Source organism: Diuraphis noxia, unplaced genomic scaffold, assembly GCF_037042655.1.
Source record: "Diuraphis noxia isolate RWA-SAM2 unplaced genomic scaffold, SU_Dnox_SAM2 contig0003, whole genome shotgun sequence".
Classification (NCBI taxonomy): Eukaryota; Metazoa; Arthropoda; class Insecta; order Hemiptera; family Aphididae; genus Diuraphis; species Diuraphis noxia.
In genome coordinates, this window is record NW_028301713.1 from 63,052,782 (window position 1) to 63,175,817 (window position 123,036).

Consider the following 123,036-nt stretch of genomic DNA (forward strand, 5'->3'; position numbering starts at 1 on the left):
CTTCAGACCTTAATTTTTGTTGGAAGCTCGTTTAATTTTGTAGTAAGTGTTGCCCCTTTCGATCCAGAAATAGAATGAATTTTTAATCGTAATCGATTATTTATCTTATAAAGGTTTAAATAAATATATATATAAATAAATATTTAGTGACTATGAAATTTAGTTTTAATTTTTCTACTTGACAAAATATAATTTTATACATTTTTTTAAATTTTCGCTTCAATATGCAATAAATTTTGAATTTTTTCAAAATATGCAGAAATATGCAAAAAAAAATTTCACCATTAGCTTCAAATTATGATGATTCGTGGACATAACTGATAACAATCCAAAAATATTAAAAGGAAAAAAATATGCAATTGCATAGAAATCCGCGCTCTAATAATAACTAATAAACTATTTAAAAACTAGGTTAGGTTAGTTCATGAACTAGCACTAGAATGGAAATCATACAGAAAGAGACCTCAGGGAAGACCCAGGAAAAGATGGATCAATGTTGTCGAAGAAGATCTAAGGAATATGGGAATAGACGCATGGAGGGAATTGGTGCTTGACAGAGATAGGTGGCGCGAGGTTCTATTGGCGGCTAAGACTCTTAGAGAATTGTAAAAGCCAGAAGAAGAAGAAGGTTAGGTCAAAATTATAAAATGTAATCCCCCCCCCCCCCCAGAAATTGTTGAAAATACGTCACTGGGCCAATATAATTTAATAATGATTTACCTAGTTATACAAATGTGAAGTTCTTCTCTTTATGTAATATCCTATATACTGTGCGTGAGTGCGTACAATTTCTATTCTGTTCATGCCGTCCTGCAAACATTGCCTTGTCCACATATAGAAAAATACTAGTTCTCATGTTTCTCCTGTATGTGTACTTATCAGCTACAATATGGTGTAAAAATTATAAATCTAATCCTGTTATCTAAATTAGCAAATTATCTTAGAATCAATTGTATTATAATTATATTATCGAATATTTTAACAACAATGTTTATTAATCTATTAATACTTTTATATATGTAAGTTGTAAAAATAGTTTAAAAAATGTTAACAGTTTTTAAGTGCTTGCACTATGTAGTTTAAGAATTTCAAACCGTTTTAAAGCCATCATATAAACAGTATATATTGATGATTTTCAGATTATTCACAAAAAATTATGTCATATTTTATGTAATATAAATACATTTTATATAATAAGAACTTAGATTATACATTTTTTGTTCTAGATAATTTGTTTTCAAGAAGTTCAAGAATCTCATTTAAATTGGTTCTTTAAGAAGTTATCAGATTTAGGTAAAGTACTTTTCACAATAAATTTAAAAAACTATTAAGTATGATATAGATTCCAATAATAACAAATTATCATTTATATCTATTAGGTTATAATGGTGTCTATAAAAAACGAACTCGTGCTCATTGTGACGGCTGTGCTATCTATTACAGAAATGATAAGTTCTCATTAAAAGAAAAGGTCACTGTAGAATACAATCAACCAGGAGTAAATGTATTAGATCGAGATAATGTTGGTATTGTATTGAGATTGTCACCACGAAATAATGAAGCAGAAAATATAGTTGTTTCGACTACACATATCTTGTACAATAAAAAAAGACATGATATTAAGTTGGCTCAAGTTCATTTATTATTAGCTGAAATTGAGCGTGTTTCATATAAAGGGCTCAAAAAGTAATTTAATTTCGCATTATTTACTAATTTGTATTTTAAATTTAATAGATAATTATCAGTATATTTTTTTTAAATATTTCTTGTGTAGAGGTGGTGATCATAATATTCCCGAATACCATCCAATAATATTGACTGGGGATTTCAACTTGGAACCTAATACTGCTGTTTATGATTTTTTAATCAATGGTGCTCTATTCTACAGTAATTTACAAAAACCAACACTTTGGTCTCAAAATAGTCAGAGCGGAAGATGTAACATGGGAAATGAACTTATTCCAAAGAATTTAGGTATTACTGAATATAGTCAGCATTCAGATATTTTAGAGTTAAGAAAAAAAAATAATCATAAGCGACAAATTAATGACAGTCTTTATTCAAAGGTAATTAATTTAAAGAAATAAATAATCCATTTTTTCTTCACTAAAATTTATGTTATTTATATATTTAATTTTTTTTTTTTATGGATGATGGCAGCTATATCATAGTGAAAGAAAAAATGAACAACTATTATCATCTCCTTCTTCAGAATTCAAGTATTTAAATTTAATTTACAATATTTCAATAGTTTTAAATTGTTATAAATAAATTATTTCTTAGGTTTGGAACTGGGAGTGTGTATCATAACCTTAAGTTTTCTTCCGTTTATAATAACAATAATAGCTGTTCTACGTATCATGACCGATGGACTATTGTAGACTACATATTTTACACGTAAGATAATAATATATTTATGACATTCAATAACCTTATAATTTATATTACTAAAACATCTTAAATAATTCATTAAATTTATGAATGGTCATAGCAATACAAACTTAAAACTGAAAACTTATATGAAGCTTCCAAATTTTGCTGAATGCCAGCCAATATTAGCGATGCCAAACAGAGTATCTCCGTCCGATCATCTACCACTGTTTGCTAAATTTAGTTATAAAATAAAATAATATTTTTTGTATCTGATCTCCAGTGTATTATATTGTTTTTATTTTTTTATAATATGTATTACAATTCCTGCATTGAGTACATAACTACTAAATTTATATAAATGTATGGTATTCAGTTTTAACAACTTCTTTTCTTGTGTTTAATTACCAAAGAAAGAAATTTGAAATTAATTAATTAATTAAAAGCATTCTTGAATTGCAATAATTAATAAGTTAATAATTAATTAACAACATATTATTTATTAAATCTAAATAGGTGCAAAGTGCTAATTGTTTATTTGTTATGGTTGCTAATCACTAAAATCTAGAGCTATTAAACATTTCTAAATCATTACAAAACAAGTTTTAAAAAATTATTTAAATTTATTACTGATTATGACAGCATTAATTAACATTCCTTTTTTTTTTTTGCTTATTTTGGGCCGCTTAGACCCATTTCTGCTTCCACTATGCCTCTATACAATTCTCTTATTTCTCCATACCTGATTCCTAGGAGTTTAAGATCTTCTTCAGTCAATTAATACATCAATATAATTTATTATACTACCAAAGCTGATATGTTTGGGGTGGACTAAGCCCTCCCTCAATTAATATCCATGCCACCTCCCGGCTCATTTTTTACTATGTAAGATAATCGATGCTGCTCGGATATGCAATCTTCGACATTATTCTGCTTGGATATGCAGTCTACATATTATTTTGTAGATCTTGTAGTAAGGTACATGTACCTATAATATACAATAGTGCAGTACGTAAATAAATAAGCAATTGCAAATAATATTGAAATATTATAATTATTTGTGTATTATCAAAATAAAACTAATTAAGCAAATTAATAATATGCCATTAATTATACCATTTCACTACCACACTTATGTGATGGTTATGTTTCTTCTGCAGTGTCTTATAAGCCATGTCCCCTTAAAAATGTAGTGGCATTTTCTTCACTATAGGCGACGGTCAAATAAAAATTCATGATATACAATACACACAAATAAAAACACCAATGTTGAACTTATTAAGTATAAATACACTATCATACTGGTATATCAATGATTTTATCTTTAGTACCTACCTAACAATAAATATAAGTGGAAAATACAAGACTCTATTATATACTTAATTATACTTTTCTCATTTACTACTCATCATAAATTAAATTGTATTTATCAAAGTACATAGAAAAATATTTATGAGACACTTACGTGTAGCGTGTTATAAAAGGGACATAGGGAATTAGTATACATTATAGTACAATACAATGATTATTTACAGTCACAATTAGTATTTAGGGTAAATTGTTATTCGTTTGACCATTTTTTTAAATTATGGTACCCAATGAAGATGTAAGAATACAAATATATGAATTTAAAAGGACGTTTTGCCCGCATGTGTTGTCTCTGTATTACAAGTGCTTAACATAATATATGTTATACCCTTATACCCAGCAGATCTTTTTTTAGGTTCATTAGTTCAAAATTATAGAGTGAATTATCCTCTAATAAAATTTAAAGATAAGAATATTATTTAGACTATCTCAAGGACTTTTTAGTATATTTTAATTTTGAAGCAAGTAATAAACTAATAAGTAATATAACTTGCTTCAAAATTAAAATATAGTAAAAAGCCCATACGATTGTCTGAATAATACTCTTGTCCATAAATTTAATAAGAAGGCAATTCACTCTAATTTTTAACTTAACGTGGCTAAGCATGATCTGCTGAGCATAAAATTTAAGATGTTAAGCACTTTTAAGATGGAAACAACACATATATAATGGCAGTGGCGCCGAAGTCCTAAAAATCTAGTAGGGCAAAAAATATTTCAAGAGGCCCAACATCTTAATATCGGAAAAAATGGCATACCGTTGAGAGGAAAATGGTCAATATGAAACGGCCCTATCTTAAATTTTCAAAATATGTCGGGCCATGGCCCGACCTTAATATAGGGTTCGGCGCCACTGTATAATGGGTATAACGTTCTCTTAATAAGTGTACAACGTTATTGCAACAAATCAAAATCCACCCAATTAAAAAAAAAAAATTCCCAGATGCTATTTAAAATATAAAAACCATTAATATATTTATATACTAGAGTAGGACTAAAGCATAACTTTTAAAAGTATCCTGAATAAACAAATTTATTTGCAAAAAGTTTTAATTATTGCTGGAATGAGGAAAATACTATTTTTAAATTTGCGGATTGTTCATGACTCATGACTATGATTCAGGTAGGAAGATAGTCAATACTTAAAAAATATAAAATCATTCTTAATACTATAATCAATAACTAAAATATATTTAATGCTAAAATCGTACTTATAAACAATTTTGATTGGGAGAAGTCCAGACGATCAGACCGCTAAACTATCACTCCTCTAAGTTACTGCCTTAGTAAGTGCCTTCGAGCACTAAGTCGAATATCAAAACTTTTGATTCAAAAATCTTATTATAATTTAATAACTAGATTAAAAAGCACATTAGGTGTCTGATGTCTCTAGAAAACTGCACATTAGGTGTCTTATGTCTATATAATCACTGTAATTGATGTGTTAAATTTGAATTATGTAATCTTTATATAGAAAAACTATTTCTGAACGAAGATGGACTGTCAGTTAATATTATGGCGATAAAGCCATTCATTTTACAATTAGTATAATAGAAGGTTAAATTAATTTTGACTAAAAGTTGTATTTGAAAATGTTATTGTTTACTAATGTTTAGACACTATAGTCAATGCAATATATTTGGTACTCTAATGGTTAGGTATGTGCATTATGTACACAAAACTCTCAAGTATCCATGAATATTCTTTTTAAACTACAATAAAATCATTATTCTTGGGGTTTTAATATCCAATTTCGTACAAATTTTAACTTAAAATATATGTAAAAAAAAAAAACAGTGTTTATATATTTTTTATAGTTTTTGATTGCCGTATGATCAATTATGAGAATTTTAATTTTAAATTTGCAATACTTATTGCTATGAAACTAAGATTTTAATATTATATTTTGTCAAATTTTGAAATTTAAAAACGTATAAAAATATGGATTTTTGATATTTAATAACTGCTATATTATAACAACTTATAAGGAACAGCAAAGCACATTTTTCACAAGGATGTCGAAAATATAAACCTTGAGGTATCCACCCACCACATCAATGGAATAAACTGAATACTGATGGGTGATAAACTAATAACCGTTGTGTTTTTTTGTGCGATCAGAAATTTAGAAAAAAAATGAAAATATATTTGATGAAAAATTCAAGTAGGTACCTATTGGCTATAAGGTTAATAGTTTTAAATAACTACAAATTGTGAAAATTGTTATGAAAGAGTTTGTTAATTTACACGTGATTACCTATGTGAATATCCAATGCTAAATTTAAAACGCTCGTAAAAACTTTTTTTGATTAATGTAGGAAAACTTTAGGAGAATCTAGAGAAAAATATTTAAATATCTTAACATTATTATATATAGAAATATTTTTATGAACTAATTTGCCAATTTTCGTGATTTTGATTAATTTTCTTAAAATTAGAATTTCTTCTAAACATAAAGAAATGTTACGGATTTTTGCTCAATTTTAATTTCATAATTTGTACTAACACAATTTTTGAAGAATTTCATGTTATATTTTAAAGTCTTTGACCGAGCGAAAAATTGTTATCGTCAATAATTAAAAATACATTCATCACTTCGTTCAGAATCTAAAAACCAATAAAATTTTAATTTTTCTTATCACTATATAAATATCTGAAAAGGAATCGCGGGAAAAAAAACCCACGGAAAAAAAGCCTGAAAAAATGTATTATACGTATTATATTTACATTTGTTCAGGGGCGCCACTTTAGATTTTTTTAAGGGTGTACATGCAATTAAAGAGGCCAATTTTTTCCCACCACCAGGCCAATTTTCGAAAAAACGTTTCTCTTCGTATTTTTTCTATACAATTTTTACTATCAAAAAAACATTTGGTTTTCATACATAAAATATTACAAATTAATAAATGTAATATTAATATTTTAGGTACTAGATATCTTAACATTCAACTATTACTATTTTAAAATTTTTTAACGCATAAATTCAATTAATAGTTAGGTACCTATATTTGAAATTAGAATATATATAAAAATAGAAAATACAAATCAATCATTAAAAGTTAAAGATAGGAAAATTAAAACATTGACTGATTGCTCAACTCAGAATTTAAAATAGTATAATTCTTGAAAATGGTTTTACAAAAATATAAAATGGATTTATTATTGAATATTGAATCTAGTACTTAAGTATTTTACTCTGTCAATTTGTACAGATATAAGAAATTCGCCAGACTAAACCGGTGTAGATTTCCCCTTAAAAAGTAAACCGGTGCAGCATATTAATTTAATAAAATCCCCTCTAATGATCATAACGGTTATAACATAACCACGATGACTACAATATTTTTCTTTTTTCAAACCCATTATAATGGTCAGTGGCGCTGAAGTCCATGTTAACGTCGAGCCATATTTTACATCATAACTTTAATATGAGCATGAATATTATATTAGCCACGATTATAATTTATAAATGCTTAAATTCAAATTAAGCTACCTTCATATTAAATAGTTAAGATATTATTGAGGTCTCAAAATTTTGAAATTGATCTACCACATTTTAAAAACTTTGGCTACACTGATAATAGACGAGGGCCTATAATTACAATGAGATAGTTAGTACTTACATGAAGTTAAATCACACAAGACATCTCATTCAAATTTTAATACATATTATTATACATTAACATTTTTAAAAAAGTCATCGTTACATCGTTGAAATTTAAAAATATTAACAATCTTTTCATATTATGGTAAAATATGATGTTTTAATTATTTAAATATTGTTTGCCAGGAATCCGTAGATTGTCTTCCATGACTACAAATCGTTGATTCCTTGGTGGTGGTAATCACACCAAAATATTGCCGACTTATCGTCTTTGCGTCTGTCTCTTTTTTTTTTGCTGTTGTGTCGCCCAAATCAAAGGCTCAGTACTTTTTGAATTAAAAAAGCATTTCAAGCTTTTCTATATTTCCCTTTTTTAACTTATATTTTTAAGTAGTATAGTTCATTTTGTTATTTGTTCTGTTAACAAAGTAAGTAAAACATATTTACATTTTACATGTTTGATCGTCTAAAGTTGCTGTTTAGCTGCACAAAATAACTCACGAGGTTTTTTAGGTTAAATTCTGTTAACAGGATGTCATCAATACTGGCATACTGCTGACTGCAGATCACCACTTGATTGTTGTTCAAACGAATTTTTCTCTTTGTAATTTAGATTTCTTTGTGTTTGTAGTTCTATTTTGAATAATGGCTGACATCGAAGATACTCACTTTGATACCGGAGACTCTGGTGCTTCAACCACATACCCCATGCAATGTTCAGCTTTACGAAAGAATGGTTTCGTTATGTTAAAAGTAATTCCTAACACCGCTCAGACTATGTATTAATTACTATTTACTTAAAATATGATAAGTGATCAATCCATTCGTAAATTATTTTTAATTAAAAAAAAGTAACTCATATTTTAAAAATAAATCAAATGTTTAGTGAGTAATGTAGTAATTATGTTAATACTTTCACTTAATCATATGTATCTGTTGCTTTTGTTTCAATAATTACTAATTAGTATAAATTTAATATACTTTCATGTTTATTATATTAATATGTAAATGTAATTATTTAAACATATTACAATTCTTTTAAATCGTTTTTTGGTTATCAATTGAAATTTAAACATTTTAATTTCCTTTTATAATAATAAAGTTATTAAAATGTTTGGACTATTTGTACTGATGATCTTTATGTTAATGTATGTGAATTCAATTGTTTTAAAGGCTCGTCCTTGCAAAATTGTGGATATGTCTACTTCTAAGACTGGTAAGCACGGACACGCTAAGGTTCATTTAGTTGGCCTAGATATATTTTCTGGTAAGAAATATGAAGATATATGCCCGTCAACTCACAATATGGACGTTCCATTTGTTAAACGTGAGGATTATCAGGTAATTTACCAATTATGTATTACATTTTTTTGTATAGAAGTTCTCTATGTGTGTTAATGATAGGTACACTATCCATTTATAATCTATAAATATATTATCTAAGATAGTTGAATAACAAACCTATAGCAGAAATGTAATCAGAGAAACAATTTATTGATGACATTCTTTATTATGACTGTTTATTAGGTAGTTATTATATTAAATTATGACACCACTAATTATGCTTCAGTTGTCTACAAGGAATTGATTATAATTTATTAGGATAACATTTCAGTTAATGAATTATGATAAAATATTCAAATTGAATGGACAATTTAAAAAATATTTAAAGCTTAAGTTGGGACAATATTTAATAATTTTCTGATAGGAATATTGAAATAAAATTGCATTTGATATGTATTAGTATAAGTCTAAAATTTAATTTAATTTTAATAGAGTTTCATACATGTAATTTATCTATAATTTTAATTTTTTAGACTAATAATTGTAAAATTTAATTTGATAAATTATCTTTTGTATTTTGTTATTTTAAGTGTGGACACTTAGTATCAAGCTATGATTTTTATTATTTAATTTGAATTTAAAAAAACTAGATGTAAATAATAACCTACAATGTTTTAATTCTAATTTTTAAAAACCTGATATGACTTGATTTTAATATGTTTTTTAAAATAAATAATCAATATTTGATTATAATAATACTATCCATAATTTAAAAACATCTAATATATTTTATATGAAATATGTTATGTAACTCTGTTTCTAACATCTACTAACGGACTGCTTGATAATTTTTTTTGATTAACATAAGCTTGTACAGGCTTAGTTAAATAAGATTTATTTAATTTAGCTATATTATGTACAGTTATATGGTTTGCAAAAACATTATACTAAATTATTGTACTTATCTGTTTTAATTAGTTGACTGATATATCAGATGATGGTTATTTATGTTTGATGTCTGACAATGGTGATTTGCGTGAAGACTTGAAAATTCCTGATGCTGAAATCGGAGTACAATTGAGAAGTGAATATGATGCTGGAAAAGAGCTTTTGGTAAGTATAAAACATTACATATTATCTGTCAAATCAAATTATTTTATTTATTATTTATACAAATATTGGTGGTTTTCTAGATAAATATTATGGAATCTTTAATAACAATGTATATTTTTGTATTTTCAGTGCACTGTATTGAAATCCTGTGGCGAAGAATGTGTGATTGCCATTAAGACAAACACTGCTTTGGACAAATAAAGCTCACCAATGACAAAATGTCAGATGAGCAAAACATTTCTTTTAATATATTTTTTTTTCTTAGTGGCTAAACATTTTTCAAATTCTCTTTATAATAATTAAACCCTAGACAAATGATAATTACTTGTAAACTCTTTTAATAATGTAACTAAAAAATCTATCAATCTTCAGATTATTTACACTATGATTAAAAAGATTATGGTATTTATATAAAGGGAAAATAAACATTGTTTTTACTTTTTAAAAGTTGTTAAGTATGAACTATGGGTTAAACCAGATTTTGAAATATAAATAACCAAGTCACTAATGTTAATTGATTGAATTGTAGTTACATTTTATTATTTTCCTTTTTCCTTCCTAATGCAATAATTAAATGATTTAATTTGTAAAACTTAATAACCATTTTAAAAATGTCGACAAATTGTATTAAATATTTAATAAGTTAATTTATTAAATATTAATTCAAGTGTGTTTTCAAAATTAAAAGGTTAATAAATATTAAACATTTAATTATGTATAAATAAGATAGAAATATAATATTTATTTTAATAATTGTTTAAAAGCTGGATTATATTTATAAAATGAAATTTTATGATATTTTAATTGGTTAAATTAAATATTTAAAATCCAATAAGGCACCACTAATAAAATAAAGTCTTGAGGTGTTAATTTAATTTTTAAAACTAATAAAGTATTCACAACCAATTAACTTTAATCATATAGTTTTTATAACTGATAAAATGTTTGCATTATTTTATGCAATTTATATACTTTTAACGAGATTTAAGACTTTGGTTTGATGGTAATATATTATATAATTTAGCTATGGCTTATAAACAAAACATTTGATATAATATTATAAAACATACACAATTAGATAAGTATAAATTCATAAAATATTTAACAAGTACTTATTATAATATCAAAATTTGTATGTATAGTATGTAATTATACTTTAAATCATTATTTAAATACTAAATAGTATTCGGTGAAAGTTTAAAAAAAAAATTAACTAATATTTTATTAGAAAGTACTTGCATATATATATATATTATATAGATTTTAGGTTACTAATATTATTAAAATTTTATTTGTTTTATCTTTTTAAATTACTTATATTGTAGGGGAAAATTCTTATATATTTATAAATTATTTGTCCAGTAATTATTATTTGGAAATTTTCTAGTATTTTGTGATACATTTTTTATAGACACTTACATTTTAAAATAATTATAAATATAACTTTTTGATTTCTGTTGTATTTTTTTTTTATTAGTTTTCATAGTTGATTTGCATCCGCACTTGCAATAATTAATTTTTTAGCCTCTACAGCAGCATTTCCCAGATAGTGCTACCTGGACATGCAAATTTAATACTGGGTTGTTGAATTTTATGTAATTCTCATATTAAATTTGTTATTTATCATATAGTGTCTACAGTATTCATATTGATCTGATCAGTTATTGTATCTACATTTTTGAATGACTAAATAGTAAATAATTTAAAAAATATGAAATTATTATTGATACATATTAGAATTTGATAAACTTGAATAATAAGTAACCAATATTAATTTTAATCAATGTTAAGTATAATATCTATTATAGGTATTTCAGTATCTGTTGACCATAGCTCAGTGTGGGTACAATAAATATTTGGGGGAGGGGGCAAAAAAAATTAAAGAATTAATTTTTTTATCATGAGAAAACTAAGAATAGGGTTACATGTGAATTAAAAATAACACAATTGAAATTTAGTAGTCTATTCAAATGTATAATATGCATGGGAGGAAATTGAGGGGGCTTAGCTCCCATAAGCCGTACAAACAGAAAAATTATCCCGCTCAAAAATAATATAGTTAAAATATTAACTTAATTAAAATATTGTTGGAACACAAAAAAAAAAATAGAAAAAATATCGCGTGTATTTTTGATTCCATTTCCAAAGTGCATAGTGTAATAAATTTTAAAGTATTTTTATCACAGCCAGTTGAACCTGATATTCTAGTAAATATTTAATTTGAAAAAAGAATGTTCCGACCAACAATAATGATATTGTTCATAGGCAATGGATTGTATTTGTAATTTAAATAAAAAATCTAAGGGTGCAAAGCTTTGCATTTTTCCATTTTAGATTCTGAACGAAGTGATGAATGTATTGATTTTACAATGATGTTTTTTTTTTTTTGTGTGTGTACAGCATAACTAGTCGAAATAATGCTTCAACTTCAAACGTTGGGAGTGGTTTCCGATGTAAAAGTGAATATCCTTGGTGCATTATAGAGGTCAAAAGTAAAAATTTTTCAACAGTTTTCAAAAAAATCGAGAAAAACAACAAAAAAATGACAGAAAAACGGGAATTTTTACGCATAACTAGTTTTCGGCCAAATCGATTTTTTTATATGGTTGTAATTCAAAAACTAATCACTGTAAATACTTGAAATTTTCACCAAATGTTTATGTTAGTAATATCTATATACAGTTTAATTTTTAAAAATTTTTGACTTATTTATAGACCACTGAAATTTTCAACTTTTTTGAAGTGTCGGTAAAAAAATGTTGGATAACCAAAAAAAGTTGAAAATTTAATACAAGATTCCTTATGAGTTGTTCTTATTGTAGCTAAGAAAATTCAAAAATCGTTAGTCACAAATTTTTTTATAAGCGTTTATAGTTCAAAATTTTACGAAATCAGTCGAAAACGTGAATAATTGCAAGTAATTTTGAAGTTGAAAAATCATAAAAAATTTTGTGTTTATAACTAAATATTAAAAATACAACAATAAGTTTTCCTTCAAGTAGCTATAGTAATATAGAGAAAACTCGAAACATCATTAAAGGAAAAATTTTAAATGCGTTTGAATTTTAAATTTTTACGAAATAGCGTAACGATAACGATTTATCCTGAAACGATTTAAAATATTTGTTATTATTCAAAAAGTATATGTAGTAGATACTTGAAAATTTTACCAGTTATTAAGATTGGCATTTTCTTTACATGATTTAATTTTCAAAATATTTTGACTTTTTTGAGATATTTATAGACAACTGAAATTTTCAATTTTTCTGAAAATTTTTTTTTGAAGTGCCGGTTTTTGACTTCAGTACCTTATTCGATCAGAAAGTGAATCTAGTTGGTACTTTGGTGGTCAAACTTCTGGTGGTCGATTTTGATTATTGATTAAACTTTAAAACAAATGACCATTGATACATGAAATTTTCACCGAATGTTTTTATAAGTATATTCTATCCGCCATGAAATTTTCAAAATTTTTTGACTTATGTTGTACTATTCAAAGGTATATGTAATTTTCGATCATTATTAGTTTTTTAAATTAATATCGATAAAAATTTATTTTTTGGGTAGAAAATATTGAAGATTTAATACAAAGCTCTTAATATATTGTTACAATAGCAGTTGAAAAATAAAATAAATTCATAGTCACAATTTTTTTTTCATAAGCATTCAAATTTTGAATTTTGACATAATACGTAATAATCACAAAAATTCGCAAATTGTTTTAAGCTAGAAATTCATAAAAAATTTTCTTTTTAAATCTAAGATTTGAGAATTTAATACAAGATTCCTTAAAAATTTGTCAATCTTCACAAAAAAAGATGTCCACCGGAAATTCAAATGCTAATCTTCTTAATATATAATAAAAATTTAAATGCAAATTAAATTTTTATAATTATAAGCATTTGAATTCCAAATATTGACAAAAATTCATCAAAACCATGAATATTTGTAAATTATTTTGTAGTTCAAAATTCATAATATTGTTTGTATTTCTAAGTTTATAAAATTTAACACTAAGTTTAAAAATTTGAAGCGTTATTATAGGAAAAATGTTTTGAGCGTTTGAGTTTTAAATTTTTATGAAATCGCGTAATGATAACGATTTATCCTCAAACCAGGTATTCGTATATCTATGATAATATAAGGTATTATGAATTATGATAACTACACTAATTGATTAACCATGCCTTATGCAAAATGCGTCCTAATTAAAAAATAGTTTATTTGTTTCTAAATAGAATATATGACAATTGACAATATTTAAATATAATAATATATCCTAGACTGACAAATCATTTCCGTTCAGAATCGTTTTTCTTATACAATGATACCTATCATTGCATTCAAATTTAATCCCATCCATTACACTCATTACAGTAACCTACTGTACAGCAGAGCGACATCCACGACTTACCCGCTTTTTTTAGTTTTTTTTTCCTTTTGTAAGAAGTTTTAGTTATATTAACAAGGACATTATTTGAGGTGCTAATTTTGAAATTGAGGATGCTACCTCAACAAATTTTTATTCAATTTTACTACTAATTCGTGTTAATTTTTAATTTTGCTTTTTAAAAAATAAATATGCTTCATTTTTGCTTTTTTGGTTAACTATTTATTATGCTTTAAAATTCGAGCCCTAGTCATTACTTTGAGGTTGTTGATGATTGGTATTTAGTATTCACTATGAACTAAAATATAGGCACATAATATTGATTCCATAGCCACCCCGGGACCCCATTCGTATTTATGATACGGGCTCCAAATAAATAACCACTGTCGGGTCCTTTTTAATTTAACTCTTATTTTAATGTAGATTAGAAAGATAAATTATAATAGAAATAGACAATACTGTTATTATTATATTTATAATATAACATTGTATCACTCCTAATTTTAGTAGGTCTGAAAAAAATGTACGGGCCCCTGGTTATATAATTTTGGAACCTTGATAGTAATCACTATTGTCTATTACTAAATTTTGATGAGATAGGTTAAAATATACACATCCTTTACCCTTAATCTATATTAATTAGCTCCATCTCTAGCTACCTGTTGATTTTTTAGGTTAAACTTAGTGCTGCTTCCTTGGATGATATTGTGTTCGCCTATTACCCATTAGGTCAAGTACTGATTTGCTATTGGAGCTTGGTGGCATGTCTATGATCATACTCCAATAGTATAACATGAGTCATGAAGCTATATTCAAATACTAAACTTTTTGTTTTGGGTGGGATTCAGTAATAACTAATAAGTAAACTATATAATTTTAGCAACAGATATAACCTGCTGCAACTTCATGTACTTTCAAGGGTGTAGGAACAGTGAGATTTATAATGTTAACTATGATATATTAATTTCTATTTACTAGTGTTAACTGAGTGGCTGATTTAACTGAACATTAAATGTGTGGGCAACTTTGTTAAACCCCATGTGCATTGTACTCTCAAAACACCTCTGTACACCACTAGAATTCATTGTGGCGTACACAGCCCATAAAGTTTATCGAGCCACTCAAATACCTAATATTCATAAAACATTGAAAACTAGTTATCATTAGTATTTAGTTCATACACTTATAAGAAACTACCCGATAAAATAAACATTAAAACTACCATAAAACCCTGGCGATTGTAATTGATAACATTTAATAAGATATTCAGCAATACAGGACAGAATTTAAGATTAATGTATGCATTTTAACTAAGGTACACTAGCTATTAAAAATGACAATATTAAACAGAATAATACAGTTTATTAATTATCATTAAACATGAAGAACAATTTTATACTTTCTTTAATCAAAGTTAGTAAATTAATAGTTAACACAGGAGGAAGGAAAATAATGAAATATAACATTTCTATTATTGTTCTAGTAAATTTGTTTTTTCCATCTATTAAACAGTAATACACAATATGTTGCTTACAAAATTATTTCATATTTGTGAATACAAACATTGTTTAAATATAAAGGTGACATTTTTGAAATAAAAAAGTTAAATATATTAAACAATAGAAAAAAAATTTGTTAAAGTAACATTTTAAGCATCTTTGCCGTTTTCGACTGGCTGCTCAGTTTCCATTGGTTCGGTTTCTTTTTTCTCTTCTTCCTTAGGTGGCGGTGGTTCTACTTTAGGTGCAGGCTTTGGTTTGTATAAAACTTTGCTTACATTCTCTTCTATACTATGTTTCTCTCTAACAAACTCATCTAACTTGATCGGAATGTCTTTATATAAAGGAGATGCAGTTACTTTGGCGGATTTTTCTTCCAACCAACTCTTAGCATTATGAAGGGTTTCGACCAATTTGTCTACTTCAGCACTGTCTAAGTGGTTAAACTGCTCACTGCCTTTGTGAAATGCATCAATGTCTCTCTCAGCTTTTGAAATTAATTGGATAGCTTGATCTTTTACGGATGGGAAAGTAGTGTATTCCACTTTACGTCTCTTGATAGGTTCACCAACCATTTTTAACATATCCAATTTTTCTGAGTAAATATTTTTAAGACATTCTTCGCCTTCATCATACAACCAAGCTTCCAGCTCTTCTAACTGTTGAACAATTTTTTGTCTGTCAGCATCTACAATATAAGAAGCTAGGTCATCATCACTAGAAATTCGACTTCTCATGTCATAAATATATTCTTCGAGGCTGTTACGAACATCAATTCTTTCCTTTTCTTGACGATCCGATGCTACCATTTTACCTTCTTGCTCAATATAGTTATTTAAATCCATGGTCGAATAACCGTGAGTCAATGATTCAATGCGTAAATCAATGGTCTTTGTAACTGACTTTTTCTTTTCTTCTTTCTTCTCTTCAGGTTCGGTTGGCTGGGCCTCGTTTTCATTTGATTCCATCGGTTCAGAAGTTGGAACTTCTTCTGGTAATTCAGCCTTCTCTAAAAGTGTAGCACTACTTATGCTGAATATACCATGTAAATTAATTCTAGCTTTCACTTTGACTTTTTGACTTGCCCCATCTGCTGTTGGTTTGACATCACGAACTGTGAATTGACCAATATAACTATCTGCATAAGGAATAGGACCAGAATAATGAGCTTTGACAGTAAATGGAGCTAATCTGTAGAATGACAACATTTTTGAAAACGGAACAGCATGGTTTTTAGGGAAAACTTCAGCACGGCCATCGTCCGAGTTGTCTGATGGTTCCCAGAGGAGTTCAATGGGAAAACTTTGAATATCGGTCACACTGAAATCTCTTACTCTTACAGCTGGTGATAGCATTGCACATTGTAAAGCACATCCTCGCGCCACAGCCTCATCTTGATTCAAAGTAGTGCTAGGTGTCTTGCCAAAGATTTTTTCTATCAAATTCTTAATGTATGGAATACGGCTGGAACCACCAACAATTTCTACGGAATAAATGTCATCTTTACTCAGTTTGGAATCCTTAAGGCACTGTTCTAATGTGACCTCAACTCTATTGAATAAATACATGGCTAATTCTTCAAATTCTGATCTTTTAATATCTGCGTGCACATCTTTGTCATCCATAAAACACTCAATGTTCATTGGCAACTTGGTAGAATTAGCTGACATTTGTTTCTTTATTTTTTCAACTTCTGTCAACAATCTCAAAAACGCCCTGGCATTGGTTCTAGGATCAATGTTGTAACGACTCTTGAAATCTTTGCTGAAGTGTTCGGCTAAAATGTAATCAAATTCTCTTCCACCCAATTGAGAATCAAATGTACTGGCCAACATCTTAAGTTTGCCTTTGTTGAATGCACAGATGAATACCTGAAGAGATGTGTACCCACAGTCAACAAATACAACGTTTCGTGGCTTTTCTTCGGGATTGGGAAGGTCCTGTTTGTAGATACCATAGGACAGTGCCGTGGCAGAGGTCTCGTTGAAGAGGCGCAGAACGTTGAGACCAGCAATGGACGCAGAGTCAAGCAGTGCTTTGCGCTCAGCGTTTGTGAAATAAGAAGGAACTGAAATAACACAATCGTTTACCTTTGTCTTGAGAGTTACCTCAGATATCTCTTTGAGTTTGGTCAGCAACATGCCAGTTATTTGCTCCACGCTAAACGTTTGTTGTTCATTGAGGTAGTTGACGTTGATACCGATCTTGTTGTTGTCGCACTTGACCACACCAAATTGAAGGTGCTTGAGCTCTTGTTTGACAAACGGATCGTCGATGGATCTGCCCAGCAATCGCTTGAAGCCGTGCACAGTGTTCTTCATGTTGGTGACCATCTGATTTTTGGCAGCCACTCCAATGATGCGGTTTCTGGGACTGAAGGCCACGCATGATGGCGTGGCCCGCAGGCTGTAATCGTTGGCGATTGTCTCGATGCCACCGGCTCGAGCCACGGCCACATAACACGATTCGTTCCCGAAGTCTATACCTATTACGGACATTGCGGCCATTAACTTGCGAAAATGGTATGGTAAGGAATAATCACGTGGATGTGTTGTACTGATCGATGGATGGGGGCGTGCAGTGGACGAGAAATAAAAAAATTATCGGCTTTTATGCGGTAATCGGAACGCAGTCAAAAGATGATTTGATTGATAACCTAGTGTAGTATACAGACAACAGACTTATGGCTTGGCACAGAACAGTAGCACACGCAATCCGGAGAGCCGGCAAATGTGAATCGATCGAGGGAATATTCTAGAACGTTCGACTCGTCGGATGACAAACAGTTTTGTACCTTGTAGAGGGGATGATCGGGCGGCTAGGGGGATCCGCCGCAGGCAGGCAAACGTCCCGCCAATGATTAACGAAAAAAAAAGAATTTACAAAAACACGATAATTATTTATCAATAAAAAAAATTTGTTCAATTTTAAAACCATAGAACTTCAATTGATTTATTATCAAAAAAATTTAGATCTCAAAATTTTTTAGGAATTTAAAAAAACTTCAAAAATTTATTTTCGAGGTTATCATCTCGTTTTTAGTTTAATGAATATTGATAAGGAGTGTTGTTATCATAGTCCCAGACGTCAGACAAATATTGTTATTAAAATTATAATTCTATTATCTATTCTGTATTTTTTTATTTTTTATGATATACAGACGTATATCAACAATCGACATTAAATACCACTGATTTAAGTTTAAAATATAATATAATATATTATATATTAATATTATACATCCATGATCATGGCATTCAATACTTGACGATAGTTACATAAATTATATTTTTAGCGATTAGAATTCTGTTATTTGATAATAATAATAATTAATTTGAGGTAATTATCCTTAATTAAACCTTCTAAAATCATTATTTTTGTTTGTTAATAATATAATATTATTCAACGATATAGATTTAAACTATACACAATGCCTTTGCCTCCAGCTCTGGCTAAAAAGTTGGCGACCCGTGGAATACTCTCTGAAAACGAAGGTAAAATGTGTACACTGTACATTAAACATATTATCACGTTACATTACACAAATACTATTATTTGAGGAGAGTTAACAAAACAAATCATAACATAATATATAAGTCTAGGGTTTTCTAGGTAAAGTCTTCATAATTCATTTTTTGACATAATGAACACATTTATTATGACATGTTCATTAAAAAATTAATGACTAATCTTATTTAATTTTTAATTTAAATATGAGCCAAATTAATTGAAATGATTGTTGAAATGTATTATTGTATTATTTTACATGCTCAAATATTGTATCTTGGGAATGTATTATGAAGCTCGTTCATACTATAATTTTACTTTAATAATAATATTTTTATCATAACTCTAGCAAAGAATAATACTAAAGAAGTCGAAGAAGAAGTAATTGCGGAATGTTATGATGATGTTGATGATGCAAATGATAACTCAGGCTCAGATTCACAAGATAGTGATGAAGAAAATGATAAACCAGATCCTAAAATATTGGATAAATTTAAAGTAAGATTTAGTGATTTCATAGTCAAAATCAATGAAATGTGTTAATTAATATAGACTTGTCTAATTGTATGAAATAGGGTCATCATGGTTGTCCAAATAAGTCAAATGTTTATCATGAATGCTCAAAGTTTTGTGAACAGCGATGGAGAAATGGTATTAAACGACCAAGGAATGGTTATTTAAAATCTAGAAATGCTATGTTAGAAAAGTTTCCCCTACCTAAAAATTGGCATGAAGTTTATGATCCTGGAACGTAAGAGATAGTTTATTTTAATTTTTCAGTCTAAACACTTTAAGATCCTTTAAGTACTTGAGATTTACCTTTTTGGTATTAAATTTTAATTTTATATTGTTAAGTTTTAACCAATGGTTTATTAATTTTAAAACAATTTTGTATCCTCATTTTACTTAATTTTTAACTTAATCTCCTAGTTCATACTAATAAGTAATAAGTAATAAATATAAAATTCACATTTAATTTTGTTATAGCTGTTATAGGTTTATTATCAGTTAGTGATTTTGTATTAACCATTATTATTTATTACTAAAAATAATGAGAAAAATGTAATATTATAATTAATGAAAATGAAATATAATAAAATAAAAAAAATATAATATAATGAAATATTGATCAAAATTTGTATTGATAATAAAAAAACACAAGGGTGGAAGCCTACTGTTATATAGGTAAAACCTCTTAGAAAGACTTAAGTGATTTTAGTGTTTTGGTAAAAAACTTAAAAAATTCTTTTTTTATTTAATCATTTTCAAAAAAATTGACTATAGTAATTTTGTAGTTTATTTTTCTGAAAATATTGACATTTCAAAATTTTAGTTTCAAAAAATTTGCCAACTATTTAACACTAGTGTTATCAAACATGTGACCCGCCGCACTTGTTCTAAAATGGCCAACTGGATACTTTCAGTGTGCCTAGTTGTAATCATAATTTATCTCTTTAAAACTAGAAAAAATTTTAAAAATTAGAAAATAAAAATAAATGAAAAAAAAATTTTGAAACATCAATATTTTCAGAAAAATAAATTTTACAAAATGGCTATCTTTAATTTTTTTGGAAATAATTAAATAAAGAAAATATTTTTTAAATTTTTATCATAACATTAAAATATATATTAAAAAATGAAATAATTATAGTTCTTATTATCCCTGTGAGTCTTACCAGAATTTTGATGTCTCCATTATTTTGTGAGATATCGTAATGGATAAATACTCACAGGACACCCTGTATATGTGTATATTTGTTTAAAAACAACCAAGGTGTAACAACTATCACTATTACAACAATTGTTGTGTTTCATTTTTTGTTATGATTTGTTTTCCACCCTCACCTCAAGAAGGAAGTTTTACTTCAAAAATTAATTGATTTCAAAAGAAATATTGAATAACAATTCATTAGGTATTTTATTTATACATAAAATTTTATTTTTTTTACATTCAGTGGCAGATTTTATTACTGGGATGTAGTAAATGATTCAGTTTGCTGGCTACCACCAAGCCACCCTCGTTCAATTGTTACTGATTCTGTTGCACAATTTCGATTCGAACGTCATGCTATAATGCAAAATATGGATAAAAAGACTTCAGATTCAGAGGTAATTAATTGAATTATTATTTAACTATTGTAGTCTTTGATGTTTTCATTTTATATTTATATCAACATTACAAATTTTTATGTTCAACCTGCCACAATTTCTGAACACATTAGATAAATTGAGATAAATTTTGTATTTTTATAAATATTTAACATGTAAATATAGAATTTCCTATAATTTTAATTATTTTTCGATTTTCAAATTTAACGAATATCAAGTATAGCTTAAATAATAAATAAATAAAAACTTAAGAAAATACTTTTTGGAGCTTTAGGAATTTATCTTTTATATTGGTATTGTTATAGAGTAGTAGTGATGATAGTGAAGATGAAAGGAAAAAAATTCAAAGAAAAAAGAATCCTATGCCACCACCTGTTCAAGAAATCCGGGCCAAAGAAGTGAGATATGATCGTGAACCTAAACGTAAAGATCCTCCAAGAAGAGTAACAAAAGCCAATGATCTTGATCCAATGGATCCAGCTGCTTATTCAGATATTTCCAGGTAATATTTTATGTTAATGAAGTATGGATTGTTAATGTTTAAAATGTTATTAGTTATTGCATTAGTTTATCATCAGTGTAGTGTTTATGTATTATAGTATTTAAATATATTACACTTACATGCTATTATTTTATTAACTATTTATTTACCTATAGGGGTTCTTGGAGTGATGGTCTAACTGTTGAAGCTAAGTCAGGTGTGGACACTACAGCCTCAGGACCACTATTTCAAATGCGACCATACCCCAGTCCAGGTGCAGTTTTGCGAGCTACATCTAGCCAAACTAAACGTAAATAAAAATAAGAAAAACTGTATACTGAGTAAAATTTTATATTTAACTATAAATTTTAAATTCAAATTATAAAATAAGACAAATAAATATAATAACAGTATAAATAACATTCATCATTGATTTATGATATGTATGTTCCATGATATTTAAGCTCGGCATAAGTATATTTTGTTAACTTTAATTTGTTTGTGATTTACTACTTTCTATTTGAAGAATCACACACGGAGTCAAATCTAAAAACGCAGAACACATTAGGGATACAATTTTTTTATTTAGAAGATTTTCAAATGTATGATTATCAATTGTGTGTATTATAAATGTTGGATGACACTGCTGATCCTTTTCAATCAACATTTTTATTATTAAAAGTCCTTTTTCCAAGTTTTGGTAAGAAAAATGATCTGTGGTAGTTGTGTTTGTGATGATGACAAATATGTTGGCTTCTACTCTGCTATAATGTAAACACTGACCAACTTTAAGATCTACCTTATAATCTTCATAGTATTGTGACTTAAAGCTGTATTTTTCATCGACTGATTGAAAATGTTGATCCCAATACAATGGTAAAGAAGTACTCCGAGAATATAATATAATGTTCAGTTTCTCAAATTCTCGCTTTTCTATATCTTTGATATTTTTATGAACTTTTATAGTACTTGGATGTTCAATTCGAATTAATTCTGACTCTTTTGAAAAATTCTGTAAAAAATTAAAACATCAGTAAATATATTACATAGGTAATATCGCATGCTATTAAAGACAAATTATGTAAAATTACATGTGTAAAATGACAAACTTTGATTGTACATCCTGCATTTTGAAATTCATTTACAATAATGCCTCTTACTATTGACCAGTCTAATTTATCTAGACCACAACCAATACGTGGGATAGCTAATAGTTTAACACCGTGTTTCACAACAAAATCACGAAATTTTTTAATTGCCGCAGTTATAGTACTGTATGTTGGTTTGCTATTACTATACTCTTTTGTAATTAAATAGTAAATAAATCTACTATTATGTTGCAAATACGCCACCGACCCAACATTTGGTCTTTGGTCCATCAATTCGCCAACTCGTCCAAACATTCTCCTAAATTAAATTTCGTTATTAAATAATTGAAAAAATTAACCACATATGATATTTTGTCTTTAAAATTATTGTTCAATTACTTGAAATATACAGCGATACCAGCACTCATGCGCATATCTTTAGCTACGCAATGTCCTAGAGAATACTCTAAAGGCATATCAAATAAAAATGTATTGACTTCTTCAATAATGTTTTGTTGATTGATATCCGATTTGAGTTCCATGGATATGAATTACTAGTTGTTTTTTAATTTTACTTCTGTAATATTATGTATTTAAAATTAATATAATACATGATTTATTTATAGTATCAGTCTAACACTCTTACACATGGCCATTAAAACAATGGCATACATTGTAATGGCATAAATTCATTTAAGTTTTGCTAAGTGGAATTAAAAAATTTTAGGATCCTTAGTAATTATTGAGTAATTGCTTGATCCAAAACAATAATCTATGTAAATGTAAAAAGTATTTTACACTAGGTAAAAATAACATTCATATTGATATCAAAATCAATTCAAACTTGTATAAATGTATAAAATTATAGTATTTTTGTGAAGTAAAACGTAAAACAATTCTATAATAATATAATTATTAATTAGGTACTCATCATTTTTTTTTTCAGTAAATAATAGTTAAAATCATAGGTATAATATCTAGGCTATTGATAAATTAATAAAAATAACAATATTATTGAAATTGTATAGGACATCAAAAATGCTAAATTAATAAATCTTTAGAAAATTGTAAACATACCGAAAATTATTGATGATATAATCTTTATTTAATAATTTAGTAAAGTAAATAATGATTGATTAATAACCCCATACACACCTTGGCTAGTTTGAAGATCGAAAATGATGATGACAAAACCAATCACTTCACTGACGAACAAGTAGATTTATAAATAAATATAAGCGAGAAATGATTAGACAAATAATTAATAGTTACAATACAATAACTTTATAAACAGAATTTTAACGTTTAACAGACAAGTCTACAACAAAATGTGATCTCAATTAATAACTACTTTTACAGCATGCCGGTAACATCCAATCGTTAGTGATTTAGTATGCACTATGAAACGAGTAACGTGGAAGTATGAAATATGTCGGCTATTCTATTATAGACGATAGACCACAAGTCACAACATAATATGTAACATTGTCTAGTCAAGATTATACTGATTAATGATTATCGAATGCCAATGCCAAATAGTGAATACCAAAATTTAAAATAATCAATGGTATGGAAGTTGTTATCAATGTCACCCTAAAATACCGGCAAATGACAGCAACTAACAAAATATACCTTAGAATTTAGATCATAAGGTATATTATTCAAGGCCTGTAACATTTGGTACCGTTGTTAATATTTAATATTAAATTATTAAAGCTAATTTAAAACAAAAAAATATGAAATAAGTTAAAAGCGTTTCTATGGCGCCGGATATACTATACTCATTTCACACCTTACCACTAGAACCAAATTATAATGTGTTCGCTACAAATACCATGAACAAATTTTTTAATTCATATTTTAAATATGTTTGGCTCTTATGATTATTTTATCATTAAAAGTTCAAAAAAAAAAATAATTACACAAAATTAAACAACATATTTGCGCTTTTTTGGTGCATACGTATGCAATGTTTTATTGTTTTTTACCATAAATTTCCGAGCTCTGCTTATTAGCAACCTCGTGTGGTATACATTTTTAATTTCCATTTAAAATGGAAGACTTATACCTCATAGTTGTACTAATTTCTAAAAACACATATTTTTGTTTTTATAGAGAAAATTCCCCTAGCATTTTGTTTATCCAATCAATATCACCACATCGTTGTACAATTTATTAAAAATACAACTCTTTGATATCTCTTAGAATGGGACGCGAATGGATTTTTATATATGCCAGATAATTTTCATTATATAATATATTAAAATAAAATATACTACACATGGCTTTATGATATATTAGTATATTACTAGTAAAATATACTATAACAAAATAACAAATTTGATTGTAAGGTTATACCTATTGAAAATGAGTTTTGTATGTGCAACCGTTACCGATTACATCATAGACATAAAGTAGATTAAAAATAAATTTATAGTTTATACTGTCGTGGTTCCAGCCGTTTCAGGGATGGCAATGATATATTGATAACTTCATCCGATATATCGATATTTTTATATCGCTTGAGGACTTCGATAAATATTCAATTATCGATAAATCGCAATTTCATATATTAAAATGAAATTTTTTTTGACTTTAAATTAATCTCCTGTTTGGCATAGGTCTATAATATCGATAAATACATGGTTTTAATATACACAGTGATGTATTTCCAGTGAAAAAATAATTTTTTTGACAATTTCTCCTGTCCTGTCCAAAGTTGCTGATTGGACGTAATAATAATATCTGATATTATTTACCATAACTGATAAGTGACAATATGATAATAATTAATATTACATTCCTGCATAAATTTAAATATTTTAGTAATTAATATTTATTTAACTAATCAGTTTCCAAATGTTATTGCATAATATAAAAGTCCTATAGATTTGTATAGTATGAAAACTTTATTGTTTTTATTAGTTGAAGTACAGATGAAATGAATATGAATTTGTTATAGCATTATATTTATAATTTATAGTTATTAAAATTGGAATTGCCAGTGATATTTTAAAGCAACATTTTATTGATGTCTAGATGATGAGTAATATGGTTACATTAGAATCACAAATTTGTCCTGTGTAATAATAATTAAATAGCAAATACAATTATACGTTTGCAACTTGCACCTTGCTAGTTCCCAGATTTTCCCTGGATTGCTACACATTGTCCATTTAAATTCATTGGCAGTCTTAATTACTAAAATTCTTTTTGTTGTGCGCAATTTATTTTATACAGTGTTATATTTTATTATCCATCATCTATGGGTAAAATAAGTAAGTGTGGCAACATTTTAACCAAATGAGTTTACTGTCGGCCAAATGTTAAGCCTGGGGTAAGATTTGCCCAACTTCTGGGAACACGTCCAATCTGCATGCACATTTAACACGTTGGCTACCATGAGTATCACAGTTGTCTCACACCATGATACAATAGACATCATTTGACGATCTCTGGTTATGTACCATGAGAGTCACAGGGGACTCACAAATTGTCATGTGTGTATCGTGTGAGTTGCTGGTGACTCTCAGGTATTTCGTTTTCTTAAAGTTATGTAGAATTCAATAACCAAGAAAACTTATATTTTTTGAGTCACGGGTGATACTCATCGTAAATAAAAAAATATTTTTAAAATCAAGTCTGGTGGCCAACGTGTTAAAATATAATCATAATAAAAGTTTTGATATTCAGGAAGGATAATTTTGCGGCATCAACACTCACTATTACAAAATGTCGGGTAAATGATCATCATGGGTGACCGCAGGTTTATTCGTTGTAATATTTATATTTCTATAACTACAAAAAATAAAAAATAAAAATAGCCTAAAAGATAAATCTGCACATAGCATTTAAATTTAACAATCCATTGAACAAAGATAATAATAGATTTTATTGTACAAATTAAGAAAATGGTATAATACATTTTGACATATGGTATACATGTAAATGTCGAGTATAAACAACTATATAATAACTAATAAGATATTGTATATTTCAATTTAAACAGTGGGAGTCCATTATCTTCTTGAAAAATAAATGATAAAAAAATTAAAATTTGAATATTTTGTTTTATCCTGTAATGTTAAATAATTGTGAATCGACATACCATACCAAATTTAAAGAATCAGATTATTGTTTTATCATTGAAAGTTATTGTTATATTTTGATTTTAAAGAGTTAAGAACATATACAATTTTTAAAATAAACACCCATTGGTTTTCTCTAGGTTAAATAGCTTAATCTTCAAAAGTTTTTCCAGTACCAAAAAGAAAAAATCAAAATTACTTCTTCAATATCTTAAAAAAAAGGTTGTCAAACATTGTAAGATAGTAATATTTTGCACAAAATTGTACGTTTTAGTTTTTTTGTTTTATAAAAAAATATACTACTAATTAACACAAAAGAATTTTGATTCATAATCTTGAATTAATAGATGTTATTTTTTTGTTTGTTACTTTATCATTTATGTTGTAAAATTAAGTATTGGCTTTGATACCTAATGAAATATGGTACAATGCAATTAAAGTTAGACAATTTTACAAAGATTGTTGGTTACATATTATATAAATAAAGTCTTCAGTCATTCAACAGTTGAACTATTTTATAAAATATTGTTTTGCACAGTTATAGTATTTTAGTATGTTATGTAACACATTTATCAGTATGACCAATCACTAGGATACATAAGATATGACTAATGGGATAAGAAATTCAAACATACAATTAAAATAATTGATTTATTTAACCATCATTCTCAGAAGTACAAAAAATAGCCAGGAAAATCTGCAAAATAAAAGTTCACATTAAACCAATGGTAATTATTTACAATTTAATACAAAGCATTTTAGATTATACATACTAAATATAATTTGACTTGACAATTTATTTAAGTTAATACATTTAGTAACTTATAGAAATAATATATTAACGGTACTAAGATAATGGTACAACATCATTACTAATGCATGACTAATGCCTCTAAAAATTCTTGATGCTCAGAAATATGTATTTTACTAAAAAAAATTGCAAATGAGATTTGGCAGGTTATTATTCAAACAATAAATTATACAATTAACAATAACTGATTAATCATAATGTTCACATTCGCCTAATATTATAAATATATGTGAATACTGACAAACTCAAATCAAATGATTGTTTTCTTTTGCAAGTCCTTAGGAAAGTTAATGGTATTGATTCAACAATAACCCACTAGTGCTTGCATAAATTTCCTCATAAGCTTAACACCCTAAGTTCAATATTTTACTTCAAAATCTATTTAATAATTGAATTTCTGATTTTAAAATGAAAATGAAATTAATTTTAAACCTTATCAGATTAATTTACTACGGACTTAACAAAATTTTGCAGTAAAATATTTGTCTTAATAAAAAATCATTATATTACATAAGTAATTATCTTAATCAATGTACACTTTAATTGTATTCAATAATATAAACATTTTACTATCTTAAATTAAATATTAATAGTTTTTAGAACACCCTTTGAAGGTTTAAGTTATTTAACAATAAGCTACTAGAGCCTAAATTAGGTACTTAATTTTACAACCAATTTAATAAAAATCATATAATGGTTAAAAACTTACAGATTAATCTTAGTTGAATAGTCCGAAGCCCATATCATCATCAGATTCATTGTCGGATTCTTCTTTCTTTTCCTCTTTTTTGGTAGCTACAAGAATGAAATTAAAATTGGGGATTATAGTCATGTATAATGATGTAAAAAGATTAATATTTAATAAACTAACCTTTTTCTTCAGAAGCTGCTGGCACTGCAGCTCCAGCTCCAGTGGGCGCTGCTACAGCAGCACCAGTTGGAACGCTAGCTAATTTAGATCTGCCTAAAAATAGTAAATTTATAATTGTTGAACATAACATTATAATTTGTGGCAAATTTTTTTTCTGAGAGGGAATAATTAATGAAGATAATTTCAAATAAGATGAAGCTTTTAAAATAATGATGTCACTACTTATAATTTTATAAAAATTGGTAAATGAAATGATTAAAAAAAATTAAAATTTAATTAAACAGAACACATAGGTATATATTTACAATAAATAGGATGTTTGAATTTAACAAAAATTTCATTTAACTATAATCAACTTATACAATTAGAACTCAATCAAAACTATCTAGATATGTTATACAAAATTACAATTAAGAACTACCTAATTAATTAACTTTGAATATGACAATATTTTTTTTGTTTTTAATTGGTACATTTTTTTAGGTAATCTTGTCGTATGTGGTCTACCGCACGTTCTTATATGTCGTATGCGGTCTACCACACGTTCCTATATGTCGTATGCAGTCTACCGCACAATTGCCGTCTACTACACATGTTTCTATACGTTAGATTAAGTACAAAAAAATTATATTTAGCGTAGAAAAAAAATTATATTCAGTATAGAAAAAATATTCATTGTTTTTATTAGTCCTTTTTCCTTTAAAAAAGTTATGGTATTTTCCTCTGATTGAATAATTACATTGAAATGTTTGGCTAACATAATGACTAGAGTTAGGATGTTTATGACTTTTGCATATTTTTTCTTTTAATCGTACATATTGCAGACCCAATAATAAATTTGTTTTAGACATAGAATCAGATACATTGAATTTTATTTTGCATACTTTTGCATATTTAGGGATTTTTATGAATAAATGCATATTTTGAAAAAAAACTGTAAATAAATGCATTTTTCGTTAAAAAATATCTTAAATATAATATAAATGATAAATCTCGATGCAAACCCATAGGTAGGAATTGTTGGTTTCACAAATAACATTAACAAGAAAATATGAAATTTGTAGTTTATACTTATTATTAACTTATCTTTATTAATTATTACTTACTTATCTTATAACTCTAAAGTCTAAGTTTGTTAATCATATTAACGATCTTTAATCGCGATAGAGTGGTGATGCCAATATGATATTATACATTTTTAGCTTAGTATATAGTGTGACACGAGTTTAGGTAGACTGTGGTGTTACCGAATTATTTTAGTATACTGACGCGTGTTTTATTCTTACTAAAAATGCCAAAAGTTAAATGTTCCAGTACTGCTCGACCACACAAATTTGTTTCGGAGTTTGGCGAGGATGTCTTTTCAACGGATGGGTTAGTGATATTGTGTAAAATATGTGAAGTCAAAATTGCATAAAAAAAAAAATTACATTAAAACAACACATCGCAAGCGGAAAACATATAAGAGCGTTACAACGCAAGGAGACTCAAGATAAGGTTACAAAAAAATGATCTTTCAATGAAGAACTTTGTCAGGTATTTTTATCAGCAAATATACCATTAAATAAATTAAATAACGTACAATTTCAAATGTTTGAAAAATCAAATTTAGAAACCAACTTAATTTATATAAAAGCTAATTTTGGTTTTTTATCAATGGAAATAACTCGTTTAGAAACCAGCAGATTATTATTAACCAAATCTCTTAAAATTATACAGAACGTTGAACAATCATTGGAAAATGTACCAAACCATGTTGGAGAAATTATTAAAAATAAAATGAAATGTGTTTTAAGCAAAAATCCGGATATCAAAATATTATTGAAAATTGCTGAAATACTTAATGGAAGTGAAACTTCAAAAGACAGTTTACCAGCTGAACTAACAGCAGATGAATGTGTATGCGCCCATCACGTCTGTTGATGTTGAAAAAAGTTTTTCGGCTTACAAAAGTGTGTTATCTGATAATCGACGCAAGTTTCTATTCGAAAACCTTAAAAAAACCCTTATCGTTCAAATCAACTCAAGTATGTATAAAAAATAACTAAAATTTAAATTCCAATCAATACACATTTTATGTATATTTGTATCTTTTTAGTAAAAACAAAATTATATATTAATTTACTGTAAGTACCCATGTAAAATTCCAAAATCTCATATTTTTATTCAAGTTTAAAGTTATAAAACTAGTTGTATATTAATTTAGAATACATTTTTGTTAAGTAATAAAATTTTAAAATGGCATATTTTGATATTTATTGAGCATATTTGCATTCATTTTTTAATGCTTTTAAGGTCATAAACATCCTAACCTTAATAATGACTTAAGTGTATAAATTGCAAAATAACGTATTGGTATCACTAGGTATTACCTCGCCACCTCGGGTATTAGTGGTATTAAAGCACAAACTAAACTGATTATCTCATAATTCATATTATGTTGGACTCAGGTTTTATTATAGTACTAGCCCTCCGTTCTAGTAGTATTATATTATTTATACATCATTAAGATAAAGCTCTAATCGTTATTGCCGTCAAATAGTTGTAGACCGCATATGACGTATAGAAACATGTATGGCAGACGGCAAGTGTGCGGTAGACTACATATGACAAGAATACCTTCTTTTATTTAATAATAACATTTAGAAATATTTACCACTTTCAATAACTTCATCGACATTCTTGCCCTTCAGTTCTTTGATAACAAGATTAACTTTAGATGAATCAGATTCAATACCAACAGAACTTAGGATTTTTTCAATTTCATCACTGGAAGGTTCTTTTCCACTGAAAGAAGCTAACAAGTATGCAGCCACGTAACGCATTCTAAAATATAATAAAATATAAATAATAACTGAGAACAATGTTTGCGTTTGTAATAATTTAATTTGCTTTCAGATAATATTGATCATTAATAAAGAATCAGCTGAAAGATGGCAATAAAATTAATCATCATTAGCAGTATAACATTCAATATAAGTTATATGAGGAGTCTACTACATACTTATTATTTTTATATAACATTATAACATAAATTATGTACAGATGGACTTGAAGGTTTGTTGCTATAAAACAATAAATCCGATTAGTATACTTTTGTAGTAAGTTTCCAAATTCTGATTGGAGATATTCTATTAAAATATCCAATCAGATAAATCTGTTAAACATGAAAGATGACAATAATTAATGTATTCTACACCTAAATCAAGATTAATTTAGTTGATTTTTTTTTTGTTGTTAATAGATCAATAATATTGTAAATTGACTTGAAAAAAAAAAATTCTAGTAATTAAAAATATTGTCAGAAAATAAATTCATCAATTTGAATCAGCCGAAAGATGGTACTGTAATTATTCACCATTATTTAGTCATATAAATGAATCTATAATTTAGTATTATGAAATGCTTATCACATTTATTATAATAAAAATTCAATTGTGATATACAGATGGGTTTATTTCTAAAAAGCTGTCCTTGGAAAGCTGTTTAATAAGTTATATACCTGTTTCTGATCAGTAGGTATTGTTTAATATTAAATACAAACAAGAAAATGTCTGCTAAATATGCTTATATCCTATAATCCAAGGGATATGTACCTACAATAGGTTTGGAAAAATTAATCAAATGTGTTGTTTTTTATATAACACTAGTGAAAGGTTATTACACTCATGTTTTTCAAAATATTAGTATAAGAATTTATAATAGGTTGTCTTTAAAAATAAAATAATTACATTTTTTTTTTTTACAGATTAGGTATTTGAATTAAATGAAAAAACGGGAGTTCAGTGAAATCTGTTAGATGTTAATTTCTTTCAAATAAAAAAAATAGTTATCAAAATTCAAAATTTTCTATAAGATTTACAACCTGTACATTTTTAAAAAATAAATAAATAAAGGCTTGATAAACCACTATATACCTCTAAATAGATATTAGATAGAAAATTATTATGTATTATAACTTAAGATAGCAGCTAAAATAATAGGTATTAAAATCATATAGAATCGTCAAAAATTGGGAAAATTAGCACTGTTCCCCTTTAACTAGAGTTGGTAGATAAATCAATTAATTTCAGAAAACACATTAGCATCAGGTTTCAGACCCGAAAGATGGTATTAAAATATTGTGAATCATCATAAAAAATATTAGAAATTTGAATTAACTATTATATGTAAAAATAAGTATACAAATTGATTTCAGAAAACACATTAGCATCAGGTTTCAGACCCGAAAGATGGTATTAAAATATTGTGAATCATCATAAAAAAATAATAGAAATTTGAATAAACTATTTTGTGTACAAAAGTGTATTAATTGATTTCAGAAAACACATTAGCATCAGGTTTCAGACCCGAAAGATGGTATTAAAATATTGTGAATCATCATAAAAAATATTAGAAATTTGAATTAACTATTATATGTAAAAATAAGTATACAAATTGATTTCAGAAAACACATTAGCATCAGGTTTCAGACCCGAAAGATGGTATTAAAATATTGTGAATCATCATAAAAAAATAATAGAAATTTGAATAAACTATTTTGTGTACAAAAGTGTATTAATTGATTTCAGAAAACACATTAGCATCAGGTTTCAGACCCGAAAGATGGTATTAAAATATTGTGAATCATCATAAAAAATATTAGAAATTTGAATTAACTATTATATGTAAAAATAAGTATACAAATTGATATCAGAAAACACATTAGCATCAGGTTTCAGACTCGAAAGATGGTATTAAAATATTGTGAATCATCATGTAAATTTAAACAAATCAAAATACTATTATCAGGATAAAAATTAACATCATAGTTCAGACCCGAAAGATGGTTTGTAGAAATAATCTCATCATTTAATAGTATTCATAACACATTATTATTTTAATAATTTGATATTCACTTTTACTACCTAAAATTACATTCTTTATAAATAGTATCATCAGAATACAACATTTATCATCATCAACTTTCAGCCGAAAGATGGTGAAATTAGATCATCATAGACATAGGCATTTATTTTTAATAAAGAATGCAAAATGTGAATACATACTTAATATTATGACTAATTCCCAAAAGGATATTCAACAATTTAAGAATAGTACACTAATAATATTGAAAAAAATGCTTTCCAAAATGTAGTGTGGTATTTAAAGTTAAAATCTAAGTCATTTGTTTTTAATATGTTCTAACAGGTAAACTATATCATAACATTTTCATCAAAAACTAACTTCCTTACAATTAACAAATATAATTTTGTAATTTTAATGGCCACATAGCATACTTATGTATAGTAAACAGAAAAAAGGTCCACGGTAAGAAAGTCCCACGAAAAAAGTATCCAAATTAATATTTTATTTAAATTCAGTCTTTTATCATATAGGTATACATAGCCCATAGGTAATACATGTTACAAATTTTTTTGAAAATAATTATAGGATTAAAAATTATCGTAGATAAGTATTTAAATACATAATTAGGTACATATTAAATTTATTGAAAATAATATATTATCTTAAACATATAATAATATTATTGTCTGATATTAAACTATTATATTATTTTCAGATTTTTATTGTTGAATAATTACATTTTTATATATTTTAAATAATATTATTATATGTTTAAGATATTATATTATTTGCAATAAATTTAAAATGTACCTAAATTTGTATATAAATACTTATCTACGATAAAATTTTAATTTGGAGACTTTTTTTCCTAATATCCTTAGGTACTTCATAGACAGTTACTCTAGAAATCTGATAAATTAATGCAACATAAAATAATTCTGCACCAGGATAATGCACAATGTTAAATGTTAATTATATGGTGAAAGTATCATTGTGTGATTTTTTTCACTTTGGATTTGGGGAGTTCTTTTAGATTTACGAGCTACGGCCATCACAAAGTGACAAAATATAATTTTAAAAAACGATTTATCTCGACACTATATGTACAAAACAATCAAATTAATAGATTTATATTCTCTTTTAACATTCAATTGCCGTTGCGCAAAAATATCGACCAAAACCGGATTCTGACTATACTTGAGACTTAACACACATACCCTGAAAAGGGTGTAAAGTAATCATTCACACGTGGTATTCGAATTCGTCACATCGACAGACTTCATAGTTCATAGTGAGAGCGAAACGAAAAGTCCGGAACCAGGCGATGACAACAGGTGATTAGGGGCATTTAAACATATTTATTAATAAAAACCATACTTACTTAAGTCTGTTGGACACGAAACGTGAGCTGGACTCCTGCAAAACGTGGAAACACGAAAAACAGCCAAACGATGAAACGACTAACTGCTAAACTAGTTAACAGTTAACTACTCGGAATGCAGATAAGGACATTAATCACTATAGTAGTAGTACACCAAACATTTTTTACTCGGTCTACCAATAGTAGAATTACTAGAATTATGCACTGAATGCAGAGATTAGTGTTAGCTTTACCAGTGTCGCCAAACTGCAGGATTCATAAATCCAGTACCAATTTACATTAAGTATGAAACCCTGTCATGGTCTTGGATGCCCTACGATTGGAAGTTGGAACACGATTTAATAGCGTTTTCCACTACATTACATTGACTGCACCAGTGCATATTTTTATTTTTTATGTTCCATTGGCACTGAATAGATTAAATCAAATACTCGATATGACAATTAATACGGGATAGTCTATGATAAGAATCACGACATACGTATGCCCCCAAGAATTGTAGTGGTTGCCTATACATATTCTGCTAGGCGCTTATTGAGTATATTTTGCTGTCAGTGTCAGGCGTCAGCCTGCGATGAGGAATCTCAGATTGATCGCGCTCTGGTGGTATAAATTGTAACTAGTGCAACTGGGCAACTTCGGTGTTATTGTTATTTTATTATAAGAGTGAATGAATGTGTTGTTTCTTGTTTCTTTCATAGGCTTATGGTTCATTTTATTTACGTGTTTTATTATTATAATTAATATTTATAATACAAAATACGAGTGTCTATATATTTAAATTTTATATTAACCGACAATATTAGGTACTTATAAACTATTAAATAAAACATAATGGAAAATACAACGTGTTTTTTAAATCTTCACTAGGAGAAGTTATATTATTGATGTTTTCTATGTCTTTATTATAAATGTGTTGTCTTCCTGTATTAAACAAAAAAATAATAATACCAAGTTAGTACCAACTGAGGTATCCAATTATGTATGTAAAATTAAATTTGTAGTTAAATAATTTAAAACATTTGGTAAAAGACATTAATTATTTAGTTAACTCAATGAAACAAAAGAATTTAATGCTTGCTGTGTTTTTTTACAAAATAATACCTGTGTATTGAAATGGCTGAATTCTTATTTCTATCAATTAATATCTGTGTAATATGCTTTTGTTTTTCATCTGATAAAGATGTCATAGAAATAGTGGATTTTTGGGAAAAGCATAAGTGGTCTTTCAACGGCTTAGGTAAATACTAATTTAAAACTGTTTTCTGGCCACTCCAAGAACACTTTAAATCAGTTTGAGAAATAGGTTCTAATGAACTAATCCCATTCCTGAATAAATAGATCCACAAATAAAAATTAAACAATAAAGTAACTTGTTTGGTATTTAAAAAAACTGGTCAAAATGTCACCAAGCTAACAACTAACCTGTTCAGATAAAGTAATATTGACACAATATGTTTGCACTTTTGACTATTTACGGCTTTGCATGTACATAATATTTTTGTTACGTTTAAACCATTTTCATTTAATTGTAAGCTTCCAGTTATATGTATGATGTGGTTTACATAGGCGGACATCGGGGGGGGCTTAGGGGGGCTTAGCCCCCCTAAATATTTTAATAGCCCCCTCAAAATCGAAATTTAATTATTAATGTTATTCGTTGATTTAATTATTATGTTTTCGTTTTATTTGAAAATCGTAAAATAATATTTAACCAACAAATGACGCTAATATAATATCATTAAAAATCTTAGAATATATAGCCATCAAACAATCAAATCCACCGCCACCAACAACTGACCGAATTCATTTAATTTACGAACACGCGGTCACGCGGATATCCCATAGACGACGCGTTATCACGTCTTATCGGTATGCTAGGCGGCGGTTAGGTTACTCATGATAGAAACGGTCTCTCACGTGCCGCGCTGACATTCTGATAATAATAATTATTATTATTAATTAGTGTATAATCACAGATATATAAAAATTTTTATATATCTGTGTGTATAAAAATTGTTTAGGTTTCAACGTTTTTGTGGTTATGACAATTGAGTATTGACGCCATTGACGGTTAATATTGTTGAATACGAGTATACAACTATAATAATACTATAATAGTTTAATTGGTAGTTCGGTTGACTCGGTTGAGTGTCTTATCAAAGGTATCATTGCTTCTTTTGAAAATTTAAGAACATCTGTAGGGTTTTCTGAACTTTGGAGTGAGATATCAATGTTTTTGAATGAACATAACATATTGATTGAAATTCCATCTCTAGGTAAATATCAAATATTTTATATAGGTACAGGTATTAAAATAAATTAATGTTTCAATATTATGCTTACTGTCATATAGGATCAAAAAGAAAAAGAATGGGGCCAAAAACTTTAAAAAATTATATTGTCAATACATCTACTAGTGACCAATATATATCTAATGAAAAAACAAAACAGTCTACTGCAGAAGATTATTTCAGGACTAATTTTTTTTATTCTGTCTTGGATGTAGTTATTACAAATTTTAAAAAACGATTTTCACCAGAAAGTCTAATGATGGCTTCATCTATTGATAATTTTTTCGAGTTGAACTTTAATGATAGTCTTCATTTCATTAGCCATTATCATGTAAATATCTAAAATGATATTAAAATATTGCTTCATAAATAACAGTATTGATAATTTCATATATAATTATTAGTATATTATTTTATATTTATGTTTAGTCTTTAGTGGATGTGTCCAAAGAATGTCTTAATTCAGAAATGACAGTGGCCAAAAATGTTGTACTTCAAAATATTGGTTATGATGTGAATTTTAATATTGATGATGTTTTAAGAGTTTTGTCAGAAAACAAAACCATATTCCCTAATTTGCAAAAACTATTTATAATAGCATTAACAATACCAATTAGTTCAGCTACTTGCGAAAGAAGTTTCAGTGCAATGAGGAAAATAAAAACATGGTTAAGAACATCGATGCTTCAGGATAGATTCAGCGATCTTTCTATACTATATATTGAAAAAGACATGTCTAAAAATATAAATAGCAATGATATTTTGAATATTTTTGCCGATAAAAATAGATATTTGTTATTAAAATAAAATATTAATTATTTTTAAATTTACCTTATTTAGTGTTTTTTTTTTTTTTTAATACAAATTAAAAATATCAATATTTGTATTAGTTATATGTTTATAGCATGTGGGGGTGCGGGGGCGAAGCCCCTGCGGTCCACTTTACATTGGATTATTATAGCCCCCCTAAAAATTGAACCAAATGTCCGCCTATGGTGGTTTATCCCTTATTGCTGAAGTTTGTAAACACATACCTAATATATTCATTTCCTTTAAATCTTTACTAATATATCCACAATTTATTAGATGTCCACTCTCCACTATTTAAGATATTTTCTCCTTCAACCATATTTTGTGTGAGTAGCACTACAAAATGTATAAATATCCGCCAAAGAAATTCTATCCATTTTTATATTATGTTAGTAATGTCATGAATGCCTAAATATTAATTTTAAGAAAAATGACCAAATTTTAGTTGTTAATAAAAAGATAACCATGAAATATTAAACATTAAATAATCTATTATCTTTCATAAAAATCTTATGACATAAAATAATAATAAAAAATTAATTTAATCAATGTTCTCTATGGATTATAATACTAATCTGTTAACTATTCACTACGTATAATAATATTGTTTATCAGTTTCACTTTCTTCTGAAAAAAATGATTTTTAGTTTCTAAAACCCATGATAATATTTAAAGTGTATATTTATACTATTGGATATATACAAATTGTGGTCTTTACTCTTTACCCTAGTTATAAGGTACTATTTTGTACATTATAATGAAATGTCAATTATTAATTAATAATTGATATTGTTAGTAGGTATTATACCTTGATATATTTACTTTATATTTTAAGTTGAAAAATATAATATTATATATAGGTAAATATATATATATTTATATGAGTATACAGCATATATAATACATAATATTATTACAACTATTTAATTATAAAAATATATTAAAAACAATTTATATGAACTTTTTACTTTTTTATGTAAATTAATCGATATACCTAAATACATAATATATAGTTAATTTTTGACTGCCCAGTTGCCGGCGCTATTTTGAATGCGCCCGGAACTCTTATTTCACATTTTATTATTTTGAAATTTAAAATTAAACTGTTGTTTGTCAATTAATTTTTATACTAATATTTGACATATGTGTCATATAATAAACTCTCATTATGGAAAATGTAAAAAATATTAACTCAAAATACAGATTAGAAAATATTAAAATATCTCAGGATAAATAATACCCAAGTTAATAAGTTAGGTATAGGTAAGAAAAAAATTTAAACAGCCCATAAGTTACTAATGTATGATAGATATATTATTATAGTGTATATATTTATTACATAGTGTAAAATAAATAGTAAAACTACTAGGTACCTACCTAATTTACAAGTTCATATTTTTTTTTTTTTTTTTTTTTTTTTAATCATTTTAAAAGCAGGCATGTTATTACATTTTTTTTATAAAAGAACGCAGGGAAGGGGGGTTTAGGGGTTTAAACACTCCCCGAAATAGTAGGTACAAAAAATAAATTATCTGACCTACAAATGTATTAGTGTATTACTAATAACATTTCAAAAAAATTAAAATAAATTATTAGTTATTAAAAAGTTTCTCTTCTCCCGCGGTTTGTAAATTAATGGATACAGTAAAATCACCAATAAAATATATGATAATGCAGTTTCGAAGTGAGTATGACAGTATGTTATAACTTATTAATAACTGATGGACATCGAAGGCCGCCAATCCGATGATGTACGTAATGTAGACAGACGACGAGTGTAATTGCCGTCTACCGGAAATTCCTACAACTAACCTACACTAACCTACAAATTGTAATAATTCGTTATTAATCATTATCTATGAACCATGATACTTTATTATTATGTAATATGTATATTATATATGTATTATGTATTTATGTATATAGTATAAGTGACTAAAATAAAATATAGAAAAGTGTAATACATACATACAGTATGAATAATATGATATATTGATATTTATGAATACCTACCTACTTTAAATTTTTTCAAAACCCTCCCGAAATTTGTTCCTGCGTTCGCCCTTGTATACTTACATTTAATATCTTATCTACTAATAAAAACTTACAATTTAAACAAATGTTTGGTTTTATAGCTATATACAAATTAATTAGTTCAATCATTTTGATTTTGACTCCAATCTTACTTTTTTTAAATAAATTATTAATATTTTTATCAAATAAGCATATAATTTTACTTACAAAAATAATTGTACTTTTAAATGGATAGAGTAAATTACATTCATCATATTGTTTCATAGAAAAAAATGTATTTTCGACAACATTAGTAATATTATTTTTATCTTCTGTAGCTAATTGATCAAGGCATTCAATATGACTTAGTTTGGAACATGCCCAACCAGCTACATATGCTATGGAATTTTCTTCGTGCAAATCCAACTGTATGAATGCAATGTCCATGGCACTCAAATTATCATCAAACGAGGAGTCCATTTTGTTAGCTAATGAATATTCATTTTCCAAATGTTTTAATTTCATATTAAATTTTTGTTTATTCTTCAATAAGTCATTGCATTTGGTCAAAAACTCACAAGCTTCTATTTCACAATTTCCAGATGTAGGAGGAACTAGAAGTTTTTGTGTTACGCACATTCGTATGGCTGAATAAAACTTGGACGAATCTGGCACTACATTATTTCCACCTTTTGCTTGTAGTACAGAAAATAAACTTTCCACACAATCTTGGGTCAGTCGTCTAGTAAGCAAATATTCAAATTCAAAATTATTTTGTAAATCCTTAAACAGCATTTTCAAACTATTAATATATGAAAGCCAACCACTTATACACGATGGCTGTTTTTTTTTGGCATTTTGAATTTCTAATTTTGTTAAAATTTCATAAGACTCATTTAAAAAGATCCAATACTTCAAATTGTTAGTCAATGGTTTTCAAAATATTTTTGGTTCATTGAATGTACAACTATTGAACACATCAAACAAGTCATCTATTATCTTCACAAATTTTGCAGTATGTAAAGCTTTTGAGTTCATTAAATTATTTGCAATTAGTGTAAACATAGCTGAACTTACAGTATGACTGAAAGTTTGAGTAGCTAGGCACACTCTCATTGGTGAAAAAGGTGGTAATTGTATGTGCTGATCTTTAAGCTTTGGTGCTAACCGTGGAACTTTATTTTTATCAATATTATAAAATTGTATTATATCTGATCATGAATATACTTCATTTTTGTATATAAAATCATATTTTTTTAAATTTTTCCATACAGATTTAATTAAGTAAGGCGTGTCATACATAAAATATATTTTTTCATCTTCAAATGTCAAGAATGATTCATCAATTGTTATTTTTAATAGATTTCTCAGTTTTTGATTATTTGTGCCCTGATCACAAATTATTACTTTGGGTATTAAGTCTATAGATTTAAGTTTTTTTATTGTGGTCATAATAATAGTTTTCAATTTCAAACCAGAGATTGGACCTTTTGAAAAAAAATAGCCAACCACTTGTTTCCAAGGTTGTTTGATTCCTTTAACCATTATAACAAGTGCTTGATCACATAATAAATTATTTTTTGTTTCTATTATAGCTCCAAAGTCTTCAAACCCAGAAAATACGTCATTTTGTGAATTATATGTTACAAATCTTTTAATTGACATCTCATCAAAAATGATTGAAACTGCTTTCTCCGATAGAGTTGACAATGTAAATTTATTCTTTATTATTTCTAAAATATTATCATTAATACCACAAGAAAAATTTAAACAATGAAGCCATCGTCTTAGTGATCTTATTGTTGGTAAGCATAGGTATTTTCTCATAAATAAATATCCTTTAGGGGACTTATAATAAAGACTAAGTGCAAAACTTTTTTCTTCTTCTTTAAATCGCCATGCTTTTTTTCATATTCATCAGTCTTATTTGTGTTTTGTTGAATATTACTTGGTATTTTTGTTTGTTTATCAATTGTTTCTTCAGTTCACATATTTGTTTATTTTTTGCATGTATAGATTTCTGATAATATCTTATTTTTTGAATTTATTAATTTTATTTGTACACTCATTTAAATTGTGACCAGTGTTTTTTAATGAATTACTTAAAACCATACATTAATTTTAATATTGATTTGTTTTATTTTATTTAGTGTGATAATCCAAACATACTTACAAGAAAGAAAACTATCAAAATCAGTTTGTGGTTGTCCAAAGTTTAAAGATCTAGGTTTATGTGCTGGAATTCTACACATATTGCTTTCTATAATAACATAAAAATTATTTTTCAATGACAACTCATAATATATTATAATAATTAATATGTATAATATGTTACCAGATTTACAGCTTGCCATTTTTGGACTCCATCCTGGCAGTTTATCTACTGTTGGGATTAAAATATGGTTATCTTTATACTCTATTAATGCAAGCTCCTGAGTCTGTACATCAATATTTTCATTTACCCCTATTTAAATTTAACAGTACAATTAATATAATATGTAGAATTGTTCCTGTAATTGAATATATTACTTGTAAGTTGTATTCAATCCTGGTTTTATTGGACTCCATCCTGGTACTTTATCTACTGTTGGGATTGAAACATTATTTTCACAATACACATTAGAATCATTAGATGCAGACGATATTTCCAGTTCTTTCAAAGACATTTTTCCAGGAACAGACCATTTATACAGGATTTTTAATATTTTTGAATAAATGTTGTATAATATACATATATATATTATAATTATTATTGTTGAGAACTATTTTATAATACCATTTCCATTTTATTTCGTTTTACCTTTTTTTATCTGTCCAAATACAATAATAATTTTCTGTAAAATGGTTGGAACAAATTGTAGAACATTTTATTTTTTGAAAGCCATAATTGAAATAGTTATTTATGATACTTTGATTTTTACTCTGATCAACCCATATTTTACAACTGAAATAGTTAATTAATACTATTTTAATACAGCATTTAATATTATTCCATAAAAATCTATAAAAATAATTATAGTAATAGTGTTTCAAATGTATCAATATTTACTTGTTTAACATAGGGTAAATCCATTGTTTGAGAAATTATTTTTTTTTTGTTACTGTATGTCTATTTGCAACGATTTATCATTGAATTCATATAAAACATAACCATTATAGTGAATTATTCAATGACGAGGTACGATTGATGCCTAACTAATAACTTTACCCAATTTTTATAATTAGCATAACTTTTATGTTATAAATGTTATTTTTTTTTACAATTAGTAAAAATGTTTTTTTAATAAAACCATGACCTTTATTAAGATAACGTTGATTACGATGAACACAAATCACAATAAATACAATTAGTTCTTAAAATTTATTGGGGAAAAAACTAAAAGGAATTGGTATAGTAATAACACAACTATTATTATTTACAAATTACTTTCAATAAAAGTTAATTCAATTGCCAAAAACTACTTATAAAGTATTTTTTTTTATTAAATTTTAATGTAGTGATGTCACAAAAAAAAAAGTCACAATTATAATATTTTAATGGATTCATATTATTAATAATATGTAATATAAATTTTTTAAGACATTAATTAAACTAAACTTTAAATTTAACTTACAATTTATAATTTGTGGGAAATTTATGAAATGTTAATTCCGGATTTTTCCTGCTATTGTTTTTACAATTCCAAAATGAACAACTCTTGTGTGAAGTCATTTTACAATGGTTGGTAAAAAAAACAAAAGACTTCAACGCAAAATATTCGGAGAAAAACAAAAACAAGGAGAGATCGATAAAATTTCCATAGATTTATATAATACCATCCTCCCCCACCATAATTAATAGAATAAATCTTGAATTATTTATTTATTTTTAGCTCAGATTTGTGGTATTAATATTCAATTTTAATTATTAAAATTATTTATTAATATTATAACCAATCAGTATTTCGAATAAAGGCGGGATATTTGAATAGAATTAAAATTGTTTTCATATAGGCAACTTATTAGGGACGAATAGGCAACCACTACGATTTCGGGGGCTATGTCCAAGGTTAATATAATTATATATATTATAAATAAATATAAATATTTATATTAACCACAGACTATATAGTCTGTGTATTAACCACGGTCTTAGAAGATAAGGTCCGACGACTGTCACCCTCCTGCCCTTTATCTGGTATCCGCTTGTTGAAGCAGTTTTAGTTTTTATTTAACCACGATTTAAGATATCTTAAAACACTCACTAGTGCTGCAGGTTATACTTATTTGAGGTTTTGTACTTAATATTTATTAAAAACGATCATATCAATTAATATCAATATATCATTTATATCCACAGACTTCTATAATAAGTATAGAAGTCTGTGTTTATATCAGATGGTTTTAGACGGTGCCAGAAATAGAAAATTAGAAAAATATACTTACCTGACTTACCTGTTACCTCTGAAAAGTCTTTAGATCGCCATGTCACTGGTGTAATGTAATAATTGATTAAAAACATTTTATTATTTTAATAAAAAATAATAAAATATATCATTAAGTAATAAGACACTCGTAATTGTTTTTTATTATACAATTTTAAATACGAATTTGTAGTTATAGTTTCTTAAGTCTTACAAAACTTCGCAACTTTTTTTTTATTTCTGTTATCTGGTTTCTTTGGAATGGAAAAGACGGACAGTTTTTTATTGGTATTACAACCAAATATGCAGATATTGTTGGGCGTAATTAATTTTTCAATGACTAAAAACTTGATGGTCGAAATAAAATGATGAGTGCAATTGCTAATTAGATACGTCTTGGTAAATAGGAATAAATATTAACCAAAGTTCAATAGTTGATTTTAGATTTTGGCGGAATTTTGAACATTATCATTTATCAAAACAAGAATATAATATTAAGTTCATAACCTCAATAAGTATAACCTGCAGCGCTCGTGAGTAACAATTGAACTAAATCTGCTACATTAAGCGGACAACTGAATAATTCAGATAAGTACTAGTCGTCGGACCTTATCTTCTAAGACCGTGATTGGTACCGTAGAATAATACTATTCCATGCCAAAATATTATACCATGTGTAGTTATGTCAGCTTACATTCGTATGGCCATGGCGTACACGCGGTAAATACTAAATAATAAATTTGATAATTCTGTGATTTTGAGTTCTGACCATTCTTTATCTTGATAAAATTGACAATTGTAGTTAAATCAAAAATTTTGATTAACAAATTAATATAATGAAACAATTAACGGATGACCGAATGAAAGTGTTTTTCGAAAAATTGTCAAAATAGTAAGTTCTTGTACCGTTTTTGTTAATCTATTTACATGCATGCATAGGTTAAGACTAAAAAATTAATTGTATTATTAGCTAATTACTTAACGTAAATTATTTTTATGTATTTATGTAGGTAAATATAAAAGTATTAAACGTTGGTAATAATAAAAATACATGTTTTTATAGCTACCTAACTTGTGAAAACAATTAGTTTTTAATGTTAGTCAGAATAATTTATCTGATGACAGTTCATTAGACAGATTTTTAATATTGCATTTTAAATTATCAATCAACTATATTTATTCAAGAATATTATTTAATGACATAGTTATGTTGATAATTATATTTAGGGATCCCAGATTTCTATTTTAAAAAATACGGGACATTTTTTTAAAATCATATCTACAAACTTCAATACTTGTAATTTGCCTTTGCATTGGGGTAATTTGGGGAGGGGGAGGGGACTTATGTTAGCAATTAACATATTTTACATATTAAATTTGAGCCATTTGGCCAAGAAGTAACATTTAATTTTATTCAGTAATATACCATAAAATATAAAGTTAAACACAATATTAAACAGTAGAAACAAATATAAATTATAATTATAATTAAAAACAAATATTATGGTGACTTTCCTACACTAAAATTTTAACTAAAAATTGAACTTAAACAAAAATTATTATTTTTAATTATTAATGTATAACAAAATATATCAAGGTGACTTTCTCATGATAAATTTATAATAATAAATAAATAAATAATTAAATAAAAGTTTTAATAATGTAGGAACATTTAGTTTTACTTATTTGTATACATTATTGATTTATAACATAATATATTAGGTGACTTTCTTCTGATAAAATTAAAATAAAAAAAAATATACCAATACCAACAAAAAAATCATAAGAGATAATTTTAATTTTTTTTCAGATTTTTTTATAATAAAATATTTATTTATTATCATTTGAATTAGCTAATATTGTTTATCAATAATTTAAACTTTAAAAACCCAAATGATTTAAAAAAAATTCATTTTAAAAATAAGGTACATACGACACGGATTAGCCAAAATACGGGACTAAAGGGTTATTTTAAACTTTAGTCAGGACACCGGGACACTTCCTTTAAATATGGGACGTATGTGATCCCTAATTATATTTTCAATTTAACATATCATTTTGAAATTAATTTATTGATTTTCTTTATGTATGTTCCCTCCTTATTGTCCATAGTATAATAGGTTGTCACTTAAATCCAAGTTAACAACCCATCTAATCACCCAATAAATTTACATTTTTCAAACTTTATACAAGCATAAGTTTAAATATTCTTGTTAATACAAATTTTGATATTTGTAATTTTTATAAAACTAACTGTTTGGTTAACTAAATTATTATACTCATTTACTGTTTGATTGTTCTTATTGTTTATATGTTTGTAACAGATTGAACAAAACATTTTAGAATACAAAAAATAAAATAAATTATTATACTCATTTATAAATAAATTCTTCATTATTATTTTTTATGGAAATACGGAAATACCTACAAAAAAAAACTTACCAATCATAATTTTTTTATTTCATAAACACACATGCTCAATCTATATAATGTTATGCAGTAAGCATATAGGATAAGGGTTAGAACATGGATTTTTTAAAGAAGAAACCACCCATTAGTGACACTTAGTTTGGTATTTTGTTTAGGGTGTTAAAGATGGATATTTAATTTAAATGATCACGACAACATTTTATTTTGAGTCTGCGTTGTGAGTTTCTAGGTAGTGAGAAGTACCAAACAAAATAAAATTACAAATTATCTCATAATAATAAAGTCATAAAATTATTTCAACTACATTCAACAAATTGCTTAAGAAATCAAGAATTTTCTTATTAAATTTAAATTTAGTAAAATAAACAAATCCAAATGAGGTATGATTTACACCTGTTATGCCGGCGTTTTTAGAAAATATTCACTTGGTGGGCCTATGTTAGGTGACCCCCTCCTTCCGGATATTTGTATATTATTAAAATGTAGTTATCAGCATATTGTTACTACAAATACCTAATAATACCATGCACCTAAACCCAATAATACCATATTTTATCATTCTGCCAGTAACTAATGAGTGTAATAAAAAAAAAATGTTTAAATACTTTAATAAAAATGTAACACAAAAATGCTTTTAATAATTACAATAATAACAAAATCCAAATATAGACACTATTTTTAAATGAAATATAATTTAAGTACCTACTAATATAAAAGTATTTTCTATTTTTATGTTTTATAGAAAATCTATTAAAAATTTGAAAATAATTAAAAGCCATTATATAATAATAGGACACTCTGAATACTTTGGGTGGGCTGGCTTAAAGTCAGATATATATTAGGGTGGCCCTGGCACACACTGGTCCCCCCCCTTAACTATGTGCCTACTGTTATGTAGTGGTTTTTTTTTAGGTACCCAAGATTATTTGTAAGCTGTTGAATATTAATTAAAACTTTGTTCATAATGTCAAAACTTTTACCAATAGTTGGGTTACAAAAATGCAATTTATTGATAGGTGTGTAGTATTTTCATTAAAATGGCTACTTGTTATTCAAAAATATTGTGTACTTTCACACTAGTATTTATTTGTTAGTTATGAAATATTTGGAGTAGGAATAATACAGTGTTGTACTAGGGATGTTTAATTTCTGTGGTTTTTTATTCAACTATCTATTTAATATTATCAATGTTAATTACCTAATTAGAAGGAAAATATTAAAAACTTTTAGAATCATTTGTTTAGATTTAAATGAGTGAGAATTTATTTCAAACATGGTTGTATTTTTTTGTTTATCTTAGCATTGGTTCAAATATCAAGTTATTAATTGATCGTTCAGATGGAAAATATTGTTTTCGTGAGAAAAAAGATCGAGTTTATTATGTATCTGAAAAAGTATTAAATATGGGATCCATGATGAATCCCGATAACATAATTAGCATAGGTACATGTTTTGGAAAATTTACCAAGTCTGGAAAATTTAGAATACATATAACATCTTTAGATTATCTAGCTCCATATGCTCAGGTAAAATATAAATCTGTGTTTACATCTTTGTTCACTTGATAGATGAAGTGCTTTTACTACATTCTACTGTAATTTTAGCATAAAATGTGGATAAAACCTGCTGCTGAACAACAATTTTTGTATGGCCATAATGTTTTAAAATCTGGCCTTGGGCGAATTACAGAAAGTACTACTCAATACCAAGGAGTTATAGTATTCTCAATGAGTGATGTTCCTTTGGTAAATATAATTATAATCTATGGAATAATTATTTATTTTTATACTTGTATACATAATTATTATTCAGGTTATTCTTTAAATAATTTTTATTGTGATTTTTGGCAAAATAATTTATGGCTAACTTATTTATTTACTTTGTCCTCCATAAAAATTTTAAAGTATCTACAGTCGGGTCACGATAACTCGAAAAACTTGACAACTTAAATTTATTTTAATTCCCCTAGAAAATTCTTTTCCTGTTAATGAGTTAGATATCTCGAATCACATCTTATCTCCCTGCGATTTCGAGTTATCGCAACTTGACTGTAGTTGTAACGGAGGTTGTAACAATATAAAAAAGTTTTTTAAATTTAGTTTAATGACGACTTCACATATAATTGATATTGCATGTTTGTGTAAATTATACTTAAATACAATTTTGACCCAATATTGATTGTCATGAGATTTTAATACATTCATCTGGATGCTAATTTTAATTGTTTATTAATAAATCTTTAAAAAAAGTATTCAATATATTATCATGGATTAAATCATTTTTATAAATACGGCAACTAAGAAGATGCTAGACACACATTTATTATCTAAATACCTATTATTTATTTATTATTTTTTTTATAAGAAATTTACAATCTGTTCTTTAATCTAATAAGCAAATGTGCACAGAAAGTTTATATAATATACAACATTCAAACACAGATTACCCTCCTAAAATTAAGTTTCATAATTTGTCGATTAACCCTAACTTTTAAACTAACCAAACTAAATGTGAAATTCTGAGCATACAATTGGGATGTTACCCTGTTATTAAGAAAATAAATATTAATTTATATTTTATTTTATACACATTAATTTTTAGATAAATTAAAATTTATTTTTATTTAATACTTTCTACCGTTGGATATTCCTGCCCTAGATGATAATCTTAACTTTAATTTTGACAATAGGTAGAGTAAGGATTCATCTAAATAGTAAATTTTCTACATACTATATAGATAGAAAACAGCACATGAAAACAACACATGTAGATATAGTCTTATTAAACTCAACACCAATAAAATAAATATCAACTAAGAAGTTTGAATTGAACATTACTCTTACCACTTATATTTAATATAAAATAAATATTTATAAAAATTGATTCTAAAATACTGATTCTATATCATTAACAAAATAATAATATTATCCCTCCACTAGTCTTTACAAATATAATATATTGTTATTATAATTTTTTTTTTTGCATTTTAATAGCAGTTTTTAAACGATAATACAAATCTATGTCACATACAGTGAAACCTCTAAATACCGGACACTCTCGGTCGATTAAATGTTGTCCGCTATTAAGAGAGGAAATACAGTGAGTACAAATTTAACCGTTCCCAAAATTCCGTCCGTTATTTGGAGGTGTCCGTTAAAGGTTTTACTGTACTCTTTTTTCAGTACAAGTTCAACTTTTAAAAGAGAACCAATGTTTAATATTAATATATTTTTATAATCTATGTGATTTAAAATTTTTAATTTGGTCAAATAAATTTTATAATTTTTTATTTATTTTTTTGTGCAATATTACAATATATCAGTTCAATATTTTATTTTATTTCAGGGTTTTGGTGTTGCAGCAAAAAGTACTACTGAATGTAAGCACACAGATCCACTATCTGTAGTTTGTTTCAATCAAGCTGATATTGGTGAATTTATTCGATGTGAAGATGATTTAATATGATATATTTACTTATGTTATTATAAAAATATTTTTAATAAACAACTCATTGACATTTTTTACAAAAGTTAAATACTATTTGAGTTTCGAAGTACTTTTATTTTTAGATTTTTAGATTCTAAGATGAGTGATGGATGTATTCAATTTTTTTTTTTGTTTGTCATCACCTTTTAAGACGGTAAAAATAGGAATTTTTATACAAAATTTATTTTGATTTTTGGTACGATTTTAATTAAATAACTCGATTTACATTAAATTTTCACTGAATGTTTGTACTAACATTTACCACAGAATACAGTTTTTTAATTAATTTGAATCTTGAAGCTATTTATAACCATAATAAGATTTTGATTTTGATTAGTTTTTGTTCAAATATCGTTCATAAAAAGTTTATTTTTCTGTCAGAAAACTTCAAAATTTAATACTAAGTTACTCATTATGATGTTACATTAGCAGTATAAAAATATTATAAGCACAATTTTATTTTATAAGTATTTAAAGTCCAAAGTGTTATAATTAAGAATTCAAAATTTAAAAAAAAGGTTTCTTTCATATATTATACAGTTATGTAGAATCATCAATGGTGTAAGCAGTCACAACAAATTGTACCCACTTAAACTAATTATTTTATTTTTTCCTATTACTAGAGAGCTGGCTATTAATCTTATGGTTTGTACTTTACAAAAATTATATAAGATTTTTTTCTTCTTTACCACACTCACATACGTTAAAATTATTATTCATAATACCATTATCATTATCACTCATCATGCTATAATTTAAAATATAAGTATTAAAAATTTGAAAATTTTAATTATTGAAGTTGATTTAATAAACTAAGATTATAAGAGCCGTGGTCACTGGTCAATGGCAGTCCCCGCGGTAGTGCAGTGTCGTACAAACTACCAACAAAAAGAGTAAAATAATTAAAATTACTTCATTTGAAATCATGGTGGTTGGCTCATATAACGCATTTGAAAATCGCTTATATGTCAGTACCACCCTTTTTAGTTTCCCTGTACTAATTCCAATGTAATTATTTTTATACTATTATCTGCGTAATAGTTCCATATAGCCACACTGTCTTGTGGACGTATATATTTTACTATATTTATCATATTTATAGAAAATGCATTGTTGAACTGTTAATGCGTGTGCGAGGGACATTATACTGAGTATTACAGTGATAGTTAATCGGCTTGTCATCAAAACGCTCGAGACCACCAATTTTATTTTTAAATTTCTAACTCTTAAAAGTTAAATAAAAAAGAACCGATACTTTTGAGTATTAACTTCTATTTACAATTATTTATTAATTTATCAGTGAATGACTACCCATAAACTGCTGTATAATCCCATAAATAAATGACCCGTGCAGAGCAAATGACAGAAATGCAGTGGTGGAATTAAAGGGTGAGCAGATCCTCTGCCTACCTCACATTAAAAAAAGTGGTACTGTACAATTGAATTTAATAAAATATACACTTTCATCATTATTGTGGTATAATATAAGTATCTATACTTTATATTGTTTAATAGTAAATTGTCGTTAGTCTTTATCTTAAATTTTCTTGAGGAGCACTAATGTGTATTCCATATGTGGTTTTCCCATAGAGGCTCAACAGTTCTTTGTTTATCATCCTAATTTGGGTTTATGTGTTTGACGAATGACGACAGTTGTGCCCAGAATAAATTATTGTTTCAATGTTTGTAACTATGAATCATTTAAATACTGAAAAATCCTTTTTTACATTACAACGGCTTAAAATTTGGTTGAGTACACAAAAAGCCATAACCGAAAAAAAATGTCGGAATTTAACATTAATTTAATATGGATATAGGACACCTCATGTTTTTACATGTCATCATGTTTTGCATTTTTTGCATGTATATTCATGACACATTTATGGAGATCTAGACAAACCAATAGATCGATTTGTAATCCTTGGCAATCAGAACCTTCAACTAGTTTTATATCACAGAAATAAGGAATGGATCATTAATTTAAGGTTCTGCTGTGTAATGCTGCTTTATCTAAATGAATTTCTTCTAAATTTTCTTTGATGATCAAATAGTAAAATGTATTTTTACTTTACTAAAAAATGTATAATAGGTAATATAAATTTAGTTTATATATATATATATATATTTTTTTTTTGATTTAATAAATACACTTTTATGTTTTTGATTTTAGAATAAAATATTGTAATATCTGATTTACTGACCTCAATTAAATTAATTTTAAAACATATTTTATGGTTACTGTAAGACAATTATAGTTAAACCAGTTAAGGTCAATAGTAATATACTAAAATTCTTTTGCATAGGGTATTTATTTATTAAACACTGAACATGAGTTGATTAATTACTAATGGATAACTTTTAGATTGAAATAAAAAATTAGATATCTCAAATAAAGCATTTAAGAGAATTATAAATCCAATAAATAAACTATGTGATAATTGAAGTTTAGTGACTAATAGTTCTTAAATGGATGCTACACCAATCATTATCAGAGGTAAGAACATGTGTACACAGCACATGAAACATAAATAAAGTGGTTTTAAAATAAAAATACCATTGAGATTTATAGAGAATATTTAGGACACAAAACTAATGGGTGTTTTTTGAAATAAAAATTATTAAGAACGTTAATTATTTAAAATTAAAGTTCTAGTACCTTTCTTTTATAACATGCAGTATATGTATAATAATAGAAAACTAAGGTCAGCATAATTTTGAATATTTCATTAGATAGCTATAGTTATTTAAATAAATATTAAAACATCTTTCTAAGATCAATGAATTTATCACATTATTTAGAATCCAACAGTATAGAAAATGAATAAAAAAGATAAAATGAACTAATAGCAGAATGTACAACATTAGTTAAACCAAAAGGCCAGATTTTGAACTATTAAAATATAAAATACAATACTTCATCTGGTTTTTTAAAGACAAATGATGTATAATTTGCATTTAAATGTATGTTATAAATATGTTTTTAGTACCTACTATAAAATTAACAATTTCTAATTGAATTACACAAATGTATATAATTAGTTAAATCCTTCAGACTCTTGGCGATCCATAGATTCTTTGGCAATTCTGTGATGGTTAGCAGAGATAGGCCTATAATAAAAGGATTTGTAGTCTGATCGATCCTTCATCATTTCATTAATTTTGTTGGCTACCATTCTGAAAAATGATATGAAATATTAATAGTTAATAAAAAAATACAAAAAAATAATAACAGCTTTGTAATGAAATAGTTTTATATTATTATTTAATGTTAATGAAGTGAATAAAAAAAGGTGGTGCAGTTATATAAATTAACAATAATTGTTAATTTATTAACGAATTAACTCTACCAAAAAATTAATTGGTGGCGATCAAGAAAAATATATTAAAGATAACATAACAACCAAGATTTAGTAATATTGTTATATTAAATTTATATAATAAGTATCAAATTATGCAATACTGAAAATTATAGATTGGAAGATTGTATCTGCATAGTTAGTTATTGAGTAAATATCTTCACTTAAGTAGAAGCTATGTCCCACATATGTTGTTTTCGGCAAACAAATGTTAAACATATTAAAAACTGTTTTGCGCCAGAAAGAACCAAGAAGTCTACAGAACTAAGATGAAATTTCTAACACATAAAGAAAATTTTGAATGTGAATTATCGTTATTAGTTTTTCAATATCGGAACTATAAAAATAAAAATAAAATTTCACAGATAATGTTCTCAACTATATTTTTAATTGATTTGAAATATTAGCTATCACTGTAGCCTGGGTGGTTCTATGCTGCATAAAACATTGCTATGTTGTACCTTGTACATTTTTTAGACTGAGATATGTGGGTTTATCGTCTTTTAAGACAAGTGGAAAAAAGAAACAAATTTATTTTATTTCAATTAAATTAAGGACAATAGAATTCATTCTGATAAACAAAGTTGATAGTTAAAAAAATTTCATACTACTGTATAATTAGTATGTAGTATTTAGATTGCATAACAATTATTAGAAGTCGGTAAAACGCTACAAGATAAGGAACCTTTTCTATTAGTTTTTTAATGTTTCAAAATTATTATAATTTTATACTTAATTGTTTATATTATATAATTGTGAATCAACATTTATTTATTTTTCAATTACTTAGGTACCTGCATTTTGACATGTTTTTATAATTTATGAGAACATTTTTACCTGACTTTAAACTTTTCATCTTCTTCATATAATGTATGTAGATACTTTTCATATTGTTGTTGTGGACTGGGATAAATATAACGTGCCATCCATCGGGTTATTGGATGCTAAAACAATACAATATTAATATATTACCATAACACTAACATACAATTTTTTCTATAGAATTATATAATAATTAAAAATAATTTAATAACTGTAAGTTCATACACTATGGTCATAAATTAAAGAAAGTTCATGAGAAATAATTTATCAACATAATTTTAATGTTGAAATAAGATTTCATTAAGGCCTGCATAAGCTAAAAAAATTGTTTTTCTTAAATTAAGAAATATAATTTTTGATAATTAAATATTTCTTTGTCATAGTTTCTAATTAATTAGAGATTGCCATATAATTAATTCTTGTTTTAAAGAGAAATTAGTTCATTTATTAAAAATTTCACTGATACAATTCTTATGTTCTATAATCTGTGTACACTACAAAAAGAAATATTATTTTAAATTTAAATTTTTTTAAATATTAAAACAGTTCACGATGAATCAATAACATATTACAAAAGATTCTATAACAAACTTCCATATCATCCTAATCCCCTTTATCCAATTTAGCTTATTACACAATTCCAGGCAATCCCACACGACACTGAAAAGAAAATGGTGTCAAGATTTACTAAATGAATAAATTAAAAAAAAAATTAAAAATTATTAATTTAACAAATAGGTAGTGCTAAACTGAATGGCTTCTTCCCTCACGTTTTCATGATAAAAAAAAATATTATATCACATATTCTTATTGTGCTCAAGGGTACAGACAGATTGTATATTTCTTGTTAAAAATAAAAAAAACAATTTTAATTTTGAAATCTATAATATGGTCCAATTATTTAAGTTTAAAATCAGGGGCAGGCCCAGGGGGGGGGGTCGGGAGGTCAGCATTATATGCATTATTTAAATTTATATTTACTATTTCAAAATAAATGAATTGAAATACAAAAGTTTTGTGTGTCATTATAAAATTGTTAGTTTCACTTTTCTCTAATTATTATATAATTATATTTAATAAAGTAAGTCTTGATTATACAATCAATATTTTATAGATATTATAACAGAACATGACATTCTACCTCCAGCTTCTTTCGTAAAAGAGGAATTATTAATATAGAAAATTATTGTAATATTATACTTATTTTTTATGTTATAATAAAAACATAATTTTGTATATGAATTATTTTTGTATTGGATTTTAACTACATTTTACTGTGAAATTGAAAGCAGTTATGCAGTTATTGGACATTAAGATAAAATAAATATACTGCAACTATATGTATACAAATATAATAATAAATATGTATTATCTCTTCTCAAAATCTAAAATAGGTACTCAAAATTATTTAAATATTCCAGGTAAGTTTGTTAAATGAATTTCAATTTTAATGTAACAAATAAAAAAAACATTAAATTTGAATTAATTAATAATATCAAAGTTTGAAAGTAAGTTTTAAATTGTATTAAAAAAATAGTTATGACCTGTGTTTTATTTCTTCTAGTTATAATAAATGTAATCTAAATAAGGTGGATCGCGAGCGTAGCGAGCGATTTTGTAATGTACAGTTGATTGAACCTTCTACACAGTCACAGTGGCCTCTTGTAAGTGAGGCAGACCCACAGTACTAAAACCCTGGGTTCGCCACTGTTTAAAATAATGTGAGCTAATGTTACCTATAATTGTAAGTTTACTGGCATAGGCATACGAAGACATTGTTTTCAGGGTATGCGGCAGATAAAATATGTTTCTTTTCCACAGATATAAATGACCCTAAAATTAATGAGCATGACATTTCATCTTAAACTTCTAGTTACTAATTTTTATTGGAATAAAAATAGGTTTCCATATTTTTTTGAATAAAAGCATTTTTTATACAAACATGTTAATTGAAATGAAAATTTATATCATACATAATGGTTATAACTCAAGCTTTCTATTTCCTGGTATAAGGACTTTAAATTCTTTGATTACATCCTCTCTATCAATTTCAATAAAAATGCATCTATCTAGATTCTAGGCACTTTGGGGTCATCACTGCAACTTGATTACAAACGCTTGGTAAAGATATTTTTATCAGTGTTCACTGGTCAGTCATGCTGGCTATTATTTTAGTGTAGACTAGATTTAATTTATTCTAGTATCAATTATTCAACTATTATAATAAACATAAGAATTTTCAGTATTTAGACATTGTGAAATTAAAACTGTAACTATTAACATTTGTAGGAAAATATAAATAGTAAATTCCTACACTAAAAATAAAACCCATATTTCCTTATTGAGTATTGAGAACCGTCCACAATGAATATAAAAATAAGTCCATACTTTATATTGATATCACATTACCATTTACCCGGGCAATAATTACATATTATCCAAACTAACTAATCTCTGAACAGTATAAAATATAATTTAAGAACTGATTAGCCTTGATTATAATTTTAAAATTGCAGGGCCCGAGGCAACTGCCCCGATTGCCCCCCCTCGCGCCGTCCCTGCATCAAGCATCTGCCCACAAAGTATACCCTACATATCCCATACGCACGCTTAAGGTTACTCGCAAACGATATTATAAAATATAGAAATATGATCTGGAGCAGTGAAAGGGTTAAGAAAATGAAATATGCAAAATAAAATTTGATGAATGAATTCAATTTAATATTTAGCACCTACATTTCAAAATCTTACGTCATTTTTAGTATGAATATGTAAATGCATATAATTAAAGCCATTACATTTATAACTTAGTATGACAATTAAATGCCAACACTCCAAATTATAAGGAATACATAGAAATTATAAAATACTTAAAAGTTATGTATTATTAATATTAATAGTTAAGTTATTAATATTAGGTACCTAATTTGCGGCGCAAATGCATATTGCCACCCTAAAAAAATAATTTGTGTAGTAGGCAGTGCTGTAACTACTCTCCATGGCAAATTTTATTTTGGCACTTATTTTAATTTTATTTTATTAGTATAATTTTTATATAATATATAAATGTAATAATATAACATTCTTATATATTAATCAAAATAACACTATAAATCAGTGTATAATATAAATGTTATCGTAGTAAACACTAATAAACATCATTAAGGAACAATTCAATATGTAGTGTTAGTGCATTACACATTTACGCTTAATTTTAATAAAATTTTAAATAATATATGAGAAACAAAAAGTATTATAGATAAAAACTAATTTTAATTTAACTAAAATGCACCCTCTACTTTATTGCGCTCTTGGCAAGCACCCATGTCGCCAACCTCTAGTTATGGCACTGGTGGTAGGTATGTATGTAAAGGTTTATAGAACTATGTATTAAGTATATATTAATAATTATATTATAAATGTAATATTGTACTGATAAACTCATAGAATACAATTCTTAATGATTAATGATAGTTAATCGGTGACGGCAAGTAAACTACAGGATTTACCCCTGTAAATACAATTGTTTGTGCTTCTGTATCTATTTAAAAAATATATATAGTTGTAAATTTTTAATATAAATGTTAAAAGTTAAAACTAGTTTATGTTTTCTACACTTATAAGTTTGTTTATGTTTAATAATATGAATTAGAAATAAAAAATCATTAGAATAAATAATCAACTAACCTGATAGTATTCCCAATGTTCAGGTCTATAGCCTTCAGGAATTGGAGCCAATTTAGCTGGTCCAATAAAAACATTAACACCAGAGATAAGTAAAGTCAAAGGAATAACGCCGACTAAAACGTAATAATGAATTAAATCCTTGAACTTTGTCCATTGCCAGCGAGTCTCCTTAATACTCATTAGATGATGACCACTCATGTTACGAGTTGGTACAACAGCTAAAATTCCAAACAAAATAATTATTCAAATATTTTAGTTATTCTTTTTGTATATTATGTATAGGTTAGGTAAGGAAAAGTACTAAAATGGTAATAACATAACTTCTTAAACAATAAATATGCAGGATTAAGAGTAACTTAAAGTGTTTCCCCAAGATATCAATGAGGTGGCGATTTTATTTTTGCATCTAAAAGTAGAACTAACCATCATAAAATAGAATAAATATATTGCAGGACTTTCTTACATCAAACAAACGACTTTAACAAATCTTTTGTCAACGAAGTACTTATAAGAATATAAGATACACCTATATGATTCACAAAACAAGTTAAATTCTCACCAGATGATTTTAACACATCGGTTTTCTTTGAACTTAGACATTTGGTGACCGCCGAACCCAGCTTCAGTGAACTCCAAACAGCCATTTTATCGGCGTTGGTTAAACCAATGCTACACAATAGTTTGACAGAATGCTGATTAAATCGTACAGTGGTAAAACAATTCTTTCATGCTATTTCAGAATTTTTTTTACGACGTACAATGTGTCAATGTCACGGACGTCGGACACAAGAGTCAGGACTCGGGAATATTGGATGAAAATTAAGTTATGATAAGAAAAACGAATTGACTGGAAACTTGACCGACCGACGACCGCGGCTGATTACCAGAAAAGATATCAAATCATAATAGCACATAGCACAGATTATATAAAATATATCATATATCATATAATCTGTGATAATAGTATGCCTGCCCTTCATATGGAGTGATCAGTGTTGCGTAAAATAATCGTGAAACGGGGACAGCACACAATTTTTTCTAAGACGTGGTTACACTGTGTTCAGAACGGAAAGCATGAACAAAATCGATAGGTATGTATGCCGTGCGTTGTGTGTATGCGGAATGGGATGTTATACAAAAAAAAAATGTGTACTCCAGTGATAATATAAATTGATGGTGCACAATGAAATACACTGCAGCAGCTGCTGCCGAGTAACCGACGCGGACGTGATGCCGCCCTGGTGAGTTGTGTTCGACGTTTGATACTTTGATTACCACTTCCTCGGTTCCACCACCGTTACCGACTATTAGTGTCTAACCGCTGTCCGCTGTAGTGCTGTACGGCCTGTAGTCTGTACCACCACTCACCAGTCACCGCTCACCACCGTTACCGTTCACAAATTTTATTGTTCGGTCGGCGAGTGGCGAAACGTTGTATGCTTATTTCAATCGTCGGGTCGTTTTAAATTTATACATTTTGCGATCTTCCATCTCGGCGATTAGTAATTAGTATGTCGATCCGTCCTCTAGATTTGTCACGTCGTTCGCAGCGGGCCGTTTGACGCGAAATCTGATATAAGCAAATCATATCGGTTGCCTACGTATTAGGTATAGTCCGACGACACCGAAGCTGAATAATCGAAACTCTTGTCACCGTTGAGAACCGTGAGTAATAATTGCAAATTATAAACTACAATATTGTTTTAATAATATTATAATCTCCTTAACCATGAATAACAATAATGGTTGTTGGTTTATGGTACATCGATTTTACCTACTTATATAATTATATCATATTTGATTGACAACTTTGACAAAAAGGCTATTAGCAGATGATCAGTGCGAGGCTTCATCTCTGATTTGGAGATATTGTTATTTGAGTAATTATTATAAAATCCAATACGAAAGGTCAATTTACCGACTCCTGTATTCGCTGTTTGCATACTAACTTTTATTTTAAAATAGACTTAAGTATTTAGGTAACTAAGCTTACAACTAAATGAATATTTATATTCTTACCTACCTAGGTATCTGAAAACATGTAGGTAGGCAAGTACTTTAAGCTCTTCTCAACATTTTTTCTTAACAAAAGGAACCACATTTTTCTATTTATATATAGAACTATTGTAAATTTTTAGGTAAAAATATTATAACTAGATAAGTACTTGAGTAAGATTTTTGTAAAAAAATATTATTATTTTTTAGTTTTTAAACTTCTTTATTTCATTTTGCTTTATAAGCAAATAATGTTCTTTAGCGCCATTATTTCAGTGCCACATTACACACATTACGCTGAATGACTATTTATTTTTTTATTAGCAAGTTATTACAAATTTACTTACCTCCTGCTGCCTGACTACCCATTATTAAAGATAGATCTCCCATGGTTACTTCATTATAGACTCTTTTTCTTTAGACTATTATGTCTTGTAAAGTTCATTATTTATATTACATGGCATCATTGATTTTATAATATATGGCCTTGTGGAGACTTACAAATCTATTCATTAATATACTATGCATTTTTCTGTATAAAATGAAATTAAAATATTTAGGTTAATTTTAAGGTATTCCTATTAGTTTTTTATACCATGGACTCATTCTCACTGTTCTATATGAAATTAATATTAATTCATAAGTTAATGAGATAGTTAATAATACAATATGACAAAATATACCCCATTAATATAATAGTTAAAAAACTTTCATTGTCTATCATTAAATTCAAGTTTAACACATTTATTATACCTAATCATTATTTTTAATAATTTTACAAAATGCTATATAGTGTTATTTTGTCATAGTACTTGTAAGTGTATCTAAAACATTTTGTAGATTTTAGGTATATTATAATACTAATAATACTACTAAGTATTTTAGATCAGAATAAAAATGTTTCGTATAACTAGGATATAAATAAAAATTTCTAACATTAAAATCTGTGGTATAAAATTTTATTATTAAATGTTATTACTTACATTATTGCCTGGTAATTAGTATTTGATTTTGTATAAGAAAAAATTAAGTAGGATAATCTAATATTTCATTAATATTATTGTATTTTTTCATATTTTTCTCAATAGGTACCTATACAAGTTTAGGAGTTTTATTACATAGGTAATTATAAGAAATTAAATTAAATTATGATAGGTAGGTATAATTTCAAATTCTAAATGTATATTTATAGTTAATTGACTATAAAATAATATAAATTCAGGCATATTATAATTAGGTAATTTTACTGAGAAGTTATTTTTTATGAGGATACTTGAACTAATAGTAGTTAGATATAAACTAATTAGCTATTAATAGGTTATCAGAATACATATTATGAAATTGCAGTTTTAATATTTTCTATTTATCTTTCTAATTACCCTACTATAATTGATTTTATTATTCTAAATTAATATTAGGTAGGTACCTACCTTTACAAATTAGTTAAATTAATTTAATAAAACTCATTTACTAGGTACCTATTGATTTTGTATTAATGCATAGTATTAGTTATACTTCTATATTTAACTAAGAAGTAATCATATTCTTAACTAACTTTAGAAAACCTATTTAATCATACTTTGAATTATAATCTGTTTAGATCGATCAGGGAAGTACCTTCTACTTATAATATTATGATAAATTGAAAGACGCATAGATGTATAAATTTAAATATTGCTAATAGCCTTGATGTCAATGTATTGTATAATGTATATAAGTTGATAAAAGTATCTGTAGTAATATTAAATATAATCAAAACTGTTAGCTTAAAATCAAACAACTTTTACTCTCAAATAGCTTTTGTTATGTAAATTTTTGATGCACAAAATTAGCTATACCTTCATTTAAATCCAAACATTACATTTTTTCCATTTGCCCTGCCTTGAAACTTCATAGTTTCTATAATATATGGTTATTATAAGTTGTACCTATATGCATTTATTTTTATACTATAAAACCATGTTGTAGCCTGTGTATTATAAAATTAATTGACTTTATCATCCAATATAATATTTAAGCATTTAAAACATAGGAAATAAATCTGACATATTAGATTAAGAATATACAGTTCAATTATTAAGATAAACCAGATTATCAGAATGTTTACAAAATTATTATCATAGTGATGTGTACCTTTAAATTAAATTACAATAATCTCTTTGAATTTTAATTATGTTTGCCTATAAATTAAATGGCAATAATATCTTTGAATTTTAATTATAATTTTTAAAGTTATTAAAATAGCATAACCTAAATATATTTATTTAAGATTCTTGAAGAAGCAAAAAAATTACAGCTATTGTACTCTTTCAGTATGCAATTATTTTTTAAGGTAGAAGTGGTATTTTAAAAGTTTTATTTACCTTTTCTTTAGCCTTTTACATTGATTGAAAATTTAATTCACCTTTTGATATAAAAAAAAGTACCATAAAGTTTTGAAATTTAAATTATTTTTGGTTAAATAAACAATAAAATGTCGTCAAATATGAATAAATTAATACAAATAATATAGTGCCTTTATTTGTAAATTTATTGGTAATAAGGTAAAATTAGTTAATATACTTAGTAGTTGTTTGATATTTAGCTTTTAAATGAATACATTTTGTTATGATTTCATAATCATTAATGTATAACCATTCCTATTGATAAGATAATTTATTAAGTCCTAATAAATAAATGTTATATGGTATTGGAATTTATTTGTTAGGCATATATAAAGACACAGAAATGGATGAAGGAATGGATCCGACATTTGCAATGAGACTGAGGGCGCAGCTGTCCAGAAGTCCTGACTATGTTGTTTTGAAAAACCGTCAAATGCAAGTAGCATCAGAATTGAAGTCACAATCTGTGGAGAAAGAAAATACATTATTAGGTTTTAAAAGACTTGAAGAAATGGAAGTTGATGATGATCCAAATCAATTAAAATCTTTTAAAAAATTTAAAACTGATCAACCCTGTTCATCTGTTCAAACCTATGACCAGTTTAATGGTTTTCGAGCTGATCGGTTTATACCTTACCGAGAAGCACATAACCTTGCAGCAAGGTTTAATATTATATCAGATATTAGATATGGTTTAGATTATGGTAAGAAAGATTTTCAAAGTGAAGCAGCTAATAAAGATAATGCATACAAAGCTATTCTTCACAATGAACTGCTTGGATCTAGTGTTGGTGAAATAAGTATTCAAGATAAAAACCGAGATCGTTTAGCTACCAAACGAAATTTATTTCAGTACTATTCCTCCAGTCCTGAACAAGTTGATAATATCCAATCAAGGGTTCCTTATTCTTTATCTCCTCTTGGCTCCAAAAGTCAAGAAATTTTACGATCGCCTCGAAAAATACCTCGCAAAATTTCTAGAGTACCTTATAAAGTCCTTGATGCCCCTGAACTCCAAGATGACTTTTATTTAAATTTAGTTGATTGGTCATCCTCAAATTTACTTGCTGTTGGGCTAGGAAGTTGTGTATATTTATGGTCTGCAACTACAAGTAAAGTCACAAGAATTAGTGATTTGTCATCTGATGGTAATGTTGTTACTTCAGTTGCTTGGAATGACAAAGGCAATTATTTAGCCTTTGGTACTCAAGAAGGATCTGTAGAAGTATGGGATATTGCTGCAGAAAAGCAAGTTAACAGTTTAACTGGACATGCAGGTAGAGTTGGTGCTATTGCATGGAATGGTGATGTTGTATCATCAGGAAGTCGAGATCGTAACATATTTTTAAGAGATATGAGAGGTCCAAGTTTATCTACTTGTAGACGATATGCAGGTCATCGGCAAGAAGTATGTGGACTAAAATGGTCTCCAGATAACAGATACCTAGCGTCTGGAGGAAATGATAATAGATTATATGTATGGAATACACATGCATACACTCCACAATTGACATATCACCAACATACAGCTGCAGTGAAAGCAATTGCATGGTCACCCCATCAAAGAGGTCTATTAACTAGTGGGGGTGGTACCGCTGATAAATGTATTCGTTTTTGGAACACGCTAACCGGACAACCAATGCAATGTATCGATACTGGTTCACAAGTGTGCAATCTTGCTTGGTCAAGGAATACTCAAGAGTTGGTTAGTACTCACGGATATTCCCAAAACCAAATAGTTGTTTGGAAATATCCTTCAATGAGTCAAATTGCCAAACTCACAGGTCATACATTCAGGGTATTATATTTGTCCATGTCCCCCGACGGAGAATCCATAGTAACAGGAGCTGGAGATGAGACATTAAGATTTTGGAATATATTTTCAAAAGCACGTTCACATAAAGAACCCAAGTCAAAACTAAACCTTTTTACAAACATTCGATAATTGGTGTGTATTATTATAATTGATCCATAATATTTAATCATGTCTTGATCTCTCTTTCTTATATTTTATATTTTGTTTGCCTTTTAGCCATTTTTCAGTTTGTTACCCATTGAACAAACTTAACTATTTTTATTTTTTTAATTGTAAACAATTAAATTTTGTTTTGATTTTGCTTTTTCGATAATTTCTTTTTTTATTAAACAATTTTGTGAACTACATTTCTGTAATATTTTTTTTATTGTTAAGTGTATAAGTGATAACTTTTTAATAGATAATTAAATTCAGTAGGTAATACTAAAACCCATAGGAATAATAAAATAAAATGTGATAAATTAACATTATATAGTTGAGATATTTTAGTTATTTTTAATACCATTAAAAGTTATAAAAATATTTCTATTTATTTTATTTTTAAACAATTCTGGTAATCTAATTTTATTATCAAACATTGTTTTAATATTTGATATTACATTTTAATTTTGATTTAAGATTAAAATTAATTATTTTATAGTTGTATACAAATAATCATTATTTACTTTGAATAGTTGCATTACTTTACTCTATATTATTCACAATTTTTAAATAAAAACAATGTTGAAATACCTTGATTAATTAATTACATAATAATTTAAATAGTTTATCAATATGGAAGAAAAATTGATTCCAAAAATGTATGTTATGACAAACCTCTGCTTTCCTACTATTTCAATCCTATCTAAATTATATTACTTGTCATTTACATTATAAAGACCAGTATTTACAAATATTTATTCAAATTGTCCATTGTTATCATTTTAATGTATAAGTTTTTATCATTTATATAGTTTAAAAAATTGAACCTGACAAAATATAGTTAATTTTAATTATTTGTATTTGGCATCAAACAATCATTATCTAGGTAGTTCATAAAAATTGATTAAAATTTAATATATTTACCAAACATCCCTTATTTTTAGTTTATTATATTACAGTGTACCTACCTAAATAACTAATATTTTATTTTATGGTTATGATAATGTTATAAAAACTAAAAATTATGTGTTCATATCTCATATTTTCTTTGTAAATAATTAAGTATGCAATGGTACTTTATAGTCATATTTTGATACACTTGTAAATAATGTTAAGATAAATGGATAAAATATTGTTATTTTATTAATATACATATCAATTGATCTAACAATTAAGTGAAGCACAATGTTAGATTGGTTGATGTATAATTGTTTATTATTGTCCACAAATGTTATCAAGTATTTATTTTGTGAAGAGTATACATTTATTATTTTGGGTGATTAAATAAAATTTTAACTAGACGTTTATTTTTGTTCTTATTATATATCTAATATTTAATTATTGCTCATGTTTATTTGTATTCTGGTTTAATAATTTTTGAGTATGTATGCTATGTGCATGCTTTTACTCAGTTTTTATTATTAAATTAATCTGGTTTTTAGAATAATATTGTTAGTATATAACATGAGTGCTTCATCAGATAGTAGGTAAATTTAAGTTATTAAATTTAAAACAGCTTTATTATTTAGAGTTATATAATATTTATTTTCTATTATATATGCGTTTTACAACTCAAACACACTGCGCCTTGTCTCTTTCAACTGTCGATGAATCCATTACTTCATCTTCCTTTCTGTAGTAATGGTATACAACAATAAAAACATTCAAAATAATCAGGATACATATTGTTTTAAAATACTTAATCAATTTTTATAGAAAATATAAATAATTTTAACCAATATTATTAACATATTTTTTTTTTTAACAAATATTAAATATATTTAATGATAACATTATTTTTATAATAACCATGTAATGTTTCATTGTTTCAAACATGATAACTAGTATAAGAATATCAATCTCGTACGGCCACCAGCGTGGAAAAACGTCCTGAAATGAGTCGCTTGATTTAATGGCCACAGTCTGGTCTGTGATCACTACTGTGGTTACTACTTAAACTCATGCCGTTTTTAGAAAATATCTTCCATATTTCGAACCATGGTTCATTATTAATGTTATAGCTCTTAAAATAACGCATTTATACCTATGCATATATAAATATTTTAAAAACATTTTTTTTTTTTATTACTTTATAATAATAATACAATTCGCTAATACTATTTAATTTATTTTATACCCAGCAATCGTGTTCACAGACTCACAGTAAGTCGGTGCCCGATACATATTATTACACTTAAATTTGTTTCTATAGAATGTTGGACGCTAATAAAATATAAACATGCACATATGTATCAATACAGGTATAACCGTACAAGCTGTAATATTTATAATGGGTCATGGTTCAAAATAATGCATATATTTTCTAAAAGTATCAATAATCCCTATATTACACGGGTTAAAATAGCAACCCTAGTGAATTTTGACCAACCTATGGTCATTTAATCATGCAACTTATTTCAGGATGTTATTTGAAGCTGGTTTAGTTACCTTATTCTAATTTTTATGGTTTAAGTAACTGGGTGAATTAAGTAATATGATATGAACTAATAATTATAAATTTCTTTAACAAATGTACTTGCTATAACCATGCTATTTAGTATCTTAATTTTAATTATTCATTATGAATTCCATAAAATGTGGCTGAACTACTTGTGTTACATACAGTATAGTACTATAGTCTACAATTTATGTAAATGTAATTTTGATTTTATTTTTCCTCTCAGAAATAATCAATCTCGTTTATTTTATTAAGTTAACAAACGTTTGATACATTTTATTACTATATTTTTAATAATTAAAAAAAATCTACAATAATAATATATAACTACTGTAGATTGTATTTTATAATTTAATTACGTAAATTATATTTTTATTAAATTCTATTTCTTCAAAACAGCCATTGCAGAATAGCTTAGAAATATAAGTAGTTTTGATTACAAAAACTCTTGTTTAATGATTAGACTACATAATTAAATATATGACAATATTTACCTGCTTAATACATACCCATATAACATTTGTCTAACCGTTTCTTCAGTGGCGTAACTATGGGGTAGCGAGGGGTAGTGGTCGTGACCACAAACATTTTTATGTGGTCGTAAGAGAATCATTTTGCTACCCCAAAATTATTTATATGATTTAATAAAAAAAATCCGCGTCAGTTTGTATTTACTATTTATTTATCTTTAAATGGTTAACAAAAAAAAAATACGTTATTTGTGAATTTTCGTGTTATAAAACTGTAAGTATAATGATTATTTTAAAATAATTCAGAAGGAAGTTATGCGTATAAGTGGTACTCACCCATTATGCTTATTGGAGAAGGTGAAGCATATAAAAGTGTTCGCTATTACAGTATTACCCCAAACATTTGCTGCTAGTTACGCCACTGCGTTTCTTTATTCTAATATTATTTAAATTATTTTGCACGATGGTGTTATTTTTTATATTATTATGTATAAATAAATAATACTTCCTATATCAACACAACAAATTGTCAACAATTGATTAACGCGCGCTCGCAATGACCTTATAAAAATCATACAAATGTGGAAGCCACAAAGCCACTACTTCAATAACAATATATTATTATAGTCAATACCTATACTTCTAGAACTGCAGATTCATTATGATGAGAAATCGTCGTTAGTATCATCGAAAAATTGATTATTGATATTGATGATAGATCAAACACACATTTGGTACATTCTACACCTATTACACACGTACACGGTGTTGTTAATTGAATATTCATATAAAGAGCTAAAACAAATACCGTTATCTATTTTTATACATTATAATTAAAAGTGTTGAGTGTTTACACCTCGTCAGACACGCCACTCGCTTCTGTGGATTTAGACTTTGGAGTGACATCTAGTCGCAAATGCTGAATCGAAATGTACACCGCTGACTGATACCTTCCACCATTTAATGATTACCTTGTATATTATAACGACTATAGTTATAACGTCTATCATAGGCCAGTCTAAAGTACGATTTACAAACAAATTGCTACCAAAAACATGCTTTAAGGATTGATCGCAGGATCACATCACTTATTCTACCGTATAAAAAAACACATCACTCAAATGTTAAAATAACAAAAACAACGTGGTTAAAAAAAAAGCTTTCAGGTACATGATCGCCGCTAGGTTATCCATTGCCATCTTGAAATACACACCTGGCACCTACCCATGGAGGCAGAACCTACAAAGGTTAACCTTGACACTTAGATTGAGTGTCCCTTATTAGAGTGATCATAATATATACATATTTATATATTATACTAATATAGCAACTTTACAAGCCAATAGCCAATGCGGCTGTTAATAGATTTTGGGTACATAGTAAATGTAGAGATGTAGTTAATGTTTTGTGTACAGTGCAGCTGTACAAGTGTGTTTATACGTAGGTACCTAATAGGTATATAGTGTATATAGAGTCTACAGCCATCCAGGTACATTAAGCATCAAGTCGTTTATTCGTACCTACTACCTATGTATGTTATAAAAAATAAAATATATCGTCGAGATAAATATCGACTGCAAATAATGTGTGATGGCATGTTGAGTGTCGTTCGAAAATACAATATTTTGTATTCGTTTGTCGTAATATAGTCGTTATCGTACATGTTTAATATTATGATGACATGGCGAATAACGATTAATTATAGTGATGCGAGTACATACGCATATTATACAGGGCGATTCAACGAGCATGCTCACCCCTTTTTTTTCGTAATGAAGTCATTCAAAATTTGATTTTTGGAATCTTTAAGTATAATCAAAGACCATAATATTTTCAAAACCTTAAAAACTTTTATACCAGTTAAGTAGTGTCTTTTGGTGATACAAACTTTTGTTTTTCAAACGAGAACCCCAATTTTTGAGTAGGTAATATATTATTCAGCGAATAATTGTTTTGAGAATTTTGAAGTATTGAAATCAAAACTAATGAGTAGTTTTTGAGTTATGTAACTTTGTGTTCTAAGGATAAGAGGTCCGTGATTTAGGTTTATATGATATGTGGTCTACGGCGGATTTGTAAATATGAGTCATTAATATTAATCGATCAACATAATTTGTAAAAACGACCTAAGTATCATAAATATACTATATAGTTCCAATTATAGTACCTTTGTTTTATACCTTTGTCAAACGATTTTTAAGAACTTCTATCTTGAGTACAAACATTTTAATAACTATTCGAAACTACTCGTTCGAATTTTGATTTCGATACATAAAATTTCTCAAAAAAACTATTCTCTAAATAATTAACAGTTAAAAATTTGAGTTCTCGTTTGAAAAACAAATGTTAGTGTTGCCACTGGATTCTCCTTAAGTGGTACAAAAATCTCAAGAATTTAAAAATACGGTCTTTGATTATATTTAAAGATTCCAAAAATCAGATTTTGAATAACTTCATTATTAATGAAAAAAAGAACGAGAATGTTTGGTGAATCACCCTGTATTGTCTTTGGAACACGCGCAATCACAACCGATCATAATTAGTATATTATATACTATCTGCCATCTGGTATAAGGTTATCGAACCCGATCGATTAGTAAAGTGTTGTATGCACGGCAAACCGTCAGGAGAAAATTTCATGTGTACCTGTTCCACTCGTCCCTGTCTTCCAACAAAAGTAAATACATACCTACACGAATACAATATGATACATCCAAATGATCTAATATCTGTTGATCGCGGAAATATATAATATTATCCAAATCACGTGCAACAGGTAGGTGACCACATTATTATAAATAATACAGCTCTAATGTGCAATCGCCAATCGGATTCATAGTTCATAAACGAGTAACGGATGGACTATTAAGAACCACCAATATTGGGAAATCTCTTGTATGTGATATAAATAATACTTGTTTTAAATTCTCGCGTTGTTCTTAAGTCTTAACGTAAGTACTTTTATTGAATAAAAGAAATTAGAATAATAAATTTAATTCTAACATTTTATGTAAATGAATATAGAAAAAAAAATTGATTTATTAGACGTTATTTTGCTAGCTGCTGAAATGAACCCATAAATATAAGTTCATTCGTATGTAAAATGTCAAAGTTATTTTAATAGAAATGAAAAATCCTTAAAACTTGTTGCAGATTATACCTCGCTGTATTAAATATTTATATAATATTATTTATGCATGTAGGTTCTATTATAAGTTATAACCATCGATTATTTCCGCTGCGTACGTCTAGGATAATGACACATGCATAGGTCCTGAATATTATAATGTATGTAAAATTATTCGGTCAAATAATTGCATGTATAACTTAGGTACCAACACGGCAATATTGCAATACATTATAATATCTTCCTAACTTGACCATCTTATAGCTCGTTATTATTATGGTCATTAAGTCCACGCAATTATCGTAGAGAATATTCTTGTAAGCGATGGACATTAACTAATGGCTAACATTTAACAATTCGTGCAAGCCGTTTGCGCACGATTTAAAAAAATTAATCAAGTATCTAATCTAATGTCAATTTTTCTAATAACACAGGTAAAATTTTTCTCGTATAAATACTATAAATGAGCAATAATTACTACGATCTACAAGTATTTGAGCGTTGCTCAATTGCTGAATCATGAAATTAAACTATCGTAGTTGGTAATTCTATATTTTCGACACCGACCATCCTGCAACGTAATAATTTTTGTATAAATTTATGTAGTTTATTGTATGAAGGTATGATGCGACATGCATATATTATTATGTACCAAGTACCTACCTTTATAATATATTATATACATATAGTCTGCTATATGTACTTAAACATTTCTGTGTATAATTATTAATTTCCCATTATTTGCATGGACGTGTATGGTAATTGGTTAATAATGTATTTCTACTTATTTTTTTTTTAAATGAATTAAATGTCGCCATTTATTGTAATGTTGTAGTTATGCACACTAATATACTATTAATTAAATTTTGATAAATTAACATCTTTTTTTCTCTATATATTCTATATTTGTGTACACCTTAAATATACACGAATATTATTTGAGTTTTTTTCTCGGTTAACTAAAGTTTATCAGTTAAAGGTATGTGATAACCACTAGTTTTAAGTTTTTTATCTCTATAGGTACCTCAGTACCTTTAGGTACTTAGTACGTATATAAATTGATAAAAAAAAAGCTAGTAATTATAGGTAGGTACCTTATACTATTATTACATTTTATTGTAATAAATAATATTGTAATTGATTTCAAGATTATGTTAAAATTTCAAGTCTTACATCCAAGCTACAAGTTTAACCAGAATCAATATATTTTTTAAACGTAATAATTAATAATATATACAGTATTCACTTCAACATATTTACAAAATCTCCACAAATACATTACATTCTTACCATTTCTTCGCTACCAAACATTATTAGATCACAAGAATTCCATTGATTTTTCAATATAAATCGTCATTATTATTTCCTGTAAATCATCAAAGATAATAGTAAAAAGACAAAATATAATGGTCTAGCGATGCTGCTATTTTGTTTTTATAACGAACAATAATTTCTGTCAAGAAATTGTCTAAAGAGTTGTCAATGAACGACCTCCTCAATCATGTATTCACGTAATAAAAAAATTACATTGTAGGTAGGTGTCATTTATTGTTCTATTTGTATACAGATTGTAAATTCGCTGTAATAATGTAACAAAAAAATCCATTATGTACAAACTTTAAATCTATATAAAAAAATGTTGACCAACTATTTTCGGATGCTTTTAGTTCTAGTTACAAATTAAAATAGTTTATTGTTATTTTTTTTAACCTTGTATTCGATTTTCCGGTTGCAGAAATAGAAATTGAAAATTACATGGTTACCTTTATACAAGATAAACTGAAATAATTTGCTAACGTTTATTTTTTATTATTTAACTGAAATTCAAATTTTTTGAAATATTTTTCATGCTTGAGAATTATTTATTAAATAGTTATTACTTATTAAAGTTACCCATGTCATCTGGATCTGGGCAGTATTCCAATATGCATGTATTTTATTATATTTTATCTTCATACTTTTTATTTGATTACAATTTTTAAATTATTAAAACAAGTATTCTGATTATAATTTTTTTGTTGAAGCAAATGCAATTCAATTCTGTAAATGATTTTGCACTAAGACCAGCGACACTCGACACTCTTATATAATCAATTTGCATTTTAAATCGTATACCTATCTATAATAAAAATCCAAAATATCCGTAGTGTAAGTAGGTACATCCGTACATCAAAATAATTGTGATGTCACGTATGCCGCCATGGCCTTTCAAAGACATTTTGATGACCACATTTAGGTAATATTGTTGTTTCCATAATTCAAAACCCTTTTCGGTTTTCCTAATGTTTATTGTTATTTTCGCGAAAAATTAATTTCATTGTTGATGCTAGTTAGTATTTTATCATCGACTATATTTTCATATATTTCTTCAGTCAATACTAATTATGTACTATTGACCATTTATGAGATTTTTAAAGTTTATTGTTTTAATCAAAGCATAACAATTTTGTTGTATTTAAAAAATATCATTCGTGGGTACCTACTACCTACTGAACTTGTAACGTGTATTACTACACTTGATATAAATTTAGAAAAAAACTACTGGTAAAAATAACAAGAGTCCAACCGTTCAACAACGTCTAATGCATTTTACTTTTTCTTAAGAGGACGTCTCACCCGCATATGTTGTATCCGTCTTACGTGCGTACGACATATCAAATTGTTCGCTCAGCAGAACACGTGTAGCTCCGTTAGTTTAAAAATTAGAGTGAATTTACCTCTTATAAAATCTAAAGGTAAGATTGTTATCTAGACAACCTCATAGGCTTTTTATTTTATAATGAGTTATGAGCATTTTAACATTGTAAATTGTTTGTACATCTTGAAATAGTCATAACTCGCTTTAAAATTAAAATATAACAAAAAGCTTACGAAGTTGTCTAGATAATAATCTTACCTATAGATTTTATAAGAGGTAAATTCACTCTAATTTTTAAACTAACGGAGCTACACGTGTTCTTCTGAGCGTACAATTTGCTATATCGTACGCGTGTAAGACGGAGAAAACATGCGGGTGCGACGTCCTCTTAATACAATTTTCAACAAAAATTAATTCAGCCTACCGAGTTACTAGTAATACCATTGATTATAGAATATCTATAATTATATTATAATTATATTCTATAATCAATGGTAATAGTAAAATAAATTATTTTAATAGCATTACAAATAAATCATATATTTTGTAATGTATTAGCGAAAACCATATTTTGTTCTGATTTGTTTATTATGTGCAATAATTTGTCAATTAATTTAAATTCAATATATTTTTTTGCAAATTATAATTTTCAGTGACGAAGTACACTCGACGTCTAAGTATAGACAGAGTGGTTATATTTACTTGCCTCCTTTTTAAAACTCCTTTTAGTTTTTTTATTTACTGGCGCTGACTCATTGTCACATAAACTCGAGAGCAGTGAACGCTGAATTTACTGATTATCAATCCCGAAACGATCAGACAATATATTGTACCAAAGTATAAATAAAATAGAATAGTCATTAGTCACCATTCGGCACTCACCATGTCTATGCAATTTATTAGGCACCTATTCAATTGCCATCACGGCATCAAAATGTTATCGGTTACTGCTGTCGCGTCAGCATCTATCGACTATCGTCAATTGTCAAAAATGTCATTGTAATGAAATGTTTGTTGTATCATTTTATAGAAACCATGATAGTAATAATTGAACAATAGTAATATTACTACTATAATAATAAGTATTATCATGGGCCATGGACTATGAACATGTTACATGACATTATATACTGGAATGAAACATGAACAAGGAATGAACATGGACGAATCAAAATTGTAATTTAATTTATTCTGTGGATGAATTTACATACTAGTATAAATCAGGTGCGTTTCAAACCCTTGGTTAAGGAGGGTGTGGGGGATGAAAAAATTAATATTAATTTACTTAGGCTTGAGTGTAGAACCATTTTTTTATCTTTTGATATTTAGAACTAGTCCCTGCTAGATAATAATTGACATTCGTGTCACTGAAATGTTAAATTAATATTATTAACTAAAAAATCATCATAGTCGTAATAGAACATACATTTTAAAATAAAACTACATTTGAATATAATTCAAACGTGTTAAAAACACAAAAAGTCATGTTCAAAAACAAATAGGTATTCAACGTGTTTGGACTATTAGACATTATTTCTAAATGCATGTTATTAATTTCTATACAATCTTTGAACCTTCTAAGAGTGGAAAAACTACGCTCTGGAGTTGCAGAGCTTGTACACATGATGTGTACCTAAGACTAATAATAGTTTTTTTATAAATGGGAAAAATTTGTCATCAAAAGCATAGAACACTTCATTTTGAATATTTAATCCTATATACAAGATACAACAGTTGTATAGTTACTATATACTTAAATTAGGTATCTTCATTCTTTTGAGTGGTCCATTTAGTCTTCTATAGTTTTAATTCACCTCAGAACATGAATGTATTAAAATTTAAAAATAATTATTTAAAAATATTTTAAAAACAAATATTTTCCTAAATGCATCACTAGTTTTTTGAAGACATCTTAGTGGTGTTAGATGGAATGAGTTGCATTAGCAAATGTATTGTTTTATTTTTGTCATTCAAGAAACAGTGTTTGATATCTTCTAACTATCTAACTTATTATCTATAATAGGAATAAATAGTATTCTTCAATAGAATTGTCTAATGTACTACACCTTTGATTTTGTTTTTCAATTCTTGGTTGCTTCATTTTTACATCTAACTCAATCATTACATTTTTGTTCTCCTCAAATATTTTTTTAAATGTACATCACAATTAGTGTGATGTTGAACCGTGAACCGTATTAAATATACTCGTATATCATGAATCTATATTATATATTCTTATTGTATAAATAATCGCAAATAAGTGATAAAAAAGTATCTGCACTACTGGATTCTATTGATTAAAAAAAATTTCAAGTAATTTAACATAAATTATAAAAATGAATAATTGGTAATTACTAATTACTAAGCAAGTCAGTCCACCTCACGTGAGTGGTATCTTCCCTCTCCACCCCTAAGGACGCCCCTAGTATAAACCACTTGCAATTTGAAAAGTTTAGTAGTGCACAAATGTGTTAAATTTCTCAAAATGTTATGTGGGAGAGTTGGAAGTGGTTAGATCCAATGGCTCAGGACTGTTTGGTGTCGGCACCAGCCTAGTTAACGACTCACGAGAGGTCACTCTGAGTAATCAGTGTCACTACTTACTATATCAGCGGTCACCAAATAATATTTTTAAGGGCCACGTTAGGAATCTAGAAATTGTTCGCAGGCCATCAAAATTGCAGAATCGTGTAAAAACTGATGAACTAAAATGATAAATTCAACACTATAACATATAATAAAACGGTTTTTACAATTTTTTCTTGTCTGCGGGCCGGATAAAATTTGACCATGGTCCGCTATTTGGTGACCCCTGCACTACACTATATGTACGATGTATCTATATTACAAAACCGCTCACTTTGTTTGTGAATTACTTTTCATTTATTTCATACAATTTGATATTAACATTACTTATTAGTTTTTTAATTATAACTATTCAAATATGGTTAATTTTTTATTCTATCATGAAAAAACATATAATTCATATTATACATTTATTGTTGGAATTTAATTATTATTTTGATTAATTGCATTTCAATAAGTTTACATAACCAATTTTTCAAATACAGCAATACTTAACAATTATTTTACCAATGTTTTAGTTTTAAGTGAAATTGAATAAGCTTATATTTACTTGGAAGAATCATTTTAATATTATTAGTTGATGAGCTATTATTGAAAATTGTGCATTTATATGCATTTTCTGTATAGTAATGTATACGAAAATAAAAACCTCTAAAATTGTAAATTTATTGAACATTATAAATCCCATATATACTTGTATAACTGGTCAACTGAGTTTATTATTAAATTATTAAAAATTATACCGGTATTAGGTAGGTACATATACATTTTGAACCGGTATCACCAACAAATGTTTCTATTTTATAGCGGTATTAGGTATGTAGTTGCATTTTCGTGTTATATAACAGTATTTAAGTATTTTATTAAAATTTTAAATAATGCTTTACTGAAATAACACTAATACTTGACATAAAACTGATAAAACTATCTTGAAATTACGTCTACGAAGATACAAATGGGCACCTATATTACATGATAATAATATAATATAGTATGTATTTAACGTTTATGTCGATTAGATTAAACTAAACTAAATTTATCCAAATTAAATTTGAATAGTTATAAACTATAGTATCTCAGTATAACAGGTAGGTAATTTTAAAGTTTATATTAGTTAATAAAAATTCAGAAATATTTATACTCTATCCAGTGAGCACAACGCGTGGGCCAACAAAAATCGGTTTTCTGTGAATCTTACACGTGACATAGTATACCATAGTGGAACCCCTCTTGATGGCTGCAGGGTGTCACCTGGGGATGTTTAAAATCGTCGTGTTTTCTAGCTGGAAATAGTATAATTATTATTACTTATTGGCTATTGTATTTAATTAATTATTTTAATTTCAATATAAAACTTCAATATTTAGTGTAATTAATGTATTTTTCCAGTTCAAAATGTCGATACGTGATTTAGTTGAAAATGAATGTGGTGGTACCAATTCTTTAGTTGAATTTTCCACGCATTTTGTGCAAGACCACGCATTTAAGGATCAAGACCTACAATCAACGCAATTTGGAGAAAACAACGGTCAACGTTTTTTAGAATCAAGCACCGGAGAGGTAATTAAAATATGATTGGTAAACCGATGACTATTTTAATATTGAATTTAATTGTTTGTTTTTAGTTGGCAGATCAATTTTTTAGTTCCATAGAAAATGATACTTTCAAAATGGATGATCTTTTAGCTGACATGAGAAGGATGGAAAGTGGTAGTCGTGAAGATGCCTGGCCCAAACAATTTTTAAACAAAATTGAAAAACAGGTATCAATCTTAATGATTGCTAATAATATTTATTTTAATTAGTATTATTATCTATACCTACGTTAAAAATAATTTATTTCATTTTTTGTAGTTCTACATTTTATATTAAACAATTACCAAACTATTTGAATTTAATATTTAAATAAATTAATGTGATAATGATGCATTCAATTTTGATACCTAGAGCATGGCATGTCGATCAATAAGTTTTTTCACTAAAATAATATTTGTTTAAGTCAGATTTTCATTCATATATCGAAATAATAATCATTTCATACTTAAAAGTAACTAATGGATTTTAGATTTCGAGTTGAGCGATGAATGTTTCTTTTTTTTTTTTAATTCACTAAAAATGCTTAGATTTTATTCAGCATCTTTTATGATAGGAAAGTGAATGTAGTTGGTACTTTTGGGTGGTCAAAAGCAAAACAGTCTCCGCTCGGAATCGTTTTTTTGTAATGAAATCATATCATTGAATTCGAGTTAAATAGACCTTGAATCATATTTAATTATAAATTATTATTTATAGAATTTTATAACTGGAAAATGATGCACGAATTGGAAGAAAAACATAAATATGTAAATCAATAATAGGTATAACATCACAGACTCTTATCAGTTACTAATTGGTGCGTATGCAAATGCAATACTGCAATATTGCACAATATGTATGCGCACCATGAGCGGTGCATTCCTGTATTTAAACGCTCTTGTATATACCCCAAGTCCCTAACCCTAATATATATATATATATTATACTAGGTATACTATGCCACTAGCCTATATAAGGTGTTGGCAGTGTTGCTTATATTATATAAATTATCGTTACTATCATTAAAATACGATAAATCAATCAAATTAGTGTTAATTAATTTAAAATTTCGTATAAAAACTCAATTATAAATCAGCCATTTATTATTACACTATCATACACTGTTTATTAATCGATATTAATTACGTACGACAGACTTGTCATAATAGAGTAGTTTATATTTACTTATACTTTTATTCAATTTTTAGTTGATTGTTTTTCTTAAATGGATGTTATATTTTAGGACCGACTGTTCGATCCAAACATTTGGAGCTCTAAAGACAACCAAATGCTTATTAAAGATGACGTTGATGGATTTGGTTATAATTCTGAATGGGTAAAAGAAATAGAGCAATCTTATCAAAACCAAGAGTAAGCTTTTCATTATAATCATCAAATTTACATATGATATCGATTATTTACTTTTTAATTTCAGGATTAACGTTATGAAATCTCGTTTTGATTTTGGAAAGATTAAAGAAAATATGAACATCTTAGGTGATATCAATATTGAACCCGTATCAAGTGATAATTTTATGGTAATATTTTTAAGAATTCAAGATCAACACACACAGTGGCGCCGACCTGTATCTCATTTAGCGGGGCGAAATATAAAAATGGGAAATGGTATTTTGCGCTAATTGTATTACTTCTAATTTGGGCCACGAATAGGTGCATTTATGTGCGTATGAATTTACGCAAAATATAAAAAATAATCATGTATTTTATGCCACATCTAAAAATTCACTTTGGTAATTTGTGCCACTGCAGAAAACGAAATGGAATAATGTAATCTGTGCCACACTCAATTTTAATTGTTAGAATTTAGTATTTACCATCAGATAAATTTACTGATACATTAAATCGGAAATACGATAATACATTAATACCATCCCGTGCCAAATATAATATTGTTGTGTTCTACTAATAATAAGTATAGATACGAAATCGATTACGTCGAATTAATTATATTTTTTACGACAATATAAAATATTTCGTTTATAATTCTTATAATATGACAACTGATTTTTATATATTTTTTAATATCCAAACTCATACTTAGCTGTTTATTGTTTAATATACATAACGCGTATGTACTGATATACTTTTGTTTATAATTATTTAATCTGTAAAAAAAAAATTGTTTAGTTATTTGAAAGTGGCGAAAATTATAATTAGAGTAAGACAAATAACGGTGCAAATTACAATTTTTGAAAGTATCAAATTGCGTAAATTACAAACGCCCATATATATATGCAACTATTGTGGAGGGTGGGGGGCACAAAAATTGAAAATAGCCCCCCCCCTTGATGTTTTATCAAAACCACCCCTGCGTGAACAGCCACATAAAAATACTTGTTCGGCGCCACTGATGACACATCACGTCTATAAATTATTTGTTAACAACCATTTTGCGCGGGCATTTACCTATATCATTTGTAGTAGCATGTTAAAAAAAAATAGTGTTGCTCAATTAATTTTTGATAACTTTTTATATTGTTACATCTTACATCTATCAATAAATGTATACTTTCATGTGAACATTCCAATGAACAAAATTATTACCACGCCAATGTTACTGACTAGTGAATTTTGAATACTGACTAGGTACTTATAGTTATAAGTAATTCTTAATCTTTAATAAGTATCTCAGTATTTGTAGTTAATATATTATTTAAAATTTAGCTTTTTCTTAAATATTAAAAATTATATATGTTTCTTAAAATTTGAATGTGTATCCTCCTAATAATAAATTAATTAAATGTAAAAAAAAAATTGTATTAATTTTTATAAATTGTACATGCTTAAGTTTGCACATTTGCAATGCATATTTATGCATTTCACTTCATTTCATTTTCATTTTGTTTCTTACCTATTTTGCTGGATTTCGTCAATAAGTCCTTATTTTTTAATGGACATTATAATTGAGTCGTCATTTCGTCAATCTATAAAAGGCGACAAGCAGTGGCGCCGAAGTCCATGTTTATGTATGGCAGCTGCCATACATATAAAAATTTGGCTGGGGGGTGGGTCTTTAGATGAAAATTAATAGGAATAGGATCACAAATTATTAAGTAATATTGCCCATTGGGCATTGAGAATATTTGGTATTAAACATCAATGTTTTCGTTGAACCCTGAACAATAAACGCTAAATAGTTCATAATAAATAATAATACAATCAATAGTAAGAACAGTAACAACTATTAGCGCAGAAATCGGTGTTAGTTGCTTAGCACTAGTCAGCAGTCAGTCATTACTTTATTAAGTATTCAGGTCAGAGTGAGCGACTTATTTGTTATTTTTGTTGAGTTTATTGTCTACTAGTGTTCATGTACTATTTCTGTTAACTGAATAGTTTATAATTAAATGAATTATTATTTAATATACTTAGTTTATATTTTTAGTTATCACTTTTTCTATTATTTTGATTTTAGTCTTTTGAGTTTTGACTTTTTAAGCACGTTTATTTTTAATAATTAAAATACTTTATTACCCATATTAATATATTATATGAATGTTAATACTGCCTTATCGACTATTATTTATACATTTAAGAATTGAGTATACTTATTTTATGTACATACGTATATGGTATATCCGATATCGTATATAGAAACATTAGAAACAAATATTTTGAACAGAACAAAAATAATAATAGAAACCATCAACCAATAAAGGTATCCGCCGACCGTCGACCATCTACCCCACTACCATAATTAATTATACTACATTATTACCGTCCATCTATCATAACATAGCAAGCACGAGGGAATTATTTAATTTATTTTGTTTGGCTAAATTAGCTAATATTTTTCCAAATTTATATTTAGTTTTAAAATTAGCTGTTACATTACCTGTAACAAGCTGTAGCGTAGAGCGAACGTTTTCTAAATTAAAACTTATAAAAACAAAGTTAAGAACAACTATGTCACAAGATCGTCTCGAGAGTTTAATGAAAATATCACGTGAGCAAGATATAATTATTAATAATGAAAATGTAATTTTGTTATTTGCAGCTAAAAGTAGTGTTCTAACTAAATGTTTGATTTATTAGTACATGTTTAATACTTATATTGTTTTGAAAGGACATAATTATTATTAATACTGTATATTGTATAATATAATATAAAATAAAAGGTTGAATTTTGTTTATATCTTTGTAGTTTGTAGTAAGTACTATCGTTGAAGGCAATTCAATATAATTTGTATATTATATATTTATGTTAATTATTACATAGTTGGAAAAAGGAGAAAAAGCTTATAAAAAATAAGAGTGTGTAGAAAATTGTTTGTGAGAAGTTTCAAATTTTATTTGTGGGTTGTGTTGTAGGTGGCGGGGGTGGGTGGGTGGGTGGTTGTTGGAGATTCTTGCCATACATTTAATTTTGTACTTCGGCGCCACTGGCGACAAGTAACTTAATATAAATAAACTTTTAAAATAAGAAACTACAGTATTATATATAGACAAATAGGTAGTATAATAAGTAGTACATTAGAACATATTATCATGTTGTTCACTGTGAATGCACATTATTAATTTCAGGGACCACAAAATAAAATGTTCATTGGTAATGGCATTGGTATGCCAATCAATAATTTTGGAATTGGGTTGTACGGAAACTCGTTACTTGCCAATCAACATTTTGAGCAGCTTAGAGGATATGGTCAGGGGTGGGAAATGAATAATATGTTTGATACAATGATACCTAGTACATCAGGAATAGACAAACCAATTATGGTTGCAGAGGGATCTTCTATTCTAGATAATGCTAATCTAGTTGCTGAAGCTAATGAAAGTGAAAGTAATATCGAAATTGGAAATGAGAATACCAATTTCCAAACATGGTATTCTGAATTTGAAGAAATGAAGAACGCTGATAGAAAAAAAGTGAACATATAGTTTTAAATCTTAATTCAAATAATTTATTGTTTACTTTTTGAAAATTATATAAAGTATGATGTTTGTTACTGTATAGGAATATACTTTCACACCAGACAATGAGATGGACTCTATAGAAAATCCATTAATGGAGGGTAAAAGACGTTTAGAAAATGGTGAATTACCATCAGCCGTTTTGTGTTTTGAAGCTGTTGTTAAACATGACCCTTCCAATGTAGAAGCTTGGCAACTTTTAGGTACTACTCAAGCTGAAAACGAACAAGTAAATTAATATTTAAAATAAATTATATAAACTAATTATTATTATAACATAAATATTAATATTTATAAACTTTGAAAAACAAGTATGAACTATTGTAAGTTCTCTCCATTAGTTACTTACCTATTATTCACTTAATGTTAACTTTATTCTAATCCACTTTTGAAATAATTCTGTTTTTACTAAAAAGAGATTTTTGTTAATATTAATTTGCTATATCATACTATAAAAGTATAATATAAACCATGGGCGTTGTAAGGGGGGGGGTGGGTGTTCAAACACCCCCCCAAAATTAAATAAAACAATCTAACCTAACCAAGAAAACAAAGTTTTATCTTATAATTTTTCAAATTTGTAAATTATATGGACAAAATATTGTATTTATATTATAAATAATTATAATAATTATTATATTATTTAATACATACAAATAAATGATTCCTAATTTTATCATATTAATATAGATTTAGACAAAAAACCCCTCCGAAAATCTTTCTTACCTATGCCCATGATATAAACTATAAACATTAGATCATTAATTTATATTGTACAGAAATTTAAGTTTGAAGTTATTCTAACATTATCTGGTTTTTATATGAAAAATAATATTGAATTTATCATATATTATGTATTGTTAAATCCTATTTCTATTATAATAATTAATAACTACCTAGTCTGTAAGTTAATAATTAATTACCTACATTTTAATTATATATATTTTAACTTAACATATGACTGTCTATGGTACTTAATATATATGTATATATTTTAGGATCAGCTAGCTATAAATGCGCTCAACAAATGTCTTGAACTTCAACCAGACAATTTAACTGCTATACTTTGTTTGGCGGCATGTTACACAAATGAAAGTTGTAGTTTACAAGCTTGTCGTATGCTTATGGTAATAATAATCTTTAGTTATTAGTTATTACATTGTTATTTAATTTATAAAAATGAATACTTTATATGAATAAATTTGTTTTAAGGAATGGTTAAATCAAAATCCCAAATACTCAAATATAGTGAAATCAAAATCAATACCAGAAGACCCTCCAATAATAAAATATCTATTTACTACGTAGGTATTTTTTGTTATAATGTAATGTATTTGTGCAATATTTTAAAGTTAATTTTTAGTTTTAACAAAGGAAAAATATTATATAAAGCATAATTTTTCCACAATAATAAAATTTTATTTTATTTTTTAGAAAACTATATGAATCTGTAAAGGAAATGTACATAGAAGCAGCTCAACAGAGCTTAGAATTAGGAGATATAGATGCAGATGTCCAAAATGGATTGGGTGTACTGCTCAATCTTAATAATGAGAATGATAAAGCAGCTGATTGTTTTAAAGTTGCTTTACAAATTAGACCTGAAGTGAGTTGTTACATTTTTAAGAATCTACTGTTTATTTTTAAACAAAATTCATTCTACAGGATGCTCGTTTGTGGAATCGCTTGGGTGCAACTTTGGCCAATGGCGGTCGATGTGAAGAAGCTATAGAAGCGTATCACAATGCTTTACAATTGTGTCCTGGTTTTGTAAGGGCTCGTTATAATCTAGGAATTACTTGTATTCATCTTGATTCATACAGGTTATTTATTTATTTTATTTTTTAATGTCTATAATATTTGTTATTTATTAATAATGAACACTTTTGTCCTTCAATGTTATTGTGCTTAAGGATTTTTTACATAATTAACATTTTTCAAAATACCAATACATATGTTTTTACTGTATAATAGGGAAGCTATAGATCATTTATTAGAAGCACTGAATCAACAAGCATCAGCTGTGAGTACTAATTTTCTAAGTCCAGCCTTATCGGATACCATTTGGAGCACATTGCGTTTGGCTATTTCAATGGCGGAACGTCCTGAACTATTTAAAGCTGTTAATGAAAGGTAAACAATAAAAAATTCTATACAATGTATTTTATATTACAATGTATATTATTGTATAATTACCTAATAAATATCTGAGGTGGCACAATAATTTGTTGTAAACAGATCCATAATTATTTTATTGCATATAAGTTATAAATATAATTTAATGTATGGTTAAATAAACTAATGATTCAGTAATTTAAGAGTTAACACCTTAATCGTTCCTCATTTTATTTTAATGGTAAACTATTTGAATACATATGTCTGAAATTTAACTATTATCTGATATTAATTTTATCATTATATGTTTCAGGAATTTAGATATATTGAATGAAGAATTTCGTAATAGGGAATCATACCTAAGTACTTAATATTTTAAATTTAAATTAAACTCAGAAAAAAAAATTTTTTGGTTTTGTTTTTGTTATACTATGTTTCTGTTGTTTTTGAATTGGGATACTCTTTTTATTTATTAAAGTCTAAAACTTTATTTTTTATTTTTCTATATTGTTAAATGTTGACTAGTGTATAATTTTTTTCCTTGGGTTCTCTATCTTTAGTATGGATATGGATTTAAAAAGTAGTGTTTATTTTCTATATTATATAATTAAATTTACATCAATGCAATGAAATATATTATATTATCATTAATTCATACTCGACTTTCATGTCAAAACATATGTTAAAATTATTGCTCAAATTTTGTTATACTTTCATGATAATTCATTTTTCTTTATAGTTTTTAATAAATCTACTCATGTAATAATTAAATAAAAATCAAGATAATATGTAATGATATTTTTTTATATAGTTTATACCTAGTGATTATAATGCATAGTAAATTATTAAAAATTAAATGCATGGTAAAAATATTTTATTATAAACGTTTCCGATATTTAATAAGATATGAGTATATTTTGTTTTGAATTAAATAAAATGTTTATGTTCATTTGAATGTAATATCTAATGATAGCTTATTATTCTATATAAGCTGTTTAGTTTACTCATGTTATAGTTGAGCTGTAATGTTGAATTATAAAACATCATTCAGTTTATATTTAAAGTACCTTTACTTAGTTAAAAGTGTATAGTAAAAAGTCGGGTAAGTTGTAGATGTCGCTCTGCTGTACAGTAGGTTACAAGTGGGTTACTGTAATGGGTGGAATTAAATTTGAATCCAATGATATTATATCATTGTATACGAAAAACGATTCTGAACGAAGACGGTTTATCTGTCTAGGATATATTATAGATTATTAAAAAATTTCAAATCTTAGATTTAAAAAGACAAATTTTTATGAATTTCTAGTTTAAAATAATTTGCGAATTTTCGGGATTCTTGTGATTTTTACATATGTTGTCAAAATTCAAACTTTGAATGCTTGTAAAAAAAATTGTGTCAATATATTTCTTTTATTTTTCACCTGCTATTATAAAAATATGTTAGGAGCCTTATATAAAATTTTAAATTCTTAGATACAAAAGGAAAATTTGTAATGAATTTCTAGCTTAAAATAATTTGTGAATTTTTGTGATTTTTACGTATTTTGTCAAAATTCAAACTCTGAATGCTTATAAAAAAAATTGTGACTATGAATTTATTTTATTTTTAAACTGCTATTGTAATAATACATTAGGAGTATTGTATTAAATTTTCAAGCTTTTCTGCCGAAAAAATAAATTTTTATCGATATCAATTTAAAAAAAACTAATAATGATCGAAAATTTCAAATGACTATGAATAGTTCAACTTAAGTCGAAAATTTTTGAAAATTGCACGGTGGATAGAATATACTTATATAATAACATTCGGTGAAAATTTCATGTATCTATGGTCATTTGTTTTAAAGTTACATCAAAAACCAAAATCGATTTCGTGAGTGTGCGTAAAATTTCCCGTTTTTCCCTTAATTTTTAGTTTGTCTTTCTCAATTATTTAAAAAAGTATTAAGAATTTTTCACTTTTGACTCCCCAAAGTACCAACTAGATTCACTTTCTGATCGAACGAGGTACTGAAGTCAAAAATCGAAGCACTTTTACTGCCCCAAAACGTGATGACAGACAAAAAAAAAACACACACATCATGATGGTAAAATAAATACATTCATCGCTCCGCTCAGAATCTAATACAAACATAATAATATAATATAGTGATTAAGTATGCTCGGTCTAGGAGTATGCTGGGTCTAAATAATGTATAAATTCTAATTCTAATTTTTGGAATTTATTAATACACTCGAAGACCATATTTTTAAAGACTTAAGTTTGTTTATATATAGAAAACCCGTGACTAGATAAACTTTTGTTTTTCAAATAAGAACCTCCCATTTCAACTTTAATTTTTCAGCAGATATTTTTTTAAAGAATTTTAATATATTTAGATCTTTTTTTTTTGTATAAAAAATCTACAATCTATTCTTTCATGGGATAATAAGCAAATGTGACAAAGAGTATTAATATCTAGATTTAAATTTGGAAAATTAGTTTTTGATTTAGGTATCTAACTTTGTATAGATTTGTAGGTGTAGTTACTAAGGATAACAATGATAACATAATATCTATAGTAATGTAATTAGTTGAGTAGATATCAAATATGAGGACTTGGATAATTTGAATTATGTAATTAATATTGATCTATCATTCTATCAATATTATTTATAACAATAAGTATAATAAATACTACATCTTATATTAGGTGTATATTATTATAGTTTATATTTTTCTAAAACCATTTTCAATGTACCTACATTATCTTGAGTATAAATATTTTAATAACTCAGAATAGTCAGAATAGATTCATTAGAATTTTGATTAAGATACATGAAAATTCTCTAGAAAATCTTCCACTTAATAATTTGCATTACAAAATGTGGTCTCGTTTGAAAAATAGAAGTATTTATGGATACAGGACGTTTCATAAATTATACAAAAAATATTAACAATTTGAAAATAAAGTCTTTAGCTAAAGGTTAGGTTTCTACTTAAAAATATCAAATTTTAAATTAATTGTCTATTACAGGCAGGGGTTAAAGTGGGGGGGGGGGCGCAGGAGGACTCAGTCCCCTTACCTCTGACGGCGGTTAAAAAGCGTCCCCTTTAACAAATTAGGATTTTCTTACATTAGACATTATACATTAAATTATATATGGAACGCTTAAAACCATACGGAGACATTAGTCCCCTCTGGAATTTTTTCCCACTTTAACCTCTGATTACAGGAATAAATGGGGGTGAGCGTGGTTAAAAAATCATCCTGTATACTATATAAGTAGGTATATTAAATAATTTACTTGTTGGCTACATCACCCTTTCTATTGTATACAATCATACGAGTATTACGAATTATATCCGCAATCATCAACTTGGTCATAATCATAATGAGCCTAGGCGGCGGTCTAGCCATTGATTCTTCAAACCAGTTAACCATTAATTATCACTGCTACTTGATTAATCTTATTGTAAATCTTCCAACTATATACATATTATACCGTTGAGATCTGTCTGTAAATAAATAATAAATGTCGTGTTTCTTATAAACTTTGGCCTGGAGACACACATGCAGATCTACAGAATTTATTGATTATACAGAGAACAAATAACCTGTGCTTGCTTCTCCTTTAAATTAGTTTTGATCTATTTCAGTGTACGAATTGAAAATAATAATACTAAAAACCTAGTATAGGAATGTGTTTGAATTTTTGAAAAATGTATTATAATTTCACCCCGATCCTGCATGGCTAGTATGCTGTATGCATATTCTCGTAAAGACAAAGTGGTAGTACGTAATTAGATAAAAAAAACTGGAAAGTAAATGTTGTGTCCGTTTTGTGTAAATACCTACCTATACATTTTTATATGTGTACATGTGGTGTAGCTGCATACATAATATTATACTACACTTGGAAATTAACACCAATAACAACCACCTACCCCGAGGGTGATTCTCCACGCTCGGTTACCCATCGACCATCATCGTCATGCGCCTGTATAATAATATATAATAATCACAATATAATACAACTGCGGCGATTATTTGTAGGTACAAGTGATACAACATCTGTCCGATTATTCGGTCTTTCAATAAAATATACAGTCTGGAAACATGCATAATGCGGACAATGATAATAATAGTACCAATGTATGTACAAGTATGACGCAAAACAACGGGGCAGAGGTGAAAATATAACAATAACAATATATGTATTATAACAGTATAACGAACGCCCGCGCATAACTCCATCACAACACACAGTTTCATACTTTCGTCAATTACAATGATATTGGTTAATTAATAGCCATTCACCGGGTAGGTATGTATTATGACGTACACTGAAAACAGATTATATTATGGCAGACGGACACGTGATAATTATTGCCTACGACTTGCGCCGTACGGCGGAGCAGCTGCCGTGGCGTAAATACAATGTTATTACAATGATATTATTATGATAATATTATTATTTATTATGCAACGAGGCTATCGCCGGCTCCCGCGTGGTCGGTCGAGAGACCATAACAATTTCTGTAGACGCCGTCTAGCACGCCGATGCAGACGATGCAGTATTGTTGTGATGATAGCCTCGGGATGATAGCCATTCTCGGCATCGAACACTGTGCACAGGCACGAATGAATCGCTGTCGGGGACGCAAGGGGAGGGTCGAGTGGCCCGAGAGCTCACGTGTAACCATAAACTTATAGAAAGTCTATGAGTGTAACCGTGTACAATGTGGTTACAATTACCTACATTTCAATATAGTATGACAACAATACTTGTATAGGTATGGAATAATGATAAATTCTCCAACAGTTAGTGCGAAGTTTTAAACGACAACAACACTGCTGTGCACTGTGTACTTTGAATCCAGGTAGACCATAACAAAACACAACTGGACTAAGGATACTATACCGAAATGTCTGATTTGTGATTTTTGACATACGGAATAGTGTTCCCGAAAGCTTCGATCAATTAAGGTCGATCGTCTCCGAAATTTTTTCACCATTTTTAGTACTACTTACATTTGCCAACAAACATTTTCGAATATGAACTTTACTAAAAATAATCTAAGAAATCAACTACCGAATTAAATCGATTATCAGCCTTGTAAGTTTTTTGAAGTTGAAAACAACAGATTACCCTCCAGATTTGAATAAACTATGCTCAGAAATTCAGTGTCAAAAATCATATGTTCTTAATGCCTATACCAATTCCCATTGAAATTCTTTTGTAAAATTTATTAGTCGTTTTTGGTACCATATGGTATGCTTTTTTATTTTAACCACTGCAGCATATTAAAGAAGTACTCTTCACATATTATTCACATATGGATTTCGATGTTCACAATTGAAATCTTTTGGAAAATTTTGTTTATAAATCTACAAATGATTACCATTGGTTAGAGATTATAATAGAAATAGTATAAATTAATATTTTGGATTCTGAGCCTATAATATGATATGTGTCTTTTTCTTTCTAGACATGATGACATCAATATCTTTTCTGATAGATAAGTGGAACTATTTGGTACTTTTGAAAAGTCTAAATTGAAAACTGAATCTAGTATTTTTTTAAAGTGACAGGAAAAACATAAACAAAAAGGGAAAAAGTGGTATAATTATTAATTTTTACGCAACACCAACTTTTGAAAAATCGGTTTTATTTTTTATTTTTTTGGTGTAACTCAAAAACTTTTAACCGCAGGGCGTAAATAATATGTCATCGGATGTACACCTGCCAAATAACCCGCTGGAAAAAAACAAAATAGAGTTGATATTGAAGAAGAGTTACAGAGTCTGGTTCATGCATTTGACGGCTGCTCATTTTGAATCCTTGGAAACCGTGTCTGACGGCTGACTGACGCTATACAATATTCTGAATACGATTATACAACGCACAGGACTAGGGGGTTTCTGCTCCTAGAAAAATGAGTATAACGGAAGATGATAAAACAGATTTCCAGCAATCGCAGGATTGTAAAAACAAGTTAGGTCTACAAAACCACAACAGCTATCTATATGGTTTTACGGACTGAGATTTTTACGCCGAAAATAAAACCTGTCTTGCTGAGCTGGTAGAGTGGTAGAAAATCGACGTAAAAATCGCATGAATAGTGATTGAACTTTCGAGTTCTCAGACATATTAGCCGAAGCTTTACATACAGTGGCAATATAGAGATCATTAAACTCTGTCCTACCAGTGATTTCTCGACTAATAATCATTATTGTTGATGTCATCGAAGAATATTATCTTGTAAATATTGACATATTGTGGAATCCAGACGATGAAGACAAAGTCAGGCGATACTGACAGTGACTGGCAAGAAGTGACAACAGCTACAAAAAAACGTGTTCGACGCTTTGGGAAAGAGAAATTTTATTGTAGATAAAATAAAATTCATTTGTTAATTTAATTGATTGCAGTTAGGCATATAAAATAAAATAATTCAACAATAATGTAATTAAATAAAATTCGGTTTTGCAAAATTGAAATGAGGCCGCAGTATTTTATCGAATTTTGAAAAAGTTTAAAATGTAAACAAGTAATTATTTTTGTTATTGAATATTCTAATTACAAAATAATTGCCAAAATACATAATTTTTACAGATGTTTTAAAAGCTATACTTTATAAAGTTATAAAGTTATAACAATAATATTATATTAATATCACATTATTTTAGACAAAAATATAATTTTAAAATACAGTAAAACCTCGATAAGACGGAATTTCGGTAAAACGGAAACCCCGGTAATACGAAAAATTTGTTTGGTCCATTTTCAAATACATATACATTTATCTCGCCAAAACGGAAACCTCGTCAAGTCGAAAACGTACTTTATGATTTTAAATTAATTGTTTATAATTTATATTTTGATAAAGTGTATCAAAATCTTAAACATAATTACTTTGGATTAGTTTTTATTTTTAAAACGGTAGAAAAATCGCTATAGATTACATATAATATACTAAATCATGATTCTGTTTAGAAATTTCTCCAACACGGGCCAAGCTTATAAATATTCTTGTAGGTATCTATAGCTATACATTAGTATTAATTTTAAAATATGTTTTTTGTGCTATAAATAAAGTCTTAATATTATAAACAATAATATTAGTGTCAGTAAAATAGTCGATAAATAATTGAATACTCTAATACTGATTTTTTGGTGCAAATTACAAATTTTAAACTATAAAAATATAAAATATATAAGTAACTAAAAGACTATATATTATAAAAGCTGCAAATAATATTTTAAACTTATCAAGTTATAAAAAAAAATGGCTATTTATAAATAGGTATAACTATATTGTCATTTTACCTTGATAATAACTGCATATAATCTAGCTCTAAACTTAAATTTTTTTATGTATGTAGTTGTATGTTGTATGGTTACCTAAGATAAGATTGTTGTTATGATAGTAACTGTATATAATTTTAACCTGTATTTTGATATTAGATCGCATTATTTTTTACTCATATGTACTAAAATAATATTACTATGTATTATCTATTTATTTATTTCTTTCTGTTCACAATTAGTTATTCCTATGAAAAAAATACTTAGTTAGGTATTACTAACTTCCGATTTAAATTTAGTAGCTCAAAAACTACTCTTTCGCATTTTGATTCTGATACGTCAAAATTCTCAGAAATATTATCTGATATATAACAGAAGTTTGTATTTCTATAAGACATTTCTTAAGTACTACAAAAAATCCCAAGAATCGTAAAACATGGAGAAAGAAAAAAGGGGTAAACAATAAGCATGACACATGGTTGGTGAATCAACCTGTATGTAAAAATAATAAACATCTAGCGACAAATTATACCTATCTGCGCTAATACATTATGATGTATTTATATTTAATTAAGTATATTATTATTATTACAGAGAATGATTGATTATTGACGAAGATTGTTTATATGAGTTATATGACGTAAGAAGAACGTTGTTCCTTGGGCGAGTAGTGTGTGAATATTTGAACGAATGGTACTTATGTGTCGTTTAATAAATGTTTTATAGGTAGTTTCGTGGTTAATGTTTCTGCTTTTCTGGCTGAACTAAAAAACATTTATGTGAATAATAAACATATATATATGATTAACGACTTATTGAAACTTAAAATGTCGTTCGCAAATCTACTCTGGAAAACGAGGAACACCAATAGTGATTTTCTGCTGCCTCGGGTGCCAAACGCATTAAACCTTAATGCAATTATGCTGCAACAGTGCAGTATTAATAAGTGGTGCGTGTAATACATGTAATATCATGCATTCTAATTATTGTTGTTTATCAAACCACATTGATGTCGTTCCCTTAAGGTTTATGCGTATATGGTATATAATAATTTTGCAAACACCAATTTCCATCACTATAAAAATTATATAATAATACGTTTAAGTATAAACGCCATAAGTCTATGACGCATCTATTAAATAGGTTTTCGATATTCTTTCGGAATATTGCGAAATGTGAATATAATTTATTCTAACAATAGGTTATTTGAATTGTTATATAGTATAACAATTATTATAAAGACTCAAACACGTTTAATATGTGCATAATAAACAGTATTGTTCAAACATTTCAGAATAAATTGATTTGATATTTTTCATGCATACAATTTTATGATGAATTATAGAAAACTTATTACACATTTAAAGTGTATGTGTGTGGGTGTTTCAAGGGTGGTCGTATTTCTTTTAATTAAGATCTACTGTGAGTATATTTTTCTTTTGACTCATGCAAAAAAATTGTTGTTTTATTTTAAGTCTTTTATCATTAATATTAACAAAAAATTACTTTAATCATTAATAAAATAATATATATATGTGTGCTGTCAAAAACTAGTGTTTCACATTGTTGGTGTTAAAGTACGTCGTTGCATTTCGATGGCCAGTTAAATATTATCTGGGGAATAGTCTCAATTATAACTGCTAAACCAAGACGGTTCTACAGATCTAAATGATCTTATGAGCTTATCTCAGTATTTAGCTTAATTTATAACTTTCATGTTATAAAATACCATTCCACACAAGCAGATAATCCAAAATATGTACGTAAAACTGTCAAAAACCACTAAATGTTTAATAATATAATAAGTTCCAACAAAAGTGTGGATCGAGTTTAAAATCGTCCGCGCGACTGCGCGAAATTGACCGTTATGATACACATCCATAATCGGATAATCATAATGGTGTTGTATTATTCACAATATATGTATCATATAATATATAAACAATTAATATAGTCACTTGATTACTTGAACCAGTTGAGCGACCGTGTTATTAATAAGGAAGATGTTGGCACACTATTTGTTTTCTCTTTCTGACTCATATGTGCAAGGCGCAACATATGGAATTCGCATAGACCCAATTTTGTGTACAAGATTAAAAATATTAAACTTTAATTTTAGAACTTTTCATTGTTCGTATGCTGGCTTCTAGTGGTATAATATTTTGGAGACAATACTTGGGCTAAAGGAGGAAGTAGAGCGCTCCAGACAGGTGGGTGGACAGTTAGGGTAAACTTTATTATTTTGTGGGCCGAAGGCCAGTTTTTCAGGGTGGTTAGAGGCCCCCTCGTATGTAAAATAACTACGATAATTGACGGCGAATAAACGATACGGGACCGGGTGGCAGTATTGTGCTAAACATTTCCCACCCGTTCCTGGTTTTTTGAACGGAAAAAAAAAGTGAAATAATATTTGCCTGTGATATTTGTTGATTTTTTAAGTTGCTTAATAATATAAAAATTGAAATATCGTTAAAATGTCAACATAATATACATCACTCAGATAATGTTCTATTCTAATTATTGTTGAGTTTCATAATACCTTTATAGGTTTTTCAGTTTCATAATTCATTCCAATATACCTAGAAGCAGTAGAAACTTTAACAATATAAGCTATAAAAATACAAATATAATTATTTTATGTATGAGATTCCTCGTGAGTAGAAAAGAGTAAACGAAAAATGAGTTGACATCCTCTTAAACACAGCTCACTTATGATATATTATAGAAGATATTAGATGTATTCATGTATTTATATGTATTTATATATATTCAGATGGTTGCATTTTTGAGTATAGGTATATACAAATAATATGGCATTTTTACGTTTAGCGTGAAATCGAATACACGTTAATGACAAATTGATTGACTTCGATGTCCAAAATTACTAAAAAATTAATTTTTTTTTTTAATCTAAGAGATAGTGGCTTATTGTTGAGCGTATCCGTAATATTATATACGCTGTTATAAAATGTGTCTAACCATAATATCTTTATATGTACAAGTCACTTATAAGTTATAATACACCAGACACCTATAATAAGTGTATATATAACCAATACCTATATGCGTACGTTTTCCACACTGTTATATTTTACATGCGCGTAAATTTAAAATTATACGTATGATGTATATTTTATAATATAGGTTTATAACATACCAGCTATATATGCATTGCAGTGTACTGTAATATTATGTATATAATATGCATGTTCAGCATTGTACGCGGTGTATAGTATTTGAGGTATATATACTATATATGTGATGGTGTATAGATATATCAAATACGATATAAAAATAATAATATTAGTATAGCCCGAAACCGTGTTTTACGAGTTCAGATATTAAGAAAAGATAATACAAATAGTATAATATATCCTTTCACAACTGTGCGTCGTACGCCCACGACTCGATACGATTATACACACGCGTATACTTAAAACCATGACACATTTTTTTTCTTCTGTTGACTGAGTAATAATAATGATTTATTAGCACTATTTTTTTTTCTACCTATATATATTATAGTACCTATTACTTTTTTTATTAAGCGCGTTTTAGCAGAGTTAAAATATACATAATAATATGATAGATAATCATTATACTATTATTATAGACTAGTCGTTGAGTGATGTGAATAATAATGCACTGCAAAATCACTAAATACTGCAACCATAGTGCCATCATTGTCCTAAGCATTTTTCCTACAACCTATAACCTCACCCAAATGGGATTTTGATGTCTGCAGAATAGATACTATATACCTTCTTATGATATATGCCTATTGCCTATTATATCACACGATGTACTTACTTATTCAGTTTTATAGCATACGAACTGAGTGTTACTCGTATATACTACATCAAAATCAGGGTTGAGATTATTGCGATACATTATTGGGACGTGTCGACGTGCATCATTACTCAGTACACCTATATAGCAGGGTGGGCTGCATAATAGAACATCCTATAAATTTGTTTCTGGCCCTGCAAGGTTTAATGATTGTGTAAAACCCACATATTACCCTTTAATAATATATATTGTATATATCTGTGGACAAACGATGAAAGTGTATGTTTCATAAATAATATTAAATTATTGATAATCATGATTACCAAATTATTTAAACCACCAATAACATTGAAGTTACCAAACTGAAAGCCGCTCTGTAGTTTACAGGTCCGGCAAGCGATATATAGTTTACAGAGCCATTAACATATCGGACGTTCAAGCAACACACAGTTTTATTTAAAGAATCGTTTACGGTTCGTAAGTCACTTTAAAACGTTTATTCGACCTATACCCACAGTCTTTGCATACTGCAGTATTATTCCCAGGTCCGTATTTAAGAATTAGAGGAAAATATCCCCATTTTACCCGGACTGCCAAATTTTAATGTATTTATACTGGTAGCCAGGCGCCCAGGATGTATAGTAGAAACGGGTGTTCTTTTAAATTAATATATTTTTTTAATTTTTTTTTGAACTCACGAATTTTTTTGAATACCTATTTAAACTTTTTGCCTTTTGGTAAATTGTCTGACTTTACCTTCTAAGTCTAATCGAAACTAACACAGTAACAATATATGTTCCTAGAATATTGATGATTGGGAATATTATAATTATGATTATGATACTATACTAATTTAAGAATTTCATAATTCTCTATAGAATTTGTTCATTTCTAAAGCTATGTGAAACGTTAATAAAATTGTGTTTTTTTCAAAAACAATTTTAGAAATGAATGTTTACTTACCTATGCCTTATATAGTAAAAAACAACTTTGTTAATTTTTGAAGTCTATCCGTACATTAACATTCACAATGATAATATATCATTATAGGTACTCCAGCTACAAATTGTTCAGATGATGAACGGTATTTTTCTACATTCAGGAGAGTAGTCTAGAGCTATCAGATAAGTTATCAGATCAACAATGAAAGAAGAAAGACTAAATTCATTGAATATTCTAAATATAGAATAGAATATCACAAAGAGTGTAAACATATTATCACTGAAAATTTTTCTAATAAGCAATCAAATAGAAAATTATAATCTTTACGTATATTTTATCAAGGATCCGTCCCTGATATGTGTATAGAATATTATGCATCTTTCATTTTATCTATGTATAATTAAACTAAATGCGTGGGTATTGACAAGTGTTCCAATGTATATATATGAATGAATAATATTTATGTATATTTTTCCCGCGAACTTCAATGACGTGGCAGCTATTATATGTAAGCGGTGGTTATTCGTATTCGAGTGAGGATACCTATTAATAATATAATTTTGTAACGAGCCAATTTGTCTTACATCGACTAACATTGCTTACGTTATACAAAAATTATGGATTTTAATGAAATTATTTATTTAGATAATATTGAAATGACATCAGGGCCCTGAATAAACATTCGAGTGGCGAATTCTGAATAACCAAAGAGGAGAGAGAAAAACGAAGGCTATCGACGATAGGTATAGGTACTAGGTAGACTAGGACATCCAGGTACTATAGCAAAATCCTGCTGCAAGTAGGTAGTGGTTTGACCTGCCCTAAATGTATTTATTAATTTTATTGTTCTAAACTTATTATTACATAACAGTTTAATATTAATCTGTTCATAAGTAATATAACCCAATTCGTATACTATTTTAATCGATTACATTTTTCATTTCTTCAATCAATGTTTGAAATTAATGATTATTTTAAAATGTTCATTTCTCGTCAATTCATACCCCACCGATATTTATTACTTGATATTATTATTATTATCATTGGGAGTATAGTAAGTAGGTAAACATTACAATTCGCTATATTTTTGCTTAATAAAATTACATTCTATATTTATTCCACCCACTCTTTTCAACCTATAACCTAATCAGTTTTTGCAGGTTTACAATATTGTTTTTTGTTATTATATACTTGATGCATTTATGTAAAAAGTAAGTATATGTAAATATTTTTTCATTTTAATTTTATATAAATATAAATATATATTTTTTTTTTAAACATTTATTAGAATATATACAATCTGTAATAATGGTTACAATAAGCATATGGGCTGAATTTACAGTTGTTGTGAATGCGTGATAAATATAAATATAACCATTATAAACTAGTAGTTAGCTGTCAATACATACTCGTATTACTTTATAATAATTAATATTTAATTATTTAGTTTCAAGCAATTTTATAAAGTTATAAGTTATAACTTTATAAGTGATGTGGCCATGTAGGTAATAACAAATTATTTTATATTATTTTTGTTATTGGATTTTATTCTTTTTAAATCGATTATTTTTTAACCTTATAATATGATATATATTTAATACGATTTTTTAGAAACGAACCCATATAGTTAGTTAGACACGATATTAGAAATATTCCGATTTATTGTCACTATATAGAAACATGAACAAGGCATTATAAAACAAAGCAACATTACAAATCTTTGAAATAAAATGATTTACCATTTACCTATCTGTGACGTTCGTTGATTTGGATTTTGAATAAATTATGTAAAATTGAATTTGAACCATTGGCATTTAATTTTCCGTGAACTAAACACTCATTTTTCTAGTGTTATAAAAATTAACTTTTACTGATCAAATGATCAATGGTTTGCGTAATTCATATATAGTATAAGTATTTTATCCCTGATTTAGCCGATTTAGGTATACTACTTTAGAATATGGATATTTTACTATTATATGGTATTATAGTATATTAGTATTACTAATGTGGCAATGTATTAAAGGTAGTATTATATCGAATGTTTTATGAATTGTAGTTACAATAATATGTATGGGTGGTACAACACACGTTTCCAGTTTCCACTCAAATTCATGTAGGCACAGCGCACAGGCATACCTATATATAACTAAGTACATCCCAAAGTTATGCTTAACTACTGCAGAAAATAGTCTAAAGTTATAACTTAGGTGTTGAGTTTATGTATAACAAGTATTCCGTAGGTGTTAAATGTTTATACATAGTGTCATTAATATATAAACATGTATATTATAATAAATGTATATGTGCATATAGAACGTAGGTGGATCTTTCGATGGGCTTCCATATACAGGGGCGTATCGTGTATTAGTTTTTTTTTTTATTGTTGATTCTAAATAAGACTGATTTTATTTTGCAGCAAAAATTATGTTGACATTTTGTCTTTTACAGTCTAACAGAATATTACATTTTCACCCAATATTATATAATATATTCATAACTCGTTTATATTGATGATTTTAATTGTGACTAGAGTACTTAATAATTAACAAGATTTATGAAACACACAATGCTTATATTGAACTCATTTTGGAACCAAAGTATGTTTGTCTACAATCCGAACGAACCAATAAGGTGAAAATTCAAAAAATAAAAAGTTAGGTATATAAAATTGAAAAAGAGGCTTAACTCCCACTCCCAAATAAAATGATTGGGTTGATTGTGCCATTAATACTTACATCAAAAAAAAATTTAAAAAATAACGTGATATTTTGAACGATATCATTACTAATAGTAGGTACTTACCCAATATTATTTAAAATCTGAAAATTGAATAAAGGTATTAATTGCATTTTTATATCATCCGAGATTCCGAGAGAGAATCATATAGCTCCAAAATATTACTCAGCCACTTAGATATATCACCCATGTTCCATAATATGGCTTTAACACGTAGGTATATATATTTTAGTATAAACGAGAGTAAATCTTCCCAAGTCACTTTCGCTCTACGCCCTGGCATTTGCCCTACCATCAAACTTAAAGACAAAAGTATACCTATCTCGAACGAGACGAAGTATCTAGGTATAATTTTAGATAAACGTTTAACTTGGAAACCCCATCTCCAAAACAAAAGGAAACTTGCCAACAGTAGACTCCATCTCTTCCGACCTCTTCTTAAATCTAAACTTAATCTAAAAACCAAAATGTTATTGTATAATACAATGATCAGACCTGTCTGGTCATATGGTATTCAAATATGGGGGATGGCCAAACCCTCAAACATTCGCCCCATCCAATCTTTCCAAAACATTGCCCTACGTACTTTAACTGGTGCTCCATGGTACATGACAAACCTTTCACTTCACAACGACCTCAAAGTTACAAATGTCAATGACTACGCCAAAATTCACTACCACCGTTTCCACTCCCAACTCAACTCCAGTACTAATCCTCTCATTAAAGATATGGCTTCACTGCATATCCCAGGCAACCCCCCTCGCAGGCTCAAACGTAATTAGAATCGAGATCTCCTTAAGTGATCTAAATCCGACTATAAGTTCTTAGGTGTTACCAATGGGTGACTTCCTTAAAAGTTGTTGTTTTTTTTTTTTAAATAAACTATATATATATATTCTATATCAAAATTACTAAATGTGCTTATTGTACAGATTGTTTTTGAATAAAAAAAAAAAAAAAAAAAAAAGGTACCTATATATATTACAATATTGTTCATTTTCCTTCCAGTTGTATACTTATATACTTATATGTCGAACACTTTATACAAAAAATAAAAATAAACCTTTGAAATCACTTGCGCAAACGTTAAACAATATGGTAATAATATTTTAATGGCCTAATGAACAATAATCCATTTACTGATTATAAGTTAACCACTTTTGTGATGAGCATTACCACTGGTACGACTGTACCAGCTATAGGTGCCTAGGCCCCTCCCTTTAATACGGTTTCGAATACGAGTGGCAAATTAATGACTAGGAATTACTTCGATGGAAAGCAACGCCTTCTTCATGATAATTGATAGTCGGAGAAAAACACAAAAAAAAAATTATCTATCTCTCGTCAAACGTATAAACTGTATCGTCTGTATCGGCTATTATAGATGAGTGACTTTATAGACCTATAATAGTGTGGGGTATATTTAATATTATAATAATATTATGTTTGCTATATGATATTATGCAGAAGCGTCGTCATAGTGGTTTACAGTATATAATATAAACCGACACTCCGTGCATGATGTGTGCCGCCGCCGCATTATAATAATACTCGCGTGCACACGGGTATAGGACAGGACAGGTATATAGACCATATGAATATATATATATATATTGTATAGGTATATACCGGCACAGCGCGCACCAGTCCTACCGATAACAATTTATAACCAACACACTTTAAAATAAACACAATGAGGCTTTACAACCGAAGAACGTAATAAAACGAACAAAGAAACGCGATAGGATATTATAATAATACTCCATACGTGCGTGCACGCAGCGCGTACCTACACCACCGGCCGAGTCTAATGCACGCGGCAGTCGAATACAATATATTATAGGCAGGTAGGTATATTATATTATGTTAAAATATGTGCCGACGATGATGATATTATAGTCAATATGGTATAGCTGGTCGCATGTAACGTATAATAATATGTACATAGTATATATCCTATGTCATCCTATATACAATAATTATCCGCGTAAGTTTACCTAAACACTTGGACGAGATATGGAGGATTTGCAGCAATCAGCCGTGGTTCACGTATAGGCATAGTTATAATAATATCACGCTTTGATATATATTTTATCAAACCGTAAGGTACGGTAATAATAAGCTTTGTCATAAAATTCGCGTGTACCCGGAATAAGTGACGCATTCAGTTGGTCAGGGATTCGTACCCCACTCAGAAATGTGTTCCAGCATCGACTTTATAGCCGGTTCATAAATATGGGTATTCTCTATACCGTAAAAAAAGGTGTTAGTGTATAGTGCATAAGTGGAAATCTTATACTACACTGTATTCGATTGGATAAACGTATATAGAAAGTTATATACTTATAATTGATAAGCTATTATTATATACATAGAACATATTGTTATTAGATACATATTTTTGTGACAAATATAGTCTCATCAATTGATATAATTTATTGTATAAACATAAAAATATAATCATACATTGGTCATTGGATATTATATAGGTATAGCCTGGTAAGTACAGAATACTGGAATTCTAGAGGTATAGGCTGTGTATAGGTATAAAATAGGTTTGAATAGTTAATCTATTATTCTATTCTGTGTCTATATACGTTATAGTTATTTTTTTGGGGACCCTTAAAAATATATTCTGGATGTACGATCGGATTTGTATGAGAATTCACTTTTCTTTCACAAAATCGATATTTTTTTTCTAAATAAATAATCGGTCGATGAAACGGATGTTTTTTCGAACACATTTCCGTTCGTCTACCTATTGCTTTTGTATCCAAACTTATACCTATAGATAGAGCAGTATTTACCAATGGAAAAAGGGGAGGGCGCCTGATCCTCACTGCTTCCACTGCGATCAGCTGTAAGACTCAGTGGAGCACACGTTATTCCATTGTCCGTACTGCGAGGTAGATATGAGATGGAGCAGTGCATTGGTCGGCGTCTGCGGCCTGAGGATATCCCTAATATCATTCTGGGGCCAGAGCAGGAGCTCTTCCCAGATGATACAACAAGGAGACGGCGGATTATGGCGTCGGCAGAGAAGCAGAGGCTTGCATTTGACAGGATGGTGGAGACGATACTTGGGCAGATGGAGGCTGCAGAGCGTGTCTGGCAGGCGAGAGGATGGACGGGCAGTAGGTATAAGAAATGTTGTTGGGCCCGAAAACCCAGGGGCGTCTCCGGACTTTGGCTATGGGGGGGGGGGGGGGGGGGCGAAATAGTAAAAATATTATTAATTTACATGGGATTCAGATCTGAGCATAGAACCTTTTTTTTATCCTTTGGAATTTAGGTCTATAGCCTCTTTTACAATATATTTGTGTCACAGAAATGTTACATATTATTAAAAAATATAAAAATTATCACTTATCTCTCAAGGAGTGTGTTAACCACAGTTGTAGCAGCTACACGGCTACAGCATATTCTGCGATTCGCACATCATAACAAGATAACATGATAATTGATAGCAAGATGAACAAAATAAAAAAATATTTTATTTAAATTTAATATAAATTATAAAATCAACCAATAGGCAATAATTACTATGTAAGTCCACCTCATGGGGGGAGGGGATCGCCCACTTCACTCCTCCCACAAGGACGCCCCTACGAAGTCCAGCTTTTTGTTTGTTTGTTTTTGGGTGGTTAGAGGCGCCCAATTTTGTATAGATTGATTGTCTTATTTGGTGAATAAACGATACAGGGACGGGTGGCAGTATTGTGATGAACAGTTCCCACCCGTTCCTGGTCTTTGAACAGGAAAAAAAAAGATAGAACAGTATTTATTTTTGTCGACATAATATATATGTAATAATATATAAATATATTATATTTTGTCCGTTAAACTTGACGATTTAATGCTAATCGACATATCCGAATTCAAAGTGAACCTAACACGTTGTTGTGACAAAAATTAATAATTATATGCACGTGTGAATCATAGGCGCCAGGTTTTCAAAAAGCTATTGGGTGCTCTTACCAATATAAAACAACAATGGCGCAAGCATTGGCGGGGAGGGAGTAATGGGTTGTACCCACCCCCATCTCCCAGAAAAAAAGTCCTGTACGTGCCACTGATGTCAAGTATTTGTGAGGAGCTTTTCCCCCTCACTCCGTTTACTAAATTTTCTACAAACTGGTAACAAAACATATTTACAATATAATATAAGACAATTTTTAATGAATACTGAGTATATTATAATGAAATAAAAGTTTTTAGTAACACATATTATAATATTATAAGCTTAAACAATTAAAATACAAATATTTTACATTACAATTCAAATGTGTTTTGACGAACTTTGGCTTTATTTATAAAAGTATTAGCGACTTTTTCAATATCCACATCTTCATTTCGATGGACATGAAGAATAGCTATATCATTGAGACGATTTTGTGTCATTGTTGATCTCAAAAATGTCTTCAACCTCCTTAATGCTGAGAAAGACCTTTCTGCAGTGCAGGATGATACTGGAATAATTAAAGCAATTTGTAGGAGCTTGGAAAATTCTGATAACATAACACACAAATTTTCAGATTTCATTAAATTTACGGCGTCTTGTAAACTTTTTATAGAGACTTCTCTAGATTTTGCAATATCTAAGAACATATCTCGATGTAATATCAATTTATCTCGGTTAAAATCACTTCCATAAAATTCAATGACATCGGTAATATATCTGTCTTTGCCGATTACAAATTGTTCTAATGAAAAAAGATAATAACGTATTTTGACGCTTCATAATTATTAATTACTATTTAATTAAATCATCGAATACACAGTAGGTACCTACACAGCAAGACCTTTGTCACTTTTACAAAATTGACGAGTTAACGAGGAACATAAAACAAAAAGATTTACGAGCTTACAACTTACGACTTTTTGTTATTGTGAAAATATCTTATGAAAATACCGGGAAAAATAATGATATTATGATATAAAAATGTACAGAAAAGTACAGTGCATCCAACAAAAGAAATTTTTTTTTCTAATTTTGACTTCCGAGGTTTTGCCACAGAATTATAGATGAAATAGATTTTTATATCCTGTGGTTTTTCTTTGTAGCCACTGATATCATACAATGAACGTGGTGATAACGGTTTACCTATTTTAATTATATTGGGTGCTCCGCACCCAATGAATATTTTCAATGGGTGCTCGAGCACCCGAGCACCCATGTACTTGGCGCCTATGCGTGTGATAATCATCGATTGAACGAGTTTTGCGCTTGCGGCTTATATTTACGCGAGCAGGACGTCATAACATTTTCGCTACCTATTTAAACAAAAAACACGTTTTGTTAATTTATCAATTTACTTCACTGCAAATGTCATAGTCATTAGTAGGTATAGCAATGTAGCATGCTGCATGCGTTTATATAGTATTATATTATGTTGTATACATATATGGTATATATAATATAATATGTATAATATGCTATATAATGTATATATTTACATTCACATTATATTTATTTACAATATTTACTTGCTATAAAATCACTTTTTGTAATGCAATTCAATTACGTTTTTATTTTACTGATTTATGAGTGTATAATGTATATTGTATGCCGAAGTATAAGCGTAACTATGTTTTCAATCGGTGTAAGAGGGGAGGGGGGGGTAATAATAATTCACTTCCCTATTAGAAAATTTGATAAAGTAGAAAATGGATTTAGGACAATCGGTTCCCGGACAATTGGTCCCCGGCTTAAAAGTTAAATTCAAAACATTTTTTTAGCATAAAACGTCCGCATATAATATATATATGGTATTATTATACCAATATGTATATATTAGTATCCCAATTTTATTTTTCCGTGGCTGGTTTTAAAACATTTTCTTATTTCCATTATTAGTATACTATAGTACGAACTAGACGGATGTACAGCGATAACTGATATTACTGAAGGTAGATTGGTCAGTCAGCAATAAAAAAATATTATTTATCAAGGGAAATCTTTTATTAAAGTTTACTAAAAATAGTTAGTATTGTAATGCTATGGTATAGTGTTATACTTAACATTTTATAATCCATCAAAACGAACCTTATTGTGATATCTTTTTTGTTTAAAAATATTATTTTAACATTATAATTTATAATAACGAATAAAATTAGTAAAAGTTATTATAATAATATTATCATTACAAAATGCTGTCTGGGATTGAGTATTATACCTATTCGTATACCAAATATTGTCATATTGATCTAATATCGTAATATATTGACCGGGGACCAATTGTCCATGTATAAAATTATGATGAGGACCGATTGTCCGCGTATAACATTTTTATGCGAGGACCAATTGTCCGTTTACCGCCCAACCGCCCCGAATAGTGGTAAAAGGTGAAAAACAGGCAACAGAACATACTACATGATGTATACATCATCGTTCCACTTAAGATCTAATAAACTCAAAAGTTGATTGGAATTCTGATATTTATTTCGTCTTAAGTAAAAAAAATCATACATTTAAATATAAATCAAGCATCAAAAATAATATTTCTAGAAACTTTTTTCAACTGGTTTGGTAGAGAAGTTTTTTAATATTTTGTTTAGGTTATTTGGTTTTGGAGCAGCTTTTAGTCACGTAAATTGTGTGAAAGCTTTGAGAATGACGTTCAAAAAAATTGCATCCACGCGTGAACTATTCGCATAGTGTTATAGCCACTTTAGTATAGTTTATGTAGTTATAACACTTAAGAGTCCACCCAGTCTTTATGAATTCGAAAGGTCTGGCTACTCAATTTTGTTTTTTCGTTTGCTAGTTTCAAAAGATGTCTTTATTTGTTACATCATATCGGCATTGAAACAATAATTTTAGTACTGCATTTAACACACAAGAAAATATAGACTGCTTATCAAAACCAAAAAAGTAAAAATACTAGAAAGTCTCACTTAATTTATATTCAAAATTATGTTCTTCAGATTCTTCTTCTTTCTCTTCGCACTTCGCTGCCAAGTCCCAACTATATGGAGTCGGACGTCAGTCACCATTTCCTACGCCTCCGCATAGGTTCTGTCATACGGTTAATACATACAGCAGCAGAACTCCGCTACTTCATTGAGTGCACGTCATGGGCGTCCCCAGGGAGGAGAGGTAAGACAGGGCAATTGCCCCCCCATGGAATAATGTTATTTCCACAGCAATTGGTAAAGTTCTGCTATAATAATGTTTTTTAATGTTTTAATTGTAATAATAATACCTACCTAATTGTAATGTTTTAATTCGCTAATTGTAACAATGTTACTAAAAATGTATAAAAAATTTTCATTTACTTTTAGAATTAATTTTGCCCCCCCCCCCCCTAGAAAAATGTCTGGGGACTCCCATGGTGCACGTCTATATTGCAACGAGTAATGAGTATTATACTACGACACTACGTTATATATATGGTATTAATTTATTACTTTATCACGTGCGTATGATGTATAAAATATAATAGGTATATGTATGGAGTTCACATCACGATATTACGATAATATACATTGTTATAACTTATAAGGAACAATCAGTGCTTGAGTTATATAGAAATATGGCAAACTATCAGGGATGCACCCATGATTTTTTTTATGTGGAAATTTTTTAAGTTGTGTGTGGTCTTTTACTGACTAATTTTTGACGATAGTAATAGACAACAGAGGTCTCTCCTGGGACCCGGAATGACTACAGGTGTAAATAAATATTATGATATACCTATAATGTTTCAATTTAAATATTTAATAATTATTTTATATCATAATTTTATTTAAAGTCAATATATACCTAATGAAATTATCAAAATGTTTGGGGCCAGCCATTTTGGAAGGGGACTAAACCCCGTTTGCCCCTCTCCCTTTAGGTGCATCCTAGAAAACTATATAAAAAAATTTACGTACCCAAAGATTTAAATTTATTGTTGATTAAGATGTAATTAGAAAGGGTAATCTAAAATATTTTCAAAAAGAAGTGGTATATTCCGTCCCCTAGCATCTTTCTCCAATCAAACAATCAACATAATGCTAGAATTTCGTTGCGGAAGAAGGTGAGAAGGGTTTCTTTGGCTGACGACGTGTCACATATTGGGTGCCGTCCAAAATTTGCTTTAGCTACTATATATACATGTATGAGTATATAATATACATATACATCGTACACGATGGTAAATAACGAGGTCAATGCGCGCGGCGACAGTCACCGCGGATACTTGATCTAATAATCCGACTACCCGAACAACAGCATTATGCCGCGCCGAGGTGTACGCCGCGTGTTGGGACTACTAAATTACTCGGACCAGAGTTCGGTTCCCACGGAAATTACGTTACTATGAATCACAGGACTGCCGCTGCACCGACTACTATATGTACGCGCGTGTAATTACGATGCTGTAGTGCTGTATACACATAATATAATATACGGTTTTTGTGCGCGTGGGATAACCACGAATATATAAATATTGTAATGTATTAATATTATTTAATATAATATTGTATTATGTATACGCCATTGGGCCATTGCGTTTTTATGGTGTAAAATTGTCATTAAACGCGTCTGATTCAGTGTATAGGTACTCTGTTCCAAAAGAGAACGGTCACTTTTTCGTGCATACAACTGACAGCTGTAGCAGTGGCAAAGACCAAATTTTTCCAACCTTGCTAGCCGACGTTTCTCAACATCACTGGATCAGGCATAAATACTGCCCATTTAAAGTTCGTTGGCGGTAGATAGTAGATACGCAACGACAGGCGAAAATCGTTATATCCGAATGATCGTTCTCTTTTAGAACAGAGTAAAAGCTCAATTCAAATTTCTACTCAGTGTATGAGGGATTGAGGGATGCAGGGGAGTGGGCTGGTGTGTCGTGGTGCTTCGAGGAGTCGGAGATATGGAACTCATCGCTATTTTTGATTTACGATAATTTTTTTATATTTTTACCTCATTAGTAGGTACCTTATAAATTTGCTAGTAATTCATCTATATTCTTCATCCCTAAAATAATAGAAGTTATAGTTGCAAACTTTACAATTATTAAGGAAGTTAAATGATTATTATGTCCCTATTATTATAATATTATAATATATGTGTTTTTTATATTAGAAAAATTGTTTAACAATTAATATATTAGAGCAATAACGTGATGCTATAGTATAACATATATTATTTATTATTATGTTTATAATAATATTTAAAATATGTCATATGACGTATAACTACATTTATTCATTTTATATTTAATAGATATGAACTTATTTACAAATGCACTTAATTGTAGGTATTAAATATTGACATGTTGTAATTAAACAGATAGTATTATTTATAATGTAGGTAAAGTAATAGGTATATACAAATGACGAATTCATGAGTCCGTATTTCGTTATAAATTATATTAGCATAATTTTGATACATAGACACTATATATAGGATAACAACTAACAAGTGATACATTAGAGACTAGAATATTTGCATATATACCTGTTATATACCTATATACATAATATGTAATATGTATAATTATATTATTATATTATCATATACAAATACAAGTATATATACTATATCATATATAGGTAGTATATATTTATTATATATGTTAGCGGCAATGTGTATAATATTGGTATTTTATAAAATGTCTAGGAATTATATATAACACTAACTACAGCTGGCAATTTATAAAAATTTTTAAATTACCTAAGCATTATATGAAATGCCAAACTATGTATAGGTAATATATTAAATCCATATTATCAGTACCTATTGATATTTGACAATGTAACTTCACCTAAAATAAATCCATTAGTAATCTGTAATATCAATAAATTTAATGAAGTAGAATTCCTGGACAAGGCTTTATTAAATGTTCATGTTCAACAAGATGTCAAAATAACAGATGTATAAGCGTTTAAAAAATAAAATTCATTGTAATTCAAAATGTCATCCTAATTTACAGTGTTGCAATAAATAAATTTAACCAATTTTTATTAACTTAAACATATGAAATTATTAATATATATTTTTTTTTTTTGTAATAATAGAATCCTATTATTAACATTTATTTTGTTTTTGTCTTAACAAAGTTTAAAATAAATTTAAAAAAGTATATTCTATTTATTCTTAATTACGTTCTACATAGATTTTTGTATTTTATAGAATAATATGATAGTAATAATAATTAATAACTGCATGTTAGTACACTACCCATACAATTTACAAATTATTATTTTTTTTCATTTTTATGCATTATATTCTGTAATATTAAATTCATACCTATACTTTGTAATAAATATTTTTTTGTGAGCTAATAAAATTAATAATTGTCTTAATTATTATAGAAGGAAATTTATTTTTTTGGATTATTTCACTATTCTACAGATTACCAATTTGTGTTTGTCATTTTATGAAATGCCTAGTTATTATACAGAATATTTAGGAAATGTGTATAAAAAAAAAAATTATTATACACTTTTTTAAAAACCACCAGTTATTATATAGAATTCCTAGGCATTTTATATATTAAATATATTATACACATTGCCGCTAACATATATATATATTGCACACATATATCCGGTAGACATTTTAATCAAAAAATACGTATAAATACAATTTGAATATCTTATACTTTACTCGATGCCGATTTTTATTGGATAAAATACGATACTCTCTGTTATTGGACTAAACGTTTAGTTCACTTTTCAGTGGTCGCTGTAATTTTCAAAATTATCATAAAATGTTTGGTGCACCAAAAACAGGTTCTTTACATGTGATGGTTCAAAAATAATATATACCAATATAAACACACACCATAGACATATTATGTATGTCGTATGTGCATATATATAATATACATACAAGAATACACCTTACATGCAGTTTATTATTTCTCATTTGTGTCTATCGTTTATTGATTTGTGACTGTTTTAATTTGCAATATGTATGTGTAGAACGGCGAAAAATTGAACACATTTTTAAATTTAGTTTTAAATACATTTCAGTGTCTATGGAATTGGTTCGTTGTCTCTCTATCGTCTCTATAGTATTAATTATTATACGATTGAATGCATATTAAAATAATATTGTATACATTTGTACTCGTGCAGGTGTGACGTATTATCCATTTCTACTTAATTTCAGCTCTTTTGGATATATTTACGATCTATATTAAAATATTGCATATCATCGTACTGATAAGTAAGATTTCGTTCATCGTTGTCCGTTATGGAGCTATTTTTTTATATTTAAGATACTCCTAGATTGTGCTGTCTATGTCTAGAGATAATTCTTATTTTTTTATTTTACAATTTGAAATACACAATCTGTACAATATAGTACAATAGTCAATAAGTATATATTATATTATAATAGTGGCATGAATATATCTAGAGATAATAATGAATAAATGCAATACGCGGCCTATTGGCTAAGACCAAAGTTTAGTAGGTACACGAATCAAGATTATTTATCAGTTTATCACTTTAAAAATGTTCACAAACTTTTCAAATATATTTATGTTATTTCTAGTAAAAATAATGAAGAAAAGTGTTCAACTTTCTACACAGAAATTGTCATTTAAAGAATTTGAATAGGTATGTGAAAATAGTTTCTAAATGTCTTTGAATATGAAAAATAATAGTTATATTTAGTTACAATATTGATTGTCATTAGTGATCAAATATGTTTAAAGAATATATTTTTGTATTAAATATTGCATTAATATAACTATTTTTTTTTTTTTTTTTTTTTTTTTTTATTGATCAAAAGGACATCGGCGACAACGGCCATTAGTCTTAAACTTTACATTATTGATTACATTTTTATGTAAAAAAAAAAAAATAGTTATATTAATGCAATATTTAATACAAAAATATATTCTTTAAACATATTTGATCACTAATGACAATCAATATTGTAACTAAATCTACTGATCTATTAATTAATATGTATCGTATACTCACTAAGTGTTCTATTAACGCGGGCGTGTAATATACAAGCTTGATTTTTGCGAGTCTTAATTATATATAGCTTTATTTTATAGTAGCGCCATTTGAAGTTTTAGTATGGATGCCAACTGCAGGCATTTTTTATCTTAATAAATACCTATTATATTTTATTTTTGTATCTATATTTGTATTTTTTCTAGTGTAACCAGTAACCACTTGGCTATGGAAGTTGTATCTGCATCACCAAATTTTTGTGAATATTTTTAATAAATTCACAGTGAATGTATTGCATGATATACCTACTTAACCTCATGTTTATTAAAATTGTAATTAATATGAAGGTCGCTGTAAAAATCTTAAATGTTATATAGCCATATGGCATAATTTTTCAAAACTTATGAGGTTTTGGGGACTCTATAGTTAATCCACCACTATATAAAAAATTATTATTCCCTCCTCTACAGTGAAGTTCTAGTTACGCTACCGATTTGTTCGTACATATACTTGCGGTTTCAAATATCTATTGCAGTATAATATACATTTCTTTAATAATGTAATTCAAGTATTTTTAGGGATTCTATAACGATTTTTATTTAGTATCTATATTCTATACAATTCTGAAATGCACATAAACTCGTAAAACATCATTAGGTACCTACCTATTTATTGAAGATAAAATGTTAAAAGTCATCATAACGATAAGAAAAATATCGTAAAGAGACGGCAGACCAAGGAGCAAAGGAAGCGGCACAACCTAACAACCAAAATATACAGTTCCTGGACATAGTAACATATGACGACATCAAAACCCAAATTAAAAACAATACACTAATAAATTGGCAAACGCACTGGTCAAAACAACGGACCAAACTCAATAAAATAAAAAACACAATCCTAAGTTGGAAAAATCAATATCTCAGCAGAAGAGAAAAAATTATTATAAATCGTCTCCGAATAGGCCACACAAGGATGACACATAAACACCTCATGGCCAAAGAAGAACCCCCTCAATGTGCAGCCTGCGGGGTTACACTAACTGTGAAACATATAATAACAGAGTGTTATCAATATTCAGAAGTTTTGGAGAAATACAACATTCCACCCAACTTGTATGGAGCTCTGGGACCGAGCAACGAGACCACATCGAACATGATAGCCTTTCTCAAAGGATCGGATTTATACAACAAAATTTAAACGTATTGATAAAAAAAAATTGTAACATTAACTTAAATAGTAACCATATGTAGTTAGCATCATATAAACATTGTAATATCCTTAACATTGTATCTTAACAAAAAACTAATAGTTTTTGTTGTTGATGTTTTTTCTAGTTCAATAAAAAAAAAAAAAATATCGTAAAATTTAAGGTTTATCCATAACATTTAAAATACTATATCTATGTATTATATTCATTATATTATATAATCTTATACATAAATTACAAACAGCTCGCGGATAATCGTCTATATATTATTACAAATTACATTCTGTTTTTAGTATCTTTTTAGTTTTCAAGCATTAACCGTTAACCGTATTGTAGCTCCCATCTATATATATAATATATTATATCATATATATATATATATATATATGAGTAGAAGACTAAATCAATTATAGTTGTCACTCGCCAATATGTCGGAATCTGCATAGGTACTCGATATTTAATAAAATATTTCAATCTCATTAAAGTAGTTTGTTCTGATACATTTTTTTGTACCTACATTGCATCTTCTCTATCATACAATAAATATAAATGTAAAATAAATGAGACGTAATATAGTGCATTACGCCCTTTTTTGCAAACTAACTAAATAAATATAAAAGAAAAAAGGCGGGTAAGTCGTGGATGTCGCTCTGCTATACAGTAGGTTACAAGTGGGTTACTGTAATGGATGGAATTAAATTTGAATACAATGATATTATATCATTGTATACGAAAAACGATTCTGAGCGAATATATATAGAATATATTATAGTTTATTGAAAATTTTCAAATCTTAGATTTAAAAAGAAATTTTTTTATGAATTTCTAGCTTAAAATAATTTGTGAAAAAAAATTGTGACTATGTATTTCTTTTATTTTTTAACTGCTACTGTAAAAATATGTTAGGGGCCTTGTATTAAATTTTCAAATCTTATAATTAAAAAGACAAACTTTTATGAATTTCTATCTAAGATAATTCGAACATTGCCGTAATTTTTACGTATTTAGTCAAAATTTGAACTTTAAATGCTTATAAAAGAAAATCGTGCCTACGTATTTTTAATATTTTTTAACTGCTATTGTTACAATGTGTTAGAAGCCTTGTATTAAATTTGCAAGCTTTTTTATCGAACACATACATTTTTATCGATATTTATAGAAAAAAAAACTAAAAAAGTTGAAAAATTAAAATTTCAGTAAACAGCTCAAAACAAATCTAAATATTTTGAAAATTTTATCAAATATAGAAAATGCCTATATAAACATTCAGTGAAAATATCAAGTACCTGTGGTCATTTGTTTTAGAGTTACACTAAAATAAAGAAATCGCTAAAAGTGAAAATCCAATATTGTAAAAATTTAAATTTCAAATAATCATAAAAATTTAATTTGAATTTCCGGTGGATTTTTTTTTTGTAATAAAGATTGAAAAACTTGTAAGGAATCTTGTATTAAATTTTTAAATCTTAGATTTAAAAAGAAAATTTTTTATGAATTTCTAGCTTAAAATAATTTGTGAATTTTCGTGATTTTTACGTATTTTGTCAAAATTCAAACTTTGAATGCTTATAAAAAAAAATTGTGACTATGAATTTCTTTTATTTTTCAACTGCGATTGTAACAATATGTTAAGAGCCTTGTATTAAATGTTCAAGATTTGAAATGCCTATGAATAGTTCAACTTAAGTCGAAATTTTTTGAAAATTGCATGGTGGATACTGGATAGAATATACTTATATAAATATTAGGTGAAAATTTCATGTATCTATGGTCATTTGTTTTAAAGTTACATCAAAAACCAAAATCGATTTTGTCGAAAAATGAGTGTGCGTAAAATTTCCCGTTTTTCCCTTAATTTTTAGTTTGTTTTTTTTCGATTATTTAGAAAAGTATTAAGATTTTTTCACTTTTGACTCCCCAAAGTACCAACTAGATTCACTTTCTGATCGAACGAGGTACTGAAGTCAAAAATCGAAGCATTTTTACTGCCCCAAAACGTGATGACAGACACAAAAAAAAAAAAAAAACAACACACATCATGGTAAAATCAATACATTCATCGCTCCGCTCAGAATCTAAAAAAATAATTTAATATTATGAATTGGTTATCTTCTTTTATTCCGAAAATCGACCATTAATAATACAAAAATACCAGTGAAATGTCTTATGAGATACATGTATAAACTTACAGGCGTTGTGGCAATGTATCTTATATAGGATACATAAGATTCAAATGAAATTTAAAACTATTTATACAATATTTTAATCAAATAAATATATGTAATTATAACATAAATACTTCCTTTAAAAGTTTTTCACCCTTGTTTCGTGCATATTTCTAACAAATTACGGTTTTTGACCATTTTGAATTTGAGAATTCTTGTATATTTGATAACAGGGTAATACTCGATTTGTAATAAATGCTTAACAGAAAAAGTATGATAACATTTAAGCGGGAAATAAAAATATGATAGTAATCAAACAGTGTAACATTATTAAAAACGTTAAAATGTATATAGAAAAAATAAATATTTAAAGTATTTAAAAATGATAAAAGCGAGTGTATCTCCTAGGATACAATACTAAGTTAAGCATACCTAAGTCCAACCAAATAGGCAATAGGCATAGCATATAGACTAGGTATAACATTGTAAAAATAAGGTAAAACTATGAGAGGAATAAACATTTATTATTTGTAAATGTTGCCCTCGTTTAGTAAAACATAAAATTATGCCACTGCCTTCAAATAATGTTTGAAAAACCAGTGTAATTTTACTGAATTAGTAGAGAAAATAATAAATGTATTATTATAAACCTACCTGCCCTATCTACGTATACGTGTTACTGCATTAATGACATCCTCCTACCATGTAAATAAAGTAAACATTTTGTTTCTTTAATACATTTTTGATTCTACATAATATATAATGAAAATCGTGTAATTATAGGTATGATTCTGAAATTTATATGTATTATTTATAATATTATACTCTTATTTATTTTTATTACCTATATTATTTATTAGTTAGTAATATATGTTATATAATATATAATATAAATTGTTCATTTTCCCTTTATGAATTATAACAAAATCAGGAAATTGATTTTGTCTAAAACTATTTTTATACATCAATTCTCGTTCCTCTCCCCATATAAGGTCGGGGCTATATACACGTCGTTTTCCACCACGTTTCGTACACGACGTTTTCCGCTGAAGTAATATTGAAATTATGAATTGAATCATTTTTTCTAGCATAAAAAAATGACTCGAGATACACAAGAAAACTCAAACATAATAATATTATGTTGGGTTATTATGACACTTAATCATAACTTCATAACAATCATTACTCTACTCAGAATTGAAAAATATTTCACTATGATCTCATGTAAAAATCCCTTGGATAAGTCTCAACTGTAGGTATCCATACAATATACAAATATATAATTAATTATGATTAAAATTGAACCATGATGTAAGAGTATACATTTTATACATATAGAGTATTCTTAGATTTAATTTATATTATCTTAAGAATACGTAGATATACCACTGATTTGTCAATTACGACGGAAAAAATACTTTTTCGAAAATGTTGGTATTTAAATATTTTGCAATTTGTTGAGGCTCTGCAGTGAATCCCCGAACGATGGAACCCTCTTTAATCGTCTACCGTTTGCACAGTTTTACAGTGTGCAGTTCTTCTCGTGCTAATGTGCTATATACCTCTGTATACATAATGAATATACATAGAAAATCGGTAAATATATTAGCCAAAGTTTATTATTGCTGAGTGTGGCGATGGTAAGCGCTAGATAGTAATAACGTACAATATGCAGCAGCCACAAATATGCTTATATATGATAATATTAAAATAACGCGATACCACTATAATAATACCAACGAGATTTATTTCAGCCACAGTCGTCCGACCGAAACGCAATCGTGTAAGTCTGCTTCGATCTATAAGGTTCGCGTGCGATATTTTATTACAATAGGTTGTATACTTGTATACATATTATAATTATTATATAATATTATGTACCCACTATAGCGTGTTTTACACAATATTGTTTGTTTAGCACATCATACGATATCTATTTTTTTTTTTGTCGGCATATTATAATAACACATTACAATATGGCCAATAGATACTGCAAGTAGCTATACGTGTATTAATCGACACGAGTGAATTATACAATATGTAAATATAATATAATACAGCTGGTATATCCGATACTGTTGCAGTTTCCGATTTAATATAAATATTTTGTCTTGTTTGTTTTAGGTCTGTTATACAGCTCAGTGAACGAGTGAACCTATGTGTCATACACATAGCCTTATAGGTACCCTACACTATAATTTTAGCAACGATTGGTTTTTGAAACTGCGGCGCCCACAATTATTTACTAATCTTCATTTTGTCGGAGTAATATTGTCCAAACAGATCCTCCTCTGCTGTCGGTTCTAACAGAAAAAAAAAATTTCATTTTGTACTTCATATACCTTATACTCTATGTTGTGTTTCAAACAATATTATACCATTTAAAGTCATTATATTTCTATGCGCGTTATGTAATAGGTACCTATTCAATTATTACATTTTCAGGTATTTTGGTTTGCGCATGGTACTAATTACTATACAAATGTGTATCAAAGTTCAACACAACTCCAGCTATGTATATAACTTAACATATTCTAAGAAAGTATATCATAATTTACGATTCTACGAGTGGACATCTAGCTATATATACTCACTCATGTATAAGTAACATCTATGGATCCACTTCAATATACTGTACTTACATTGGCTATAGTGCTACACTAGAGTGAACAAATAATGGGATATACGACAATGATGCCTCCGAGACCTTAACTTTTTAATGAAAATTAATTCCAGTTTCTTACGGATAAATTCCTGAATAATAATACTTGTAATTATGGTCATGTCATGGGTCTAAATAATAATACTCCGGTTACATCATAACATTTTTATAGTCAATAACATTGATCAACTTCATTTTCGCCCGAGGAACATATATATTTTTTGTAAACTTCAACGCCCAGAGTTGAACCATTACACTTTATAATATTTACATGTAGGTACAAGGTATACTTAGATAAGAAATACAGGCCTTACAGATTTCCAAACTGTTTGAAAAACACAGCTTTTGAATGGAAAAATTAATCCATAAATATGATATTAAATTTTGTAAATTATATCAAATTATTGAAAAACAATTATTTGTATTTTTTAAATATTCAGTTGATTTTAAATTATTCATCATTAAGCTTAATTACATAATGCTGTCTAACGAAAAGAGTGGCTTAGAGTTTTCCGTATAAAATATTTGAAAATTGTAATTTAAGAGCATTGGTTACGTTTATCGGTATTCTTATATAATATGGTATTGTAGTCAATACTAGTAATTCGAAGTTATCGTATTTGTTACATATCGTGTTTAGTTCGTCTAGATATATACAGACTATATTATATTCAATATTTAAATATATACCACCACCAAACACCATAAATGAATAAATAAAACAATGGAGTATCACTAAGGCATCAACTTTATAATAGTTATAACAAGAACTACAAGTTACAGTGAACTAAACTACAAACAAAAAAAACCGGTGAAGTCACTCTGCTGTAGAGTGTTTTTCATCATTTAGTCAGTAATGGATATATTCATTTTAAGTTCAATGATAAATCACTGACTATTGAAAACGAAAGACTATCCTAAGTGGAGGCGGTCTATCTATTATAAATGTATATTTATATTAACAATACATTTTTTGATGTAATTTTTGAAATAAATTATTATTTATTATAATTTATAATATTATTTCATATCATAGTTGTTTTTTTTTTATTATGACAATTTAATAAATTAACAAATTTATTAACAATGATTAGTAAATTGGTTGAACTTGAAAGTATACCAATATTATGATATTGATTAATGATTACTATAATTTACAATACTAAACTGTTATTAACTTATATTTAACTAATACATATCATTTAGAACTATATGATATATAGAACGAGTATGAGCAGGTTCATGGTATAATAACTTAAAATTAATCTAAATATTTTGAACGTTTCATTGAGTATAGTAATACTATAGTACGCGTAATGATAAGAGGTTTCAACTTATTTTCAGTTTCAAAAGTTTCAAGACCCTACGAATAATATTTTTTCAATTAAAACAAAATAACTAAAAACGTTATTTTCCGTTTTAACATCCAATTTTATAAACATCTGAACTTCAAACGTCCAAAAAAATCTTATAGATTTACGCTGAGCAATTGTTTTGATTCTGGCAGTAATATTATGTACTATAACCTATGAGAAAAGTATGAAATCCCGATGCTTTTTGGTTTTCGAAATTTTTTCTACGTTTATGGAAAAAAAAGTCGTTATAGCAAAATTGAATACAGGTTATGTCACCAATTGGTGTGCATCTTAGAAATCTACACTTGCAAAAAAATGTATTGAAATAATTGTTTACAATCGTCTGATAACGATACGTGTATATAGGAAAATAAAATAAAAATATAAATGCGACGTAAATTATATATTAATATTATAATATAGTATAATATGAAATACTATATAGCTGATTGCAGCAAAGTCTGTCAAATGTATATCAGTTTTCAGTGCACATATATTATTACGCAAATAATGTGTATAAGATATATATATATATATATATATTTTATAAGATTTATATCGCGGTATACGCGTGCGCGAATTCGCATTAAAGCAATTTAAATATCTCGCGAATACGAGTTTCTCGGCCTGGTAAGTGGTAATTAAAATAAACGATTCCGTGGCACGACGCGGCGTGTACATGCGGGATATAGCCATATAGGTAAATGATAATGTTTCCCGTATTCCCGTACATCCCTCGAGTATAGAATAGAAAATAAAACTCGTTCAAGTAACATAATATTCGATTAAAAATAAAACGCACTCTAATATCCTCGCGCACGTTGCGTGGAAGAGGAACACATAACATTATACATTGTACTCGTTTTATATAATAAAATATATTAATATACATGTATATACATGTATATAGATACCTATTATAGGTATATACCTGAATATCGAATATTATTTAGCGTTTGTTTTAGGCACATATAAAATGCACTAAATTATTAAAACTTTTTTTTTATCGCGTCATAGCAGAAAATATTACAGTGAAACCTCTAAATACCGGACACTCTCGGTCGCTTAAACGTCGTCCGCTATTTGGAGGTGTCCGCTATTAAGAGGGGAAATATAGTGAGTACACATTTCACCGTTCCCAAAATTCCATCCGTTATTTGAAGGTGTCCGCTATTGAGAGGTGTTCGTTAAAGGAGGTTTCACTGTATAACATTATTGCCGTGTAGGCTATTTTATATGAAGCATATTAACTATAAACAATATCACATCATGATCAATATTTCTATTTAATGTGATATTATTATACTATTTTGACTGTATATAGCTAATTCTATAGTTCTGTGATAATTTTATAATATGTGGGTCACACAACAAACACAGGACCTTCAGTGTTTTAGGAAACACTAACGTTTTTGAAAAACCTATTGTAAATAATTTTAGGCCACTACAAGACCACATTTTTGAAAAAAATAATAAACATTTTTCATCATTATAAGTTTTCTACTCTTTTGAATGACAAGCCAAACTTTTGATTTCATATTCAGAATCAGAATATTATTTTGGAGTATTTTGACCAATCAAAATCAAATTTTAGACAAGTTATTTATTAATAATAAATATATTTAAAGTTTACTCGAATTTTGGTGTAGACACACTGCGGAGAACCAACATGTTTCATACCACTCCACGCCGTTCAACGCAATTTTAAATACTAATTGTTCTTTTATATTTTAAACTATATGCATTTAAAATTCGATTTTCATACATGGAAGTATTTTTCAAAAAATATTCTGTTTTGGAATAAGGAATTAAAAATGCATACATTATTATCGTTAGAAAAGTGAAAATAGGTAAAAAATAAAAATATTATGAACAAAAAAGTAGTAAAATTATATGAGTATATATATTTTTTTTAATGTTGCTTTAAACTAGCATTATTAGAATATTAAGAATTTTGCAGCATCAAATTCTTGATGTAATAATTATATATTATAAATGGTCAATATTTTATTTTATTTTTTTATTTTTACAAGATTTTACAATTTATTCGAAAGAACAATAAGCGAATTTGATAATAGATTTTATAATATGAGTAATATGACAGAAGAAGCCACCCATTGATGGAACAACCTATTTTGAATATTTAGTTAGATTTACCTATATGATAAGTTTCGTGTAATAACTAAAAAGTCGCGACACCAGTTATTTTTAAGGCGTCTATCGGAATTACTGTGAATCGTAAGTACTGTTAGGTTTTTTTAAAAATGGGTTAGATTGATTGAGTAACTTATCGTGAGATGGATTGTCTGGATTGTTGGATTGTCTTGAACGGATTTCAACCTGAGATCTGGATGTATGCATACATGGAGTGGTTAGAGACATAAGGTGGAGCATTAAGTATAGTTTCTTTAGTGCAATATTTTGAAATTTTGAATTTTGTTGATGTTAGATTTTTAGAGCTGTATGCCATCATATATGACCAGATGGGTTTAGTTAGAGAAGTGTTGAATCCAGGTATACTTCAAGGGGGGGAATTTGCCCCCCCCCCTGACAAATATAACTTTCTGACTTTCAACAAAATGTACTTATTTATTAAATGCACAATACTAATTTAAATATAAATAATTATTAGGTTAGATTAACCTTAGATTGATTTAAAAATTTAAAAAAATAAGCGGGTAAGTCGTGGATGTCGCTCTGCTGTACAGTAGGTTACTGTAATGATGGGATTAAATTTGAATGCAATGATAGGTATCATTGTATACGAAAAACGATTCTGAACGGAGATGAATTGTCAGTCTAGGCTCTAGGATGTATTATATTTAAATATTGTTATATATTCTATTTTGAAACAAATATTTTATTTTTCAATTAAGACGCATTTTGCATAAGGCATGGTTAATTAATTAGTGTAGTTATCATGTAGTTATAATAATTCATAATACCTATATTATCATAGATATACATATAATACCTGGTTTGAGGATAAATCGTTATCATTACGCGATTTCATAACAATTTAAAACTCAAACGCTCAAAACATTTTTCCTATAATGACACTTCAAATTTTCTCTATAGCTATTTGAAGCAAAACTTATGGAAAACTTAGTGTTGAATTTTATAACCTTAGATAAAAATACAAACAATATTATGAATTTTGAACTACAAAATAATTCGCAAATATTCATGGTTTTGACGAATTTTTGTCAATATTTGAAATTCAAATGCTAATAAAAATTTAATTTGCATCCCGGTGGACATTTTTTTTGTGATAAAGATTGAAAAACTTGTAAGAAGTCTTATATTAAATTTTTAAATCTTAGTTTAAAAAAGAAATGTTTTTATTAATTCCTAGCTTAAAATAATTTGTGAATTTTTGTGATTTTTACGTATCTTGTCAAAATTCAAACTTTGAATGCTTATAAAAAAAAATTGTTACTATGAATTTATTTTATATTTCAACTGCTATTGTAATAATATGTTAAGAGCCTTGTATGAAATGTTCAAGATTTTCTACCTAAAAATACATTTTTATCGATTTTAATTTAAAAAAAAAATAATAATGATTGAAAATTGCATATACCTATGAATAGTTCAACTTAAGTCAAATTTTTTTAAAAATTTCATGGTGGATAGAACATAGGTACTTATATAAACATTCGGTGAAAATTTCATGTATCAATGGTCATTCATTTTAAAGTTACATAAAAAATCAAAATTTATTTTATCGAAAACTGATTGTGCGTAAAATTTTCTGTTTTTCCGTTAATTTTTACTTTTTTAGTTTGTTTATCCCGATTATTTAGAAAAATATTAAGAATTTATTACTTTTGATCCCCCAAAGTATCAAATTGATTCAAATTCTGATTTAACAAGGTACTGAAGTTAAAAGTCAAAGCATTTTTACTACCCCAAAACGCAATGACAAACACAAAAAAAAAATATTCATGGTTCTGACGAATTTTTGTCAATATTTAAACTTCAAATGCTAATAAAAAAAAATTGTGCCTATGTATTCTTATAATTTTTTATTCACTATAAGAATAACTTATGAGGAACTTTGTATTACATTTTCAAGTATTTTGATAGGGCCAAAAAAATTTTATCGACACAAATTTTCGCGTTTTCGACAGATTTCGTAAAATTTTGAACTATAAACGCTTATTAAAAAAAATTGTGACTTACGATTTTTAATTTTTTTTAGCTACAATAAGAACAACTCATAAGGAACCTTGTATTCAATTTTCAAGTTTTTTTGATCGTCCAACATTTTTTAACCGACACTTCAAAAAAAAATTCTCAAAAAAAAAGAAAATTTCAGTGGTCTATAAATAACTCAAAAAAAGTCAAAAATTAAACTGTATATAGATAACACTAACATAAACATTTGGTGAAAATTTCAAGCATTGAGTTTTTGAATTACAACCATATAAAAAAATCGATTTGGTCGAAAACTGATTTTGCGTAAAAATTCCCGTTTTTCTGTAATTTTTTTTTTTTTGTTTTTCTCGATTTTTTTGAAAACTGTTGGAAAATGTATACTTTTGACCTCTATAATGCATTAAGGATCTTCAATTTTACATTGGAAACCACCACCAAAGTTTGAAATCGAAGC

At 27.6% G+C, this 123,036-nt stretch overlaps 12 protein-coding genes across 20 annotated transcripts in view; 7 read left to right on the forward strand and 5 right to left on the reverse strand.

Annotated features, from left to right (window-relative positions):
* Nucleotides 1-2,646, forward strand: part of angel (protein) — a 4,205-nt gene extending 1,559 nt beyond the window's left edge. For all 3 annotated transcript variants that reach the window (XM_015514260.2, XM_015514258.2, XM_089222551.1), the window contains 6 exons: nucleotides 1,227-1,293; nucleotides 1,380-1,686; nucleotides 1,775-2,066; nucleotides 2,161-2,219; nucleotides 2,284-2,397; nucleotides 2,492-2,646. In XM_015514260.2, coding sequence (XP_015369746.1) covers nucleotides 1,227-1,293; nucleotides 1,380-1,686; nucleotides 1,775-2,066; nucleotides 2,161-2,219; nucleotides 2,284-2,397; nucleotides 2,492-2,630 — 978 coding nt within the window. In that variant the 3' untranslated portion in view covers nucleotides 2,631-2,646. The remainder of the gene's footprint in view (nucleotides 1-1,226; nucleotides 1,294-1,379; nucleotides 1,687-1,774; nucleotides 2,067-2,160; nucleotides 2,220-2,283; nucleotides 2,398-2,491) is intronic.
* A 4,961-nt stretch (nucleotides 2,647-7,607) lies between these two features.
* eEF5 (eukaryotic translation elongation factor 5) lies at nucleotides 7,608-10,253 on the forward strand. Its single transcript, XM_015514257.2, has 5 exons — nucleotides 7,608-7,770; nucleotides 7,974-8,095; nucleotides 8,516-8,683; nucleotides 9,605-9,739; nucleotides 9,869-10,253. The coding sequence occupies exons 2-5, from the start codon at nucleotides 7,988-7,990 to the stop codon at nucleotides 9,938-9,940; spliced, it is 483 nt and encodes a 160-aa protein (XP_015369743.1). The 5' UTR covers nucleotides 7,608-7,770; nucleotides 7,974-7,987; the 3' UTR covers nucleotides 9,941-10,253.
* Nucleotides 10,254-15,471: 5,218 nt separating this feature from the next.
* Nucleotides 15,472-18,544, reverse strand: Hsp110 (heat shock protein 70Cb). The gene has a single exon (XM_015514282.2). The coding sequence runs from the start codon at nucleotides 18,133-18,135 to the stop codon at nucleotides 15,778-15,780; it is 2,358 nt and encodes a 785-aa protein (XP_015369768.2). The 5' UTR covers nucleotides 18,136-18,544; the 3' UTR covers nucleotides 15,472-15,777.
* Nucleotides 18,545-18,776: 232 nt separating this feature from the next.
* Nucleotides 18,777-22,147, forward strand: PQBP1 (poly-glutamine tract binding protein 1). The gene is made up of 7 exons (XM_015514252.2): nucleotides 18,777-18,967; nucleotides 19,043-19,122; nucleotides 19,485-19,633; nucleotides 19,711-19,886; nucleotides 21,091-21,244; nucleotides 21,550-21,746; nucleotides 21,902-22,147. Exons 2-7 carry the CDS (start codon nucleotides 19,059-19,061, stop codon nucleotides 22,041-22,043), a joined length of 882 nt encoding a protein of 293 aa, XP_015369738.1. The 5' UTR covers nucleotides 18,777-18,967; nucleotides 19,043-19,058; the 3' UTR covers nucleotides 22,044-22,147.
* Nucleotides 22,148-22,151: 4 nt separating this feature from the next.
* Nucleotides 22,152-25,017, reverse strand: LOC107165843 (uncharacterized). The gene is made up of 4 exons (XM_015514249.2): nucleotides 23,969-25,017; nucleotides 23,213-23,390; nucleotides 22,817-23,132; nucleotides 22,152-22,737 (listed from the first exon to the last, which is right to left on the reverse strand). Exons 2-4 carry the CDS (start codon nucleotides 23,353-23,355, stop codon nucleotides 22,216-22,218), a joined length of 981 nt encoding a protein of 326 aa, XP_015369735.2. The 5' UTR covers nucleotides 23,356-23,390; nucleotides 23,969-25,017; the 3' UTR covers nucleotides 22,152-22,215.
* Nucleotides 25,018-27,538: 2,521 nt separating this feature from the next.
* On the reverse strand, nucleotides 27,539-31,408 carry LOC107165858 (ribosomal protein LP2). Of its 2 annotated transcripts, none has more exons than XM_015514276.2 (4): nucleotides 31,240-31,408; nucleotides 28,584-28,676; nucleotides 28,422-28,507; nucleotides 27,539-27,598 (listed from the first exon to the last, which is right to left on the reverse strand). In XM_015514276.2, exons 1-3 carry the CDS (start codon nucleotides 31,406-31,408, stop codon nucleotides 28,431-28,433), a joined length of 339 nt encoding a protein of 112 aa, XP_015369762.2. In that variant the 3' UTR covers nucleotides 27,539-27,598; nucleotides 28,422-28,430. The 2 variants fall into 2 exon arrangements, with proteins under 2 accessions (XP_015369762.2, XP_089078063.1); XM_089221937.1 differs by having other exon boundaries at nucleotides 27,539-27,828.
* Nucleotides 31,409-36,493: 5,085 nt separating this feature from the next.
* LOC149057651 (zinc finger MYM-type protein 1-like) lies at nucleotides 36,494-37,941 on the forward strand. Its single transcript, XM_089221936.1, has 3 exons — nucleotides 36,494-37,091; nucleotides 37,169-37,437; nucleotides 37,536-37,941. The coding sequence occupies exons 1-3, from the start codon at nucleotides 37,046-37,048 to the stop codon at nucleotides 37,911-37,913; spliced, it is 693 nt and encodes a 230-aa protein (XP_089078062.1). The 5' UTR covers nucleotides 36,494-37,045; the 3' UTR covers nucleotides 37,914-37,941.
* A 1,266-nt stretch (nucleotides 37,942-39,207) lies between these two features.
* Nucleotides 39,208-42,866, reverse strand: LOC149057652 (uncharacterized). Of its 3 annotated transcripts, none has more exons than XM_089223020.1 (4): nucleotides 42,730-42,866; nucleotides 42,459-42,582; nucleotides 42,265-42,393; nucleotides 39,208-42,189 (listed from the first exon to the last, which is right to left on the reverse strand). In XM_089223020.1, exon 4 carries the CDS (start codon nucleotides 40,722-40,724, stop codon nucleotides 39,945-39,947), a length of 780 nt encoding a protein of 259 aa, XP_089079146.1. In that variant the 5' UTR covers nucleotides 40,725-42,189; nucleotides 42,265-42,393; nucleotides 42,459-42,582; nucleotides 42,730-42,866; the 3' UTR covers nucleotides 39,208-39,944. The 3 variants fall into 3 exon arrangements, with proteins under 3 accessions (XP_089079146.1, XP_089079145.1, XP_089079144.1); XM_089223019.1 differs by having other exon boundaries at nucleotides 39,208-42,030; nucleotides 42,103-42,189; nucleotides 42,459-42,863; XM_089223018.1 differs by having other exon boundaries at nucleotides 42,459-42,863.
* Nucleotides 42,867-44,937: 2,071 nt separating this feature from the next.
* On the forward strand, nucleotides 44,938-50,297 carry LOC107165849 (60S ribosome subunit biogenesis protein NIP7 homolog). Of its 3 annotated transcripts, none has more exons than XR_016190700.1 (5): nucleotides 44,938-45,224; nucleotides 48,063-48,288; nucleotides 48,367-48,507; nucleotides 49,756-49,861; nucleotides 50,108-50,297. XR_016190700.1 is itself a non-coding variant. In XM_089221941.1 (4 exons), the coding sequence occupies exons 1-4, from the start codon at nucleotides 45,169-45,171 to the stop codon at nucleotides 50,225-50,227; spliced, it is 543 nt and encodes a 180-aa protein (XP_089078067.1). In that variant the 5' UTR covers nucleotides 44,943-45,168; the 3' UTR covers nucleotides 50,228-50,297. The 3 variants fall into 3 exon arrangements, 1 of the variants encoding a protein (XP_089078067.1); XR_016190701.1 differs by having other exon boundaries at nucleotides 49,759-49,861; XM_089221941.1 differs by lacking the exon at nucleotides 49,756-49,861 and having other exon boundaries at nucleotides 44,943-45,224.
* Nucleotides 50,298-53,168: 2,871 nt separating this feature from the next.
* On the reverse strand, nucleotides 53,169-58,993 carry ND-SGDH (NADH dehydrogenase (ubiquinone) SGDH subunit). The gene is made up of 4 exons (XM_089221940.1): nucleotides 58,673-58,993; nucleotides 58,114-58,331; nucleotides 54,442-54,548; nucleotides 53,169-53,422 (listed from the first exon to the last, which is right to left on the reverse strand). Exons 1-4 carry the CDS (start codon nucleotides 58,755-58,757, stop codon nucleotides 53,284-53,286), a joined length of 549 nt encoding a protein of 182 aa, XP_089078066.1. The 5' UTR covers nucleotides 58,758-58,993; the 3' UTR covers nucleotides 53,169-53,283.
* Nucleotides 58,994-59,335: 342 nt separating this feature from the next.
* Pex5 (peroxisomal biogenesis factor 5) lies at nucleotides 59,336-84,850 on the forward strand. 2 transcript variants are annotated; one of them, XM_089221939.1, is made up of 13 exons: nucleotides 59,336-59,354; nucleotides 77,118-77,288; nucleotides 77,354-77,491; nucleotides 78,547-78,674; nucleotides 78,739-78,841; nucleotides 81,849-82,193; nucleotides 82,282-82,467; nucleotides 83,237-83,365; nucleotides 83,451-83,542; nucleotides 83,673-83,844; nucleotides 83,904-84,061; nucleotides 84,213-84,371; nucleotides 84,667-84,850. In XM_089221939.1, exons 2-13 carry the CDS (start codon nucleotides 77,124-77,126, stop codon nucleotides 84,722-84,724), a joined length of 1,833 nt encoding a protein of 610 aa, XP_089078065.1. In that variant the 5' UTR covers nucleotides 59,336-59,354; nucleotides 77,118-77,123; the 3' UTR covers nucleotides 84,725-84,850. The 2 variants fall into 2 exon arrangements, with proteins under 2 accessions (XP_089078065.1, XP_089078064.1); XM_089221938.1 differs by lacking the exon at nucleotides 59,336-59,354 and adding an exon at nucleotides 59,638-59,778.
* fzr (fizzy and cell division cycle 20 related) lies at nucleotides 59,639-66,193 on the forward strand. Its single transcript, XM_015514273.2, has 2 exons — nucleotides 59,639-59,778; nucleotides 62,816-66,193. Exon 2 carries the CDS (start codon nucleotides 62,836-62,838, stop codon nucleotides 64,435-64,437), a length of 1,602 nt encoding a protein of 533 aa, XP_015369759.2. The 5' UTR covers nucleotides 59,639-59,778; nucleotides 62,816-62,835; the 3' UTR covers nucleotides 64,438-66,193.
* Nucleotides 84,851-123,036: the final 38,186 nt, after the last annotated feature.

Bases quoted from the DNA above. Each gene is read 5' to 3' on its own strand.
- fzr (XM_015514273.2), top strand. From the start codon at position 62,836: ATGGATGAAGGAATGGATCCGACATTTGCAATGAGACTGAGGGCGCAG.
- LOC149057652 (XM_089223020.1), bottom strand. From the start codon at position 40,724: ATGCTGTTTAAGGATTTACAAAATAATTTTGAATTTGAATATTTGCTT.
- LOC149057651 (XM_089221936.1), top strand. From the start codon at position 37,046: ATGTTTTTGAATGAACATAACATATTGATTGAAATTCCATCTCTAG. The intron at 37,092-37,168 runs GTAAATATCAAA...ACTGTCATATAG, and splicing joins GATTGAAATTCCATCTCTAG to GATCAAAAAGAAAAAGAATG. The intron at 37,438-37,535 runs GTAAATATCTAA...ATTTATGTTTAG, and splicing joins ATTTCATTAGCCATTATCAT to TCTTTAGTGGATGTGTCCAA.
- Hsp110 (XM_015514282.2), bottom strand. From the start codon at position 18,135: ATGGCCGCAATGTCCGTAATAGGTATAGACTTCGGGAACGAATCGTGT.
- eEF5 (XM_015514257.2), top strand. From the start codon at position 7,988: ATGGCTGACATCGAAGATACTCACTTTGATACCGGAGACTCTGGTGCT. The intron at 8,096-8,515 runs GTAATTCCTAAC...ATTGTTTTAAAG, and splicing joins ATGGTTTCGTTATGTTAAAA to GCTCGTCCTTGCAAAATTGT. The intron at 9,740-9,868 runs GTAAGTATAAAA...TTGTATTTTCAG, and splicing joins ATGCTGGAAAAGAGCTTTTG to TGCACTGTATTGAAATCCTG.
- LOC107165858 (XM_015514276.2), bottom strand. From the start codon at position 31,408: ATGCGTTACGTGGCTGCATACTTGTTAGCTTCTTTCAGTGGAAAAGAA. The intron at 28,677-31,239 runs GTAAATATTTCT...TACTATTTTTAG, and splicing joins CGATGAAGTTATTGAAAGTG to GCAGATCTAAATTAGCTAGC. The intron at 28,508-28,583 runs GTTAGTTTATTA...TCATTCTTGTAG, and splicing joins AGCAGCTTCTGAAGAAAAAG to CTACCAAAAAAGAGGAAAAG.
- LOC107165843 (XM_015514249.2), bottom strand. From the start codon at position 23,355: ATGGAACTCAAATCGGATATCAATCAACAAAACATTATTGAAGAAGTC. The intron at 23,133-23,212 runs GTAATTGAACAA...AATTTAATTTAG, and splicing joins GGTATCGCTGTATATTTCAA to GAGAATGTTTGGACGAGTTG. The intron at 22,738-22,816 runs GTAATTTTACAT...AATTTTTTACAG, and splicing joins AAGTTTGTCATTTTACACAT to AATTTTTCAAAAGAGTCAGA.
- Pex5 (XM_089221939.1), top strand. From the start codon at position 77,124: ATGTCGATACGTGATTTAGTTGAAAATGAATGTGGTGGTACCAATTCT. The intron at 77,492-78,546 runs GTATCAATCTTA...GTTATATTTTAG, and splicing joins TAAACAAAATTGAAAAACAG to GACCGACTGTTCGATCCAAA. The intron at 84,062-84,212 runs GTTATTTATTTA...ACTGTATAATAG, and splicing joins ATTCATCTTGATTCATACAG to GGAAGCTATAGATCATTTAT.
- LOC107165849 (XM_089221941.1), top strand. From the start codon at position 45,169: ATGAAACAATTAACGGATGACCGAATGAAAGTGTTTTTCGAAAAATTG. The intron at 48,289-48,366 runs GTAAAATATAAA...CTGTAATTTTAG, and splicing joins ATCTAGCTCCATATGCTCAG to CATAAAATGTGGATAAAACC. The intron at 48,508-50,107 runs GTAAATATAATT...ATTTTATTTCAG, and splicing joins CAATGAGTGATGTTCCTTTG to GGTTTTGGTGTTGCAGCAAA.
- PQBP1 (XM_015514252.2), top strand. From the start codon at position 19,059: ATGCCTTTGCCTCCAGCTCTGGCTAAAAAGTTGGCGACCCGTGGAATA. The intron at 21,245-21,549 runs GTAATTAATTGA...GTATTGTTATAG, and splicing joins AAAAGACTTCAGATTCAGAG to AGTAGTAGTGATGATAGTGA. The intron at 21,747-21,901 runs GTAATATTTTAT...ATTTACCTATAG, and splicing joins GCTTATTCAGATATTTCCAG to GGGTTCTTGGAGTGATGGTC.
- ND-SGDH (XM_089221940.1), bottom strand. From the start codon at position 58,757: ATGGCTGTTTGGAGTTCACTGAAGCTGGGTTCGGCGGTCACCAAATGT. The intron at 54,549-58,113 runs GTTAGTTGATTA...GTATTGTTTTAG, and splicing joins AACATTGGGAATACTATCAG to CATCCAATAACCCGATGGAT. The intron at 53,423-54,441 runs GTAAAAATGTTC...ATCATTTTTCAG, and splicing joins GATGAAAAGTTTAAAGTCAG to AATGGTAGCCAACAAAATTA.